Below are 144,179 nucleotides of genomic sequence, written 5' to 3' on the forward strand. Positions count from 1 at the left end.
AAAGATAAAACATTTTTCTACAACTTTGGTGCAAAACACTAAACCCGGTTATACCATATATACGTCTAAAATCATCAATTACAACAACATGTGGAATTTGTCCTGTTATTTTAGGTTTAGACATTTCTTTGGTTTTTATTCTATATCTGGAGTTTTATAACTTCAATTTACACAAGATTAATATTTTTTTGAAAATTTAACATCCTTAGCTATAACTGTTATAAATACATTAATTTCAAATTTCATCATTTCCATGCCTAATATGTCCTTAGAAATTAAGGGATAAAGTTGTCACGTGTTTCATCCATGAATCTTATAATAAACAAAACATCCTACACGCTTTTATCTTTAACGAAAAGCATTTTTTCCCTCATATATATAAATTGCAATATCATTAATTCCAATTCTCTAAAACCCTTCATGCTCATTTACATTTTATTGAAGCATCAAAAGTCAATATACGTAACAATCATGTTAACAAAATTTCCAATTGTGCTATAACATTTCAATAAAAATTCAAATTATAATTCAATTATTTTGAAAAGAATTTCTCCCATAAAATACATTAGTTCATAATAATCTCACTCAATTACATGCAATTATACATCATGAACGTAAATTAAGGTTCTCAAGGACCCTATGTTTTTCTTTATCAATTCCACTAAATTTAACACCTAACATAACCTAATCTAACCCTATTTGATCAATTCATAGTCAATTTGCATTTTTCCCAAAACATTTCTATAAACCCTAACCTAAAATTCATTATTTCTACCTCAAATGTTATTATTTGCATGAAGTTGCTAAAGTAAGTATTAAACCCTTTACCATATGTTATTCAAGTCTTCGAATCTTAATCAGTCAAAAATTTGTCAAATCTTCTTTTTTTTTCTCTTGTTGTCGTGACTAAACAACCACGTTCCTTTGATTATTTTGCTTCCTTTTCCTTCTTAATTAGGTGTTTAGAAGTGTGTGTGTGTGTTTCCCTTAATTCATCCTTAAATACATTGATTTTCTCTAGGTTTCTATAAGAATTTTGGTGAAAATTTAAATTTTTCCTCTCATTCCCTTTTGTTATGGTTGTCAGATGAAGAGAAGAAAATCCCTGCCTTTTGTACTCTTTTTAGGGTAATTTATCATTTTACCCCTTTTTAAGTATAATACGAATTGTTCTATTTTTTTGTCATGCCATTTTTATATCTTTTACAATTTTAGTTTTGACATAATAATTTAATTTTTTCTAAATCTTAATTTAACCCATTTTTATTTCCGGGTTAAATTTATTTATTGTTTTATTTTAACCGGGAGTTTACACTTTATACCTTGTAGACTTTGGTTCAACCTTTTAAAACTTGTTTACCCAAGCAATAATGAACCTTTTAAGACCAATAGGTTAGCCAACCTACCTTCATGTAATAACTAGAACCTTTATTTTAAGTTGGCTCATTATAATGTTAATAGGCAAGCCTTACAAGCATGAAATATCAGGAGATAGGTGACAAAACAGTTAAGATCATAAAACATACTTAAAATTGGTTCTAACAGGAATCTAGAAACTAATAAAAAATAAGAGGATTTTCTAAAAGAAGGATTTTAATGTAGATTACCAATATGAAGCATTTTTATCTTATTGATAAACTCTTACAAAATCAAAGAAAAATGACAAAGATGTCTTATTGAGACGATAACCTAGTATGACAAAGTCTTCAAGATATAGCTTGTGAATGAACTACTTTATATATTACCCTATTTTTTAATGAATAAAAAATAAAGTCTTTTTCCTCAAATTATATGGTTAAGACTTGGAATGCTTTCATATTTTGGATGAAGGAAAGTCTCATACTACATTCCTAAAATGTATGGATAATGTGTTGGGTTACTTCCCACATTTTTAATTAAATGAAATTTTCGCAAAATAGATGGATCAAGACATGTTAATGGTTTAATGTTATCTAAATCTATAAAGAAGTATTCCTATCATAATCTTAATTTCAGTGAAATCAAACAAAAACCCCCTCTATAAGAAAATTACAAATGTTTTAATATAAATGTTGTTATGGGACTCTTTATTGGCATCAAACATTTAACAATTCTTATCACTTCTCATGAAAACCTAATCCAAATCTAATCTAATTGAGTCACTCTCTTCTTTTATGTATATTTATATATATACATTCTTGTTTAGTCTTGCAGGCAACATAGCTCATCCTTGGAAAGCCAAATTTACCTCACAAACCTACAACACTATGCTAAAAAAGAAAATGAAGAACAAAGAAAGAGCTTTTTTTAAGCAAAACCACAAAAAAAGATGGAATTAATGAAAGTGAGATAGTTGAGTTCATCAGTTTGTTTAAATAAAATTTTTAGAACAAACTATCTAGTGAAAATCCCTCTAATAAAGAAAATACAGCATGGATGAACATCTTGTAACATATCCCATCTCTTATAAATATCTGAATGTACCTTGTAGTTTTCATACATATCCAATAAGAGTTGCTTAGAAAGAACTATAATTCATATTAGACAATTTAACCAAGGATCTTCACCTGATACTTAGTTCCGAAGAGCTTTTCATATCTTTTTAGTGAATCAACAAATAAGGTTTATCCTCACTCTAAGACTTACTATAAAAGAAGGCAATAATGAAAAGCCCAAAAAAAGTTAGAGGTTGAGAAATTCTTGGTGATTAAAAAACATATAAGATAAATTGAAAGCATGATAAATGTGTTTGGTACCAGATAGAGTCATCCCTTAAAAATTCAAAGATCTCAAATTTTCAAAGTATATAGGAGTGAAATGTATTAAGACTCATCTAAAGATTTATTGTAGAAAGATAAAAAATAAAAAAAGTAATAGAAGATAATAAGCTCCCTATCTATTCATTTTATGAAAGTCTTATGGTACTACTCTTTCTTAGTACTTGAACCTAGATGTAAGTAAGATTAAAAAAAAAAAAAAAACAGATGTAAGGCATTCGTACTCCAATACAAATTTAACTTAAAAGTAATTTATAATAGGTTAAACTTATAAATAATTGAGAAAAAAAATAAAGAATCAAAAAAAAAATATGCTCAACATTAGCGAGAAATAGTTGTCTATATCCAACCGCCTCTATTAAAAAAGAGTTAGAGTTTTTCATTATTAACACCTTTAAAAGCTCAATCTATGAATATCTATTGAAAAGTGGTTCTATTAGCATTGTTGAGATGATGTTTATGAATAAATGAGTTAAGCAAACCAATAAAGTTAATGAAATAGTTAAATCAAATTCAAAAAAGGGATGAAATTTTAATTAAAAAAAGCATTTGAGTCATATAGTTGATTATACTTATCATTAAAAGGATATATAAACAATTTTGGGAGACCTTCTCGCCCTTGCCTTTCTTGAAATAACATGATCACTCCTCCATCATATTTTTTATCTAGTCCTTCATCCTATCTATTACCATCTAATACCCTAACTACTACCATTCCTGGTATGTTTTCCCAAACACTATCTTAAAACAACTTAGTATAAAACACCAAACCATTTAACCACAACTATCAATATTATTTTCAAAACACCAGACCTTTTAACCCCAACCAGCATCCATATAACCATAATACTCAACCTTATCCTAAACATAAAAGCATCTAAAACATAAGTCAGTATCAAGAAAAACTACCTTTTTTAATACCTCTAGGAGATATATACCAATACTTGGTCAAGTTGCCCTCATCCCTTATAAACCCTTATAACTACCATAACTCTACTAGTATAAACATGAAGAGAAACATGACTACCATTCAAGTGAAATTAGGCAATAACATTGAGACATACAATACATTTAAAATGAATATCAATATGTTTTTCAGACATGGTTAGATATATTTTGAGGAATGCGAATACTCTTAATATAAAAGCCAACCCACTTTCAAACCATACCAGAAATGTTGGGAACATAAATTTGTTGACTTTTAAAGATGTGTTGTATGATAAGAAAAGGTCAGCTATAAAAGTACCAATAACTAGATTGTTTAACATGCTAAAATTTAGAGTATGTTAGCAACCTAAAAAAAACACAACTTATAGCATGCTCTGGGAATTTTTACGAGTTTCATCAAAATTAGAGGCATAATATTAATAAGTAAGATGAATTCTGATTAGTACTTAAAAGTGCATGTTTATCAAGGGTTTATATCATCATTTTGCACTTAAAGTATCAATAACTCCTTAACTAAAGCATGTTTTATAATAACAAGTCTAATATTATAAATTACCCTAATATATGGTAAATGTTCATCTTAAATGTAGGCATATCACATAAATCAAAGGATTGATTGATGAATTCAACTACTGAAATTTTGAAGATAAAGAAGGGTGAAGCTTAGAAAAGAGACGTTGGTGCAGTCCAAACTGGAACACTGTTTGGTAATTGGGTCATATCTCGAGTTCTAGATATCCAAATGATCTGAAATTTTTACAGAGATTTGATAAGACATAGGCCTACAACTTTCATTTGTACATCAAGATCTAAGAAGGCCGTTTTCAAGTCCAAATTATAGCAACAACGGAGAAGTCCGAATCTGTCCTGCAGCCCAACACTGTTCAGTGTTCAGCCCATATCTTGAGTTCTAGAAGTCCAAATGACCTCATCTTTTTTTTCCTGGAAAGATAAGAGAGTTTCCTAGAACTTTCATTTGGACATCTGGACCCAGTTCTGATGCTAGCATTTTCGTTTTATTTAGACAAGATGATAAGGATTTTCACTAAGTCAAAAGTTGGCCACCCACTCAACAATGAGTCATCAAAGCAATAATTCCGAATTTTGGCCCATAAAAGGAGGCATTTGCCATGTATTTAGGGGCTTGGTTGTTCAGATCAAGTTCATGCTCTTTATTTTCTCTCTTTATATTTTTGTAATTCTTAAGTTTTGCTTTCATTAATTTCTTGTTTATGCTTTTCATTTCCTTTCCTTTCCTTAGTTAACTTGTATTTTATTTATGTTCTTGTTTTGTTTATTTATGTTTCTCTTCTTCTTTATGTTTGGCTAAGTTTATTATGTCAAGGTGAAAAGGTTACACTAATGGTGTAAGAACAAGTATGGTATAAACTCAATATGACACCAAGTATGGTATAAACTCAATATGAACCTTAATGTTTAATATTAACATGTCTTATCTTTTTATCTTACTAATTCTTAATACCTTGCTTGTTAAATGGTTAATCTAAATTTGTGTTGTATAATACTTGGTACAACAATTGCCTTGGCACTCTCATAGCCCAACCGTATGGTATTATCTACACCTGGGCTATGAAAGGTACTTGATTAGTTGTTAACATCAATTAACATCATGAATTCCTGATAATATTTAAAAGTTTGGTGTTATGTAAATGAGATAATTAATATGATCATGTTAATAATTTATAATGAGTTATTAATGACAAATCATCCGAATGGAACCTCCTTCGTGTGTGGTTTCCAAATTGAGTAATAAGAGTTTATACTATACTTGTTTGAAATACCATTGGTGGATCCTCTAACCTTGACATTTATTTTTATCATTGTTTAATCCTTACATTAATCTTCCATCTCAAAGTTCTCATTAATTTCTTCCTCCTCTTCTTTTTATTGTTATTATTATTACACTACTAATATTATTATTATTATTATTATTATTATTATTATTATTATTATTATTATTTACATTCTTGTTATATTTTATGTATGTTATGTATGCTCTGTGTTTGATCAAGGATCCTGACATTGTTGGTCTTGCCTTGTTCATTCGCATCAGAAATCTGTTTATATTATATAATATATCTCTTTGATCTTTTCATAAACTCAGTATATAGGTTGGAAACCTGTGACCCGATCTTTTAGATCATTCTCAGGTATAACAACGCCACGTACTGAGTATTATTATTAGTATTATTATTATTATTATTATTATTAATATTATTATTACTATTAATATTATAATTATTATTACTGTTATTGTTATTATTATTATTATTGTTTAACATTGTTGCTATTATTGTTATTGTTGTGTTGTTATTTATAATTTATACAATTAACCTCTTTGTGGTTCGACCCCGGTCTTGCCGGGTTATTTATTACTTCGACACTCCTGCACTTGGGAGAAGACATCAATCTTTTGGTCGTGTCAAGTTTTTGGCGTCGTTGCCGGGGAGGTAAATTCTTGTACAAATTTTAGTATTTTTTTTTCTTCTTCTTTCTTTTCACTTTTCTTGTATCTAACTTTGTTTCTTTTATGGTGTTTCTTTTTCTTTTGTTTTCTTCTTCCTTTTATTTTCTTTCTACACGTGCATGAGTGTTTGGTCACGTACACTAAGTGGTAGACTTTCTAGGGTATCCTCATCATTTTTAGAAAATATGGCCGAAGAAGATAACCAGTCACTTCATAATGAGAATAATGAGAATAATGAGAATAACCGTGTTAGGACACTTAGAGACCACATGAATCCCACAAGAACAAGTGCACCCTCATACATAGTTTTCCCTCCTGATGCATCTCATTTTAATTTTAAGCCAGACATTATTCAACTTTTACCTTCTTTTCATGGCTTAGATCTAGAAAATCCATACTTGCATTTGAGAGAATTTGAAGAAGTTTGTAACACCTATAATGACTTAAATTATAGCATGAATACCATTAGATTAAAGCTTTTTCCTTTTTCATTAAAAGATAAAGCTAAAACATGGCTACAAAATCTTAGGTCAGGATCCATTCGTGCTTGGGATGAAATGCAACAACAGTTTTTAAAGAAGTTTTTTCCATCTCATAGAACCAACTCTTTCAAAAGACAAATCACCACTCTCACTCAAAAACCAGGAGAAACATTTTACCAATGTTGGGATAGGTATCGAGACTTGCTTAATACTTGCCCTCATCATGGTTTTGAAACATGGAGATTGGTTTCACAATTTTATGAAGGATTAACACCTAAAGATAGGCAAATGGTTGAATTGATGTGCAATGGAACTTTTGAAGATAAAGACCCTAATGAAGCAATGGAGTACCTAGACTTACTAGCTGAAAATGCGCAAAATTGGGACACTAAGGGCACTTATGAGGCACCAAGTAAAACCCAACCTCATACATCTAGTGGAGGTATGTATAACCTTAGGGAAGATTATGACCTCTAAGCCAAGTTTACATCTTTAGCTAGAAAAGTCGAGGCACTAGAATTGAAAAAGAGTGGTCAATTAAAATATGTTCAAGACATTGTGTGTCAAATCTGTGAAACAAATGAACATATAACCAATGACTGTCCAACTTTGCCTTCTTTCAAGGAATGCCTCCATGAACAAGCCCATGCTTTAAACAGTTTCCAAAGGCCCAATCATAACCCATACTCGCAAACATACAATCCTGGTTGGAGAAATCACCTAAATTTCAGTTGGAAGAGTGATAACAATAATGCACAAACTTCACAGCCACCGTTTCAAGCACACCATAATTTCCAAAATTCTCATGGATATGCACCTCCTTATGCTCCACCTCCTAGAAGAAATCTTGAGGAAACATTACATGCATTCATTGAAAAGCAAGAGACAATCAACACTCAACTTACTCAAAGCATGACAAATTTTAAAGATGCTCTTGCAAAATTCACATCTGCTCTCAGTTTTCAAGAGAAAGGTATGTTTCCATCTCAACCACAGCAAAATCCAAAGGGGCAATACAATGCAAATGCAAGTAGTTCCGAAAGCTAACACATGGATCAAGTCAAATCAGTCATCACTCTTCGCAGTGGTAAGGTTATTGAAAAACCCACTCTTGAACCTTGTGAGAAAGATGATGAGTCAATCTCTGAGGGTAAGGAAGGGGTTAAATTTGAACATTGTGAAGAAAAGACTGATTCTCCGCCAACACTTTCATTTCCTCATGCCATGACCAAACAAAGGAAAGTCAATCACAATTCTGAAATCCTTGAAATTTTCAAACAGGTAAGGATCAATATACCTTTGTTGGATGCTATTAAACAGGTACCTTCTTATGCTAAATTTTTGAAAGATCTATGCACTGTGAAGAGAAAACTGAATGTGAAAAAGAAAGCATTTTTAGCCGAACAAGTAAGTGCTATTCTTCAGAACAATAATGCTTTGAAATATAAAGACCCTGGTTGTCCTACAATTTCTTGCTTTATTGGAGAACATAAAATTAAAAGAGCTTTACTTGATCTTGGAGCTAGTGTGAATTTACTTCCATATTCGGTTTTTCAAAGTCTCAGTCTAGGTGAGTTAAAACCAACTTCTGTAACTCTTTTACTTGCTGATAGATCTGTAAAAGTGCCTAGAGGAATAGTTGAGGATGTGTTAGTACAAGTTGATAAATTCATTTACCCTGTAGATTTTATTGTCTTGGATACACAACCTATTGAAGCATGTAATTCAATTCCTGTTATTTTAGGACGTCCATTTCTTGCAACTTCTAATGCATTGATTAATTGTAGGAATGGACTGATGAAACTATTATTTGGAAACATGACATTGAAGATGAATATTTTCAACATTTGCAAGCAACCTGGAGATGATAATGATTTACAGGAAGTGGACTTTATTGAAAAATTAGTTCATGATCAATTTCAAACCACTTCTAGTGAAACTAAGATTGATGAACCTGACGAGTTGCAAATGGTTTATTTTCAGGAAGAAGCAAAGGCATGTAATTGGAGACCACAAATTGAAGAATTGCCATCACGATCAATTGAGTCTATACCTTCAAGTATTCAACCACCAAAACTTGATTTGAAGCCGTTACCAGTCAATCTCAAATACTCATTTTTGGAAGAAAATGAAACTTTTCCGGTAATAATCTCTTCCAAACTTAATGCACATCAAGAAGGTAAGTTACTACAGACTCTGAAAATGCACAAAAATGCATTAGGATGGACCATAGCTGACATAAAAGGAATTAGTCCTTTGATTTGCACACACAGGATTTATTTGGAGGAAAATGCTAAACCATCTAGAGAAATGCAACGAAGACTTAATCCTAATATGAAAGAAGTAGTGAAAAATAAAGTCATTAAACTTCTAGATAATTGAATCATTTATCCTATTTCTGACAGCAAATGGGTAAGTCCTACCCAAGTTGTACCCAAAAAGTCTGGAGTCACTGTGATAACAAATGAGAAAAATGAGTTAATTCCAACTCGGACTATTACTGGTTGGCGCATATGCATTGACTATAGGAAACTTAATTTAATGACTAGAAAATATCATTTTCCTTTACCTTTCATGGATCAAATCCTAGAAAGAGTTGCAGGTCATGAATTTTAGTGTTTCCTAGATGGCTATTCAGGTTACAATCAAATTGAAATTGCATTGGAAGACCAAGAGAAGACTACTTTCACTTGTCCATTTGGTACTTTTGCATATCGAAGAATGCCTTTTGGGTTATGTAATGCACCAGCTACGTTTCAAAGATGCATGCTTAGTATATTCAGTGATATGGTTGAACGTTTTCTTGAGATTTTTATGGATGATTTTTCTGTTTTTTGTGATTCATTTGATGATTGCTTAACTAACTTGGAAAAGGTTTTGAACAGGTGTGAAGAGAAGAATCTTGTGCTAAATTAGGAAAAATGTCACTTTATGGTAACAAACGGCATTGTACTTGGTCACATTGTTTCATCGACAGGAATTGAGGTTGACAAATCTAAAATCGAGTTAATTGCCAACTTACCAACACCAAAATCTGTTAAAGATGTTAGATCATTCTTAGGACATGCTGGTTTTTACAAAAGGTTCATCAAAGATTTTAGTGTAATATCTAAACCATTGTGTAACCTTCTATCAAAGGAAACTGTTTTTGAATGGACTGAACAATGTGAAAAAGCCTTTGTTAAACTTAAAAGCTTGCTTACTTCTGCTCCTGTCATTCAACCTCCTGATTGGTCATTACCTTTTGAAATAATGTGTGACGCTAGTGATTACGCCGTGGGTGCTGTCTTGGGACAAAGAAAAGATAAGAAACCATATGTGATTTACTATGCAAGTAAAACTTTAAATAGTGCTCAAATGAATTACACTACCACTGAAAAAGAATTACTTGCAGTAGTATTTGCATGTGACAAGTTCAGATCTTATCTTGTTGGCTCACCTGTTGTTGTTTTTAGTGATCATGCAGCATTGAAATATCTTCTCTCTAAGAAAGATTCTAAGGCTAGATTGGTGCGGTGGATTTTGTTACTTCAAGAATTTGATATCACAATCAAAGACAAGAAAGGCACCGAAAATGTTGTCGCGGATCATTTGTCAAGATTGACAACCGATTCGAGATCTGACATCACACCAATCGATGACTACTTTCCTGATGAATCTTTATTTTCTGTCTCTACGATGCCTTAGTTTGCTAATATTGTTAATTTTCTTGTTTCAGGACAATTGCCAGCTCATTGGAGTACCCAAGACAAAAGAAAGTTCTTGAACGAAGTGAAGAACTTTTATTGGGATGACCCTTATTTATTCAAATATTGTCCTGATCAAATATTTCGAAGATGCATTCCTGACAATGAGGTAAGTAGTGTCATTAAATTTTGTCATTCTGAGGCATGTGAGGGTCATTTCTCATCAAGAAAGACAAGTGCAAAAATCTTACAAAGTGGATTTTACTGGCCCACCATGTTCAAAGACTCACATGCATTCTGCAAGACTTGTGAAAATTGTCAAAAGTTGGGATCTATTTCAAAACGTCACATGATGCCTTTAAATCCTATTCTTGTCATTGAGATCTTTGATTGTTGGGGTATAGATTTTATGGGTCCATTTCCTCCATCATTTGGTTTCTTGTATATATTGGTCGCAGTAGATTATGTTTCAAAATGGATAAAGGCAATTCCAAGTAGAACCAATGATCACAAAACAGTGATAAAATTTTTGAAAGAAAACATTTTAAGTCGATTTGGAATCCCTCGAGCCATGATAAGTGATGGTGGAACACATTTCTGCAACAAGCCATTTGAATCTTTAATGAAGAAATATGGAATCACACACAAAGTTGCCACCCCTTATCACCCTCAGACGAGTGGACAGGTATAACTTGCTAATAGGGAGATCAAACAAATCTTGGAGAAAACGGTGAACCCTAATCGGAAAGACTGGTCTTTAAGACTTAATGATGCACTTTGGGCTTATCGAACTGCATATAAAACATCATTAGGTATGTCACCTTATAGACTAGTCTATGGAAAACCTTGTCACTTGCCTGTGGAAATTGAACATAAAGCTTATTGGGCTATTAAAGCTTTCAATTCAAACATTGATGATGCTAGTCAGCTGCGAAAATTGCAAATAAATGAGCTTGAGGAAATAAGAAATGATGCATATGACAATTCAAGAATTCATAAAGCAAGAATCAAAGAGTTTCATGACAAGAAAATACTGAGAAAAACATTCAATGTTGGTCAAAAAGTCTTGCTTTATAATTCTCGACTCCATTTATTTCCTGGAAAACTAAGATCAAGATGGAGTGGTCCTTTTATTGTGAAATATGTGTATCCATATGGGGCTTGTGATATCGAAAATCCAAATAATGGCAATGTTTTCAAGGTAAATGGGCATCGGTTGAAAGTTTATTTTGATAATTTTTCAGTTGAGAATGACTCTATTGAATTGAGTGATCCTGTATATAAAGATTGATTCTTTTTCTCATATTGTTTTGTGTTTGTTTTGGTATATCTTTTGTTTTGCTAGTTTCTCTCACCCCGGTCAAATGGCGAATAACGGTACTCCGTGACTTTTAAGTCGGTTCTTTCAATTTCCCATGATAACTGATATCTGTGTATATAATTGTGCAATTCTCTGCTCTTTCATCTTTCTTTGAATCTCTCCCCCAATTCTCAGTTGAAAATGGACACCACTCTTGAAAAATTGAAAAAGTATTTTCCCGCTCTGCCTCAGAATGCGATTACAAAAATTTACCGTGCTAGATGTGCAAGATTGAGGTTGTTAATGAACCATGGAATTCCTGAAGATATTCGCTGGCTGATTGAAGCAAAGGTCCGATTATCAGGTGAGTCCTCCAATTCTTTCATTTCATACATGTCTGGAACAGGTAAAAGCACTTTTGCGAAGAAACGTCGTGCAAAACGACTGAAAGTCTGTCACCGATGTGCCAGATGGACTTGTAATGCGACATGTCGTTCTTTAGGAATGGTATCTGTAAACCGTGAAGATAAAATACAATTCATTAAGGATGGCCTGAGTAAGGGGTCTTTAGATAATCTTCTATTGACTCTTGAGACGCACCCTAGTGGAGATGTGCATCGTGCAATTTATGATTTATGGCCCCAATTCCATAAAGAACATGCTTGACTTAGTCTTGGGAATCTGACTAAAAAAGACCCTGTTTGCCAGTTTTTAAAAAAACTGGATGGGAAGCCTATCCCCGACCCATAGAGGGTGTTTAAGCCGTTCTTGGACGTAAAACCAAGGGAAGATGTAAGCCATAATCACAACTACCTGTACATATATATGCTTTTTCAAAATAAATAATTAATAAAGAGAGAGAGAGAGAGAGTGTGTGTGTGTGTGAGACTACAGCTGGCCTATATATAGGTGGTATGATTGCATTTTCAATTTCTCATCTATAAATTCTTCTCTTCCTTCCTTTTATTTCTACTCAACCCATACATTCATCAAATACAGACGTGTGTAGAAATGGCAGGTTCCTCAAGTAATCACATAAACAAAATTTGTGTTTTTGGTGGATCCAGTTCCGGGAAAGAAAAAGAGTTTTTAGAATCAGCAAATCATCTTGGTCAGGTACCAGCTGAGCGAAAGATTCATTTAGTGTATGGAGGAGGTAGCCTTGGGTTAATGGGGGGAGTGTCAATAGCTGCATTTTTAGGAGGTAGTCAAGTTTTGGGGGTAGTCCCCAAAGCTTTAGCACAAGGGGACATCATTGGAAAAACAATTGGAGAGGAATTACAGGTCCCCACAATGTCTGATCGACTGAATGCAATGTTTAACCATGTTGATGCCTTCATTGCCTTACCAGGTGGTCTGGGCACATTGGAAGAGATCTTTCATATTTCCTCTTGGGCCCAACTGCACATTCACCATAAACCCATAGGTTTGTTAAATGTTAATGGTTTTTATGATAAGTTGTTGTTTTTTCTTGATCATGCTGTGGAACAGGAATTTCTAACATCTTCAGCACGACAAATCATAATCTCTGCTGGTACTGCTGAACAATTGATTGACCAACTACAATCTTTCATCCTTGTAATTAATCCCTCAATGAATCGCATAAATTGGTCAACTCAGGAAAGCCGTAAAAAGCTTAGATTGGATTTGAGCCTTCATTTGTAAAAACTTTGTGTCTTTTGGTTTTATTATTGTGTTTTGTTGTTTCTTCTATTTGTTTAAGTGTGTTTCAGGTTTTCAGTGTTCGTTATTTCAGGTGATGTCTTCTATACTCTATCTTTCTACCTTAAAACATTGAGGACAATGTCTCATTTTGGTTGGGGGGAAAGGGTAGTAGTAAGTAAAAAAAAAAAAAAAAAACTGTGTTTTCTATTTCATAAAACTATTTGCAAAACTGTTGTTGCTAGGATGGCAGAGTAAAAGGAGTTCTTTTGTTAAAGTGACTCTTGAGACGCATCTTAGTAAACATTCTTAACAAGGTCTATCAGAATACTTCTTGAAATATCTAAGTTTACAAACTCTCATATTGTTAACACTTGATTCTGCTCATATGCTCATTTAACAAGTATTCTTAAATCTTCATTTTCACACACACACGCTTTAACATATGATTGTGGGTTGCACATTCGATTATTACATTATTTATGTTCTTTTGTTATAGGTAACAACTAAGGGAAAGGGATAGTACATAATTTGCATAAAAAAAGAAAAAAAAATTGTGATAATAATGATGAATAAAAACGTAGATAAGTTTGGTTTCGTAGCCTCCCTAACCTAAGCAATTAAGCCCGAAGGGGTGTTTTAACACTTAATACCCTAAAGTCAACTGACTTGGGAGCTATTGGTCCAAAGCTTGTTACATGGATTAAGGAGAAAAGCTTAAGGGAATCAAACATTGCACTATCTACATATTAGTATATGCAACCCGAGTTGCTAAACTCGTAGAGGTGTCTCAACACCTAATGCCCTAAGACCAACTGGTCTGGGAGTCATTAGCCTAAAACTCGTTACATGGGTTAAAGATGCATTGTGTTTTAAGTTGTATGTGTAAATAGAAAAAAAAGAAAAAAAAGAAGAAAAATAATCCCAACCCAAGGAAGTTAACCTTAAACATTAGAACATCATATTGTTTTCTTCCAACAATAGCCCCATCATATATGTTTTCATACATTGAGCACATAAAAAGAAGATTTATTAATATCTTGTTTAAGAAATATGAAGCAGAAATGAGAGTTTGTTTATCTGGATAGATTAATGGAAGTTGAATGATGAATGCCTTGCTTTGTGGAACTTGCAAATTGTTTTTCTATTTTAACGCTTTGATTACTAGGGACTAGTAATAAGCTGGTTGGGGGGTGTGATTAGTACTTAAAAGTGCATGTTTATCAAGGGTTTATATCATCATTTTGCACTTAAAGTATCAATAACTCCTTAACTAAAGCATGTTTTATAATAACAAGTCTAATATTATAAATTACCCTAATATATGGTAAATGTTCATCTTAAATGCAGGCATATCACATAAATCAAAGGATTGATTGATGAATTCAACTACTGAAATTTTGAAAGAAGGGTGAAGCTTAGAAAAGAAACGTTGGTGCAGTCCAAACTGGAACACTGTTTGGTAATTGGGTCATATCTCGAGTTCTAGATATCCAAATGATCTGAAATTTTTACAGAGATTTGATAAGACATAGGCCTACAACTTTCATTTGTACATCAAGATCTAAGAAGGCCCTTTTCAAGTCCAAATTATAGCAACAACGGAGAAGTCCGAATCTGTCCTACAGCCCAACACTGTTCAGTGTTCAGCCCATATCTTGAGTTCTAGAAGTCCAAATGATCTCATCTTTTTTTTCCTGGAAATCTAAGAGAGTTTCCTAGAACTTTCATTTGGACATCTGGACCCAGTTCTGATGCTAGCATTTTCGTTTTATTTAGATAAGATAATAAGGATTTTCACTAAGTCAAAAGTTGGCCACCCACTCAACAATGAGTCATCAAAGCAATAATTCTGAATTTTGGCTCATAAAAGGAGGCATTTGCCATGTATTTAGGGGCTTGGTTGTTCAGATCAAGTTCATGCTCTTTATTTTCTCTCTTTATATTTTTGTAATTCTTAAGTTTTGCTTTCATTAATTTCTTGTTTATGCTTTTCATTTCCTTTCCTTTCCTTAGTTAACTTGTATTTTATTTATGTTCTTGTTTTGTTTATTTATGTTTCTCTTTTTATTTATGTTTGGCTAAGTTTATTATGTCAAGGTGAAAAGGTTACACTAATGGTGTAAGAACAAGTATGGTATAAACTCAATATGAACCTTAATGTTTAATATTAACATGTCTTATCTTTTTATCTTACTAATTCTTAATACCTTGCTTGTTAAATGGTTAATCTAAATTTGTGTTGTATAATACTTGGTACAACAAATGCCTTGGCACTCTCATAGCCCAACCGTATGGTATTACCTACACCTGGGCTATGAAAGGTACTTGATTTGTTATTAACATCAATTAACATCATGAATTCCTGATAATATTTAAAAGTTTTGTGTTATGTAAATGAGATAATTAATATGATCATGTTAATAATTTATAATGAGCTATTAATGACAAATCATCCGAATGGAACCTCCTTCGTGTGTGGTTTCCAAATTGAGTAATAAGAGTTTATACTATACTTGTTTGAAATACCATTAGTGGATCCTCTAACCTTGACATTTATTTTTATCATTGTTTAATCCTTACATTAATCTTTCATCTCAAAGTTCTCATTAATTTCTTCCTTCTCTTCTTTTTATTGTTATTATTATTACTACTACTACTACTACTATTATTATTATTTACATTCTTGTTATATTTTATGTATGTTAAGTATGCTCTGTGTTTGATCAAGGATCCTGACATTGTTGGTCTTGCCTTGTTCATTCGCATCAGAAATCTGTTTATATTATATAATATATCTCTTTGATCTTTCCATAAACTCAGTATATAGGCTGGAAACCTGTGACCCGATCTTTTAGATCATTCTCAGGTATAACAACGCCACGTACTGAGTATTATTATTAGTATTATTATTATTATTAATATTATTATTACTATTAATATTATTATTATTATTACTGTTATTGTTATTATTATTGTTTAACATTGTTGCTATTATTGTTATTGTTGTGTTGTTATTTATAATTTATACAATTAACCTCTCTGTGGTTCGACCCCGGTCTTGCCGGGTTATTTATTACTTCGACACTCCTGCACTTGGGAGAAGACATCAATCTTTTGGTCGTGTCAAATTCCACCATGAAGTTAAGACCTTATTAACCCTCAACACTCTAAAGATTGGAAAGGACGATGAATCAAAAGATATTGGCATGATGGCCTATGAACTCCTTGAATATCAAAATAGCTACGATTATAGAAAAGGCACATGATGAGTGTTACCAAGCCATAAATGCTTGGTAGAGAAATGTAACATAAAGATAGAATAAGTATAACATTGTTAACATGTTTTTGTTATTAAAATTTGTGACAAGGTCATTCAAACCCTTTTATTTATTTATTTATTAGGAGTATTGTGTTTTGGGATTATATTGCATCTTTCATAGTTATCAAACTCGGCTCAGGTGTTGATCCGGCCAAGGAGCCGGGTCACGGGTTTTATGGGTCAACCAAGGTCGACTCGGGTCAACCTGAAAAAATAAAAAAAAATATATTAAAATTTTTAATATTGCATATGAAAAAATTAAGAAAAAATTTATATGAATATAAGCTATGAATGTTGTAAATAAAAAACTTTTCTCATATTTATATAATAAACTTTAAAAAATAATAATAACTAAATAAAAATATATCACATTAAAAAAAAAAAAAAACAACCCTCAAAGCTACTCCCGCTTCATTAAAAAAACCATTATTTCCAAATCCCAACCCTAATCCCACCACCAGCACTCTGCATTAGCAATTGATCATCCTCATCCAAAGGCAGGCTCTCATCAGCAATTGGTTGTCCTCTTCCAAAGGCAGCTTGCTTTTTCGGATGCTTGCGCTACTGTCCTTCATGTTTATTTCTGATCCTATTATTCTTGATTTATTTTTCATCTTTATCCTCCATACTTCACTACTTATAACCGCTGCTTCATCTGTCAAGACTACTATTGTTGCTATCTTTCGAAGTTAGATCTCAAATCGCCTGGCCTTGTCCCCCGGCAAGGAAGATTGTGAGGCTCGTCGCGCTTAGAGGGGCTGGAAGCAGCAAGAAAGATCCAGACAAAGATAAGATCTCAAATCTGTCATGGAGAGTCACCCGGGTCTTGCCCGGGTAATGGGTCGATTCACCGGGTCGATCCGGGTTTAATAACTATGGCATCTTTTAATAAAGCATGCCTTTGTTTTCTTAGTTTAATTGATATTCTTAAATCAAGAATTGCTTCTGTAAAAGTAATGTTTGACATAAATATAATAGCAAATGCATTGGTCGAATTCTGAGACCTATTATGTAAATGTTACGGAGAGATCCTTCCTTATATGAATCTTAAAAATCTTGTTTTTCAATCCTGATAAACCTTAAAAGGTAGAGTCCATGTTACTCTTTTTGTTTTATTCCCAAAATGTCCTCCATCCCAATAAACCTTAAAATGGTAAAATTTTGATGAATAATATACATTCGAGTCATGATCTCACCCCTTCTTCTACTAGGTTAACCGTATGGTTTTCTTAGTTAATAATAGTTTTTAAATAAGGCTAGGATTTATCAACACAAACAAACTTGGATTTGAAATGAAGAAGATCATCTTTAATAAATCATTTATTGATAAAATATATCCCTTGTTGTCTCTTATGACATTTGTTATAACAAACAATGAAATTAGGTTTTATTTAAGCTTATAAATTGTGTTTTTCAAGTAAAGAGAGAAACCATATAAGAAGAAAGATAAATTTTTTAATTTGTCATTTATGAGTGTTTTAGATATAATATAGATGAGGGTAAACTGGTCATTTTGTCCAATTTAAAATTTGGGTTAGTCTAGGGTGTAAATTATAATTTCTAAAAGAATGGAAGTAAAAATAAAAAAAAAATAACTAAAATATAGGATGTAAAGTTTAATTTACCCAAAAATAATACAAAAAAACTAGTAAAAGATTATTGTTTTTTTAATTTATCCATAAGTTAGTGGTAATGAACCATTTAAACTCATAAGAGGTAATATATTTAAAATTTACTTCTAATTCTTTATTTATTATTTTAATATATCATTAACTATTTACCAAAGCTAAAACAAGACTAAAAAACATTGTAGCATGTGAGTGAAAACATTGTTTACTAGAATAGTATTTTCACCCTTTCACCTTTTCCCATTAAAAAATGTTTAACTTGCTAATGGGGTAAGATGGAGATGTGAACCCCATTGACATTGATCTCGTAACCCAAATTCAATATTGACATAATCCTGGAAAGCCAAATTCAAGTTTAATAAGTGTGACACAATGATTACCTAAAGCATACTAAGACTATTTGAATGAACCCTCACCCAACAATAACTAGCGAATCACGAATGAGAAATATAAAAAAGATATCACGAAATAATTGTTCTTTAATAAGTCAAATTCAATTTGTTAAAGAACCAAAGAATGTCAGTTTCCTTACACACACAAGCAATATTATTTTGAAATCAAAGTCTGTAAAAAAACAAAACCCTAAATACAAGCTAAATAACTATATTTATAATAGGTAAAAATTTCCTAAACAATTCTGAAAAATAGAAATAGTTCTAAATAAAATAGAAAAAAGAATCTTAAATTAATTAGTAAACTAATTAAAAATCATGTATAATAGCATTTGAATTTTATTGCAAGGCCTTCTCAATGTCTGATTAACCTAAAATATTATCAGCAAGACCTTTAAAAAATTATAGTAAAATTTCAACCCGATTTAATAGTCGGATTGAAAATTATGCTTGTTAGTGTAAAATTATGTATTAGAAAAAATCAACCCAAAATCGATTTTAATTGTTCTAAATAAGTATGGGAATCTTTGTAATAGCTCATGCCACTTAGTTTCTTTATATAATATGAAAAGTCTCAAAATATTCTCTTAAAATATCCTTGTAATGTTAGGATTGATTTGCCGCTACCTATATTTCATTGTAAGGGTGGAAAATTATTGCCCCTTTTATGTTGTAGTCTCCTCGAAATGAGCAGTGACCCAAATATGCTAAATAAGTCCATTCAGTGCCTTATTTAACTTCTTGACCTTTGATTTTATAATTGACACCTTTAATAAATCTTTTCTGCTGGTAAACTAGTCTATATTAGATGGTTTTTTTCACGGGGATCCATTACTCATTATTTATTTTTATGGAGGTAGATCAGTCTTCACAATTTTAAAGTGAACAATTAAATGATTGTATTACTCTTAAAGGCAAATAAAAAAATAACTTACATGGAAAGGTCTTGTTGTCATTTCTAATTTTCAAGTACAGTAAAATTACTCCACTATTTTTTTTTTGTTAAATAACCTATAATCTAAGGGTTTTTTGGATTCTTTTCCTCATCTGTTTTCATAATAATCAATATGAATGAGAGTGAGTTTTATCTTTTTAGTATATTAAAAATAATTAGAAACAAAAAATAGCAATTGAAATTCATGTGCCAAAATGCAAGGGAGGGTTAAATTTTAAAAATTAAAAAAATTATTTCATTGTTTAGGTTTTTTTATTTAACTTAAGGTATAAAATCTTCTTTTTGTTATCAAATTTAAAAAATAGTAAATCTTTTTTATTTATTCCAAGCTCACACACCATCCTTTTTTTTTTTTAAAGAAGCAAATAATGTGTCTAGATAAAAAAAAAATTGAAATCCAAAGGGGTCGAGGATCTAGATTATGGATTTAATAAGTTAACTCTGGTTTATTCATGTTTTTTTTCAATTGAATCGTTTTATTTTTAATTTTATCCATTAATTTTTTTATGTATTTATTGTAAAAAAATACATTGGATAAGTTGTCACAATCTTATGATATATTGTTTTCCCTTCTAAAAAAATATTTTTTTATTGGTGATATTTTTTTTTATTTTATGCACTCAGTATTATTATTTATTTTTTATTGTCTTTTTTAAAATAAAATCATTTTATTTGATCCATTCAGGTACATAACATAAATATTTTTTTTTAATATATTTGTAGTGCCTGAACATAATTAAAAAAAAAAAAAACTGTGGATGCATAACTAGCTAACTATCTAATTATGAATTAATAAGAATAAAATAGGACAAATTTGAAGCAAGCCCAAAGTACAAGGACATATTAAATATTAAATATTTCATTTTTGCTTTATTTTATTTTAAAATAAAATAAAATAAAATCTGTGGTATTCCTGTGGGAATGCTACGGATAGAAAATATAAATAAATAAATCTATCATCTTTCTTTTTATTTTTCTTACTCTCAATCTCATAAGAAACAAGTGTCGTATTTTAGGGTTTCGATTTTGGTACCTCTCTCTCTCTCATTGTTTTTTGGAGATTTATATATTGATAGATAGATAGGTAGATAGATAGATATTGACGGCTATCTGACTTTCTCTGACCTTGTTTGGTTCCTCAGGAAATTGAAAGAAAAAGAATTGGCGAGAGAGCTGATAATAATTTTGATTTTTCAGGTCGAATTTGTTGCTGTTGCTGTTGAAGCTTAAGTTTTTGTTAGCATAAAATGCCTAGGGATTTGTCGCGGTCGCCTTCATATAGGCGAAGGCGTTCGCCGTCGCCTGTGGCGAGTAGGTATAACAGGAAGAAGAGTCGAAGGGAGAGGAGCCGTTCTCCGTATTCGTATAGCAGGTGATCCCGTTTATGTTTTTACTCTCTTAACTTCCTTTCTTTTTATTTACTGTTCAACAAAGATTGAGGACTCCTTTCGTTACTGCAAATTGTTCGAGCTAGATATGTACGGTGATCTTATCCTTCTTTATTGATTTATTTTTGGGTACATATTTATCTATGCTTGCAAATGGGGTCTGATTTTACCGTGTCTTGTTCAATAGATAGTATTCAATAAGATCATGGGCTTCCGTGTCGTGTTCGGTGTGTCTTTCCTCGCGTTCTGCTGTTACTGTGTTTTAACATGTTGCCAATGTCTGACATTTGATAATCTGGTTTGGTTGAAATCTTCCGCGGGATAATAAATATGCGATGCCAGTGTTCTTTATAGCTTAGCTAGCCTATAGTTTGAAAGACAGAGTGCATATCACACTGTACCGAAAGCTTTTTGCAGAACATAGCTTTGAATTGGATTTTTACGTGGAAATTGCATGTTATCTGGCTTCCTCTTTTAATTGCTCCAGTGGATGGAGATTGATAGTTTGACTGTTCAAGTTGGTGTATTCTGGCAACATTTTGCCTTTCAAAATGATTTCTCTTTACACCGGTTTGTGCACGAGTCCTTTCTTGATTGACAGAGTCAATTGCTTTGTTGATTTTTCACAAAAATGTGAGGAATATTTTGATCTACTGGTATGGAATTGTAGTATTTCATTGGGAATCTGCTTTTGGGGAACTTAATATTGCATGTAAGGCGGAGAGATATCAAATATATATTTGGATAAAAGCATACAGGGCGCTGTAAGGGTGCCATAGGATTCACGTTCTTTATAATAAAGTTACAAAAACTCAGTGCCCTCCCAATGTATTGGGTGGGAAGTGAGCAGGTGATGAGTGCTGATGGGTGTCCTTTTTCATTGCTCGGTTGTGATATTAGCTTCTTCGTGTGATAAAAGATGGAGCACATGATGGTGTACGAGGTAACTGTATATGCTTCTATGTTTATTGTGCTAGATGGTGGGGGGATCCAAAACTGCTTTGCACATTGTTGATGTGCATACTAACATTTTTTTATGTCTAATCATGTTTCTGTATCATACAGAAGGAGAAGTCGCTCTATTTCTCCTCGCCGGCACAAAAGTCGTTCTCCAACCCCAAGACGCCGTAAAAGTCGTTCTCCAACCCCGAGACGTTATAAGAGGCAAAGAAGCAGTAGTTCCTCACCGTCTCCCACTCATAAATCTTCTAGTCCAAGTCTTGGGTCAGTGGAGCGCAAAATTGTTAGTGAAAAAATGAGAAAAGAAGAAGAAGAAGAGAAGAAGAGGTATATCAACTTTCAAGCATCTTAGTTCAGTCTAATATCATGTTTTTATTAGTGTTACTAGATTTCAGCTTTGTATTTTATTGTTTTTATCTTTCATTTGAACTTTTGGAATATTTATGCATTTTTTTGGGATTGCTGTATTGATCGCATATACATTGTTAGATTTGAGCTAGAGAGAAAATGGTTGTCAATTATTGTATCAGGCATATATGTGTTGCTCAGTGAATCACAAGAGATATAATGCTTTCTAATCGAGAGATTCTAGCTTCATGTAGTCTGGTCCAATTGCAGTCAAAGAAAGTGACTGGGAGATATGCTAACCCATGGTTTGCTTTGGAACATGAAATTCTACGTCACCAGTTCCATTAGTCTGGTTATCTGTGTGTTAGAGGAAAGAAAGGAAAACAAAATCTTGCTGGTTAATTGCTATTGCTAGTTGATTTTTATTTTTTATTTTTATTTTCTTATGTCCTTAAACACCCCTTGTTTGTTGTTTTAGCTATCATGCAAGTAAATACAACATGTGTTAACTGAGGGTGTTTTTTTTTGGCTCTAACTACAAGCTAATGTTACTTCTATTCTCTGTTTTACATGTCATGATTACAGATAGCTCAGGTGCTTGTTTAGGCACCAAATTATAGAGTTTGGTTCCTCTTTTGACCTAACTATCTACCAAGAATAGTGAGGACCTGAGAGCAACAAGTTCAGTAAGAAAGTCTTGAGGGTGGACCACTTTTTTCCCCATTTTTTGCTGTGCAGAATTTGACCTAAAGGCATAACCTTAATCCGCTGACCACTTCTAAGTTGAACTGAGGCCATGGAACATCATACACAATCCTTCCATTGGTGAAACTGGCACATGCTAATCGCCTTCTATAATTTTTACTGATTAAAAATTGCTCAAATCTTATGGACCAGATTTCTCATGTTTAATTTGGCTGAAAATCCTCTCGGTTGCATATTTAAATAATCTCTTGTGGAGTTTCTATCTATTCTTTCACATTTCAGTATGATGTAATATCAAATATCATGCAGCAAAGTAGTTGGTAGACCATTTGAATCCATATTCAATTACAAAAAGAGGGCTACTAAAGCGCATACATATATAGATCTAACATAAGTCCTATGTCGTTATTTGCAACTCACATTCTTTAACAAGTTATTCTGGAAAACCAGCCATAGGAAAGTTTGGGATCCATTGGGGTCCGGGACATTTCCAAACTATCTCCCACTGTTTGAAGCTCCCCAAACCTGGCGTGAAAACATAGCATGCATTGACTTTGTGGTGCAGTTCCCTTGATTAGACGACCCCAGGATAACGCAATCATTACGCACAAAGTTATGTGGGGGCTTAATCCTAGCAATCAGTAGACAAACATGATGAGGCAGGAACGTAACATATGAAACACACTTCAATTCCCTCTCCATGTCTCTTGCTTTGTGTGCATGCACATGTGTGTGCAAGTGCATGTGTATGTGTATGAATGTTTTTGTTTTGATAAAAGAAATTTGTTTCCAGCCTGTCCCTTTATGTATACTAATGCTATACAGCAGTCTCGATATGATTTAAGTTTAACTAGATTCTCAAGGATGCAGTATGGGATTCCTTCAAGAGCCACTAGTGACAATTCCTTAGAAGCTGTTTTCTAATTCATTATACGAGAGGACTTTGGTTTGAGTTTTGTGAAAAGGATAGGATGCTGGCAATGCTGCAGTTAATGGCATTATGGAAATGATATGGCCATGCCTTGTGTGATGCTCCAACAGTTTTCATTGGCACTTAGGCTCACATGGCTTGAACTTTTCCAACCTAAACAGCCAACAAAGTTTAGACTTGATTGCTTCAACACTTGTGTCACATTTCTAAGTAAGAAATAACACTGGGCAATAAAATAAATGAGCAAGGTAGGTGGTGCTTGGGGTGACAATTGCCTACTTGTGTTGACTGTAAGAATATTCACATGCTACAATGTGATAGGTGACTAAATAGCGAGCCAGTGTGTAGTTTCTATGGGTTAGGGTTAGGAGTTGGGATTTAATTTTTCTCTTACCTCCACTTAAGCATTTAGGGTTCACAAGAATGGTCAGAGAAGACATGACCTATTCTTGAGTTGCCACAATGCTATACTTGGTAGTCTCTTCGATAACTAGCCTACTTCCTATTTCTACACTATCAACAAGGCACATTGGCAGCAGACAAGTAGTCACGAGCAAGACAACTGTCCTTTTACCAACTTTCGCCCATTACACTTGGCTGTGCTAACTTGTCAAAGTGAATAAATTTATTCCATTTCAATTTCGTCTTTTAACATTGTACCTTGCTTCACTGCTAAATCTCATCTCCTGTTATGGCTTCAAGTTTCTTGTTTGTTGAGGTAGTCTGTTATGTGTTAACTTATCTCAAGTCCAAAACACTATTGAGATCTACTTGCTCATCCAATATCAGATTTTGTGTTTTGAGAATCTAGCAGTTTAGTTAGCTCTTCTCATTATCAGAGGCTCTTCAACCTACCATCAATTAAACTTAAAAAAAGAAGAAAGATCCAAGTCTCAGTTTAAACTTTGGTTGAGCTGCTTGCTTTGATCAGGCTGAATTTCCTTCAGTGTTTGGTTTCTTGGCTCTTGAATCTTGATTGGTCTGCTTATTTGCATCAATTAGTATTCTATTCATGCTGGGATTTTCAAGAATCACTGGCCTTTTGTCAATAACATGCACAAAAGAAGAAAAGTTCATATGTTTCTAAAACATAAAGATCTTGAAAATGTATGTTAGTTCCAGAATTGAGGATTTGAAGTAATTCGGTAATTAGTTTTAAAACTGCAGCAGGTTACTTGACATGCTTCTCCACAGGCTTTTCTGAAGGAAGATACTGCTATAGTTCAACTTGTTATATTTGATGATGAAATTGGGTGCCTCCTTTATCTACTGTTCACCAGTTTTGATACTCATTTGTTTGGATCAGGATTCGGTTAGAGGTATGCTATAGTTCATCATGATGCATCATTATATGTAGTACCTTTGCTGTCATGCAGGTTAGTTTTGCAATTTACTGTAGCTCAGAAAAAAAATAGAGAGAGAAGCAAAAAATTGGGCAGTTTGAATGCCAATTGCTGTTTTACATTTTGTGTGGATGCGGGGACACTTGGAACCATAAATGAGCAATTATATCTCAATGAGTGACCATTTTGTGGATTAACTTGTTTTATAATCTCAGGCGCCAGCAGGAAGCAGAACTAAAACTGATAGAAGAAGAGACAGCAAAGAGGGTGGAGGAAGCTATTCAGAGGAAAGTTGAAAAGAGCTTGAACTCCGAGGAGATCAAGTTGGAGATACAGAGGCGTTTAGAAGAGGGGAGGAAAAGACTTATTGATGAAGTTGCCGATCAACTTGAGAAAGAAAAAGAAGCTTCTCTAATAGAAGCTAGGCAAAAGGAGGTAGGTGTTTGCATTGCAATAAATTACAGCTAACATATTGTTCACTCCATTGCCATCATTGGTTCTCCCAGTGGCATATTTTCTTTCCATGATGCCCTGATTTCGTCCGGGGTATTTGTGGTGAACATCCATATCATTTATTTGTTATTTGATTTATTTTGTTGTTTGCAATCACTGTTCACCGATAACCCTACCAGTCATCCTCTAGATCTGCATAAAAATTGTTACGGTATCTTGGAGGAAACACCAATTAATTTATAGCTGTGGTGGCGTGGTTTCTAAGATGGATTTGGAAAGATTGCAAAAGGGAGCATAACTGCTGCCTAGGTCAAATGGTTAATGCCATCAAGGCCGGCAACCTTTTCCATGATAAGGGTGTGTTTGGCTGATGAATTTTTCTGTTTTCACTTGCACTCTTCCCATCATCATGGATTTTTTTTAGAAATCTTGCAAGCAATGTGCATTAATTTCTATTGATAACATGGCCAACAATCTTGGTGCCGTTGTGTTTCGTCTTTTAAATTAAAGGTAGCTATCCTTTCATTGCTTACTCACAACGTGTGCATGTGCGCTCATGGCTGCCATTAGCAGCTGGTTTATGAATGTAGTTTTTGTTATTCTCAGTGAGTTAAGCATCATTCTCAATTTTTCGTTCATGTACAGGAACAAGCTCGGAAAGAGAAAGAAGAGCTGGAGAGGATGCTTGAAGAGAATAGGAGAAGGATCGAAGAAAGTCAAAGAAAGGAGGCCTTGGAGCAGCAACGGAGAGAGGAGGAACGATACCGAGAACTAGAAGAGCTCCAAAGACAAAAGGAAGAAGCAATGAGGAGGAAGAAGCAACAAGAGGAGGAAGAACGTGTAAAGCAGATGAAATTGTTGGGTAAGAACAAGTCTAGGCCCAAGTTGTCATTTGCACTTGGCTCGAAGTGAAAACACTTGAAGAAGCTGATTTCAGTTTCTATAAATGTATGTGATAAAGGCTCTCTATTAATGTTAGCATTTGTGATTCGAGGGATGTTGCAATGTTTACTAGTTTTTGGTGTCGGCGCCTCATTCTGAGATTGCCATTAGCAAGTTTATTTTTCTTAGATCCATTTCATTGCGCCCTAGCCCGCCGGTAAGGACGGTCATCATCCGATTCGATAGCGGAGCAAGCCCGGAGCATGTTCTCGGATGGCTGTGAGAGACAAGCTCAGAGCTTCTTATTTAGTTTGTTTTTGGTAGCGAAAACAGTGTGAAGAGCTCGCTCAACTCTTTCTTGTCTGTATATCTCAACAGTGAGTTTTTTTTGTTTTATCTACGTTAAGAGAGATTGACGTGTGGGATGTGTTGCACACTCGTTTGTAGACTATTCTGGATGGACAAGGTCTAGTTTGGACGTGTCAAATGTTTAGCCTGTTCAAGTTTTGATGGATGATTTTACAGGGGAGCTGGCTCGTTTCTTCAAAAAAAAAAAAAAAAAAAAAAAAAAAAAAAAAAAAAAACTCAAAAGGGGCCAAGATGTTTTTGTTACTCCAGTTACTTTCCTTGTTAATACTAAGAATACTTAAGAGTTTTCCTAGGAGGTTGGTTTCTTGTGAATCATTAAAACTGGATATAAATTATTTGATTAATTTGTGAAGATTTAGCGGATGATAGTTTTAGGGATTGTTTGTTTTTTGTGATTAAAGTTGTTTTTTTTTTTTTAATTTTAAAAAAAAATGTTTTTTTTGGATTTTATTTTTTATATTTTTAAATCGTTTTAATATATTAATATAAAAAATAATTTTTAAAGATAAAAATATTGTATTTATACGTTTACATTTCTAATCTAGAAAAAGCTTTGAAAAATCAAGACAGCTGGCCGGACAAAGCGTGTGGAATGTTGTAAACGGTACATGCACGTTATATAGCCGATGTGGGACACGGGGTCTTCACAACCACACGCAAAACACACAAATAGGGAGTTGGCACCACGAAGGAATTGTTTTTGTTGCACATCCCACGACAAAACTATGGTGATTTTTTGTCAAGGATTTATTTTAGTTTTTGTAATTATGTATAAAATTCAATTATAAAAATTTTTATTTTTATTTTTATTTTTTATTTTTTTTAGTTGATTCAACATCTAAAACTCAATTTTTATCTCTAAAACAAAACACATGTAATCTTCAAGATGAGTTAATAACTCTATACTTTTCTAAGATGTTAAAAAAAAAAAATGAGTATAGGATAGAAAATGGCCCAACTAATTTTTGCAAGACCCTTGCTTATTTATTTTCAATGATAATTAACATAGCTGTTAAATTTACTAAAAAAACAACTTGGCCATTCAATGTTCATGTGTACAATGTTTTTTTTTTTTTTTTTTACCGGTTATCAAACTATTTTAATTGTAATTGTATCATTTCAAATTCAAATGATATTAACATGGTTTTATATGTTGCGATTTCTTTTTATTTATATTTTCTCACATGTACAAAGCGTTGAGAGGTATTCCAATGATGAATTAAATATCAATTTTGAGATATAAAACTTTATTTATAGTTAAAAATAGATATTAAAAGAAGAAGGAATATATTTAACAAACAAAAAAAAGGCAAAATTTGGATACTGGCATGGTAAAACTTAAATTTGTCCTTGTAGTTTTAGTTTATTTATTGTTTGGTCCCAATTACTTAAGAAATTCATATTTTTTTATCTTATACTTTATTTTATTTTTCTATGTTTCATTCCCTATATGTTAAGAAAGAATAGAAAAAATAATCAAAGAATAGAAAAGAGAGAGTGCTTTGATGACAACTTTTTGATCGCCAAAAAACTAAATCTTGTTAAAAACAGAGAAGACTACAATGAGAAACAGAGTATAAAAGAGTTTGGTTCACACTAGTTTTTGCAGTAGATGCTCTGATATTCAAAGAACACGATGACCTTTTTAAAGGCTTTACAAGATAACTGAAATGAAATAAATAACCACAATTTTACAGCACATGCAATCGCGGGAGTTAATTATTTTAAATGTGCAACGTTACTTCCTTCATAACAGGAACCGTTATGCAAGTGAAGCAATAAACAAGGAAAAAACTGAAATCAAAAGAAAATCCTAACAACTTAAAGAAAACGTCAACTTTAACATCCTCCCTTAGACTAAATACCATTATCATTTAGTCTACTACTGGATAAGAACAAACACCCAACATATCTCGCAGCTTTAAGAAAACGTCAAGTTTCAAAGGCTTTGTAAGAATGTCTACAATTTGCTCATAAGTTGAACACTGAACTAACTCCATAATTCCTTCCCTTGTAAGATCACGAAGAAAGTGAAAGCGAATATCAATGTGCTTGTTACGACCATGCAAAACTGGATTTTTTGAGAGCTTAATGGCTGATATGTTGTCACAATATACCATTGTAGATTTGCATTGATCATGACATAGTTCTTTTAGAATTCTCCTTAACCAGACAACTTGACAAGCATTATATGCTGTAGAAATAAACTCAGCCTCAGTGGTGGAAAGGGTAACCATTGGTTGTTTTTTGGAAGACCAGGACACAACACCAGAGCTCATCAGAAATACATACCTCGAAGTGCTCTTTTTGTCATTTTGATCCTCTGCGTAATCACTATCAGTGTATCCCAAGAGCTCCTGATTTCCTTCTTTCTTGTAAAACACCTTGAAGCTACTGGTTCCCTTTACATATCGCAAGACTCTCTTTGTTGCATGTAGATGCATTTCAGTGGGATGCTCCATGTATCTACTGATTAGATTCACAACAAATGTTATATCAGGACGTGTGGCTGTCAGATACATAAGACTGCCAACTATTTGTTTGTAGAGTGTGTTGTCAATCCTTACTCCATCTTCATCCTTGTTGAGTTTATGGCCAGGAACAACTGGATTTTTCACTGGATTGCATTGATCCATTTTGAACCTGTTAAGCACCTCAATGAAAACACCATCCGGTTGTTGCAACACCTCAATGCCAAGGAAATACTTCATCTTTTCAAGATCAGTCATCTTAAATTCATTCATCATGGACTGTTTGAAATCTTTGAACATAGCTGCATCATTTCCAATAAATATAAGGTCATCAACGTAAAGACAAACAAATAATGTTGCACCTTCATCCGTTGTTTTGATGAACAAAGTATGTTCATAGGGGCATTTTTTGAAACCTGCACTTAAGAAATAAGTCTCTATACGGTTGTACCAAGCTCTAGGAGCTTGTTTAAGACCATACAAGGCTTTTTTAAGTTTGCACACCTTGTATTCATGGCCTGTTTTCTCATAGCCAAGAGGTTGGGTGACAAACACTTCTTCATTCAATTATTTATTTAGAAAAGCGGACTTGACGTCTAGTTGATAGATCATCCAACCTTTCTAAGCAGCAAGCGAAATCACAACTCGAATGGTGTCTAGCCTAGCAACCGGTGCAAATACCTCAGCATAATCTACTCCATATTATTGGTTGTAACCTTTTACAACGAGTCTTGCCTTTTACTTATCTACTTCTCCGTTCTCATTGAGTTTTATCTTGTAAACCCACTTTACACCGATAACTCTGCTGCCAATTGGTAACTCTGTCAATTCTCAAGTATTATTTCTTTTTATGGCTTCAATTTTTGAGTTCATGGCCTACCTCCATTTCACATTCTTTACTGCATCTTCAAAAGAAATTGGATCACTGTCAACAAACAATGCCAAATAAGCAATGTTGGAGACTTCTTCCTCGGAGAGACCTTGTCCACTTTCATAGTCTTACATCCATGCTAGTGGTCTTCATGGTCTGAAAGCATGAGGTGAGTTCTCATTAGTTTCTTCATGAGATGAGTCATCCTAAGAAGCAGCAGCACCATGATCAACATGATCCATTTCTTCATTTTGAGCTACAATACCATGATCAATTTTTTCACTGCCCTCACTTTCTTCAGTGCTGTTAGCTTCAGATTCCTCTTCATTGGCACCAATAATTGTGCCCTCTCCTTCATTTTGTTCCCACACAAGATCAGATACAATTTCTTTGTTATAACAAACCTCCCAATCCCAACGTTGATCTTCTTCAAAAACAACATCTCTGCTTACAATTATTTTATGAGAAATAGGATCAAATAATCTATAAGCTTTTGACTCGTCACTTACCCCAAAGAATATACATTTTTGGCTCTTGTTGTCAAGTTTCACTCTTCTGTTATCAGGACATGAATGTGAGATATACATCCAAAGACTCTGAAATGACTTACTGATGGTTTGATGCTGCTCCAAGCCTCTTCTGGGGTCTTACTTCTCACAGCAAACGTGGGACTTCTATTGAGAATATGCACAGTCCAGTTAACTGCTTCAGGCCAAAATGTGTTTGGAACTTGCTTCCCAGAAAGCATGCAACGTACCATATTCATAATTGTCTGATTCTTCCTCTTGGCAACGCCGTTCTGCTGGGGTGTGTATGCAGATGTTAGCTGTCTTCGAATCCCATTCACACCACAAAAATTAGTGAAGTCTTGTGATGTAAATTCTCCTCCACGATCAGTACGTAGTGCTTTGATGCATGCTTCTGTTTCTTTTTCAACCTTAGCTTTATAGTGTTTAAAAACAACAAAGGCTTCACTCTTTTCAACCAAAAAATACACCCAAGTTTTTCGACTGAAATCATCTATGAAAGTGAGAAGATACCTCTTTTTGCTATTTGAAATTGGATTGATTGGCCTGCAGATATCAACATGTACTAGCTGAAGAATACCTGATGCCCTCCATGTGCTGACCTTTGGAAATGGATCTCTTCGTTGTTTGCCCACTAAACAATCTTCACAGACTTTAGAAGAGATGCTAAACTGTTGTGACATGCCCTCTACCATCTTTTTTTGTTGAAGAACCTGGAGACCAGTCCAGCCTAGGTGCCCATATCGACAATGCCAAAGATGAGATTGGTCTATGATAAGGGAGACAAAACACTTTTGTTCCTTGGACTCATATTTAGCAATGAGAATGAACATTCTGTTATGTGACATGGCAGTTTCGATGATTAAGCCCCTATTTGGATGAAAAATCTTACAAGTTCCATGTTGCATGAGAACTGCAAGACCTTTCTCTTGTAGCTGCCCAATGCTCAGTAGATTGTTCTTCAGGTCTGGCACATAAAACACCTTAGTAATCACGTGCATAATTCCATTAATCTCCATTTGAATACTGTTATTTCCTTGTACTTGTAAGCTTGCATCATTTCCTAGTTTAATTGAGTCTTTGAATTCTTCATTAAAAACATCAAACAGCTCTCTTTTTTCCACACATATGGTTGTTGCACCCTGAATCCAAAAACCATATGCATTCACTTCTGACTTGTTTATCATCCACGTACGCCATAAGTAACATTTCTTCACTGGTCTCAGCAAAATGTGTCTGCTTCTCCTTCTTAGTACATTCCCATTGAAAATGGCCAAGTCCATGACAATTGTAACACTCAATCATGGATTTGTCAAAAACAGACCGGCCTCGTCCTCTTCCTCTTCCTCTTCCACGACTCCAAATTTCTTCCTCCTGGTTGAACTGCATTTTAACTTGTAGTGCTTGTTCATCCAACGTATGCCTGCTCATCCATTGTTCATGAACGAGCAAACTGCTTTGAAGCTCGTCAATGGACAAAACATCAATATCATTTGATTCCTCAATTGAGCACACAACATAATCAAATTTTGGAGTCATGGATCTTAAGATCTTCTCAATAACTACCACATCATTCATTTGTTCTCCATGAATTCTCATCTTGTTAATAATGGTGAGAGTTCGTGCAAAATAATCATTCACTGATTCTCCCATTTTCATGTGAAGTACCTCAAACTCTTTGTGAAGAGCTTGCAGCTGGGCACGTTTGACTTTGGTTGTGCCTTGATACGTCTGTTTCAAGGAGTCCCAAATGTCTTTCGACGTGTCTTTCTTCAAAATTGTCTCCAATATCGATCGATCAATGGCTTGAAATAGGTAGTTCTTCACCTTCAGATCCTTTAGCCTATGATCTTCAATTGTCTTTCTTTGTTCTTCTGTAGGATCCATCCCTTCTGCTTGTGCAGGGATCCCAGTCGCTACCAAACTCCAATATTCCTTGGATCGCAGGAAGTTCTCCATGAGCATACTCCAATGATCATAATGCCCATCAAACTTAGGAATGGCTGGCTGCACAAAACTACTTTCACTCGCCATGAACTTCACTCACTGGACTTATGTTTCTTAAAAATTTTGATCAAAAAACCCCGTGTGGAGGCTCTGATACCAAATGTTAAAAACAGAAAAGACTACAATGAAAAACAGAGTATAAGAGAGTTTGGTTCACACTAGTTTTTACAGTAAATGCTCTGATATTGAAAGAACACGATGGTCTTTTTAAAGGCTTTATAAGATAAATGAAATGAAATAAATAACCACGATTTTACAGCACCTGCAATCGTGGGAGTCAATTATTTTGAACGTGCAATGTTACTTCCCTCATAACAGGAACCGTTATGCAAGTGAAGCAATAAACAAGAAAAAAATTGAAATCATAAGAAAATCCTAACAACTTAAAGAAAACATCAACTTTAACAAATCTTAGTGTCAATAAGTTTGTTTTTTCTATAAAATTTTGGTAAAGATGATATTTTCCTTCAATTATGTATATATCATAATCATTAAATATTTATTTAATTTTTATTTTTTAAAGAAATTAGAAGATATTTGGAGTTGAAAATGAATTTGTAAAAAACACTAAAGTGGACAATGCATCATCCGCTTTGTAAAAGAAAAAAATAATCCAGACATGTAGACATTATATTTTTTATTCATGGCCAGCACACGGACATGGGGCATTTTTTTATATATTTTCTATTTTAAAAAAAATAATTAATAACTTATCTCTCTTTTTCTTTACTTTGCATTGATTTTTTCATTTTAACTTTAATGAATAACCTCTCCCTTCTTTTTTAAATTGTTTGGTTATTAAAAAAAAAAATAAGATAGTAATTAAGCTTTTAATTGTTTTTTTTTTCTAATTTCATAATGCTTCAAAGAAATTATTATATTTTTTTTCATTTTTATGTTTTATATAAATAAATTTTATTTTCATGGTATATTTGTAAAACAAAAGAATGTCTTGTTCTTAGATACTAAAATTAACCTCTAAGATTAAAAAAATATACATAAAATAAAGAAGACAATCAAAGTTAAATATTAACATGTGCGTTTATCTTTTTGTTTTTACTAGAAAATTAGCTTTATAATTCAGCAACTCTTTTTTAATTTACCAGTTCATATATTTATTTTATTTTATTAAATATAATTATATTTTTATTTTTCAATTTAAAAAAAAATCATAAATTCGTAATACTCAAATATACATTCATAACACTAATTGTATTGGTGGTTGTCTCCCTCCTTATTTTTTAAAACTTAAATTTTAAATCTTTTTTATTTTTTTAAACTTAAGTTTTAAATTTTTTAAATTGAAGTCTTTAAATCTTTTTTATTTTTCATTTAAACTTTAAATAATTTTTATTTTTTAAACTTAAATTTTAAATCTTTTTTATTTTTTTAAACTTAAGTTTTAATTTTTTTTTTTAAATTGAAGTCTTTAAATCTTTTTTATTTTTCATTTAAAATTTAAATAATTTTTATTTTTTAAACTTAAATTTTAAATCCTTTTGATTTAAAAAAAAAAAAAAAACAACTCTCTAAATCTTTTTTATTTTTTGTAATTTTGAAAAGAGGTCAAAACTTTACTTCGGTCTATCTTTCCTCTTTTAGTTATCATTCCACTCCCCAATCTTTCTTCTCCTTCTTCTTTTTTAAGTTTTGCCTTTTTTCTTTTTGGATTTTTGAAAAAACATTTTAGAAATTAAAATAAAAAATCAGGTGACAACAAACTTTGAATCTTCAAACATTATCTATTATGTGAAAGCCAAGATCCAAGACAAGGAAGGCACCCCACCAGACCAACAATGTCGTCTCATTTTCACGGGAAAACAACTTGAAGATGTTCGTACACTTGCCGACCATAACACTACCAAGCCCATGAAAAGATTCTTTCTAAATGTCCCGTCTCTCTCTCTCTCTTGTGGCTAGTAGTGGAGGAATACGACAGAGGCAACAAGGAGGTGATGGCGATGCAGAGACAATGGCGATGAGGAAGGCGATGAGGGGTGATGTTGATGCCAGGACAAGGACGATGAGAAACAATTATCTGAATTTAAACAATGATGATGAGAAGATTTTCTTGACACACTAGTTGAGGCAGTGGTTAATCTGGGTTGATAATTATGATAATCATGTGAGAGATGGTTTGTGGGTTGTTTGAATTAGGTTTTAGTTGTTGAATCAACAAGAAATTCTAGCTTAATTTTATTTGATGGCTACATGACTTCACAAATAAAATTAATGATTGCACAGAAGAATTCTGTAATTAAGGAAGCAGCAAAATAAGTACATGAACATGAAAAGAACAGAAGAACAAGAAAGGGAAACCTTTGCCAAAGGATCTATGGTAGTTAATAAACAGGAGCAGCTCTTTAATTTCATGGCTGCTCTGGGAAAACTTTGTGCAAGAAATTGAGGAAACGTTTTGCATACAATTTGGGCTCAACTGCAGAAATCGACAGAGGGTCAAATTTTAAGGATTTGCAAGCATGCTCAACTTTCTTTTTCACATTGTATTCCTGTAATATATCTATAACGCCCATGTACAGAACAACATCGTAAACCTCGAAAAGTTCAATCTCTGCTGAATCAACCTCGTCCCTCGTCAGCTTGTGGCTAGCCTGAGCTGGCATGTTCACTCCTAGCTGCACCCGCAACCTAATCACACAGCAATCAATCAACAGTTTACCTATCTACTGCTTGATATATAAGTGAACCTATCGACTGACAACATCTCGAAATGTAGCACAGCTGAAATTATCGTGTTTAGATTGAAAGAATATAAAACGATGAGTTTAAATTCATCCATGAAAGTTTGCTTGGTGTCATTGCTAGCCGGTTAGGGACCATATCAAAGAAAGTTGAAACCAATGATTTAGAAGACGGCCAAAATGGTCACAGTTCAAATCAAAAATCAATCTTCAGAAGGAAGAATATGGTGAAATCAGATATCAGCAGACGAACATCATAGTAGTTCAAGAACTGTTTGGATGAGCTGATAGAATTAACAGGAAGGAATGCTCATAACTAGGTCCAACAAAAACTGTTTTGTGAGCTTAGATCAAAGAAACTGCCACGGCTTCAAATTTCAACTGAATTATTATATGGTGTGATAAAATCTAAAATTGAAATATCTCAGCTAAATATGTTTGGTAAATTATTAGCAGATTTGCTTATCATTTCCATAAATGTAAACGTTTTCACATGAAGGCATGGCAAAGACTAAAAAGATAGTCAAACATATACTGTTCATGGTAGTTGTATAAAATTCTATATGCATAATAACTTATGAGACCCAGGAGGGGCAGAGCAACATTTATACTGAGGGTGCTAAAGATAAACATAACTCTAAATGTTTAAATAGGTTAAAAGGCTAACTCAAATCCTTCATAATACCTGGTACGATTGGCCAGCTTAGCATCGGAAAATCTTATTCTATTGGCATTAAAAGGTTGTAACTAGAAAGGGTACCTTCCAGTGCCTGGCAGCAAGAGATCAACCTCCCTCTCACCAAGAGAGTATGCTTTCAATGTATTTCCTCTGATGTGAGGTCCTGGTGCAGTGCTCACAAAGCCGGGTTCATGGGTCACTAGGAGAAGGCCTTTTGGAGGAATCGAGAGATGCCCTTGCGAGTTTATACCTGGTGGATGCAAAAATGAGGTGCCATGTACTGAATAAACATGGCTACATACATAGACACTATAAGAAAGAAAGGTGATGTTCCTCCAAAGTCTGCATATTTTTTGTTGCCACGGCAATGATGATATGAAAAAAATGTTGTTAATGGATTCCAAATCTTGAAACTACCTGGTAAACTCCTAATCTAATTTAAAATGATGTAAGGAATACACACCAAAACCACGAGTTATTTAACTGCAAGTAACAAATAATCTAATATAGCATTTTTTAAAGGCATACCCAAATTCACCATCCACAAAGGCATCATAAATCTACACTTTCCACTCCACTTGCATAAGTCAGCTAGAGGATGGAGGTCAGGTTAGGAAGGGTACCCAAACCACAACATACTGTAGTCCACAGATGAAATTTCTCACTTACCTATTATCAGAGTCTGACCACTCTTGGTTTGCTTTTCCAAACTAGCTGCCACTAGGCTTGGTTTATTGGGAACCATTTTCACCACAAGTCAAAGCATCTTACCACCCATGTTAACCCTCAATGGCATAAACTTAATTTTAGTAAATATTTGCTCCTCTCTGAATAATTCATCAATCCAAGTTCCAGTGTAAGAGCCAAACCACAGACTTAAGAATTCACGTCAAGATAATGTTTCTCATCTTCACTTTGTAGACAATTCTGGAATTCTATACAGTCACATAAACATTTCCCAACTGGCTTAATGCAACAATGATTGCCCAGAAAACTATTTTCTGGTAGATTCAACTCTTATCTGTAACTTACCTTGAAGCAAAATCTCGATCATTTAGTCATCCTTCAACATTTCCTGCAGATGACTCCATTTTTTTACTTTATTATGGTGAAACTGTAGTGGTTAGAATTATCCTAAATTCATAAATACATATAACAAGAGAGATATGATACTCACTGCACAATTTAACACTTCAATGGACCATTAGAAACTACTGAAAAATCAAGAGGCAATTAGAACTTAAATTCAGTTAGGTATGTGATTTAAAAAAGGTGTTTGCATTGGAGGAACACCTACCATCTGCAGGCAAACCAGCATCATTCAGCATTGTAGCTGGAGGTTCTAAGATGGATCTCAACTGTTCAGGTGCTCTAAAATGTAATCCCAAGAGAAGGCTATAATCAATTATCTGTTGAGATTCTAAAAAACTGCAGTCCAAAGAGAGTTGCCTGCACAGGAGGAAAAATATTTATACTAACAATTAGAAGGTAGAAGGCTTGGTCAGAAAATCAATTGCTACTAAAGAATGATATTCTTATGGATTCATTTTGAATGATATTCAACCTGTAGTATGAACAACAATCATTGGAAGAGAACTAATGTTCACATGAAAATCACATAACTTCACAATGAGAATACCATATGAAGAAGCATACTTCTTCCATTTCTACATGTCTCGGGACTTCGCATAATAATTGTGAGTGGCATTAGATGCATTATCCTATCTACATGTTTTCTAATCTTATCTGAACACCTATGCATAGATGAAATGAATTGCAAAGTTTGAGGTTACTTCCCACTTGAGATCAACATGGCAAAAGTGATTTATACAGGGAAAGATTATGTTGGGGAATACCTAGGTTGCTGTATTGAACAATCACTGAGAAAAGGATGCAGATTTAACAACAAAGTTCAAATTATTGCAACATCATAATCCAAAGTTAGAGATAAGAAAACAAATGATGTCAACACATGGATGATAGAAAATCAAAAGAACTTACTTGAAAAGCGATTTTCGTAATAATTTGTCCATAAGAAACTCGTATTCTAGATCAAGATCTTTTAACGTGGTATTTTCTCCAACCTTATCTTCATCTGTGTATCTCCCTTGAGTTGACCCCTTCAGGTCAAAGCGACGATGAATTCTTAATTCTGTGCAAAACATATTTCCCATGACTACAAAACGTACCTATAAAGAATAAGAAACACAAAACCCTCACTAAACATAAGTGACAGGAATGGCAGAAAGTAATATAGAGGCATATGAAAGCTGCAGATACCTTTCTCCCACCTCTCAATGTAATTCTGTGAACCCCAAAAAATTTCGTGATGAGTGTATTTTCATACTTCCCTACATGAATGTAATAGTTTGGAAGCATCTGCAGAAGGGTCTGTATAGACAAAGAAGACCATACATGCATTTATAATACTATTTTGATTAAGAAAACAAAATTAAGTTAAAATTACAATTTTCCATTTCACAAAAACACCTAGAGAGTGCATTAGAATATTTTACAGTTTAGGGCTCAGAGATTCATTAGAATCAAACCTGAATATGTAAGCATAACTTTCAACATGATAAAATTACCTAGTGAAGTACTTTGGATCAAATGGTTAAAGTGCAATTCTACTATGTTGATTAAGCCCTTTTTTTCCTCGAGATTTTTACATTGCAACTTTTGGTTAGTGGACCTTTTTTTTTTTTTGAGAATAGAACCATACTCCTATGTGTGCCTTTATTTTTGTTGAGATACATCTGCTAAATGTATCCCATTTTTATATGCAATGTTTTCTCACTAATCAAGTTTTATTAACCAAGTCTTGATTTATACACAGATTAGTTTAAGAAATATACACAACTGACCTCTTCAAGCTTGATATTGAGGCAAATAAACAAGCCATTTATCAAGAAGATAAAAGTTTTGATTAACATTGTCCACCGTCAAGAAGTTCCTTATGGAACTAAAATAATACTTTAAGGTGCACACTAGATGGTTTTTGGAATAGAGGTCCTATGAAGGAGAAATTGTTAGGCAGTCTATGAACTCACCCATAAAGTAAGCCTATAGTGAAATGAACATGTATAAAAAGTGAATTGACCTTACATGATGATGTATGAATCCATCCATGTCTTGTGCATTTATTTTTCTGGTCTATAGGAGAGTTGGCAAGTCCTAGCAATTTTTTCAAAGATTTAAATATAGACAAAGATTAGTTTCCTCTTATTCGAGTTGGAGGAAATTCCCTCCTGCTCATAGTTGTAATGATTTTAGGATTTCATTTGTTGGCAACATTAATTGTTCTTTGAAAAGATTTTTTTATTATTTATCTTCTGTTATCAAATCTTAATTTCCTTTTCTGCAACTCTTTTTTAGAAGAACATGGATTTGCAAGAATTTTTCAGGGCAAAATCAATATTGCTAACACATCAAAACCTAGTATCATGACACCTATGGGCAACACCTGGATAGGAGGAAATCGGTGTCCAATAGAAACGTGCCTCGAGGCTTCTATTATCCGCAACTTTTTGCCAAAAATAAATATATTTGGAACTTGATAGAAACAAGTCACACTAACCCATAGCATATAAACCAATAAAATATCAAACAACACATAAATAGAACCCAATGATAGATGCATAATATGCATCTTTAGGTATAAAAAAAAAATGCAACACGAGCAATGATCAGCTTGACTAGACAACTCTCCATATTTACACCAATGTATTTATATGCTAGTGAAGTTTTTTTGAACTTGCTACTTATCCAGGGAAAAACTCCCAGCTTCATTGTTAACTGGACTCTAGTCTCCAATAGAATAAAGTAGATGCTGAAAAGCAGCACACACTAATGTTCACCTAATCATGGTATTTAAAAGCTTAACCATCTGAAAAACCTCACATCTACTTGGAAGCCATATGAATTATTCAGTCTCCACGCCTTGAAACTTTTTGATCAAAAAAGCCAATTAACTGGTAGCAAGAAAAGACAAGGTATTCCTAATATGTGCATCAAAATCATGAAACTATCTCTAGAGCCATCATTTATCTTCCTTTCTACTATTATTATGCTGTCATGAAGAGAAGATACACTCTTCAGGCTTGATAGCTTTGAGAAACTCCTTACTTCTCTTTGACAAACTTTAATTAGGATGGTGATCACATTCCCTTCATCATCCACCAAATATCTCTTATTAAGATTTAGTAAAACAATGAAGGGAAAGCCCTTAAGAACTAACCTCCCTTTAGAACTAAGGTTTATTAAACATTATGTATATACTCTTAGAGAATAATATAAATCATAGCTTGGAACCTCACCTAAAAGCTTAAGCTTTTGGGTTGAATTGGTTCTTTGACAAATACTAAATGAATATGTCGATAACCACCCCCCAGATTTCAATTTCTAACCCTGAGAAAGAGAGAAAAAAACTAAAGTTTACAGAATCATGCAGAAATGAGCGGCATCCTTCACAAGAATCTTTAAGCATGATTGTGAATAAAATCTCAACATGTAAATGCATTTTTCATGCTTTATTCTGTATTTTAAACCCTATTGAAAGCATGCTTATGATGTCTATCTAGCAGGAGGATTTACTTTAAAAGCAAGGCAAATATCAGTAACAATTGCTAGAAAGTCCGTGCAGAATCAAATAGGATTTGTTTGGCATCTCCATTTCCTAGGTGGGTTTTAATGTGAACAATCAATTCAAACCTCAACTATAAAGAATCTACAGATCCTTATATGGAAAATTATTTAAAGAAAACCAAAAAGAATATGGAAACAGAAGCATACAGATACTCAATCCTACTAAAATATTAGCAAATAAGGCACCCAAGGCCACATCATGAAATGACATATTTTCATGGATGTTAGACAACTGTAAACTTCATTCAAAAAGGCAAGTTGCCATAGAAACACAGGGAATTTGAGCAAAATAAGAGATCAGATTATATTCAGAATGAAAGTTTCTCTGAATTCAAACCTTTAGTTCAAACTTTTTTAATGTCTTAATCACAAATCTATCATCATGTGAAAGATAGAAGATACTGCCGCTTTTTCCAGGAGAAGAAAGCTCCCTTAGACCATCATCACCGCAAATGGACATCATATAATCAGCTGCATCTAGCTTGAACATCTCCCTTAAATTCCTGAAATGACAATTACACACAAATTGACAACGTCTCACGTGTAAAATTATTGAATATCAAGCTTTCTTCTTCACATTCACTTTCATAAATATCTTGGAGACTTGTGGTAAAAACTTTTATTTTTCTTTCCACAGTATAACCTAAAGGGAGGCATTAACATAACATGTCTACTTGAAAATGTAAATAGAAGACCAAAAGAAAAACAAAATCATGGCATCCACTTCTTTCTAATGATCAGAGGAACAACCTATTGGTGTACCCTGATATACCAGGTACTACATTCTGAACTTTAACATGAAGGTCATAGGAAACAGGAAACTCATATTCATAAATTGTGAGGGAAACTGTAATCATTTCTTTGTTCATTTTGAATTGAGCTTCAGCCATATCCTCTAAATCCTAATATGGTCAAGAGTGTTTTGTCACTGTAATCAAAGGTCCTGGTATAACTTGAACTCAGACATATTGGAAGCTATTCTTGTAGTTCACGACAGTTATATGATTCCTTTTCAGCTGGAAAAAAGAATACACAAGCTCACCAGTTTACAGCTAGAAGTCATTTGGGATAGATTAAAAACCTATGGCACAGTTCTCATGTAGCTGTTTTTTCATATATTTAAGATGGGTGCTGCTTTTATTTTAATGACTCTTTTTGTGAGTTATGCAAACATATGGTGACAAATACCTGAAGACCATAGGGCAGTAGTCTTTCCAATAGAAATCAATAGAATAGTGTGGAGGTGTAAACTGGGAGCCCTTTCTGGGAAAATACATCCTTATTCTAGCTCGATCTCCAAAATCAGAATCTCGAACTTCACGCATAGGCACTGGTGTAATCTTGCCAACAGTGTACCTGTGAACCAAAGATTAAATATTTTGCAAGAATGCTAATGTGCAAGAATATGTTCAAGAAAATTTAAAAGTAGAAAACTTTTATTTAAAAAGTAACATGAACATGCACATGCCTGAAAGAGCTATCAACCATGGCCAAAAACCAAACTATTAAAATACCAATTTAGTCCATTTAAACTAGGATGATCAACTTCCTACGAGTGAAAACTTATAGCATATGATGGAACAAAAAAAAAAAAGATGTCTGATTCCAGCCTGGATGTAATAGCATGCACGCACACACCAAGTAACTTAGATTTTAATAGTTGAAGTAGCTCTCAAAGAGATCATACCAAAAATCTTCACATATGGTCCATGTAAAAAAACAAAAGAAAGAAAATCCACCTGTAGTCAAATGTTTTAAGATATTGACTACTACATTAACACTTTTTACCAGCTAACAAGTATAACATTTTTTTATAAGTTACACGAATTTTATATACTAAAAACCCATAGGTTGTAACGTTGCTTGGATAGTGATATCACTATGGATCAAATGCTTAGATATTCCAATTCCCAATAGCCTGTCATATTTTGCTAGTTTCCAGTAGCACCTGTGAGACTAAAGAGAACGTGCAAATACAATAAGCATTGCCCATGCAGGCTGCAGCAGCACATTTCTGATGAAAATGATACAGTCAATTCTAGTCCAGTGTTACAAAAGGGCTTAAAGAATTGTGTCATAATCAAATAATGAACAGTTTGAAAGCAGAAAACAGATACCAGAAACAAACAAAAATAAGGGTAAAAAACAGATGAAGCAGTATAGAAGCAGGAAAGATGGACTTCAATGTCTATCCATTTACCTTATACCAAGTTGCAAATTAAGCATTAGATAATAGCTTCGTTGTCCTTCAGAAATATCCACACATGACTTCCTTTTTGCTTCTTTCACATGAAATTTTTTTCTCTGTTTAGTTTTTTGGGATAGCTCTGTACCTCTAACTTTCTCGTTTTTCAAAACTCCTTGCAAGTATTCCCTTTCATAAACTACAGTAGAGTTATTCTGCACCCCACTTTGACCTTCTTCAGAGGTTTGGGACAGCATACATGATGGTTCGCGATATATAAATTCTCCGGAAGGATTACAAAGACTCCACTTTTCATCTAGTAAGGCATTTCTTTGTGATAATCGGACAGGATCTTTAAAGATTTTACTGATTGACATTTTCCTAGATAGACTGCCCAAGACATTTGGTTTTGGAACCCTGACTTCCTCTGAATTTATAGAGGAACTATGAGATAACAAATTCCTTCCAATTCCATCACAGCCTATGGAGCTGCCCCACTTCCTTAGAGACGGATGTTTAGTTCCAGCTGGGTGGAATGTTCCTTTTCCATCCTTAAGGCCCATACTCCACATTCCAAAGTAGTATCCCCCATCAGAAAACCTATAAACTCCAGATCCATGTCTAAGACCATTTAGCCAAAAGCCATCAAAAACATCACCATTTTCCCATTTCATAACCCCTCTGCCACACATTTTTCCGCCTTTCCAATTCCCAATATACATATTTCCACTATTCCAAGAGTACCTGCCACAGCCTTCATTCATCCCCTCCTTCCAAGAACCTTCATAAACATCTAAATTAGAATATCGTTTCATTCCAAGCCCATGCTGTATATTCATTCTCCAGGCCCCTCTATATTCAGACCCATCAAGTCCTGTAAAGGTGCCAATTCCATGAAGGAAACCACCAGAGAAATCACCTTCATATGTTGCTCCTGATGACCAAAGTATCTGTCCTTTCCCAGTAATTTTACCTTCTTCCCAGTCACCCTCATACACTGTTCCATCGGACCATATATATTTACCCTTGCCATGGGGAAGTGATCCCTTAAAGCTACCAATATAGACATCCCCATTTGATAGGGGCTTCTCATCGATACTGGAATATGGAAAGTAACAAATCAGGAAATTTTCATTGTTATTGTTGTTATTATCAAGAGCGACAAAAGATGATTTTTTGCAAGTCCAAAAGCTTACCCTCACCTTACAAAAAAAGAAAAATAAGGAGACGGATCGACAGAAAGGAAGATTTGGTAACAAGATGAGTACCTTTCACTGTCTTCAGTGTCTAATAAGCGACGCAAGCGCACCATTTGCTATTTTGGTTCTGAAAATACGATACAGTTTATCATTCTTCAATGATAGATCCACAAGATTCCTCCACATGTAAGCATTTCATATATACCATATAAATGTTAAAAATTAAACATCATATTCTCAATTAATTCCATGATTGTGTCCCAAATGTTTAATGAGCATGCCAGCCATTGAATTAACAAGAATTAGAATCTTCTAACCAAGAAAACAGATTGTAAATATCAAAACTCCCGTATAGCTACAGCTCCCTGATTCCTCATTCTCCACTGGTTAAAAAAACAAAGACAATGGCCATGGGAAAATTCCCTCTTACGAAATCAATAAAACCACGAAACACAGTGGTATTTCTCTCATTTGCACCAAAAAAATCCATCCATTAAGTTTGCCACTGTGAATAGAAACTAAATATGAAATTAATACATAGAAATAAACATATTGTTTGGATCCCTCAAAAGAATAGTAACCCAATTAAACCCCAACATCACCATTAAGCTAAACGAACACAAAAGGACAGGAATAAAAAAAAAAAACCTAAAAGAAAAACCATGATCTTTCAAAACCATTAAGGGAAAAAAAAGAAATGAAAATGAAAATAACCAAACAACACAAACACACACACAGAGGAAACAAGCCCTGAAAGAAGTAATAAACTCACCTGAAACATACTAGAAAACAAATCCATGCATCCTCCAAGCAATTAAGCAGCAACAAGAAGATGAATCCCACGACTTTTTAGCTCAAAAGGAGCAAAACAACAAAATAGAAAAAAGTCTGTATCTTGTCCTGTTGCCCTCCAGATCCTCTCAAATTGACCCTTTACCTCTTTATCTCTCAAAAAACATTAAATTCTGCCTTTCTTTCCTTCCCTGTAAAGAAAAAAAATGTCTTTCGTTTCCTTTTCAAGTGTTGTGCCTTGTTGGGCTGCTGTCTGTTGTCAGTCAATTTGCCCAAACATCAAGTTCCCTTCCCTTCTGCCTACTTTCACTTCCTCTTTTCCTTTCCTAACATTCCGTTTCCTTCGTAAGTATTCTGACTTTCACGTTCACCTCTCCTATCCCCAATCTGAAGAGACAAGAGGAGGAGGAGCAGCATGACGTCAGCATCCCATCCACTCTAAGAATCTTGCCTCGTGTCCGACCATCACTAGTGGGACCTACGCCTGTTTTTTTGCTAGCATGGAATAGTTAGTGTCAGGGACGATGATAATGGTGATTCAGAAAATATTTTTTTATTTAAAAGTATATAAGAATAATTTAAAATTATTAAAAAACATTTTAAAAGACCAAAAAATTTCAAAAGCATAAAAACAAACACGTTACGTATATGTTTGTTTTTTTGAATTTTTTAAAGATTATTTTTTTATATTAATATTAAAAATAATATTTTTTTAAAAAAATAATTTTTCAGTAAAAAACATTTCGGCCATGTGACACCTACTTTCTGATTTGACCGCATTTTCATGGGGCCCAGATGAGATGTGCGTTTGGTGATTTTGACAATGGAGAGCAGAAAGCGGCCGACGTGGGGTAGCTAAGCTTTGGATTTTTTGAAAAAAATAATTTAGATATTTTTTAATAATTTTGATATAATAATATTAAAAATAAAAAAATATATAAGAAATCATTATTTTATGTATTTTTTATTAAAAAAATATTATACTTCACAATACAAAACGACGTGCATCTGAGTTGTACTTGGTTTTCCTTTTTTTTTAAATATTCATGTAATTTATTAATTTAATAATTAGGTGCATTTTATAATTAATATTGTTAAAAGAACTGTTGAAAATAAAAGGGATAAATTCCAAAGCTCAAATCTGCAGGTAAGATTAGATTCTTCTTCTGTCTTTTCTTTGTTTCTTTGCTCGTTAATAATTGCAAAGCATTCGAACTCAATGCTACATGTAATTTAAAATAAAATAATATATATATATATATATATGAAAAAAAGAAAAATTATTAGACTTTCATTTTTCCGGTCACCGCTTCTGGTTAAATCATCATCAAATCAAAGTGTTGTAGCTAAAATTTATCAATCAAAAATCACCGATTTAAATCCTGTGAATCTTAAAATCATTAAAAAAATTTATAATTATTTGTTAAGTTATCAATTATTTTCTAAGTTGTCAGTTATTTCTAATTAATATTTTTTATTAAATCCCTATTGATTAGGAAGTGTATGTTATGTTGATCTATTTATTAGCATGTAACTACATTCATAAAGTTTACTTTAATGTGAGTTGTTTTATTTCAGTTCTATGTTACTTGTAAGGCTATATATAGCCAACTCTTGGTTTTTGATTTAATAAAATTACTTCTCCTAAAATTTATTTACTCTTTATAAAGGTTACTTTGTTTTAATATCATTAACTTTAAAATATGTGAAATTAATTGAAATACTATAAGTTGATTCAGAAATTTATGTTAATAATAATAATAAAATAAACATACACTTAGCCACGAAAACTAAAAACATGGATGTGTGTGGTCATGTGTCAACTATTTATCATCACGTTCATCAAGGGTTTTCTCTTTTTTAATATAAGTTTGATGGTTGTTTTCACCTAAATGTGGGATTGATACCGATTCGTGATTTTGGATCTTTTTATTAGTGGGACCTAGTAGTTTGGCTCAATCTCTTGTTGATTTATGGTAACTCAAACTCATTTATGAATTTGAGATGAAATAAGCTTCTACTATATGTATATAGTAAAAAAATTGATAATTTTAAAAGGTTTTCTTTGTCATTCGAGTCATTAGTTGTTGCCTAAGTACCATCTGACATTGTTTGATGTCTTTCCCAATAAAAATTAATTTCTCTAGATGTGTGTGTGTAGTGATTTATTTGTATTTTGTTTGGTATTAATGAAATTGCTATTTCCTTTTCTTAATATTCAAGTAATTATTTAATTTAAAGGTGAGTATAAAAACTGAAAATCCTATTAAATTGAAAAAAAATTAAACAAAAAAAACAGACCATAAAAAAAAATTAAATCGATTAGAATTTTAAAAAAACCGACCAGTGCGGTTTAGTTTCACTTTTATAAACCTGAAACCGAAAAAAACCAAATGAACTGAAAAAATGAAAAAAAAAAACGAGCCAAACCAAAAAAATCAAACCAAACTAGAAAAAAACCGAGCCAAAACCAAAAACAAACAAGTCAAACCAATTTGAACAGGTTTTTGTTCTAAAAAACCAAATCGAAACCTGTCGATTCGAACCAATTTTGATTCAGTTTCAGTTTTTTTAAAATAAAAAAAATCAGTTTGGTTACTTTTTTATATGAAAACTGAACCGAACCGAATATAATCACCCCTAATCTAATTACTAGCATATTGGTTCACACTCCATGGTGAATTAATAATAAAAAAAAATCAAATATAAAAAAAATATTAAGAATATAAAGAATATTTTAAATATTTTGGGTCTGGTGGTCATGCCTTGACCAAACATGCACCAACTTTTGAAATAAAAAATAAAAAAAAATAATTTGCATGTTTATGAACTCTAAAAAATTATTTAAAGTATTAATATACCACCATTTCATTGTGAGAATTTCAAAGTTCCTTCATATTTTGTTAGAGAGATATTGTCACATTAATTAGCACTCTCACTAGCCCATTGGCCATCACTATGCCATGGGTTGTAATAAAAAATTAATTGTTTTTTTCAAAATAAAAATGTTTAGATATTGGTAACATATTTTCTAAAAAAATATATAGATTTTAACTATAAATTGAATGATATTTTAATCTAACATTGAGATAAAAAAAATTAATTTACTTGGATTAATTTGCAAAACTTGTGGGAATAATCTTGAAAAAAACAAATAGAAAAGCTAATTCTGAATTAACTTAATGTTAAGGACAAAATCAATAAAAAAAAATAGCATTTGATTAAAAAAAATAAAGTGAACTCGAGTTAATTAAGCAAACTCAAGATGAAATTATACACGTCATCGGATTCAATAATTTTTTTTATCATAAAGATTAATTTTCATTTAATTATACGACAATAAAACACATGTATTTTTTATATTGAAAAAAAAAATTTAAAAGTAAAAAAAACTGTGATAGGCATGTGAGGTCAATGTAGCAATGGTAAATAATTGACAATAAAGGTGAAATGATATTCTTTTAAGTTCGAGTTAAAAAAAAAGTGATTTAACCTAGGATCAAAAAAATCATTTAAACAAAAAAAAAAACAAATAATAGCCCAGATATTGTGAATTAATCCATTAAACCTGGTACTAGGATAATGGACTTAATTGGGTTCAAATGATTTGTTTTATCAAATATTTTTAAACCAAGTATAAAATAGCAAATAAAAAAAAAAAGAGTTCAACTGTGTGGGTCGGGTATTAAAAAAAAATCCCTAGATGTATAGGCCTTTCATCCCGTAGCCTAGATTTGTTTTTTTTTTTTAAAAGAACAAACAACTTGTTGTCCACTTCATTTTTTTTTATTTAAATAAATAGAAGATGATGTGTTGTTCACCTGAAATTTCTTTTTTCATATGAAATAACAAAAAGACATGAAATTGAAGGAAATTAAGTTTGGTACTAAAATTAAATTTTAAAAAACTAAAGGGATTACCTAATAGCTAAAAAAATAGAGGATTAAAATTAACCTTTTAAACGAAATTCTAAAGATATCATCTATTTTACTCACCATTTGCACTTTAATCCTATGTTTTTTTAGTTCAATCCTTCCTTCAATATATATATATATATATATATATATATATAATATATATATATATATATATATATAATTGAATGCTAATTTTAGCTCAAAATAATTTAATTATGTAAAAAATAAATTTGTGGATTAAATTTAAAATATTCGACTATTCCAATCCACATAAATCCTTGGGAGAGTGAATAGTAGAAAAGGCTACCATGAAATACCCATGCAGCTCAGTGTTTCGTATAATTAATTAACAAATAGCATTAAACGCTAAGCTTAATTGGATTAAATCTTAACCTCCCGTAAGTTTGTCCATTGTTTTACTTGTTGTTTCGGAATATTTTCATTGTCAAATCTTAAGAAAATGTTCAACACTTGCTTAAATATTTGTAACCTTATTATTTTTATTTTAAGATAAAATTTATTTTTAAAAAAATAGCATCCAATGATTTAATAATATTTCTATTATAAAAAAAAATCTAAAAAAAGCACTGGTATAAGCTTAATTGGCAGATTTTAGTCCTTTTAGATTGGGTAATCTAAAAAAGGCTAAATAACCCCATGCTCTTGTTAAAAAAAAAAAAAAATCAATCTTGGTTTATAACTTTTTCACAATTTATAAAGAGTTAAAATAATAGTTTTTTGTGGAGTTTTAACCAAGATAAAATTTCGAGTTCAATCAACTCCGCCTTGTGTCTATTAAAAAGTATAATTGTAATTATTTTTTAAAGTATTTTTAATATTGAAATACATTAAAATAATATTTTTTTTAAAATCAACGTATCAAAATAATTCAAATTATACAAAAACAATTAATTTTTTATTAAACGTAATTTACACCGTGTTTTTTTAAATGATGCCAAGTTGTAAGTTCTCGATAGCACAAAAACTAATAAGCATGGAGTTTAGTAAATTAATCAAAATATTATTATGCCTTTCTACTAATTCGTCTGATGAGAAGGAATATGAATCTACAACTTTATGATGGTATAGGATACCATGAAGTTGAATAAAATATTTAAAACCAATGGAACCATATTCCATATATTTACCAGATTGAACCATTCTTCTTTTTCTTCTTTTTATCAAATCTATGTGCAACTTTAAAAAAAAAAAATAGTTTTTTTTTTCAAAAACCCTCACTTTTATGCTTTATTATAAAAACTTTTGAATATGTAGAAAATTTACCAATGAAAGTAATAAAATAATGATCACCCTGAGTATTTAAAATATTTTTTTAAACTCACATATATCAATATATACTAGATACTTGACCCGCGCGCGATGCCGCGGGTTTTTTTTTTACATAAAAAATATTAAAACAAATAAAAATTTAAAAATCTAGGGTTTTTCTGCAAAGTTATATCCAAGAATCTTGAGTTTGGCTGTAACGTCTGACCTAAGAGTAATATTTATAATATTAATAATAAAATTAAACTTGCATAACCCAAGTTTAAGTGAGCCTGACTGCAACACCGGACCCAAGAATATTGGATGTGGGTCTAGCTATAAAGTCGTGTCATAAAAAGTGTGATAATTAAATAGATTAATTCAAAAAAAAACAAAGAAAAAAAATCAACATAAAGGAAAAAACTAATGAAGAAAAAGGAAAAAAAATTGAATTAATTGGGTTAACTCTTTAAACCAGGTTATCCCGTAAAACATGGGATTCACATCATGAAAGTTTGATAACTAAATAGAAAAAAAAATGACGGATTTACTCAGAATTAACTGGGTTAACCCATCAAACCAAGTTAACCTGTCAAGCCCAGGACACGTGTCATGAAAGTATGAAAGTCTGATAATTAAATAGAAAGAAAATTAACTTTAACAAACTAAACTAAATAAAAAAAAATAACTTGTCAAATCAGGTCATCCCATCAAACCCGAGATCCGTATCATGAAAATCTGATAACTAAATAAAAAAAAATTAACATTAACAAACTAAATCAAACAAAAAAAATTCATTAAAAAAAAATTAAAAAGAGAAAAAAAAGAAAAAAATAGTTATATAATACAATATAATATAACACAATATAATAATATTTATAATTATAATTATAATAATATAATATATTAATAAGTAAATATATTAGTAAAAGGCGCGACATGCTCGTGTAATGCCGCGGGCTTGTAGCATGCTTGTGCATTATTATGGATTTGTGAAAAAATCATATAAAAAAAAAAACTGTTACCATCCATAATATTTTAAAGGAAAAAAAACTATAAAGTTATATTCTCAACCAGCTCAATATTAAAAAAAAAAAATTGACAAAAAAAATTATGAAAAAAAAAAAAGAAAAAAAGAAGATGACAATTTTGGAAGAACAAAAAGCAAAAAGCAAATAATAAAAAAATAGAAAAAAAAACATGTGGAGAAAGTTAAAGCTAAATTTTCAACCAGCTAAATATTAAAATCATTTAAAAAACACTGTAGCAATCTGTAGTGTTTTGTGAGGAAATATACAACTATAATTCTCAACCAGCTCAATATTAAAAAAAAAATTCATAAAGATAATTTTGACAAATATAAAAAAAAAACAAAAGGAAAAAAAAACATTTAGGGAAACACTATAACAATCTATAGTGTTTCATGAGAAAATCTACAGTTGTAATTTTTAACCAGCTCAATATCAAAAACAATAAAAACGACAAAGACAATTTAAAAAAAAAAACATAAGAAAAAAAAGCATATGGAAAAACACTGTAGCAATCAACGATGTTTTAAGGAAAAAAAGCTAAATTGTTAACTGGTTCAGTATGAAAAAAATAAAATTGACAAAAAACATATTTGAAAAAAAAACATCAATAAAAAAAATATGCAGGGAAACACTGTAGCAAGGCAAAAATTATGTGGGAAAACACTGTAGCAATCTACAGTGTTTTAAATAACTACAAAGCTAAATTATCAATCAGCTTAATATGAAAAAAATAAAATCGACAAAGATAATTCTGAAAAAAAAATTATTTAATAAAAAACCATGTAGAGAAATACTGCAGCAATCTAGTGTTTTAAAGAAAAAAAATTAAAAAACTAAATTATAAATTAGCCCAATAGTAAAAAAAAAATCAACAAAAATAATTATGAAAAAAAAAAGAAAATATAAAGAAGAAAGACAATTTTGGGAAAAATTTAAAAAAAACAAAAAAAAAAACGTAGGGAAAGTTAAAGCTAAAGCTAAATTCTCAACCAATTCAATATTGAAGAAATAAATTTGACAAAGATAATTTTTTAAAAATACATGTGGGGGAAACACTGCAGCCAAACAAAAACCATGTAAGGGAAACACTATAGCAATCCATAGTGTTTTTTTTTTTTTTAAAAAAAAAGGCTAAAAAGCTAAGTTCTCAATCAGCTCAATATATAAAAAAACCTGACAAAGACTATTTTTTTTTTAAAAAAAAGGAGTCAATTTTGGGTAAAAGAAATGAAAAAAAAAACATGTAAAAAAAAGGAAACAAAAGCGAGAAAAAAAACACGCGGGGAAAGCTATAGTGTTTAAAAAAAAAAACCAAAAAAAATTAAAATTTCAACCAGCTAAATAGCAAAAAGTAAAATTAACAAAAAATAATTCTGAAAAAAAAAACAAAAAAAAAGAAAATATGTGAAAAATGACAATTGTGGAAAAAAAAGAAAAAGAAATAAAAAAATAAAAAAAAAAGTGGGGAAAGCTAAAGCTAGATTATCAGCTAGCTCAATATTGAAAAAATAAATTCGATATAGATAATTTTTTTAAAAAAATATATGGGGAACACTGCAACAAAACAAAAATTATGTAGGGAAATACTGTAGCAATCCATATTTTTAAAAAAAAAAAAAAACTACAAAGCTAAATTCTCAACCAACTCAATATAAAAAAAAATAAAATCTACAAAGACCATTTTAAAAAAATGAATAAAAAAATCACAAAAAAAAAAACAATGTATGAGTACATTATAGCAGTCCACAATGTTTTAAAGAAAAAAGATACATAGTTAAATTTTCAACCAACTCAATATTTAAAAAAAATTAGCAAAGATAATTTTGAAAAAAAATTAAAAAAAAAAGAAAAAAAGAAGAAGTCAATTTTGGGTAAAAAAAAAAAGAAAAAAAAAAACATGTAAAAAAAATGAAGAAGAAACAAAAGTAGGAAAAAAAAATGCTCCAGAAAAAAAAACAGAAAAATAAAAACAGAAAAAAAAAACTACTCCAAAGAAAAAAAAACCTGCTACAGTGAAAACACCACGCCTTTTAGAGTTCTTTAATAATATTATATCAATATACTTCGAACTAAAAGATCATTATTTATAAAACTCATGACAAGACAGACAAGACAGGACTAGGAAAAAGGTTGGATGCAGAATAATAAGTTTAGGTAAGGATATTGTTTCTTTTCTCTTTTTTTTTTTTTTTTTTTTTTTTTTATCTATATGTCTAGAGCACCTATGAGTTAGTTATCTTACCAGACCCAATTTTCTTAAGTTCGGCTACACGCTAGATCTAAATGCCTGTGAGTTTGATGTATTGCTAGATGACCTAGACCTAATCTCTTTGGACTCGGTTATATACCAAGACCAAGTTCCTGGGATGCTGGTGACCCAATTTTTTTGGGCTTGGCCATGCGCTATATCCAAGTATTTGCGGATTTGATACATTACTAAACCTAATTTTTTTAAGCTCGATTACACCCAAGTCCAAATATTTGTTAATGTGACACCTTGTGAAACCCAACCCTTTTTGAGATTTTTTTTAGGAATAAGTATTTAAAATGGGAATTTGAGGTCGTCATCTCCCTAGCATATCAAAAAAAAAAAAAAAAAATCTTCTAAGGTCCATTATTGTGTTAAATTAATATTAATGTTTATTATAAAGAATGATTTCATTAATATGAATATTGTGTATAAATTAACGCAGGATCATCTTCCATTAGAACATGATATTCTCATCATTAAATGTCGTGTAAGAATACACTAATTATCAATATTAATATTGACCGTAAAGATCTTCCTCTACTTGGAAAAAAAAAAAAGAAAAAAACTTATAATCCCTTGAAGAAAAAAGGAAAAAAGGTTATAATTGCATTCTAAACAATCCAAACCAAGAGATTCACATAATTCTCAGCATTTATCTTACAGAGAACAAATATTTTTGTTTTTAAAATCTCAAAAAAACTATTTTTGTAGGAAATTAAATATAAATAAAAAATTGATTAAACCAAGAAAATAATAAATAATAAACTGAAAAAAAAATAAACCTATTAAAAAACCTAAAAATTTACAATTTGGTTTTGATTTTAAATATCTAAAACCGATTAATCTAGACCAAACCGGTTCAACACCCAGCTCTTTATCTCAGCCTCTCATCTCTCTCGAGTCCCAACTCCAAATCAAACCCAAAAGTAACAGCCCCGAAGCTTTCTCTCTGCCTCTCATCTCCTCCATCACGCTCTGTTCTCTCTCTCGTCTCTCATCTGCAATAGATTGCACCGGCTATAATTGCTCGAGCAATCAGGACCTTCTCGGCTAGCGGCATAGACCCCCGAAGGTACTCACAGTTCATTTCCACTGAATAAGTCTATTCTTCCTGGCAATTGATTTTTCCAACTTTTTTCTGCAGAATGCACTTCCTGAGGATGAATGGTTTGTTGAAACTGCAAAGACAGCCATCGACAAACTTCTGTTAGGAACATCTAGGTCAGCCACATCTGAGATTAACGAGGACCATATTATCCTACATGACGAGATGGCCTCCGACTCCATTGACACTGTTTTTTCCCCTTTCACCAGTAGAATCATTTGAATCTTTTGCTTCTACAAGATGAGCAAGGCCCTCGTTGGTTACTTTTAGTGGTGCTTTTTAATTTGCTGGGTTTGCGTTGCTAGTTTCCAGGAGAAAAAAAGGTTGGATGAATACAGTGAGATATAGGATAACAATGGTTTTTTATTTTTTAGTTTTACTGTTAACCAGCCAGCTTTAACTAGTTTTGGTTTTGAATTTGATTTTAAAAAAAAATGAATTTTGATTATATTTTTAAGTGAAAACTTTTCAATTTATATATATAATTTTGGTTATTTTTTTTAAAGTAACCGAATCAAATAAAAAATATCACTTTTACATGAAAGAAAACCAGTTTTTATCACTGACCTCTTAAACCTCTAGAAAACCTTAATTATAAAGAATAGAAGATTGAAATGAAGCTGATGATCATTCATGATAAATAATAATTTCTTGGCATTTTAGATTTTGAAGAATCATTAATATAGAAGTTCTAGTAACTTGGAATTATGCCCAACACTTTTAAAAGATTTTTTTTTAAATTTTTAGCCAATTTACAAGATTCACATTCTTCAAAATTATTTTTAAGTTTAAGAATTGAATCTTGATTACACAAGTTTTTTCACATATTTGCGATGATAATCTCCCATGCCAAACATTACAAAGAAACAATATAACTAGATTTTTTATTTATTTCAATATTATCTCATCTTTTTTAAAAATTGCTACTGATTTACCTTGACAACTTTTTTAAAACTAACCTTACTAAAAAAATTTTTAAAAACCAAATTATCATAAATTAAAAAAAAAAAAAAACACAACATATCTTTAAAGAATCTCACCATAAGTGAATTTGATAAGAACATATTCACCCTGAACATCTTAATTGTGTGCAGATCACCAAGCATGATCTCTCTCTCTCTCTCATAAAAGATAATATAAGTGTTGGATGAGCTTTTAAGGACCCATGCTACACTGTAGGGTTACATATTTTTTTATGTAAAAAATAATGTTAATTATTGCAAACAGTTTTTAAAGAAGAAAAAAAATTAGCTACTTAAATCATAGATCTAACTAGGTTAAGTAAATTAATTTTAATTTTAATTACACAATAAAAAATAGAAAATTACATCAGAATGATCAAATAACAAAAAATAATCAACATAACTTAGAAATTTTTTTTTTAAAAAAGGGACAAACAATATAGTTCAATTCACAGCCTATTAAATACAGAAGGATGTGATTGGATAAAAAAAATTGTCTCAGGTCACCTCAAGTTATCCTTACAAACCTGTAACCTTGACAATTAGGGTTAAGCCAACCTAAGTTATACCATTAAACTTTAATTCAAGTCATGAAATTGAGATAACTTCATAAAAAAAATCAAGGAAAGTATAAAAGCTCATTTTAAAAAATCAATGTCAAATCATGAAAGCAAAAAAGTAAATAAGTAAAAAAAAAAAACAATATCAATCTGCGTTAACTTTTAAATTCGTGACTTGGATCATTAGATCGAAAACACCTTATTTGAAAACAAAACATGAAGTCTAATTTTCAATCAAAATGTTAAATGATGAATTTGAAAAAAAAACAATTTTAATTGTATAAACAGACTTAAAATAAAAAATAGCAATTAAGAAAACAAGAATCAAAATTGAAATACAAAATAAATCTTATTTTTAATTAAAAATTGAAAATGAAAAGAAAAATTAATTTAACAAAAAGATAAAACAAAATAAAAAAAAATCAAAATAAAAAGAAATTAAAATTGAAATAAAAAATAAAAAACAAAATTTAATTGAAGGTTTCAATTGAAAAGAAAAATCAATTCAGCAAAACAAACAAAAAAAAAACCAATCAAATGAACGAGAACCAATTTTTTTAAAATAACATATCCAAAATTAGGATCGAAGGATAAAATTAAAAAAAATACTTTTTTAATAAAATAACAAAAAAAAAAAAATGAATCTAAGTGGCACCATGAAAATTTACATGGCCAACTCAAATTTTAAGGGAAGGAGAAAGAAAAGAGAGGAAAAAAAGAAAGTGTCGTGGGTGATTAACCGCGCCACCACTGATCATACACATCACCCCAAAAGAAAAAAGAAAGGAAATTTTTGCCATTAAAATGCACCACCTAAAAGACACAAAAGTCTCCGACATGCATCACCCACAACCCCCCCTCCCCTCCCCTCCCCTAACAAAAAAATGCTAGTTTTAAATTTTTGCTTTTAATAGTTATTCTTCCTTGGGCAATATTATAATAACTAATAGGCATTGTGAAAAAACCTAAATACCCCTAATATCTAATTTAAAGTTTTTTGGTGGAAAAGATAAAATCATAAATTGACAGTCAACTTTCCCTTTCACGATCTAGTTTTTTCTAGTTATTCGACTTGTGCTATGCCACAGGTTAGATATTGTTTTCTCATAAAAAAAAATATATGTAGTCTTTTTCGACATATTTTTGTAGTTAAAAAATTATAAGTGTAAATAAAAAAGTTTACGCATATATGTAATAAAATAAATTGAGAACTATGTATGTTAGTAAATAAATAAAAAAAGTCATCAATGATAACTAAAAATAAATTTGAAAAAATTGAAAAACAAATATAAATCAAGATATTTAATCTTGCAAAATGAAACATTTATCCTATTGTGTTTGCTAAATTTTATTAATTCAAATATTTTTTTATTTAATTAAATTGTAATAGAAATAGACACATATATTAAATTAATTGAATAAAATAAAATAAAAACAAATTATACAAAGCTGTATATATCAGAAATATTATTTGAAAAAAAGATATCGTTATTTTAAATAGTAAGTTCATCTATACAAAATAGAAAAAAATAGATAAACAAAAAAAATCTCTTGAAAAATTAAATACACACAAAATACTTTTAAGAAAATCTCTATCCAAAAAAGGATAAATAAAGAAAAAAAAAAATCACAGATGAACAACATCAATTGAAACATAAATTTAAAAATTATTTTACAAAAAGACATCAAAAAAGGTATCAATGAAAAAAAGATAAATAAAAAAAGAAAAATAATTGCTTGAATGTTGTGGCTTATCTTATTAAACATGTGATTCAAGTCATGCGCTCAATTGAGTAAAATATTATTTTATCTTAAATTTATACCAAATATATATATATATATATATATATAAATAAAAAAAGGCAAAAAACCAGCCAAAGTGTGCTGGCCCATAGACCTAAACACCTGGGTGGGTTTTCAAGCCGAGACCCTGTGTATCTAGACTTGTTTTTATTTATTTTTTGATATTTTAAAGAGACATATGACTTATTTTTTAAAAACACCTGGGTGGGTTTTCAAGCCCAGACCCTGTGTATCTAGACTTGTTTTTATTTATTTTTTGATATTTTAAAGGGACATATGACTTATTCTTAAAAAAATACACAGGCAACACGTTACTTGCCAATAGAAATAACATGTTGTTTGTAAGTCTAGATTTCAGCTACTAATGTGGTGGCTAAAAAGCAGGGCAATAACTTTTTTCTCTCCCAAATGCCTAATTTCCAAGCCATTTGAATTAAAAAAACACATTATTAATATTATTGAAATACTTACAAACCAATTTGTCAACTCAAAATATCCAAAAAATAGTTCAAAAACTCGAAATCTAATCGAGTTAGACTTATCTTCCTTGGTTATAACCCGTGGACATCAAAAATATTTATTTTGATTGTCGGAAATGACTTGAACAACAATTTTCTCTCTTATTATTGAAATTCAACAACTTTTCTCTCTCTCTTTTCTAACAAAGAACTGAAAAATAATACAAATAAACTTGTACCAAAACTGACTTTGTTTAAATTTTAAGGGATTTAAATTATATAATTTGCATTGTTCTTAAAATATGAGAACTTAAGTATATTTTCATATGATCTCTAGCATGCTACCAATATTTGGAGTCTTTTTAATTTTGGTTTTTATTTTTTCAATCTTACTTTTGTTTGAGAAATCAATTAATGTTTAATTATGATTTAGTTACCCAACATAAAACTTTAAATACCAAAATAAATTATTAAAAAATAAACAGAATGATCCACAATGTTTTGTATAAATATCAACAATGGAGGCTGTACAACTCAACCCACACATTTTAGATTTTTTTACGTAATTAATGTAAAGTAGCTCATAAATCAATCCACCATATTTCCAAGCCCTCAGGAATATTAATCGTAAGTACTTGGTATCATTTTCAAAAGCAACAAGTTCCAGCGTCATGCCCATATTTGCCAAAAATAAAAACACTCAATGAACATGCGCAAATCGGATGAAATATTTATTTATCACTAATATTAGTTGGATTTATGAAACCATTATAAAAATAAATAAAACAGCTTATTTTTCCTGACCTGACGAACAAGTCTAATTTATATATTTTAAAACAATTTAAGCCATGATCCGAACAGAGAAATTAATGAAATTAATATTTAATATTCATTAAATTAATTAAAAAATATCATGTGATGGTAAAAAAAGAAAAAAAACAAGGAAAATAGACTTTTCTTTTTTAAATTTAACAAATAAAGTAATTTTATTATTAAAATATTATTTTGGAAGATAAATTTTCTCATGGAGCCTTAAATTCAAAGGTGAAAATTAAGTGAAACATTTTTAAATAGTAGTTGAAAATGTGATTGAAATTGTTTTTTTATTTTATTTAAATTTATTTATTTTTTATATTTTTAGATTATTTTGATGTGTTGATATAATTTTTTTAAATAAAAAATATTAATTTAATATATTTTTAATTAATACTTTAAACTGCAAAAATTACAACACTTATAAAGTAATTGAAAAGGTCAAAAGGTACGGATATTTTATAATTACATCGAGAAAAGAAAAATCAATAAATTAAAAATTCCTTTTTGCTGCCTCGGGCGAATTCAGAATGGAGTTATCAACTGTCACCACCTGCACAGGGTTTCACCATAACCTTACCCGCTCAAAAACCTTATCTTTTCCATCAATTCCCAGCGTATCCACCAGCAGCAGCTGCTGCCAACGCACTTCTGCTGCAGCAACAACATCACTTTTCAATGAACCTTGTAATGATGACTCACAACCGGCAACAACTACAAGAAGAAGACCGAAAGGTGGGGCAGTTGATGCTCCAAGGCGTCAGTCTAAGTCATACATGTCTAGAAAAGCTGCCATTCTTGAAGTTCAACAGTCCCCTCATTTGGATTCTGCTCTTCAAAGGTCCTTCCTTTCTCACTTCTCGTCTTCTTCAATGATACGTAGTGCATTCCTGGACTTGAATTTGGTTTATGAGTCTTTTCACTAGTGCCATGTCTTTACTTTCTTATGCTTTTGTTTGTGTTTCCCTATGAGTTATAGGGTAGTTGAGTGAAAATGTGACCTGGGTTTTAATTTTTCTTCTTTTTAATGTCTTTACAAAGATTGGGATCCCTGGTTGTGATCAATGCCTGACCTGTTTATTACCTCATAGCATTTTAGATAACTTTTTCTGCAATCAGGTACATTAGTCGTCACACTCAGATAGTAATCTTGCCCTTCTGTCATATACCATGGTTCACATAGGGGACACTAATCTCATTGTTATTGATAAAACGGTCTCTCTTATTTGTTGGAGGTATGGTGGGGTGTGGAAATGTAAAGGGCCTTACATTAGATTAATGGGAGATTTGGGCAGCCAAAACATCAAAATGATGACTCAAAGAAATCTGGTTGTGTTTGACTCGAATACCTTTCTGATTATTTTCTTAAAGTATTGTTTTTATTTCTTTGATTAGTTAATTAAGTTGTTTGATGTAAATGAAACAGTCTGTCTATTACTGATTATACAGATTAGGAGGGATGTTGAAGGTGCAAGACTTGAATATCATTTTGCGGAATTTTGGGGAGCAATGCAGATGGCAGGATCTTTCCCAGGTTCTGCTGCTTCTATTATTCTGATGCTCATGTTTTTTTAATGCATTTACATAACTAACTTCCTGATGCTTTCAGCACGTCATCTCTTTGTTTCTTGGTTTAGTATTTTTTGTGTGCTCATTATCATACAGTCTTTCACAGGTGCTGCTCCTCTCATGGTGAAATACATTTTATTTTTTCCTCTTTCATATTCTTAGATTTGATTCTTCCATGATGTGATTTTAATACCAAGTCAAGTCCCTGGAATACTGGTCCCAGATTAGAAGAAAATTGTCTTTTACTTTAACTGTAGATTTATTGTTCTATCATTGAGACTATTTTGGTACATTTATATTTTTTCCAGTGGTGTCAGCACCTATTTTAGACTTGTTGCTATATTTTAGAGACACAGAAAGATGATGAAATTGTGGTGTCCAATAACTAGAAACACAATTGACACTATGCATTATCTCTATCATCATGAATTCACATCCTATTGCAACTTTTTCCCTCCTAATAAATGGGTAATTTTTCATTCAACATGATATGTGAAGAGTTGCATGTATAGGGGCAGAGTTAAGGCTTACATGGAATCAGACTAATTGGGGCATAATAATCATCAACAATTCAATTTGCTCTAAATTTTTGATGCAGTTTCTCATTATTTTGACTCGTAGCCTGCATTCATGTATAGCATCAACCCTTTAAGCATCATCAGAAAAAGATATCCACTTCTATGTTTTTTTTATTTTGATCAATCATTTTTATCTTCACCACAAAAGGATTTTTTTCCTAGAATTATAGGTTGATTGTTTTTACAGCTCGTCTTCTCTAATTTCTACTCATTTTGTGCTGAGAACTTTCCATTCGGAATTCACTTCATCTGCCGAAAGGACTTTTGTGTTATTGTAACCCCCACTCTTCTCGGTGTGCATGCATGCCTGCCAAATTGAGGTTTTTTTTTTTTTGTCTCAACATGATCTGTAACTTCAGTTGTTTTTCTTTCCCTGTAGTTGAGATTATTCTTGTTTCATCTTTACTTTTGTGACTATTGCAGCTCTTTGATTGGATGCAACGGCACAACAAAATCAGTGCTTCATCTTATAGCAGTTATATAAAGTTCATGGGGACAAGTCTTAACCCGGCAAAGGCACTAGAAATATACAACAGCATTCCTGATGAATCAACAAAAACTAATGTCTTCATATGTAATTCACTTCTTAGATGCCTGGTCAGGAATACCAAGTTTGATAGCAGCATGAAATTCTTTCATAAGATGAAGAACAATGGTCTAACACCTGATGCTATTACATATAGCACGGTATGTAAAATTTGTAAGTGCCATTTAGTCATTTAAATTTGCAACTACAGCTAGAGAAATGAGGATAGAATTCAATCTTTGGTAGACATTATCACACTAGTCGTATTGACATTTGGTTTATTGTTGCTTCTTGTCTAACAAGTATCGTAAAAACATGCATCCATAATATGGGTCTTAGAATGGAAACAGTAGCTGATGGTGTCTGAATGCAGTGCCCTACATCATTATTGCGCATGGGTCTTTACATGGCTCCTATTTAATGTTTTAGATGTTAAGTTAGGAACATGCCTCTCCACGTCTTCAAGCTTTTATTTTTTATTCTCTGGTGCCATACAACAAACCCATGTATAGTAATGTCTTTATGTGTACATGGGAATGTGCTAAGCTATATACAACTTTATATATGTGTGTGTATGTATGATTTAGACCAAAACTGCATCTGTTAAGATTTCATACTGATTCCATTTTATTTTGTTTTAAGCTAGTTGACCTGGCACCCAAACCTGCTGCAGAAAGAGAGAATGTGTTCATTCATAATTGATATAGTCATATATTTACTCTATATAGAATCAGCTACATGCCTGCTTTTTAATCTACTGGGGAATAGAAGATTTTCTTGCATTCTAATTTTTCTGATTTCTTTCATTCACCATCATAACTAATAATTTTTTTGGTATTTAGCTGCTTGCTGGGTGCATGAAAATCAAAGATGGGTATTCTAAGGCATTGGATCTGGTTCAGGAACTGAATTATAATGGACTACAGATGGACAGCATAATGTATGGGACACTTTTGGCAGTTTGTGCTTCAAATAAACGGTGTGAAGAAGCACATAGCTACTTTAACCAGATGAAGGATGAGGGTCATTCGCCTAATATATTTCATTATAGCTCGTTACTCAATGCATACTCTTCTGATGGAAACTACAAGAAGGCTGAAGAGTTGGTGCAGGACATGAAATCTTCAGGGTTAGTACCAAATAAGGTTTGTTTCATGTTTTTCTTGCCATGGGTTTTTAGTGGTGTAACATCTTTGTTTCAATTGCAATACATATAATAGAATTCTGTATTCATTGTCCCTATTGCCAGTGTCTATTTCTATCCTCTCATTACCAAGCTCCAAACTGACTTGGTTTCAGTGGCTCTGAATTGTGGTTCAAATAATAACAATAATTGTGGGAAAAAAAAGTAAACTATAGCCCTTCCTAAATAGATCATAAAAAAAATAACCCATTTTTTAGATTTAATTCCACTGCTAGACTTCAATGGCTTATAGTTATGGAAATAGTTAAGGTCAAACACTTTGTTCCTTATGATGATGCCTTTTGTTGTAGTTATGAGGAAATTTGACCATAAAATATGTAATTGAGGTCAATGGTATTCTTGTTGCAGAACATTACTTTATAGCTTCTTTCATTTTCTTCTTGTTGCAGATTCAATTTTTTCTTGATCTCTATTAGGTATATTGTGCTGCTTAGACCTTTCGATTTGATATATTTTCGTTTATTTGTCAGATAATAGATGAACATCGAGACCTTTTCTTAGCCTTATTTGCTGTTTTTTGTCCCCTGGACTATTTTTCGTACACTGTTTTCTTTTATTTGTCAACAAATACATTAATCATTAAATCCTTGGCATTAGTGTTTTTTAATTTCATTCTAATGCTTGCAGGTAATATTGACAACTCTGTTAAAGGTATATGTAAGAGGAGGCTTGTTTGAAAAATCCAGAGACCTTCTGGTAGAACTGGATACCTTGGACTTTGCAAAAGATGAGGTAAATGAAGCTCAAACTGACATATTTATGTCTGATCAAAGCTGTATTTTCTATCTCTTATGTTTTTGGATGGAAATTGAGACTGAGGAAATTATGTCAACAAATTGGGTCCAGGTTCAATATTTTCTGGGATCTACAGCCATCCTTCTTTTTTTTTCTTTCCTTTTTCTATGCTCCTGTAGCTCATTACATGTAAATCAATTTGTAGATGCCCTATTGTTTATTGATGGATGGCCTTGCTAAGAATGGGCTCTTAGATGAAGCAAGATCAGTTTTCAATGAAATGAAGGAAAAACGTGTTAAATCTGGTATGTAATCTATTACATGTTGGCATTTTACAATTCACATCTGATACTTATCTAAAACATCTGTGACTATGGATTTGGTAACCTGCTTGTGTTAGTGTGAATAAGAAGCTTAAATGCCATTTAGTTACCCATAGAGTTAATCTCTAAGGGTTTGTCTTAAATTAAGTGGAAGCATATTTAACTTAATATAAATGATCTTCATCAAGTGTGCTATTTTCCTTGTTGATCCTCTGTAATCAATTTTGGGGATCGAAATTATTTGGCAATGGATTCAGGATAAGTTTTTCTTTTTGGTTTTGGATCTGATTTTATACTATCTGCCAGCTTCTAATGTTCTGCTTTGTTCGGAGATTGGAACCATTATTACTACAAACAGTTCACTACAATATGATGTTTGATGGATGGCTTATATGAACCCCGTATCACTGTTAATGTGTGAATATTGACTTTGTTTGACCATTTTGTTTGTTTTATAAGCTGTCTGAACTACATTTGTTCATGACTACATTTTGTCACATTCTCAGATTGCTAGAATATTTTGTGCATACTTCTACAATCTATACACTGTTGTTTTCTTTCAAGAGAAAACCTACATTTTGTGACATGAATCCTTTTTCCTGCCATCAGGCGGCTATTCGTACAGTATCATGATTTCATCATTTTGCCGAGGTGGCCTTTTTGAAGAGGCAAAGGAGTTGGCAGAGGAGTTTGAAGCCAAGTATGATAAATATGACGTAGTTATATTGAATACAATTCTTTGTGCCTACTGTAGAACAGGTGAAAAAGAGAGTGTGATGCGAACAATGAGGAAAATGGATGAATTGGCGATCAGTCCTGACTATAATACTTTCCATATTCTTATCAAGTATTTTTGTAAGGAGAAGTTATATATGCTTGCTTACCAGACCATGGAAGACATGCATAGGAAAGGCCATCAACCTATGGAGGTATGCTCGCTTTTTATTTATACCTAACTTCTTGCTAAGAGACTTCTGAGAATGCCCCTTTGATTTATTTATCCATTTGGTTTATTTCCAATACAGTTTGAAGTCTTTTAATCTTATTGGCTATAAATTCAGACATGATCATGCAAAAGCATGATAAAGACCCAGAAATTAAGAAACTGATCCAGTACTTTCTAGTAACCTTTGAAAATGGGCTGCAATCTGTAATTTAGAATAAATAAATTAACTGAAAGATTGTGACTGTGAAGCTTTTTACATCTATTCTTTTTTCCAGGAGCTTTGTTCCTCGTTGATTCTTCATCTTGGTAAAATTAAAGCCCATGCAGAAGCCTTTTCTGTTTACAGTATGTTGAAGTCTAGCAAAAGGACAATGTCTAAAGCCTTTCACGAGGATATTTTATACATTCTTATTGCTGGAAGGCTTCTCAAAGATGCTTATGTAGTAGTTAAGGTATGCTGTACTCTCTTGAAGATTATTGGATATATTATCTGTTCTTGCATTGATTGTTTTCTTTTAACATTTTTGTCAGGATAATGCAGAATTGATCTCTCCAGCTGCAATTAAGAAGTTTGCAAGCTCATTTGTGAAGCTTGGTGACATCAATTTGATAAATGATGTTATGAAGGTTATTCATGGTTCGGGATACAAGATTGATCAGGTAATGACAATGGACTTGTATGAAATTATATTTGGTGATATTTTGCTTGTTTTTGTTTGACGGAGAAACTTGCAGTTCAGTCGTTACTTCTAGTTCATATTACCGTGCCAAACTCATGATGCATGTTAGGTTGTGGGGACTCAATTATAAAGATGAATGCGTGCTGGGAATTGTAAACTAGTTCATATTACCATGCCAAACTCATGATACATGTTAGGTTGTGGGGACTCTATTATAAAGATGAATGCATGCTGGGAATTGTAAACGCTAGAGGCATCAGGATTTTGATGATTTCCTGTATCATATTGAAAAACGTTCTGCAGCATTTTTTCCCTGGTCTTAGATGGCATCAGAATACCAGATGGTCTCCAGTTGAGATAAGAAGAACTAAGGGTAAAATTCATTATTCCCCTAAAGTATATAGGTTCTATCAATTACCTCCTAACATCTTTCAATTTATCAATAAAGTCTTTTGTCTATCTATGTTAGCAAAACTAATGGAAATGCCCTTTTATTTTGTAAACTTCAATTTACTCTGAGAAGTATGGATAGTTTATCAATTAGCTACTTAAACAAATTTTAACATGATTCAGTTGAAGGATACAATTTGATTTTGAAAACAAAGCAAATTCACTTGAAAAAAAGGGCATGGAAAATATAACCTGTGCAATTCAATCAATAAAGGAAAGGTACAAAACAAAGTTCACTTAAAACTAGACCAATAAAAACATAAAATATAAAGCCACATTCACTTTAGATTCAATCGATACTTCAGAGTCCAATTTCCCTCCCTGACCCTAAAATCTAAGTAATTTTTCAGCATAATCAGCTGTCTTCTTTTTCACAGGAACTATTTCAGATGGCTGTGTCACGTTACATTGCTGAACCTGAAAAGAAGGACTTGCTTATACAATTGCTACAATGGATGCCAGGCCAAGGTTATGTTGTTGATTCCTCAACAAGAAACCTGATCCTTAAGAACTCACACTTATTTGGTCGCCAGCTCATTGCTGAGATCCTGTCCAAGCAGCACATGATGTCAAAAGCCTTGAAATCTCAGTAGACGAAGGAAAACTAGTCTAGAACGAAAGGAGGTTTAGGGTAACCCAACTTTTGGAGTTATGCTTTTCTAGCATTTTTAACCAAGTGGGTTACATTTTCCCTCTCCATGTTCTGTGTAGAACTGTTCTTGCTCCATGGATATCTTATAGATCTGACTATACATGCATGTGACCAGATTTTGAAATTTTCCTGTTTTAATGTAGCGAGTAATCATCACCATCAAAAGGAAAAAAAAAGGTAATTAGTGATCCTGATGCTATTTGACAACACTACTTGTTTTTTATTTTTTTTTTTTTTATGCTGCCTAACTTTGGGATACTTGTAAAAAAAAAAAAAACTTTTTAAATTGCGATTACCCATTATAGTTTATACATCCTATGTTAATAGAAGTTTTTAAATCTGATGAATCGAACTATAATATCCACACATATATTAGATACAAAAAATCAAACAAGAGCACAATTTCCCTCTCTTTTCAAAAAATTGGTAATTAATTATAGATCTCAAAGAAAACAGAAGGTTGTGATGAAGCTGGAATTACAAACTATGGTGGCAGAACTGCTTGATGATTTCACATATATATTAGATACAAAAAATCAAACAAAAGCACAATTTCCCTCTCTTTTGCTGCACTGTTCCTTTATAAAATCAAGAGTATTGTTAAATATATTTGTTTCCATTTGTTTTCAAGGACATGAAGTGCTATATTTCCCAGTTTACAGGAATTTGGGATGTGCCTGCTCTAGTCTTGGAATGCCAATGGGATGAACAAGTGAAATCAGGACATGTTCACGACAAAATGGCATGTTTTTCAGATCCAGGGCTCATGGAAAATGTATCTAGACTCGTACAAGAGAACATGTGTAGGAATACTTCGAAAGGTCATTGCAGCATCAACATGACAGTGAAGAGTCATGGCGCAATCGGTGTCTGTACAGGATACAAATGAATCCTATCTGACCAAGCATTTCTTTCCTCTGGATTGGGAACAGAAATGGATTTCCAAACTGCGCTGTTGCACTTAAAACCACTTCCGAAAGCAATTTGCCAAATCCTGTCTCCCTTCTTCACCGCTCCCTTGGCTTCCAGATAGCAGAGTTCATACCAGACCGAAGAAGATGACGTGTTACCAAATCTATAGAGCATCATCCTTGAAGCTTCTCCATCTTCCTTTTGCAGCTTCAGATTACTCTCCACAGCATCAATCACTGCCCTCCCCCCAGCATGTATGCAGAAATGCTCGAAAGCCTTCTTAAAATTTGGCACGTGTGTCTCTCTTTTCCCCGCTGCAACCCAAAGTTTCCGATGCACAACTCCCCACCCGTATCGAAGCTGTTCAAGATATGGAAGCACAAGGGGGCCAAGCTCTGATATATTGGTTCTTAACGCGTTGCCTGCGACATGTAGAAGTGACCTCGATAGTGACACTCCTACGAACCCATCTTCATCATCTTGTTGAATGACAGAAGTGTATGATCGGTCATCGGATCCCATGTGGGTACGGACAAGGTGCAGGAGCTTGTACTTTGCTCTTTGCTCATCGTGCTTCTTGTTTGACAGCAAAACAGCAGCTCCACCCATACGAAATAAGGTGTTGGTTACAAGCATCGACTTGGTTTTACCGAGATAACCATTCGAACTAATAGCTTCCATGCTCAGAACTAAAGCCAACGAATTCTTGTGAACTTTCAAAAGGTCTTTAGCCAAACTTATCGACAAGAGTCCGGCACTGCACCCCATCCCGCTTAGGCTGAAGCTCTTTATGTTGCTCCGGAATCCGAACTTGTTTGTGATCATTGCAGTAATGGAAGGAGCAGGACAGAAAAGGCTACAGTTGGATATTAAAATATCAATGCTCTTTGGACTGATGTTGTGCTTGGACAGAAGATCTTCAACGATCGGGAAGAGAACTTGTTCAACCTCTTCAAGAGATGCTTTAAATGAAGGGCCGGGAGGCAGCTCATGCAATGCAATAGGCATGCAAGCTTCATCTCCTATGCCCGATCTTTCCGCAACTCTTTCTTGGAACTCACTACAGTCTGTGTTGAAGTCACCACCGAGGTGCAAGTGTTCTATGAAATTGGAGATTGTGACTCGCAAGTTATCCGCCGGAAGATAGCAAGCGAAGTCAATGAGGTAGACATAATTGGATCTGAGAGCGAAGTAGAGAAAGCAGGTTATCAAAGTGGTTACAAGGAAGAAAGGAGCTTCAAGGAGATGTGTTAGTATTTCGGCTCCCATTGATGAAAACTCGAAATTGCTTTCTTTTCCTTGGTTTAATCACTCCTACTTGAAATGGTCCTTAGGATATGAACATGGAGCTCTTTTATGCTGTTGCCATTGAAAGAAGTTTTAAGAAGCAACTTGTTATAGATAACCACATGAAACGAATGGGGTGCACAATCGAAGCTACCGTTTCCTAAATGCAATGGTCCCGAATAAATTGTTCATGAAAAGTAGCTGAAAAGACTGCTTGACATACAAGCCAAGCAAAATCTCTACTTAGTGCAGCTCCTGTGCATTCAAACAGGGAAGACAACCTAGCTCCTTTCTATAGTCACTGCATATGCATGCGCAAATAAATTATTATTATTATTACCATCTTTTTGGACTGGTTGCATTTGTTGGTTTTGAACAACAACAAGCTTCACTTTACAATGACTAAATATGTGTTTAATAGAGAGATAATAGTTATAAAACCTGATATTGGATTCGAACGACTAACTTAATTTTTTCATAATTACAATAATATTTTTTAAGTTTTTTTAAATGATGTTAAAATAAATTAAAATGATATGTTTAGATTAAAAATAATTGATTTAGAATGAAATTAATCACGACTAGGGTTTGAGTCGACAAATTACTGAAGTGATGGATAATAACTTTAAGTGTATATATTTTGTTATGTTATGCATAATATTTTTATAAAAATATATTTTAATTGAAAATATATTAAAATAATTTTTTCATATAATATCAGCATATTAAAATAGTTAAAAAACATTTAATTAAAAAAAACTAATTTAAAAAATATTTTGAAAAGCAAGCTTCAACAAACAAAGCATAAATAAAGATAGAAAGTTCAACCAAAAAAAGAAAGATAAAAGAAAAAATTCATGGGCAAATCTTGATTTTTCTTCCTCGTCCTCGATTCCTTTCTCATAAATAGTGAGCAACAAGCTTCACTTCCAATGACTGAAATCGGGATTTAGCATGGATGCCGTAGTTATAATTCATGAACTTGGACTTGAGTTGCAGATTCATGGATGAAATCAATTTGTTTATATATATATATATATATAAAAAAACTAAAACAATATTATTTTGGAATTTTTTAATGTTTTAGTAAAAAAAAATTAAAATAAGAAAATTGATATTACTAGATTTCAAGTTTTTTTTTAAATTATAAAATTAACCTATCAAATTAAATTTTATATTATGAAGGATGTTTCATAAACAATAACTTCAAATAATAGTAGAAAGTTAGGGATGTTAGAATCATTTGATTTTTTTTTTGTTTAGATTACGGGCTGATGAATTGATTTAATTAAATTTTATATAACTAAAATGATATCTTTTTTACTTTTACTTTTGAACTACATATGTTGCTTGCGTGTTACTTTGAGCTGAATATTTTTTTTTTTTAATGTAAAAGAAATGATAGGTTAAAAACAATTTAATCCCCAAATCATTGGTTAAATTGATAATTTAAATATTTAAAAAAACTGACAACAGTAAATAAACCAAAAAAAAAAAAAACAATAGAAAAAAAGAATTATACCCGAGCTTATTTAGGTTATCAAATAACCCAATGCTAATCTAATTAGAGGAAAATTTGGGGAAAAAAAGAGTTAAACTTTAAAAAAATAAATAGAAAACACCAGCTTTACAAAAAGGGGAAAAAAATAAAAAAAAGTCTATGCAAACCTTCTAAACCTAGTTTAATCTAAAAAAATACAACCTGTTAAATCATAGACTCGAGTTTAATTAAAAAGGTTAAATGTCATTCAATTTAATTTTAAATGATAAAATAATTAAAAAAACAATTAATAAAAAAATTTGTAAAAGATAAAAAAACAAAAAAATAGGGTTAAAATCTGACAGGAAAAAACCCAATGATGATAAAATAAAAAAATATTGCAAACAAAAAATATTATAATTAAAAGAATTAGGACCAAACTTGAAAAAATTAAAACATCATAGGGGGTGATATTGAAAATCATTTGTAATATGATATATTATTTATAGATTAAAAAATAGTAAGGTGAAATAGAAAAAAAATAATGTTGAGAGCTAACCCAATAGAATCAAACCGAAAAACATAAGGCAATAAAAGTTAAAAAAGAGAATTATATTGAAAAAAAATAACAAAACAAAAGTTAAAAATAAAATAAAAAATAAGACAACATCAATTTAGAAAAAAAAAACAAAAAAGGACAAACCTCTTAAACCTAATTTAATCTCTAAAAGTCGCATCCCAAGAATTGTTTTTACCTATATTTAATCAAAAAGTATAATTCTCAACCAATTTAATTTTAAAAGATAAGATCGGTAAAAAAATATTAATAAAAAAACTTGCAAAAAAAAAATAAAGATAAATTTGATAGGAAAAACACTAGGAGCATGCAATTTAATGAAAAAAGTAAAAAATAATCATAAATAAAATAAATATTAATTAAAAGAATAAGAAACAAATTTTTAAAAACTAACAAAAATTATACAAGGTGAAATTAAAAATATCTGTAAAATCCAAGCAAACTCAGATAAACATCCCAAACATGGATAAATTTTAAAAAGCTCGCAATCTATGAAACCCTAGATCTAGGTCTTATATTTTTTTTTTTTATTACAAGCTAATTTAAAAATATAAATTAAAAAAAATATATCAAAAAAAAAAAAAAAGCTTCGAGCGAACTAGACAACCAACTTGGGTCAACAAATCAAACACATGACTTGCAACATGAAATTGGGATGACCCTGTAAATAGATAAGGAAAACGAACACTGACAAAAAAGTATTAGAAAAAATGTTTTAAAACATGATGGAAATTGATTTAGGCTAATCTTTCAAATCTATTACATACATCTTGATACTGGGTTGACCAAATTTTGTAAGAAAAAAAAGAAGAAGTAAGATTCTTAATTAAACAAACATTGAGGGATAAATTGAGAAAAAAGGATTAATAAAAAAAACAATGCAAAATAAAATATATCAATTAAAAGAATTAGGATTTAATTTGATATAAAAATTAAATGAAATTAAATGCTTAGGGGAAAATAAAATGAAATAAAATGTTTAGGGATGAAATTGCACAAAAAAATCCATTAAGAAAAATGATTAGAAAAATATCAATTAAAAGAATTAAGACTAAATTTGAAATAAAAATTAAATGAAAATAAATGCCTAGGAGTGAAGTTTTTTTAAAAATCAATCATGAAAATGATTCAAAACAAAATAAATAAAAATTAAAAGAATGAGGATTAAATTTGAAAACAAATTAAAAAACATCAAATGATTAGGGATGATATAAAAAATAAAATCTAATTAGAAATCATCAATGTAAATAAAACAATTGCAAATAAAAGAAGATGGACTGAATCAAAAGAAAAAATAAATTGAAAGGCTGGTATGAATTTTTGCATGGTCAGCACGCAATCCGAGAAAAAGAAAGAAGAAAAAGAAAGAAAGAAAAGAAAAGTAATTTCGGGTAAAACCATGTCGAACCACCATACATGCCACCCGTGGAGTAAGAGGACGTTAAGACGAATCAAATGATGTGATAGAATCACGGTTATAATTGTCAGAGCTAGTTGCACGCATCGCTAGAAGGTGGCGGAGTGATCAACGTGTGCAACTTTTTTTTGTTTTTTTGGTGTAGAAACCGAAAATGATCTTAGGACTAAATAATATTAACAAATAAATCATTGTAAAATTACAACCAAGCCCTTGTAGTTAAGGCTAAAAAAACTCGAATTGTAAAGGTAATGTAGTAATTCAACTCTTCTATAAATTTTAAAAATATGAAAATTCTCTTATGTAGAAATTTTTTATGTATTATTTTATTAAAGGGTTACATTAATAATTTTAATATATATTTAAAATTTATTATCAAAATAATCTCGTACAACCTTGAAAAAATATTTATTCGAACCCGGTCGTTCGTGATGGAGCTTTTATTCTTATTTAGGCCATGTTTGTTTTGCGTTTCAAAAATATTTTTGAAAAAAATTGAATTTTTTTATGTTTTTCTTTGCTTCAAATTAATATATTTTTAGATCATTTTGATGTACTAATATCAAAAATATATTTTTAAAAATAAAAAAATTATTTTAATATATTTTTAAATAAAAAATATTTTAAAAAATAACTATATAATAGTATTTCCAACTCACTTATTAACTCGATGATGACTTAAGAAATAGGCCTCACTCGATCATAACATAAGAAATAGGCCCCACATATTTTTGATGATATGCCACAGGAATCTCTCAAAATAATAGATAAGGCACAGGACCAATGGCACCAGCAGATCGCAAGACCTCGCTCCTTCATCATTGCATTTGGTCAGCCTAGCTGAAATGGGAAACAGTCGAACAAATTATCTTACCTGCAAGGATAAAAAATAAAATATCTAAGAGATAACTATTATAATAAACAGTATTTTATGTCAAGTAAAACCCCGGTAGAATTAGTGTTTTGTATAATAATTATAAAATTACATGTTTTAATAAAAAAAAAAATGATTTGAAATGAAAACAATTCATGGATAATGAGTTAGAAAGTTAGAAAGTCAAGTAATTGAACAGGAAAAAAGAACAAGTTAATTGGAAGATCTTGATTTTTCTTCCTCGTCCTCAATTCCTCTCTCATACATAAACATCTCCCAATCGCTAACGAGGTTTTGCTTGGCACAACAATGGAGACTCCATACCCAGAACCCATCTCTCCAGGCAAAACACGCATAGGCTGGATAGGAATAGGCGTGATGGGAGCTGCCATGGCTTCTCGCCTTCTCTCTGCTGGCTACTCTATCACCATCTATGCTCGCTCTCCATCTAAAGCCCTTCCCTTACAATCCAAAGGAGCCCAGCTCGTCGATTCTCCTTACGAGGTCGCCAAATGCAGCGACGTTGTTTTCACCATGGTGGGACACCCATCAGATGTTCGATCAGTTGTCCTTGACACTAATCATGGCATTCTTGCAGGCCTTAATCCCGGTGGCGTCATAGTGGATTCCACCACCAGTTCGCCTGCTCAAGCACGTGAAATCTTCCAAGCTGCCAAAGCCAAAGGTTGCCATTCTATTGATTCTCCGGTTTCCGGTGGTGATATTGGTGCTAGAGATGGTAAGTTGGCCATATTTGCTGGTGGTGATCAATCTGTTGTGAATTGGTTATCTCCTTTGTATGAGGTTTTGGGTAAAGTTACTTACATGGGTCAAGCAGGGTGTGGTCAAAGTTGCAAGATAGCAAACCAGATTGTAGTGGGTGCTAATTTGTTGGGTTTGAGTGAAGGGCTGGTTTTCGCAGATAAAGCTGGTTTGGATGCGAGGAAGTTGTTGGATGCAGTGAGGACTGGGGCCGCGGGGTCTATGGTGATGGAGTTGTTTGGGGGGAGAATGATTGATAGGGACTTTAAGGCTGGTGGTTTTGCTGAATATATGGTGAAAGATATGGGAATGGGCGTGGATGTTGTGGAGGAAAGCGAGGATGAGAGGGTGCCTGTCTTGCCTGGCGCTGCTTTGGGTAAGCAGTTGTTTGCTGGGATGGTAGCAAATGGAGATGGGAATCTTGGCACTCAAGCTCTTATAACTGTCATAGAGAGGCTCAATGGCAAGTAAGACTTTCTTATTTCTCATTCTGGTTCATGAGCTATCAACTATGTGCTTGAATTAACCCATTTAGCTTGAATACACCTATGAGCACCAAGATGTTCCATGAAAAAGATGTTGCACAATAACCTAAAATGCTTCCATGTGTGTTGAATATGGATTGTGTTTAGATGGAAAATAACGTTTGTTAGACCAGGGATTGGTTAAGGTATATGGTAAGTATCTTGATATCCCCTTTGTTTGGTTTTCACATGTAAACAGCAATGTGGTTATTGCATATTAGGATTGATGGTTGGCACTATTGCTGCCTTTTCTCATCTGTAACTATGCAACTTTCTGCATTTAGTTTTACAGAAACGTCAAAATGTATTGTGCTTAGATTAGCCAAGAATGGAAATCAATTTGTCCAGTTTATGTATGAAGACCAAATCAGCCATGTTGGGATCCAAATAATTAGATATGAACGAGAAAAATTGATGGTTTATGCTGTAGTTAGTTACTATCGAGGTTTCTTTTACACTGAAGAATTTCATGTTTTAAATAATAAAGTTTGAGAGATTATTTTAAAAGATTTTTATACCATGTTGGAAAGGTATTGTCTTCCCCTTTTGAGTTGAAGTATTTAAATAAAAAATATTTCTTATTCTACATTGGAAAAATACAAATGTCTCATTGTGATCTCTCTCTCTCTCTCACACACACACACTAATAGGTTTTTAATCTCACATTAGAAAAATGTCTTGCACATATAAGGTTAGGCCAAGAAAGAGAAAAACTTTGAAATAAAATGATAACCAACAAGGAAAGAGTTGTAGGCTTACATTTATAAGGTTGGGCCAAGAAAGAGGAAAATCTTTTATTGTCTTTTTTGTGCGCGAGTCAACGCCTATACTTTCTAAACCTTTTGTATCCAATAGTAATTTGTTTTTAGCCTTTAAATTGAAACCATAATTTTTCATTACCTATAATTAATTTTATATGGAGAAAACTTCAGAAGGTAGCAAGATAGGATCTAAGGTGTCCTTGACATGCATGAAGTTACATAGGTTCTCACTGATCCTAAGACCAGTGACAATTCAAAAGTTTGGATACATGAGAACATGGTTTGCAGGCACTTCATTTTAAGTATCATCTCCAATGAGTTATTTGATATATATTGTAGCTACAAGAAAGCGCATGGGATATGGAGCAATACAGTGACAAAGGATACCATCGAAGATGTGAGAAAACAAAAACTTGTCATTGGAAAATTTTATCAATGAGAAATGGTGGATGATAAAGACATCAAAACTCAAATTAATGAATACTATAGGTTGCTAGAAGATATAAAAGTTGAAAATATCAGCCTTCCTAAATGATTTGTTGCTAGAATATTAATAAAAAAAAACTTTTCAATTTATGGAGCAACTACAAGCAACAACTAAAACATAAATATAGACAATTATCTTTGATTGATCTCATAACCCACTTCATCATTAGAGACACAAATAGAAAGGAATTGCAAGTTACTAGAAAGAGGAAGATGACCACCAAATCAAACAAAAAAAAAAAGGTATGAAAATAAATTTAAAAATAATAATAATAAGTTCAATGGTAAAAATTTCAATATGTTCAAATCCAAACCTAATAATTGTAAGAAAAAGGGAAGCTGTTTTGTATATGGCAATCCTAGCCGCCATGTACCTCAATGTTGAAAGAGAGTGAGAAACAACAATCATTCTAAATCTAAGATTAACATGGTTAAGGGTGAAGATATCGTTGTCATAGTTGTTTTTTAAGTCAATATGGTGACCAATAAGAAAAATTAGGCAGTAAACTTTAGTGCTGCTAGGCATATATATCCAAATAAAGAATTCTTTTCTATTTATACTAGGGGTGATCATTTCCGGTTCGGTTCGGTTTTTCCCCAAAATAAGCAACCAAACCGAGAAAAAAAAAAAAAAAAAAAGACACCCGGAACCGAACCGGACCCGGCCCAAACCGGCCGGTTCCGGTTCGGTTTAGGTCCGGTTTTTTAGCCAAAAAACCGGACAAACCTATATGTATTATTTGGGCTTATTTTAGGCTTTTTAATGGGCTTTTTAATGGGCTTCTAATGGATTTCTAGTGGGCTTACAATTAAATTTGCTATTATCTCATTTTCTTTGAAGATTTCAAATATATTTAATTTTTTTACCCTTAAATATTCAATTGTATTAAATTATTATTATCAATCTTATGTTTATTAATTTTTTTGACCATTAAATATTCATTTATATGAAATTATTAGTGTCAACTGTCAATCTTGTGTTCAATATATTTTTAACTTACTAAAATTTTTCTACTTCCGAAAAGTTTAAATAAATAACACACTCACAATCACACACCAATAAGTTAAAATCCAAATTACAAAATACAAACCATTGCCTTCAAAGGGCTTAACAAAAAAACAACAAATAACATAATTATAAAACACTCCAAGCCACAAAAAATAAATCTTCATGTGCACATCATCTCAATAAAAAAGCACTTCCAAGAGCATTGCACTTTGATTCCTGAAATTCATAATCTAGAATTATAACGTAATAAATTAAATCAGAAGATATAAAAATTAAAAAAATATATATTTATACCATATGTTTTCAAGACATGCATCAAAAATTCACAATTTGTGAACTAATTATCATTCGTTGCTAAATGCAACTTTCCAGCAAATTCTACAAAATAAAATATTAAACATGTTAGAATAAAAATGTGTTAATTAATAAATAATCAAATAAAATGTGTAAGTTTTTAAGAAACGTTACCTGATTCAAGGTTTTCGTAGGTTTCCAAATCATTCATCAAGGTTGTATTATTAGTTGAAATTGGACCATGATGCAACCAATTTTGACAACAAATAAGTGCTTGAACTGTTGCTGGAGATAGAGAACTTCGAAATTGGTCGAGTATACGACCACCTGTGCTAAAGGCTGATTCGGAAGCCACTGTGGATATAGGAATAGCAAGAACATGTTGTGCAACTTTCGAAAGTATCTTATATTTTAAAGCATTAATTTTCCACCAACCCAAAATATCTAATTTATCATCATCAAGATCCTCACAACCATCACTCAAATACCTCTCAACCTCATTTCTATTTTCCACACTATCTTCCTCTTGTAAGTGCCTTTTGAACCGAGCTAAAGTGTTAACATCTACCTCCATGTCATCAATAGCATCATTATCATCTTGTTTATGCCTATTATCATCCATCACTTCATTGGCTATCAAATAAAACTCATACAAGCTCACCAAATTATCTTTCACCTTTTTTGTTAGCAATTGTGCTTTGTCACAAGTATACAACTCACCAAAACAAAATTTCACATATTTCAACTTAAGACGAGGATCCAAAACATTAGCCACATACAATAAAAAATTCTGATTTGCTCCACAACCCCAATACTTCTCAAACTTACTCATCATGTTAATCGTCATTCCATTCAAAAGATTATCTCTACTTTTACACAATTGCAACAAGTTTGTATGCATGTAAATCAATTCATTGAAGAAAGAATTTGATGTAACATGCAATGAGCCAGAAAATTTCAATGTAACCATGTAAAAGATCTTTAAAAACTTCAGCAAAGTTCTAGCATTTTCCCAATCCTCCAAACTAGGCGGCCCTATGTTTTTTTTATTTCCCTTTGAATCAACCTCCAAAAAGTAACTCATATACCTAGATTCACTTTGACTTAACCTCATAAAGACCTTTTCAAACTTTTCTGCAGCTTCTAACATAAGATAAGTTGAATTCCATCGAGTTGCAACATCCAAACACAATGATTTCTTACACTCTATATGCAACTTTTCTGCACACTTTTTAAATGCAAGTAGCCTAGAGGGTGAAGATCTCACAAACCTAATTGCATTTCGAATCTTAACAACCGAAACATTCATCTCTTTCAAACCATCACATACAATGAGGTTGACAATGTGTGGACAACATCTAACATGCAAATGTTCATTTGACAATATATTAGTTGGAATCTTTCATCACATTCTTCAAATATGAAATAGTAACACTATTAGAGCTTGCATTGTCTACTGTAACAGTTAAAAGTTTATCAATCCCCCAATCTAACAAACAATTCTCAATAACTTGACCAATTGTGTCACCCATATGATTGGAAACTTGACAAAAATTCAGAATTCTTTTATGCAAATTCCATTCATTATCAATCCAATGAGCCGTTAAGGACATATAGTTAATGTTTTGGATTGATGTCCATGTATCTGTTGTTAAGCATAATCGTTGACCCTTAAGAGCTCTCTTTAATCTTTCCTTCTCTTCAACATAAAGTTTCAAACAATCTCTCATAACAGTGAAACGAGAAGGAATGTCAAATCTAGGCTGCATGGTCCTAGAATATAATTTAAACCCCTTACCCTCCACAAAATTAAAAGGCAACTCATCAATTATAACCAATTTCACTAGTGCCTTTCTGCATTCATCATAATCATAACCTATTGCCTTAAGAGTTCCCACACTTCGATCTCCTAATTCACCCCCTACTTTATTAGGTTCTAATAGCAAAATTTTTTGCTTCTTATCAACCACAAAAGGAAACTTTTTGCATACTTTCAAATGACTCCACATATTACTTGTCCCATTAATAATAGTATGACATGCATAATCCTTTCCATAATAATTACATTCAGCTCTAGGGGTTTTAGGATCACCATCAAGTTTTGTAAAATGATCCTAAATTTGTGACTTTTTTTTATCATCAACATTTCTTTTCCTAGATGCAAGGACTTGAAGTTGTTTACCTTTAGTATCCATGGTGGATCCTACAGTAGTTGATGTTGGGTTAGTGTTTGAAGATGGGGAAGTGGATGATGTTGGGGTAGCGTCAGTGGATGAAACATTTTGATTTTGAAGGCTTTCCATCTGTAATTACCAAATGCAAACTACTTGGTTAGTTTACAGAATCAAATGCAAACAGAATAATGAATACTTCCATTCAAAGAGCAGTTTACCCAAATCAAATTCAAATCAACAAGATATTGTTTTATATTTTAATCAACAAGATATTTTAAATTCAGCTTTAAAAGTTTAAATTCTCATGGCATGGTCGGTACCTTCTTCTTTTGCCCTGTTTGCTTAGCTCAACTAACACTATAAGAAATTTATAGTTAAATAAGTCCAGAATTCCCCAAACCAGAAGGCAAAAGTCAATCAGAATTCAAATAGCAAACAACATTGAATAAGCTTAACACCCAACAATGAATAAACGCACAACATTGAATAGTCCAGAATTCGAGCAAATAGCAAACAACATTGAATAAATTACTCTAAATTCTAATTTAAACCTAAACCAGAATTCAAACTAACAATAAGCTTAACACCCAACAAAATTTATTAAAATTAACAATAAGCTTAGCTGTATGAATTAATTAGAAAGGAGAAAAAAAAGTAAAACTCACTGCTTTAATGGTTTTGAGAGGCTGATCAGGAAGAAACACCGAGTCACCGACTGAGTTGATCGTGATCCAGTGGAGAGTCTGGAGACTGAGGAAGAAACGTCAAAAAAATTAGCTTAACAGTTAACACTTAACAGTATTAAAATTAACAATAACCTTAACCGAATTAATTAATTAGAAAAGGGGAAAAAAAAAACTAAAACTCACTGGTTTTGACTTTTGAGAGGTTGAGCCGTTGAGGAAACGTCGGTCGCCGGTGGTACTGAGAGTGAGAGTCTGAGAGCTGAGACTGAGAGGAGAGAAAGAGAATCGAGAGAGACTCCGAGAGTGAGAGTCTGAGAGCTGAGACTGAGAGGAGAGAGAGAATCGAGAGAGACTCCGAGAGGCGAGAGATTGAAAGTTTACTGTTCGGCTTCGCAGTTTAGGGACTAGGGTTAGAAACTTTGAATTAGGCAATTAGCGGAGAGAAAGAGAAGAGAGCCAGAGAGGGGCGTGGCGTGCAACAAAAGTTTGTATTTATATCAGGGCGGAGTGGACTCCTTTTTTTAAAACCGGTCCGGTCCGGTCCGGTTACCCGGTTTTTTCACTGCAAAACCGAAAACCGAACCGAACCGAGGTTTTTTCTATATAATCTAATCGGTTTACTCGGTTTTATTATTCGGTTCGGTTTTTTCGGTTAATTTTTTGTCGGTTTTATCGGTTTACTCGGTTTTTCGGTTTTTTTGCACACCCCTAATTTATACACCTTTTAAGGATGAAGAAGAAGTAGTCTACACTGGAGACTCAAGAACTGCAAATGTTCTTGGTAAAGGCAACTGAAATTGACTTTGGGTAAGACAGTGGCTTTGAATGAGGTTTTGTATGCCCCTTATATAAGAGAAAATTTGGTCTTTGTGGCTTTGTTGGGGTCATTTGCGATGAAAGTGTCATTTGAATCTGACAAGATTGTAATGACCAAGAATAATGTATATGTTGGGAAATGATATTGTAAACATGAACTTTTTGTACTCAATGTTGCTAATGAAATGAATGAAAATGCATCCTTTTTTACTTGGATCTATGACATGCTAGATTATGACATGTTGGCTTATCTTAAAAAAATATCATAGTTTAATTTTTTGCTTAAATTCTTCATCTATGAATAAATGTGAAATATGTGTTGGAGCTAAAATTATTAAGAAAACATGTGCATCTGTTGAAAAAAAAAAAATTGAATTACTTAGGAGATTTAAAATAAACTATAACTAAAGGATATAAAAAATATTATGTGATTTTCATATATGATTTTTCAAGATATATAAAACTTTATCTGTTTAGAAGTAAAGATGTAGCTTATAATATGTTCTTATTATATAAAGCAGAAGTAGAAAATCAACTAAATAAAAAATAATTAAATGAGTTAAATTTGATAAAAGAGGTGAGTATGTTCTTATAATATGTTCTGGTGAATATGTGATAATTAATTTATATGTAGATGATATACTTGTTTTTAGTACTAGCAAGAATGTCGTGCATAGCACTAAATGTTTCTTAACCTTTAAATTTGATATGAAAGATATGAATGAAGTTAATATAATATTCGGTATTAAAATTATATGGAGAGACAATGGTATAATGTTAACACAAGAACAACTTGAAAAAAAAAAAATTATTATTTTCCAACTCATTTTTCATGATGTAGCCAAATACAGGAAAATATTTTTCAATTTATTTTTCATGATACTACTAAATATAAGAAGATAATTCACTTTCCAAAAGAAAACTATTTTCTAGCAAACAAACGTGTCCTAAAAAAGAAAATCAATTTCAAAAAGGGATCTAAACAACAACAACAACAACAATTGTCATAACCAAATTTTGAGCAAATAATAAAAATTAAATATAGTTGACAATTGGGTTAAGACAACAAATCTTGAAGTTTAGGGATAAAATTATCAGATTTGAGAATAAATTGGTCAAAAATTGAAGAATTAATAAGTTTGGAAATTTACTTAAAATTTGGATTATTTTAATTAATGAAATTATAAGAATTAATAAGTTTGTGGACTTAATTAAACTTTGATTTAATTAATTAAATAAATTCAGGGACTTAATTGAAATTTATCCAAAAGGGGCAAAATTAAAAGAATTAATTAAGGACCAAATTGAATAATCCAGGAATTAAGGACTGTATTGTAAACAGTATACCAATTTAGGGATTTAATTGAAATTAATCAAAAAAGGGGCAAAATTAAAAGAAATTTTTTATTTGCTTAGGGGTCCAATTGCGAAATTTCCAAAGTTCAAGGGGTCAAATTGAAAATGTCCATGGCTGCTTGAAAACGGCGCCGTTGCTGGGAACAACTGGGTTCGTCTTCTCCATCCCGGTTCAGTAGGCTGAAGATCTGCAACAAACTTGATCTGACCGTGGACCACGATCCCTCTCATGATTTGAATAAAAGTCCTGCAAAGATGGGATTGAATGCCTATAAAAGAGAGGCAGAAATCAACACAAAAAGGAGAAGGAAACCGAGAGAAAACCCAGAAAACAAAGTAATTTACCCAGAAAAACAGAGCCCGGATAAACAGAAAAAAAGCAAAAAAAAAAAAAGCATAGCATAAACCCAGAAAAATACACAGAGAGAAGGGAGTAAAAGCATAGGAGGCAGAAATCAACCCAAAAAAATACAGAGTCAAGAACAAAAAGAGAACCCAAAAAGAGAACCAGGAAACAGAGCAAATCATAGAGGAGGAACAGAGAAAAAACCCAGAAAAAAACAGAGGCAAAACCCATAGAAAAAAGACCAGAAAACAGGGGAACAACACAGCGGCATACGAGGGAACCGAAGCAGAGCTTTGGCCGGTTATCCATCACGCCTCCGTCTCCTAAATCAGAGAGCAAGCCAGGCAAACAAACAAAGGGGAACGGGCAAGACCAAGAGAAAAACAGGAACCAGCACATAAAAGCAGAGGAACAACCACTGTCTTCGTTCCTGCAGAAGAAGAACAGCCCACAAATCAATAAAAATAAATCCAGCAGACGGGGGGCACAAGAGCAAAAGGGAAAGCAGAAGGAGACGTATCCAGCAGACGAAAGTCACCACCAGCGTTCCAGCCAAAGCTTCGCTATAGTCTCCATCGCCTCAAACAGAGCAGGTATGCGGCTTCTTCTCCATTTTGTTGCAGTTAACTAACATTTACACTGTGCAAGTGAATTTTAATTCACTTGCACAGTGTAGCAACACGCGTGTTGCTGAGCCCAGCCCAACCCCTATGGGCTGCGCTGAGCCCAGCCATCAATATATATGCTGGGCTGGATTTAACCCAGCCCAGCCCAAAAAATAAATACAAAAAAATAAAAATAAAAAAACAGAAAAATAAAAAAGGGTAGAAAAAATAAAAATAAAAAATGTGTATGCATGAATAAAAATAATATAAATTTATTGGTTTATTCACTGACGCCAGAGTCAGGAATAAAAATACCGGTTTAAATTTATATTATTTTTATTCATTGTATTTTATTTTATTTAGCTAGAAAAATAAAAGATATGTGCATGCGTAAAAATAAATTTATTATTATTTATTTATTCACTGACGCCAGAGTCGGGAATAAAAAATATTGATCTAATTTTTTTTATAAGCTGCGTAATATTTACCAACGCCAGAGTTGGAAATATTCGTAGTTAAATATTCATTGCCGCCAGACTAAAGGCTGCCGCGATGTCGGGTGCGACAACAATAAAGATCAGATTTGACATGAGAATTAAATGAATTAAAATGATGTAAAAGCCTCAAGTTATTTTGAGTCAGTATGGTAAACCTGTGACAAGGGTTATGAGGCCGGACTATCTTTATAAAAAGCAAAACCAAAAATAAAAATAAAATTAAGAAGTTGAATATTTAATAAACTTAGTGTTTAAGGATAAAAAAAAGGTGTAAAAAGATTTAAAAAAGACCAATGACAATCCGGGTTAACATTTTATATCCGTAACTTGGATCATGAGATCATGATAATCACATCAAACAAAATTATTAGGCTCTACTTTCAAACAATTTAATGTTAAATGATGAAATTGAAAAAAAAATAATTTAAAAATGGATCTAAAGAAAAAAAAGAAGAGACAATTAAAAGAACTTGGACAAAATTTAGCAAAAAATAAAATGAAATATTATGATGTAAAAAGCTCGTTAATTCGAGTTACCATAACAAACTTGGGACTTGAGTCTTATGGCCGAGTCATCTTTAGAGAAAGCAAATCGAAAAAAAAATACAGTATTTCAATCTTGAATAAACTCAATATTAAAAGGTAAAATTAAAAAAGAAAAATCAGTGTAAAGAAGAAGAAGAAGAAGAAGAAGAAAAAGAAAAAGAAAAAAAAACCAATATCAATTCGGGTTAACACTTAGGTCATGAAACTGTGATCACTACACCGAAAAAAACTATGAAACCCAATTCTCAATCAATTTAATATTGAAAGATATAGTTTAAAAAATAAAATCAATTTTAAAAAAAGGATCCGAGACAAAAAAAATTAAAGAATAAGGATCAAATCTGATATAAAAATAAAATGAATTAAATTTACGAGGGATGAAATTGAAAACAAATTCAATTAAGAAAATGATATAAAAAAATATCAATCAAAAGAATGAGGATCATATTTTATATAAAAATAAAACCAATTTTAAAAAGGATCCAAAGAAAAATAAATAAATAAATAAATAAAAGAATAAGAAATAAATATGACATAAAATAAAATGAATTAAAATGATTAGGTATGAAATTGAAAAAATAAATTCATTTAAGAAAATGATATATGAATTAAATAAAACCAAACGATCAGGGATTAAATTGAAAAAAAAAAAAACAATCCCAAAGAGAATTCAAAATAAATAATAAGCAATTAAAAAAAAATAAAGACTACAGTTAAAATAAAAACAAATGGGAGGACAACTTTTAATTTTAGCTGGCCGACACAAATTTCTAGGTGTGGAGAGAAAAAAAACTTCATCATCATTGACAATGCCACATGCGCCATCCCATTGGATGTGCCACCACTTAATCCTTTAAATGACACAGTGGTTGGATGTCGTTGACTGCATGAGGAGGCTGCAAAGATGCAGGCGACCCCTACTCGCTGACTCATGTCTATCATGTACCAGCAAACAGGTGCCATCCATCTCTCTCTCTCTTTTTTTTTTTTTAAATAATAATATTTATATTTTTTAAAATACAAAATGATCATATAAGTCAACATGATTATAACAAAACAAAATAAAAAACTTTATTGAAAAGACTTAAAAGTCCCTTGATATTAGTGTAATAATTTTGTGATTCTAAAGGTAATTAAATAACTTTATTGTGGTTAAAATAGAAAAAGAATAAAAAGCTATTAAAGGACTATTTTATTTATTTTTGCATTTAAGGATAAATAAGTTATTTTCCTATGCAAAAATAATAATAATAATAAAAATGATTATGTTTTCAATCAATTTGATAATGACCAATGAACCATAAAAAAAGAATTGTATTGCCCTCAAAGCAAGTTAACAAATTTTATTTTAGAATGTTAAAATAATAATTTTATTATATAAATTCACAATAAATTATGAGCGTGTAAAATGAATTCTAGAGTTCTTTTAGCTTTTGTTTTAATATCTATAGTGATGCTAAATTTGTCATCCAAGATGAGTGGCCAAGAGCTTTTATCTTCAAGAGAAAATATATAGTTGTGGTTTTATTGCATGGTTTTCTCCAATATTTAGTTAAAGGATTTGTAGTTATTTGTTCCAATTGGATTGCCACCATAATAAAATACAGAAGCACGAAGTAAATCCCATGATTCTTTCTCTATTCTATATCGGAATAGAGTAAATTTAAACCATTGAAAGATGGATCAAAATGGTATAAATAATACTCGTAAAAACTACCTGTGAAGTAGCCATTTTGCCTAGGAAGAATTATGTCTTACTCATTGATTCCTTCAACCAAATATCCGATCATACAAAAAACATAAAAAAATAACAAATTGAACTCCTTACATCATAGAAAAACCAAGATTTAAAGAAATTGTACGTTTAATTATGATATATCATGGAGTTAATACAAAAAAATTCAAAAAATTAATCTTCTAAAAGTTTCAAGGAACCAAATATTGATTGGGAAAAAAAGAAGCTAAATAAATCTAAATTGTGCAAGAAATGAAAGTGAAAAGAGAAAAGAATACTCAATAATCCTCCCCTACTTGAAGATTCCTTTCCAAACTCCTCATATCTAAAAATAAAAATAACCAAGGTTTCACATTGATACAAGGAGGAGAGAAGAAATAAAAATTGTGTTCTCAATTGAAAAGCTCAATAAAAAATAAATGAAATTTTTTTTTATTATTGAAAAAATATAACCTTTGAAGAAGATAGAAAAAAACAATCTTAAATTTGAACAAGAAAACTCTGTTTTCTACTTTTCTTTTCTCATTTTTTAAAAAATTAGAGTACATCTTCATTACTGAACAATTCTTTGGTGTTTGGCATCTCAAGAAAAGAAGGTTTTAGAGTTGTTTTATATATAGTTATCAAACTTGATTCGGTTAATTGACCTAAGAGACCTAATGATTTATATCTTGAACTAGCTAAACCTAGTTGATTCATGATTTAATTGATTTGGTTAAACTTGATTTAAATCTAGTTGGTTTAACACAAATGATTTTTTTAAAAAAACATAACAACGTCATTTGAAAAAATAATAATTAATTCGAGTTGACTCAACAACTTAATAATTTGTGCTTTTTTCGAGCTCTTTTCGGGTCAAATTGTGGATAGAGTTTGAAAATTATGGTTTTACACTAATAGTTTTTGCTTATATTTGCTTGTTAGGCATGTGTTTGTAAATTAAACAGCCTACAAATGATTTATTAGATCACTCATGGAAGATCTATTATTTGGTTATTCAAGAGTTATATAATTACCAGGATGAAGTATGAAAATATAGGGGATTGTTTGGAGAATAGAAATTGTTAACCTAAAACCAACCTGAAAGGGAAAGGATGGCTAATGAGTTATGGTGACTTTGCCAACGTTGGTGGGAGGGAAGAGAAGGAGGACCTACATTTTTTAATTGGGAAAAAGGACATGGTCAAAGTGGTGTTTTTATTGCTGTAATTTTTTTGGAAGCAATAAAAAGAAAGAAAAGAAAATTATTCAAAGAAAAAAATTTTAAATCTCACCATTAGCTTGGATTGCGCGAGAAAAAATAAAAATAAAATGATAGGGAGTTAAATTATTAAAATATTTATTATATATTAAATCATTTTCATTCAATTTCATTTCATTTAATTTGGATTCTATTTAGAAGAAAACTTTCCATGAAATTGTTTAGAAACAAAAATATTACTTTCAATTTTTTTTAAAAATTAAAATACAAAAAAGAAAAACTTGAAATTTTTGTTCAAATGCAATTTTCTTCATTTAAAAAAAACTGGAAAAATAGTTTTTCAATTATTTAAATTTATACTGAATTTAAAAAACACAATTTAAAAGTTTTTCATAGGTTTTCATTTTAAAAATTTTCATTTTTTTCCAAATAAGTAAATATAATATAAATATTTTCTTTCTTTAGTTAAAAACTTAAGACAATTTTTAATTTGAATAAAACAAAATTAATATTCTTTAATTAAATTATAAAAAAAACAAAATATTAAAATAATAATCATAAATTATGGCTTTCATTTTTTTTAAAAAATAGTTATAAATCATAAATTATTTTTTTAAATTTATTTGGTGAAAAAATTTGTAATCGTTCTCAAAAAAAAAAAAAAAAAAGAAAAAAGAAACGAGCATGTTTTTCTAATTTTTTTATTGAAAAGGCAAAACCGAAGGAGTAGAGAGCGAAACTGGAAATAGTAAAGAAAAATAGTTTTATAGGTGAGCATCCCCCACCCCTCCATTTGCATTCCTTTACTTTCTGCTATGAAAAAAAAAAAAAAAAAAAAACAGAGAATTTTCATTATTTTTGCAATTTATTTCCCTTCCATTTTTCTCCTCTGCAAAACAAAAACGCTAGGTTAAGCTTTATCAACATATAATTGGTTTTTACTCGGGAGATTCCAAAGAAAATAAATATGACCATGACAATTAGATTAAACAAAGGCTATGACATTTCAGAGGGAACTTTTTGCTTTTGATCTGAATACAAATGTACATGTTTCTATCAAAAGTCATAAACGCAATTAAGGTGTTTCTACAACTGGAACACTCGTGTAAGTAGTAGAGTAGTTCTCTACCTCTGAATCATTCTTTCTGATCCTGGTCCAGGAAATCTTCCACGTCTGGAGCAGACTTATCCTACATGCAAATATTCATTTTAATAACAGTTAAGTGGCATTGAAATGCTGAAATAATCCAAAAATGGTCCTCTCTTGACATAACATGTTCTAGTATCATTTGAAAAATGGCATATTTATTCACCTGAAAAGTTTCCAAACTAGTATTACAGAAATTGCATTCTGCTTTCATATTTTCAAAAGTTTGATATGAAATCGGGTTTTTAGCAAATCCAGATCCATCCTAAAGATCGTTACAAAACTGCATTCACAGTCCCATTTGATCAGTATGAATGGAACGTGATGCCATTTGGTTTGAAAAATGCACCATCTGAGTTTCAAAGAATAATGAATGACATATTTAATGCATATGAAAACAAGTCGACAAGAAGAAAGACAGCAGGAAATTCACTCCCCAATAAAACAAAAACAATAATCCTGAAATAATCCAAAATGGTCCTCTCTTGACATAACATATTCTAGTATCATTTCAAAAATGGCATTTTTATTCATCTGAAAAGTTTCCAAACTAGTATATGAAAACAAGTCGACAAGAGGAAAGACAGCAGGAAATTCACTCCCCAATAAAACAAAAACAAAGGGGGTAGGTTGGGTAGTGCTACTGTGTGTTCCAAATTTTAGCATGTGCTTTACATGCTAGATGAGTTCCACACCATCCACAAACTGATATTTTAATTGTAGATAATGGGAATCTCTGGAAATTTATCAGCACTGTAACAGATGGTATGGACAATCAAGTCCAGCAACATATACTGGAATCATTATAACAGCATGCACAAATCAATTTCCAGGCAGTATGATCACAGGAATGGTTGGGAAAATGAGACACCAAGAGAAAAACCTCTACAGGGGGCAGCAGATACAAAGGTAAACATTGGTGGAGATTATGAATTCCCCAATAAAACAAAAATTAGTATTAAGTGAAAAGTCTCTTTGATTACCAATCTCATTGGCTTTTGAAGTTACTAACCAGAGGTTACTTGTGGTATGCAACAAGGAAAAAGACAGTAGATGGAAGAATGTGAAATGGAGCACTTGACAACCTCAGACAAACTCATTCATACATCTAAGAGAAATAACTGCATAAAGGGAAAAGAAGTGAGAAGAAAACCTTTCTGTTTCAATACTTCTCTTTGCCAGCATAAGTGTCAAGAAAACAGGAACCATTGCAGCACATAAATGCTTCAGAGTGTGTCCACTAACTATATGGTGAGTCCACTTGTATATGGGTTTATCTGCAGCTTCTTCCACCTTAGCTAAAAGATAAAACCCTGAAGGCACGGGCATAGATCAACATCAGCAAGCAAATACCACAGAAGAAGTTTCATTTTGGGAATATAACTGGAAAGTAGCAATGGAAAAGGAAACACAAACCTGCTGCCCAAAGCCAATACAAGGAATGAGTGTACATTGGAGGCAACAAAATAGCCATTATCGGAATGGCAATACAAGGAACAAACTGAACTACAGCATACGGACGGAGGTCATCAAAAAATCTGCATTGCAAATCAACAATCCCACAGAGATCATATCAAAATTAAAAAAAGAAAAGAAAAGAAAAGAAGCAATACACTTTACCGTGCGTGGGCTCTTACCTCCAATAAGCAATGCTAATAACACCAGCCAAAAGCAGAGGGATAATGGAAACAGTTCCCTTTCGCTCGTCAATCCTTTCAAGGATAAAAATGGCAACAATTGAAGTGAAAGCAATAGTCATCTGCAGAAAACATTACATACCATAGCATAGCATAAATGAACAGCAATTATCACAAGTAAAACATTCAAAAAGAAGGGGGTAAAGTGACTAACAGGCAAGCGATCCCAGACAAGACGATCATCATCAGGCTTAAGATGGTAATAGCCAGAGCCAAAAGCAACAGCAGCCACACCTACGAAAAAACATGTCCAACCCCATACCTCACCTGGCAACCTTTTCATTTTCATTTTAAAAATAATTATCATAAAAAAACGCAAAATAATAAATTAGAAAAGAAAAGGGCAGGAAACCCTAACCTGAGTTGAAAATAATTGCGATAATGACAGAGAACAAGGCCAATCACACCAATTACAAGGAATGGGAAATTCGAAACTACATTCAGTGTATTCGGTATCCCTGAATTCAATTTTAATCACAAGATCATAAACTTTTATTATTAATAATAAATAATAATAATAATTAAAATTAAAATTATTAGAATTACCGAAGAACAAATCACGCTGATCAGCAAAGTTGTGGTATTCTTGAGATTGAGGAATGGCTGGAGTCACCACCATGAGTATTATGAAGCACAAAATCGCTACTACCCATCCGTAAACGCTGCGTTTATTCATTTCTTCTTCTTCAATCTCTCTCTCTCTCTCTCTCTGTACTCAGAGTCAGAGCCGGGCTTTACAGAGGATTTGATATTACTACATTTTATTAATGTGTTCAACGACGACTCTTTTTTATTTTAACCCAACGACTAGTCGTCTGTCTCTTCAATATGTTTGCCACTCGCATCAACACACAACAATCAGATACGTGTAACTTACTTTGAAAAACCAGGACTGACTCGATGGGTGAATCACGACGTGATCGATCTAGAACATAGATCAGTTCAAAGAAATAAATAAAAAAATATATGAGTAATTCAGTCAAAAATTAGAATTAATCCAATAAAATTTGGTTAATCAATTTGTTGATTAAAAAAAATGATATTGCTTTGATTTTTTTTTTTTTTTAAAATTTAAAATTCACATGTGTAGACATCCCTACTGAATTAGATTTTATAGCTTAATGCATTAAATTAGAATATATTTCAGAGTGTAGTAGAGATTGTTTTTTAAAATAATTTTTATTTTAAAAATATATGAAAATAATATATTTTTTTTTATTTTTTAAAAATTATTTGACTGAAAATATCAAAAATATATTAATTTAGAGCAATAATAAAAATTTAAATTTTTTTCAAAAGCGCTTTCGAAACGCAATGCCAAACATACCTTAATTTATTTTCTACAATGTTGGTTTTGTAATTAAATATCTTTAAAATTCATGTATTTGTACAATATCAAAATTAAATATATGATTCTAAAATTTACTATATTTTTGGCATTGTTTTGATGATTTTGAATTTTAATCTAAAATTGAAAGTTATTTATCATAAATACTTTAAGGTAAAAATAAGTTATATAACTTATTTGAAGTAATTCAAACCGAACATATGTAGTTAATGATATGAAAAATTAAGAAAAAAAAATATTTGAAACAAAGAAATACAGTTATAATGACCTAAAACAATTATATTCATTGATATGTTGGGAATTTAATGTAAAAGAAAAATAGTCTAGGGACTAGGGACTTGAACAAGAATGACATTTCAGGTTGAAGACTTTTATAAGATATGTCCCCTTTTTTGTTTTTTTGTTTTTCTTTTTCTTTAACTATGATTGAATTATTAACTATTATACTTGTATATATAACCATTTCCACATGTAATAATACTTACTTGTTAACATTTTTTTTTTCTAGGAGATAGAAAATATTAAACTATGAATTCAAAATCTAATGTGAAAGTTTAACACAGAAATTAAGGATTATAAACACAAAAAATGCTGAAAAGAGATTACACTTCAAGTCAAATACTAAGAGTCTGTTTATTTTTGTGTTTTAAAAGTATTTTTTTTTAAAAAAATGAATTTTTTCCCTTGCTTTAGATTAATTTTTTTGTGTCTATAAATTGTTTTAATGTCAACATTGATTTAAAAAAAATATATTATTTTGATATAATTCCAAGTAAAAAACACTTTAAAAAATAATTGGTACTACACTCCTAAACACCTTCTAAGTACTGAAATTGAGAAACATGCATGGATAATGATATCTAGAGATGGGTTGGATGACTGGTTAAAACTCGGCTTGACTTATTTTATTAATATTGAGACGATGAAATCTCGAAGCTACATGGGTCAACGTAGACTAATTTGTCAAACTTGTTACCTGGTTTATAGATCTAATTGGATTTAATAATTTTTTTTAATTGGATTTAATAAATTTTTTAAGAGTATTTTTTTGTTTAATCATTATGATAGCAAAAATTAAAGCTCAGAGAAAAGAAATTAAAAAAAAAAAGATGACAATAGGTTGTACAAAAAGAATGGTTTCAATTTTTTTTTAAAAAGATTTATATGATTTTTATTTGAAAACATAGTAAAAATCAAACAATATCAAATGAAACAATATTAAATATATTTCTAATTAGTTTAAGAATTTAATAAAATAAATTACAAAAAATATTTTTAATTAATTTAAAAATGACATGTGAATTTTTTAGCAAAAAGAGAAAAATTAGTTAAGATGCATTGGTAGAGTGACCTAATGCTTCAACCTTTAAAAATAAGCCTAGAAGTGCAAGCTTAGCAGCTCAGGACCGCACATATAAACCTTTTTTATATCTAGAATGGATGGACGATGCATCGTTCATCGTATTTTTTTTAACAAAAAGAGTATGATGATGCATTGTGTCCTACGGTAAATGACTCATTCTCTAGTTCTTCAGGCTTTTGATGTTTTAGACCAAAACAAATCACTGTTAACCATCTTTTACCTAAAAGTACTTATTAAACACTATAAAGGTTTTTTTAAAAAAATCAGTTTATGGTCTAAAACATGGAAAAAAATAGATCCTAAAATGCAAAATCTACCTGATTTAAAAAATTTGCTCGAAGCCTGAGGCCAAAGAACACCTCAATGAACTCCTCACATTGAAATGAATGCATTGACATAAATAACAACTTTTTTGTAGCTAGAAAGGGTTCAATCGATAACTTTGTCTCTCTTTCATCATTTTTCGACAACTCTGTCTCTTGTCTTTCAAATTAATAACCAATATATGAACAAAATAATGTTTTACACTAAAATGTTTGGTCCCAAAACTAAAAGGACCACAAAGAGATTTTGACAAAACCATAAAGAAAATTTTAGCGAAAAAACATACAAGGCAATTTATTTGATAATGGTGTTACCTTTTTTCTTCTTTTTCAATCATGGTCCCCAAACATTCAATCATGTGCAAATAATAAAATCAAATAGATTTTTGCAAAATTGATATTATGATAGTCCATAAAAAGCTTGAAGAAACAAATTACAAAGACTAATTCTTAATAAATGCGATATTTAAAGACTAAATTGAAAAAAAGAAAAACAAAATAAATGAAGGAAAAAAAAGAAGAAGACAAAGCCTTGTTTTAGTGCCATGGTAAAAAATGGTGGGACATTTTGCATATTTGTTATGTAGATTGCTTATATGATATGATTCATTCATGCAAGGGTCAAATAATCAAATTTAAATTTTAGTGTAATGCTACTTACTGTCCAATTTTATGCTATTGAACATAAATCTCAATTTGAGTGTTAGATAAAGCTAAAAGTTTACCAATAGTTTCCAAACTTATAATTTTATATTGGGTTAAAATTTCAATTCAATCTGATTTCAAGAAGGTCTTATGATACAAGTCAAAAGATACAATACACTTTTTTTTTCTATTTGTTGTCTTTTAACTTGTGGATTTTCTATTTAGAGAGAATTATTTTCCTTATAATATAAGGATATTCAACATCTTATTTTTAGGAGTTTCGTAGTTCTGCAATGAACTTTAATGGACAACAACATAGTTTCTAAGTGTGAAAAGGATTCTTTAATGTCTCAAATTTTTTTTCTTACAAGGATTCTTTATTTATCCTAACTTCATATGAAAAAATAAAGATGAAGTATTTAATGATAAATTACTTTTGTGTTGAATTATTTCTTTGTATTAATCTAGATTATTTTTAAGGTTTTATTTGTTGTTTTGATATTTACATTCAGTTTAGGGCTTGAGTTTTAATTTGAGGTTTGTTTTGGTCTAAAATAAATGTTTTAGGATTGTCTTAGACATTAGACTTATGTTGGCTAATAAGCTTTGGCCCATTGGTTTTCAACCTAATAAGGGCTTATCAAAGTTATTTAGGAAGAATACATATTGTTTTATTCGCTACAAAATTCAGCAGTTATGATGCTTTGAATAAACTTAAATTTTGCTTGATGCAATACTTTTCTCTTGGGTGGGACAAATAATAAATTTGCCTTATCAAATAACAACTGTCTTTGTGGCATATTTTTTGTACTTTTGTTCATGAATTGGAATTTTTTGGGTGGTGGTTCATTCTGATAAAGTTGATGTTTTGGCTCAGTCAATCACCATGTCACAATCCTATCAAACTTGATTTTTTTTAGCTTTTCGAGACCTGTCTTTTTTTTTTTTTTTTGGGTTACTTGATCACATAATGATAGAGTTCATATCAGTTTGTATCTTCTTGGCTAAATTTATCAGGTTATATCCTTATGTAATTTTTGTTTTCTTGTTCTGTGTTGAAACTCATTATTTTCAATCTTTATCTATTCCTCTTGAATTGCAGCAATACCTACTCTTATAAAATTTTTTTTATTTTGTTTCATTATTGTAACTATATATATAAATAACATGAAAAGTAAACATAAAAAATAAATTTGTCCAAACAAAGACGTTATAAATTCTACCACATAAACTAAAACAAGGTGAAATTAGGTCAAACCACATAGGAATTACTTCAAAATCAATATTCTAGTTATTTAGGGTCTAATCACACTATGTATAAAACTTGAGGTCATTTGGACATCATTTGGTTTAGGTTCCAGATTCGAGTTTAATTTGCATAAAATAGGTCTGATTTGCGTCAACTATTGAAACTTGCTTTGATACTATTGAAGTTGATTTGGGAAGTATACTAAAGTGTTTTTTTTTTGGGTTATTTGAGTGTCAATCAAGTTATTTTGATAATATTTTCTTCTGATTTTTTTTCTTATCTTAAAAAACATTTGTATCTCGTGCGAATTTGCTTATTACCCGTGAAATTATATTTTGTATATTTCTTGCTTCTTGAGTTAAACTTATTTGGATTGTGCTAATAATATGTTTTATTTGGTTGTGTTGATTTCAATTCCGCAAGAGCTAAAAAGAAGGTGAGATAAGAGGTAAAAAGTGTATAGAGCATATTAGAGTGAAAAACTTACTATTTGTGCAAAAAATGAGAGGCGTAAGGATATTTTTGCTATTAACAATATTTTTGCATATTCAAAATGTCTGAAGAAAAGGGAGATACACCACCTCCTAGGAAGACTAACAACTTAAAATTTCAGATTCAAGGTCTAGCACATGTGTTGAAGAGGTTTAACTTGGTGGTTGGTAATGTGAAAGAGAGGTTAGATAGGGTAGAGAGGTGAGATAACAATAATGATGGATGGAAGAAATAGAGCTAATTGGAGTGGTAACCATGACAGGAGACCCGAACAACATGTAAACTATAACTTGGATGATTTTGATGATGAGAAAGATGTTATAGGAGATGATGATTTTAAGCATGAGATTATAGGTATCGAGGATGGTTTTTGGCAACATAAAGGCCGAAGGGATTATAGTTTTATCAATAGGGGCTAATTCATCCATAAAAGGGATTTCCAAAACTGTGGAAATCATTACCATATGGATGATGATTTAGACTTTATTAAACTAAAAATTCCTAGTTTTCAAGTTAAAAATGATCTTGAGGCTTGTTTAGCGTGGGAAAAGAAGGTGGATTGAAATTTTTATTGCCATAGCTATTTTGAGCAGAAAAGGATGAAACTTGATGTGATTAAACTTATTGATTGTACAATTATTTAATGAGAACATATTGTGACTTCTAGGAGGAGGAATAAGGAGAGATATAGATACATGAGATGATATGAAAACTTTGATTTCATAATAATATTGCTTATATATGTGAGGTATTCTCACATTCTTTAATTCTCTGAAAAACCAAATTCGACAATTATCTTCATGGTGTCTTCCTTGTATTTCTCATTTGCAATTTACTAATCGTTAAGTGGAGGTTTCTTTCAATAGTATTGGTGTTTTGGTTTAAATAATCTTTATATCAAATTGATTGTTTGACTTTTTGGGATTTGTCTTTCTTATATGTAGGTTATATGACCATGAGGTTCGCATCACTATAGGTGTTGAAGAGAATCTCAAATGCTTGAATCATGACTTCATTGATTTAGCTGTAGAACCATGGTAAAGAACATGATTAAAATTGATGTTTTTTTGATAATTTATAAAGAAATAGAAAATGGAAACTCAAAATCAGTTTAACGATCTATTCACTTCCTCTGCTTAGGGGTGTTTTTAAAAAATAACCAACCTATAAACCAAAAAACAATTAATTGAAAAAACTGAACTGAGAGAAAAAAAAACCAGTATAAAAATCAAGAAAAAAAATTAGTCAAGTTTGGTTTTAGTTTTAGAAAGTTGAAACCGATTGAACTGGATCAGATTGGTTCAACCTCATTTTAATGCTAACCCTAAACTTTTTTTTTTCCTTTAACTGCCCCTTCTTTTTACCCTTTCTCTCTTTCTTGTTCTCCATATCCTGGCCTTGTTCTCCCCTTTCTTTTCACTTGATATGAATTCAATTAATCAAAGTTTGGATTTTCACTTGGTGATATAGTGTAATGAAAGGATCAGATTTATGATTAAAACTACCAAAACTTCAAAGGTAATTTTTGTTTCTATATTTTTTCACTTTATTTTTAAAATTTTTTTTTCATTAATACTTAGTTTGATTTTTAGATCTAGGCTTAAGACTTCCTCCCTTTAAAGGTACTTTTCAAATTTGATACTTTTCAAAATCTAATTCAAGTTAGCAACATATGAAACATCAATTTTTCTCTTCATTTTCCCTTTCTTCTTCTCAAGTTATGATTGTAGTACAAATAAAATTGATTGCTTGGTTGATAAGGGACAATAGGAAATTAACTTTCTAGAACTTGAGAAAAAAAAAACAAAAACATATAGGATTTGCTGCTTAACATTATACGGGTCACAAATGGTTTTATACTTCTGATTCTATGTACATCATCATTAATTCTATTACTTCATGTGAAACTTATTTAAATGCATTTCAACCTTTATATTAATTGCAATCCCTTTAGTTGAGCTACAAATCACAACAAAGATAGTCAAATGAAAATTAGAACATTTGATCCCTGGAATCAACAACATAAAGTCTTAGTAGTAGCTTTTAATCATTCATTTAAAATTCATGTTTTCAAGAAAGAGATAAAGTCAATGAGCAACATGATTTTCATCTATATCTCAATCTCATGGTGATCATTTGTTTGCAGGTTTTTCCGTTGTTGTTGAAGCTGATTGCTTGAAGAGAAGAAAAGTAAGTTTGTTCACCAACTTTACTAGTAATAAATTATTAGTGAAAAAAGTACTAGTATAAAGGTTATTATTGTGAATTATGGATATTTTTGGAGGTCTTAATTGTAAATATTTTATACAATATTTACTTGTATTTCAACATCCAAGGAAAGTACTAGAAAGGAGTTTCTTTTAATATGTCAACTAGATGTAACTAAGAAAGCCGATTGATTGTTATTATCTGTTTGTCCTACGTATTAGAAATTTTTTGGATTTTTTGCATTTTGATATTGTTGGATTTTGCACATCTATATAATATGGATTTTTTTTGTTAAATTTATGATAATCTAGATTTTCCTTATTAGATTGTTTATTTGTTGAAATATGTAATTTATTATTTATAGTGTGAGCATCTCTGCACTAAAGAGTTTAAACAAACATTTAATATGACCATGCACTAAATATGTTGAATAGATTTGCATCAAGTCATCAACCTGTTAAGCAAACAGTATAAAAGATAATTGGTTTCTTGTTGATTTGAAATTCCAATTTAGAAATGGATTTGGGTTGGTTTTGTTAAAAAGCCTAATAAAAAATATTCTTGCTTAAAAAGCCTATAAAAAAACTAAACTTAACAAGAAATTGTTAAAGCCAAATTAAAACAAAGCCCATTTTTTTAAAAAAGCCCATTAAATAAGGATTAGGTTTTCTCAGTTTTAATCCAAAAAAACCGTTCTTAATTGAATTGGTTTTTGGTTCAGTCTGGGTCATTTTCTTAAGAACAAACATCTTTTAGTTTGATTGGAATTTTTAGCCCGAACTAAACTGAACCAAATTGGATCATGAACACTCTTATCTCTACTAGACTTCAAGTAATTCTTCTCTCATGTTGCTTTCAAGTTGATTGTGTTGTGATGAATGGGCAGGACATATCAAATTTCCTCATGTTTGATAGGCTTGTCAAAAATCTCTTTAGTGCCTTTACACATTACTTTATTTATAATAGAAAATTCAAAGACTCATAAGTGATAGCGCTACTCGTAATAGAGAAGCTTAACAAAACCAAAATCTTTTAGCTACGCTTTATACCTTTTAGATCATCTGTGAAACCATGCAACCTCATGATCTCTAATATGTTTGAAGACAAATATGATGAAATCCTTACAGGCTAAGCTTTTTAGCATTAAACTTTTGATCCTACAGGATTTATCAACAACACTACATTCTCACCATCTCTTACACCCCTGTCAGCGAGCCCTCCTACTTCTATAAACTTTATAAATTATACAGAACGACTCCTAAATCTTTAATCATAAAAACATATGTAACTTCAACTAGAAAGTTGACATGCCTCGAAACTCAGACATGATAAAGAATTACTTTCATAGATACACTAGTTCAGGACAAGTTCAAATAATTTCCTCTCTTATAGCATTTTTTGTCAATTTCAGGTTTGTTAAGAAAACCGAAAACGTTTTCGAATCTAAATGAAAGAATATTAAGCTTCTAAGAAAAAAAAAGAGTAAGTCACATTTATTATGTTTCACTAACATTTACTCAAAATGTTTCAGCATAACCCATTTATTTTTTTCCTTATTAAGCTTCCAAGAAAAAAAAGAGTAAAACACATTGATTACATTTCACTGACATTTGATATTTTTAAACCTGGTGAATTTTAAACCGACTAAATGCATATTAATCATATATTACATGCAATGTGAAGTGTATGGACTTATTTTAATTTATGTTATCAAGTAATATATAAAAATTTATATAATTAGCACTAAAATGAATCATTAAGAACTAAGTCTTCACTTGTTTTGTATCTTGAACTTGTTGATTTATTTTTTTCATTTAATTATTCATGCTTATTGAATGATCACTATATAAACCTTTTTAAACTTAATATCTACTAAGCATATCATTAGTTTATTTTCATTTAATTTATTGTCATCAAAAATATATAAATATTAATATTAATATGTGACTCAAAGATCAACAATTTTCCTCCTTTTTTATAATGACAATTAATGTATACATATAGATATAAAAAGATGAATCTCCCCCTATATTTTGTAATATGATTATCATGAACCATAAGCAATAGAAAAATAAAATATAAAAACATGTCCTAATGATCAAAATGTAATATCCATTACAATAAGGGAAAGAAATGCAAAATCATAAAAAAGATAAAATCATGAAAATGTGAAAGATAAAAGCACTCAAATATTGTAGTTAGTTCTCTTCTACTATCCAAAGCAAAGAAGTGCTGGCAACTAATTTAGTGAAGACTAATATTGAGTGTTTTTCTTTTTCTTTTTTGGATTGTAAAGCTTTTATTTTTGGATAGAACAGTGCACCTTTAATTTGTTGAATAAGTTATTATTTGACCCCAATATTTTTAGAGAAATAATTAGTTAGTCAGTTTAGTTTTAAGAACATAATATTGAGTCTATATATTTTCATATTCATTTGCTACTTAAATTATAAGTGGTTCTTTGAAACTTTCAGTTAATTTTGGTCAAAGTAGTAAATTATAATTTTCAAAACCAAAAGGACTAACAAAATCATCAAAATTATAATTTGTTAAATATTTGATTTCTTCTGTGCAAACACCACTATATATTTTTCAAAGTAATATACAGAAGGATCTATTGGCTACAAGACTACATATTTCCAATCTCCTTCGCAGGCCATGCTCGCTATTGCTGGGCATCTTGAGTTTCCCGGTTTTCAGGTCTGGGAGATTCAGCATAAACTTGTCCTTGATCTCTCACATCTCTAAAAATGGAAAGAAACGAGTTGAAACCTTCAGAGGAAGCCCCTCCTAGGATCCACAGCAACAGTGAGCTAAACGAATTCATGGACCCGGAGTTGGGATTGGTTTCTGATTGCTGAAGATCCGCTTGACCTGGATTCTGCATCGGATTATCTACTCTCTCTCGGATGTCATTTTCCAAGGGTTGTTCAAGCCCAGGAGCTCCTATTCCATTGGCAGGTATTGCTTGGTCAGGTCCAGGTCTTAATGCAGGCCCAGAAGCCATGTCTGCATTAACTGAACCTGGGTTCCTGGTGTTCAATCTAGTGATGTGTACAGTCGAAGCAAGGATGGTAGAAGAGGTGATATGGAAGTCTGGGTGTTGCTGAAGCTGTGAACGCCGGTTTTGCATGAACCTTTGTAGAGTTGGTACCTGATAAGAGCTCTTCCATATTAGAGAACTTGCAACAGCAAAATAAAGAAGAAACATAGACTTGCATCCCAAAGTAATTGCAAGCTTATGGTGAAAACACTACCTATAGAAACAGAAAAGAATCGACATGATAATGCCAAAATACACAAGAAGATTCAGGTTGATACCTCAAAACGGTTCCAGAAGTATAGGATGAGGTGTTGCATAAATGCTGCAGTTGTGGAGAGAGCCAAATATGAAAAGCCTGGAAAAACATTGAAGTGATATTCTCAGACAGAATTGATACTAAGAAGCTAAGAAGATAAGACCAAGAAAAATCACTGGGTCCATACCATATGCATAGGAGAAGAAGTAGATGTGGAAAACCAGAAAATATAGCAAAAAGAAACGAGGAAAGAACTTCATTGATATTGGCGTGCGGACACTGCAAAATATGGCAGATGGAATCTCAATATAGTCAACAGGAAAAAAAAACACTGATATGGGCAAGTGCGCGCGCACACATCTATGCATTCACAAATGTTTTTACTCAGAAGACACTTATAAAAATATGGAAGACAAAAAAAAGAAGCAGTTATTACCCTAGGAAAAGAGATTTCTCACATCACAGAAAAAACCACAAAAACCAATAAAAATATAAAAGAAAAGGGACAAATTGCAACAAAAATAGTCCTCAAGTTAAAACAATAAAAAGGAGCCCAGGAGCCCAGCCATCACTTCAAAGCCAGAGCGAATGCAAGAAGTATGACACTTGTTCTCTACGAACTAGGAAGCTACTGATTGTGATTGTCCACAACCAGACCATTTCAGCACCAAAACATGCTGGATCACCAAGGCCAGCTTTACTTTCAGTAGCATCTACTGTGTGCTCACAGATCATGGATCACAAACAATCAAGTAATCATAGTCATTGGGATTAAGCACATCCAACATGGGTCAGCTATAGCCAGCTTGTGGCCAACATGGTCCATTGCAACTCAAACTACCATTGGTAAGAGCAAAGCTGAATTGAATATTAAAATAAAATAAAATAAAATACAGGCGCAAACAGCAGTCTTGATTAGAGTGAAATGTTTGTTAGCATGTGATCAACAGCAATTAGATGGAATAACAACCAGATGATGAATATACATCACATCAACCAAGGGCAGCATGCATAAAAGATGCAACACATACCTGATCAATGTGAACAGTTCACACAACCAAACAAGGATTAAGACCATGAAAGCCAATAGCTGATCATCGTAAAATTCAAACAGAAAAAATAAGATACCAATCATTATCTGCAAAGCCCAGCATACAACTCTCATCAGTCATTAGGTCATAGAGATAGCTACTAGCAGAAAAAATTATTAGAAAAGAAAATATAAACTATAAGCAACTGAACATGAAGTGCTCTTACAGGTACAAATACGAGTGACTCAATCACATGGACAAAGATCAGCTGAAAGGTTGGTAGCCGATGTCGAGCATGGTGCTGAAGCTGCACTGCAAAAATTCAGAAAGAGAAACAGCCAATCATATTTAAAGGAAAAACAGACAGAAATACAAAGCCTCATGTCAACCATTTGCAGTCTCACTCAACTACTAATGATAGATTCAAAGTTCATTTTTTCAATGTAACATGTCAACCAATCCTTTTCAGATAAATCATTAGACGCTGGCTGAACTTCCTGGAAAACTAAACCACCAAGAGTGCAAGGTTTGAAGGAGACAAATTAGTTACTATTAACTCAAGTAGTTTTAACCACAAACAAAACTTCAAGGATGAATACACAGTATAGTGGTAGCACCATTCTAATCATCAAAATACCAACTGCATCTGAAAATACACATACCTGTAAATTTCAGCATACGTGTTTGTGTCTCTCTCAATGTAAATGATACTGACATTGTTGTGGTAAAGAAAACAAACAGTGACATCATAAGCACGCCGCACTTGGTCACAAGATAGTCTTCAGGGAAAGAAGAGAAAACCATAATCATCAGAGAACTGTCTATATCAATTAGTCCACATCAAGGAAAGAAATTCTTCTGGGATACAATTAGAAAGCACTAATCTAAGTGATAGTTTTATCCATGCCAAATGCACATGGACAACTTTTCCAAAAAAATACTGCAGTTTTTGTTCTAATTACAGCTCCAACAGACTATAAAATGCCAAATGCTAAAGATATCAGTCTCTTCATGCTTGTTTTTTGGGAAAATATTCATTTCAGCTACAAACAAGTCAAATAATAGTGGAACCACTAGACCGTATAGGATGGTTTCTATTCGCAGAAAGAGTTGCACTAGCAGTAGGCACCTTTGGTTTTGGCATAGCTCTCTTCTTCAGAAGGTGAGGGGAGGGCATTTAGATAGAGAAAGAGAATGGAAAGTCTGCAGCAATCTCTTGTGTTTAAAGAAAATCAAGGACCCCCTGCAAATTAAAGGACACTCTGTACCAAAGTCAAAACAAAGCCAAGATTCTACAACCACCTCCTTGTCTTTTCCATCAAAACATGCCTCCTACTCCCTCACCAAAATAGTGTCATAGCAGCCATTGTTACTTGTTGATGCAGGATTGAGAAAAAATTGCTTAACTTGCAAATTCTCCACTCAGTCATGCCCAATATGAAGTCCTTTCTCACACTCATTTATTCAGAGGCCTTTTCAGTTAGTAAGAGCAGAAACCTAGCAAAATCCTGGCAATCTAACATATTAGCCTATCTCTTTTTCCCATTTTTCTCTTTCCATTTGTTTAATTTTTATTTTCAATATTCTTTATGAGAGTTTGCATCCAAACTTCTTTACCATGCTGGAAAACAAGACAGTGATAAGATGGAGAGTTTTAGGATTAATGGATCCTACGGAAAGGTTTGGTGACTCAAGAGAACTCTATATCAGTCAAGACACTGCAGGAAAAGCCCCTAGCTTCCCCAATCAAAGAAAGTACTGAATTACATCATCAGGGCTTTAAAAATGAATAAGCTTTTACTTCTACAGCTATCCATTTGCCACAAGGATTTGGTGGTATTGATACATAGAAAATTCTAATTACTGTTCCTTGAGGTTCTGCACAAACATTCAACCTGCATTCCCACTAGGAACATGCACCATGTATACAAAAAATTTAAATGCATAATTCATAACAGCAGCCTTAGATATTGCAACCTCATTGTATGAAGAGCACTGAACAACTAGATAGATGGAATGATAAGTCAACAAACCTCCAAATTTTGCAGGGCCTTCCTGCGGTTCTTGCGCATAACTAAGATTATAAAACTCTTTTGTTTGGAAATTATAAAGGTAACCTGAAATTAAGTACCATAACATAATTAGACACAATGATAAAAAAAAAAAAAAATCATATCAGGACACCATATATCATTTCAAACTCAATGCGAATATCACAGAACATAGAGTTGAGATCCATTTGGCAAAAGCATTTGCATATTTTTGTGGTCCTGGTTGTTACCATAAAGAAACATTTCATAATATGATCAGTTAAAAGAGCCTTTGATGTCCAGTTCACAAAAACAGAGCTTTAATTTATCAATTGCAAAATAAATATAACTTAGAAAAACTCAAAGGTGACACAACAATATCCCATACTACCAAATTCTCTGAAGCTTCTTGGAAAATGAGCCTTCATCCAGTCTTGTCTGGCTTGAAAAGGTGACTGCTTGGGTAGAGGGAAAATTCAAGGATTGTACAAGTGAACTTGGAGTGTTTTTGAGTGATAACTACAAGCATCTTCAAAAAGCCTTGAATTGAGGCTTTTTGCTGGGTGAGCTATTTTTGTGTTGATAACTTACAAAATGGTGGAGCTGTGGAAGGAAAACACATCCTTGATCACCCCCAAACACCAACATAGCATTTAATGATGTGTGTGCCTGCACATGTGTGCATGGTTTCTATTATACTTCTCTCTTCTCCCTCAACCATCCCTTGATCACATGACCTTGAAGGTCAGGCAAGCTCCCAATCACAAGCTATGGTCAGGGAGAAGCATTTGTCACCATAACTAGCTATGCTACAAACAAAATGGCAAGTAAACGAAAATTTATAAATGGAAGGAAAGCAGCAAGTTGGAGCATGACAACATAAATCACTATCACCGAAAACCAAGTCCTACTGGAACCCATACAAAGTGAAATGGTAGAGAGAATTCAACTGTTCCTTGATGATACAGCTTGAGATCAACTAAAGGAGCATAGATTAGGTCAATATTTGTTACAAGGTGGTGGCACATCTGACAATCATTGACTATGGTTTAAGTGATTGATATTACTGATACATGACGTATAAAAAAGTCCTGACTGGAGAAAATGTATTCATGAAATCAAATTCCAATCATTTGATAACTGTTGCATTTAACAATTCATGCACTAACTAGTATAATCAATCCAAGCAACTGAGTTTCTACCTTGACCAGGAGAACTCAATAAACTATTCATCAGTATGGTGTCATATCCAACAAGTCTGTTTATGAGAAGTTGCTGCCACCTGGAATAAGAAAATATGCATTAAGTGGTGACAGCTACATGCACAAGCATTCTAGTCAAGATTATATATTGCATGCATAATAAAAAACAATAGAGAATTATTCTCAAATATTCACAAAAAGATCTACGTACATTTTCCAAAAAGACTATTTGAAGGTTCACTAAGATTTTGGACTTTCACACTTAGACCAAAGGAATTGAAAGTAAAAACTTCGTATAACTTGGAAGGCCTCAGAAATTAGCTTAGTTTTTTCTATTTTTGCTGAAGGGATAATCGCTTCATCAACAGGCACAATGGTATACTATATTTGGCTAACTTAGATTTAAACTAAGGCCCAGTAGAGTTAACATTAGAGTTGATGCAATGAGAAAAATCAATTTAATCTTACATGACTCTTGGTGTTCTCTTTAAATGCCTGCAATTTATCTCTTATATGAAGTTAATTTTGTGTCACCAAAGTCCAGAATTATCTAAACCATACTCAATCTCTTAACTCCAAACGTTTCAGAAGAATCTGACTACAAAATTTTTCAAAACCTGAATGGAAGGCAAATTAGCAAAACCATCCAGCATGAACGTCTAAGGGTTACAATTTAAAGCTTATGCCAACATTAATATTGTCCAGCGAAGAATTTTGTTGATTTCATAGAACACCAGGCATGCTGTGCATGGTGTGTATTTAATAAGAAATATAACCTGTTTCCAAAGCAGGGATGCCGGGCTGATATACTAAGGTTAACAGTACGTATATTATGCCGAGACTTGGCTTCTTCAGGTAGCAAGAAGAAACCCTGCAAACCAAAATTTTTTATAATGTTAGAGGAAACCAAATACAAAGCTTCCTGACTACAGAAGAACTTTTTATTCAAAATCTGAAAACATTTCTACCATGGCATCAACAAAAGCAACAAAACTATACACAGTGGAAAGACAAGTTAATGAAGAATGAAAGTGGAATTGCACCTTTTCCATGGTGTATAAAAAAGTTGGTTCAAATGCTTTATTCTTCTTCTCAAGCCATTGCACTGAAATAGATAGCACAATTATTAAACATGTTCCACAACTACAATGGACAAAGAAAGTCATAAGCTTACAAACTTCGCAAAACTTTATAACATGTGCAACATAACCAGTAAATTTAACACCACAAAATGATACCAGTAGGCTACATTGGCCACTGCAATCAAAATAGATTTAATACACAAGAAATTGACACTATTAAACTAGCACCAATTATCCTCTATGCATATATGACAGAGACAAAACCTCTCAAAAAACTGTATTATAATCACTAGTTCAGGTTTAACAAAGAGAAAATACTTTAGTTCGGTAGCTTTCTGAAGCCACCGAAAACAAGACATATTCAGTTCCACAGCTAAATCTTTAGGTCACACTCTGAAATGAAATGGTCATTCAACCAGGCTATGACATTCTAAAGGGATGGATGTTAAGTTCTATATGAACGTTTATGTCAACAAATATGAGGTCATAGAAACATCCAAAACACTCAACAAGTAATCAAGGGGCCATTTATTACCAGCGAAAGAGTTAAGCCTGTCCAGGTAAAGTATCCTCAGCCACTTAGGAACATCAAGGTTTACATGTATGCCTGTAATATCCTGCACTTGAAAATTCAAATTCATAAATGGAACATTTATTCCATAATGCATCTAATCAAGTTAGGATCAAGTAAGAGCCACATTAAGCATGCCCTTATGATCTATCAGACCTTTTGAAACTTTTCAAAGTGCAGAACTAGAAAAATGCACGAGGGCAGATACAAGGAGAATGAGAGAGAAATGGAAGTTGAGAAATATTCACAAGTTATGCCTGGTTAAAAGTACAAGTAAAATTAAGCCAAAATATATTGAGAATTAGACAATTCTGGAAAGTCATATGCATTATCAAAAGAGACTGAAGAATAAATGAAATTGGCATGAATAAGCACTGAATGACTAGGACAATAGTTAACAGAGAGATTGAAAGGGGAAAAGGGTATTCTTGTAGCATAAAGAATAAAGCCCTGGACAAGGTTAGGAAAATGCAACTATAAAATCTTGCATTCCCTGGCTTTCACTTGAGTAGGTCCATAGAGGCAAAAACACACCCCTAAGAAAAAGGAAAGAGGAGTATTGCTTAGAGTGAACTAAACATTTAGATAATTCATGTTGAAATAAGTTTGGCGAGTGTCAGCCCTAATTTCCAAGTTCATATGTTCTACTAGGACAAAACCCAAAATTGAGGCTTAAGACTTCATTAAATAGCAGAAACAAATGAAAAACAACTCACCCACAACTTCTGGAAACCTCGTAAGATTTGCTTAGCAAGTCTCCAAATGAAAGATAAACGCCGGTGCCACTTTTTGCCAAAATGGTTGATGGCTGCTTTAACAGTTTCCTTGGCTGATATAGGAAAGCTACTGCGTGTGTCTAGTTTATCCGTTTTAGCAGCAGAGCTTTCAGTATTATCTTGTTGATGATGTTCAACATCAGTAGTTTTCCAGAACTCGAAATCCAGTTTGCCCTTACGAGCACCAGAACCAATCCAATTAAACCACATCTTTGCAGCCAAAAAGGGGCCCCCTCCATCTCCTTCATCGGCAATCGGCAATTCAGCTTGGTGATCGGTTACAGCATTGACCACGTGATCATCATCAGGAACATCATCATGATCACCATCATGATCAATAAACACATTAGATTCAGACTCATTCTGTGACCACAAACCTGCACTAGTTATCTGATCAAGAAACAACAGACAATTACCATTTATTGCTATAACCTTAAACAAACAAACAAAAGATCAAAAAGTAAAAAAAGAAAATCAGTAGCAGGGTTTTCTTCTCTGTTTTTTTTTTTTTTTTTTTTTTCATATTTACCTTGATTTGAATAAGCTGGGCTTCCCGTGTTTCAACCCCAGATAGCTGTCTTGAACATCCAGGCTACATATAAACAAAGAAAACAAGAAGATTTACATGGAATCTTGAAAACCCTAAAAAGAAAAGATAAAAGAACGTACCTGTTGGACATAGTTGGCGTGCATAACAACAAGGATGCAAAAAAGAGTGATGGCAATAAACAGATACATATACTCAAAAGCAGCCCTGACTTTTGGGGTTAGCATCTGAGAGAACCTTTCTTGAACCCTTATGAATGTCTGCTCTGTATCCATCCCTTCTCCTTACAGTACAATACAAGATGATGATAAAGATTATTATTTTGCTGTTTTTCTCATCTCATTTCGTTTCTTCAACAAGATGAAGATAAGATCAACCTTTCTTCTCGCTCTTTTTTTTTTATTCTTCTTCTTCAAATTTGGGGTCAATGCCCTTCAATTTATATAAACTAGCTGCTGCTTTTTTTAAAGCAAAATGGTATGACTACTGCTAATATATATAAACTAGTTGTTGGCCCGATCTTGAAATATATATATATTTTTAAATGGTTGTTTTTCTCTATGCTTTAATAATGACAGTTTTATTTTAAAAAATTATTATTTAAAGAGATAATTATTTTTTTCTTAAACTGATTCTAATTTAATCATTGAGAGTAACGTCGATAATCTACATTTCTTCTCGCTCTTCTGTTTTTTCTTCGTCTTCTTCTAACTTTTAATATATATAATCTAGTCCATTTGCACGTGCTTGGAATAATTTAAAAAAACATAAAAAAAAACCCATTAAAAACTTGTTGGGTATTATAATAATAATTATTTATATTTATATTTATATTAAAATAATATTTTTTAATTAAAATTTATTTTGAATATCAACACCAAAAAAATCTAAAAATACAAAAAAATTAATTTGAAGCAAAAATTAAAAATTAAAAAATATTTTTTAAAAAAACGCTTTTGAATCTAAAAAGATAAACAGACTCTAAGAGTGTAAAAGTTTTTTGGCAATGCTATTAAACTGTGGTAAGTAGATAAATCTTGAAATTCCTTGACCTGGCTCTTTACATGGCGTGAGTTTTCAACCAAATCATATAAGAGTTAACTTGATGTGAATTGGTAGATGTAATGGGTTTAAAGGAAATATGGATAACCAGTAAAAGCATAGATCAACTTATAAAAAAAAAAACCAAGAAGAATTTTTTTAAAAAAAGTACTGTGATGATGATACATTGAATGAATTTGGTCACACGCAACTCGATTCATGAATTTAATTAGGTTTAATAATTTCTTAAAATAATTTTTACTTAATTATATGATAGAAATTAGATTCTCGCAAAATCAAACATTAAACGTAAAATAAATGATTATTTGAGATCGTGATAACCTTAAACAAAGCAAGAAAAAAAACCATTCATTAAGTCCATTTCCCAACCAATTAAACATAGATGAAAGAAATTGAGAAAAAAAATTAATTATTATTGACAATAAGTAAAAGACCAAACTGCCTCTAAGATGACGATTAAGCACTTGAAATTAAGCTTTAAAAGTGATTCTTAGAAAAAAAAAAAAACAAAAAAAAACCGAGACTTAAGCCCATTGTTGTTTTGCATTTATAAACATTATAGCAATTTAACTCTACAAATTAGATATAAAAGAAGACAATAGCAACTTCGATCAATAAAACAATGGTAAATCCACAATAATTAAAGGAGGGCGAGTATGAAAGCTATTGTTGGGTGTTTATTGTTTAAACCCATACCAATTGATTTGGGTGAATCATTTAAATCTAAGTTAATATTCTGAATTTGCAATCTATGAAATTCAAAACCTAGGTTCAATTAAAAATCTTATTTCTGAACAACTTAATGCTAAATGATAAAATTGAACAAAAAATCCCAAATAAAAAACTAACCAAAGAAAAAGAAAACAAAAAGATAAAAAACAAAAAAAAGAAGAAGAATGAACATCAAATATGTAAAAGGTGAAAAAAAAATGAAGGGGTGAAATTGAAAAAAAGAAAAAGAAAAACTATCTTAGATAAAAAAAAAAAATCAAAAGAATGAGAGCCAAATATGATAGACAACAAAATTAAAAGAGGTTGAAATTGAAAACAATTTTTTTTTAAAAGAAATTAATTAAAACAAAAAAAATTGATATAAAAAAAATCAGGGACAAAATCAAAAGAAAAGAAACTTGAAGGGTTGAAATGAAAATATAAAGGGGGCACAAATTCCTATTAAAAAATAAAATAAGGCCAAGCCATGCGCTTGACCCATCGAGAAAGGGCCTGCCCAGGGGCCTTAATTTTTTGTCGCTCGCTCCCAATGACCTAAACAAATAAAGGTGATGCATCGTTTATCAGTTACCAAATTCTAGCCACTAGTCTGGTTGGAAAAATAGGTTTCGTTTGTTTTATTCATAAACCTATTTTCATTTATTTTTGACCCAAAACATCTAGGAAACACCCCAAAAACCTTGTTAAATCAATTTATAGCCTCCAAAAATGCAAAAAAATGACCCGAAACTAAAAATCTTCTAATGTTTAGATATGTTTTTTTAGGTGTTTTCAAGGTAAAAGAACACCTATTCTTAACTCTTTTCATCATATGGAAATATTTGACATAAAAATCGACTGTTTTGGTGACCGAAATCTTCACCAACAACAACTTTTCTCTCTAAGTCGGAATCTGATAACCCTATATCTTCTCCACAAAAAAAAAAAAAAACTAAAAAAAAGAGAAAAATAAAGTTTGGTACTAGAATGTATATTTTAAAAAATTAGAGGAATCGGTTACCTAATATTTTAAAAAGATGGGGACTAAAATCAACTTTCAAACAAATTATAGAGACTAAATTAAAATTTTTAATCCATAATGATTTGTGAAAGAGTGTATAATGAAGATGAGAATAGTGAAAACACCACAATTTAGCTTTGTACTTAATAGGGACTTTGTTTTCATATTTTCTATTTGTCAAGAATTATTTTCTTGTTATCACATGGTGTTTTAGGATGGTATTTTAGGATTAAATTATATACAGACTAATTGGCCACCGCTCCATCATCGCCGAATAAAAAAAAGCTTATATATATATATATATATATAATGACATTGTCGTGTCATGCACGACATCAGATGACGGATATACCTCCTGGATCGAGGAGGTTTCTGATATATTTGAAAAATCATAAAAATATGATTTAAAAACTTTAGGAGTCGCCACCTAATATCATGATTACTAAAAAAATCTAATGGTTTGTGAGAGTTTAAGTAGAGGGAGTAGTTGTGTAATGAGAAGACTCGTCATCCACAATGCACTCTGCTTATGGTTAGCTAAATTATTTATTTATCTGATATAAACTAAAAATTGATATATTTTCTAATCGTTGATCTGTCTATTGTTTACGAAAAGTTCTTCTCAATAATGAAATGCATATTTTATCATGTTAAAATCCTAGCCGTTCTAGAATTAAAATATAAAAAGAGAAAAATAATGCCTTTTTTTATATATAAAATATCAGAAATACATCTTACATATAAGTTTATAATCTCATATATTAAAAGAAACAAAGTAATTTCTTGGTGTTTTTAAAATATAGACCACGCTCTCATGACTTTAATAAACTAGTTATTAAATCCAACATGCATGCAAAATAAAAAAGACTATTTTTTATAATTTTTAGTATGCTAAATGATGCATATACTATTTATTTTTTTAGAAACGTGGCCATATATACACAAATAAAATTTTATTTTTTGTATTTATTCAAAATAAGGACTTTTTTATTTTTGTATTTTTTTTCTAAAATTTTAAAGAAAAGCATGTTTATTTAATATCGGGTCAGTATTTTATAATATAAATTAACAACTCAAATATTAAATAAAATGGTTGGAAAACACACAAGGGATCCACAACTAATTTTGAAATGGTTCATGAATTTTTTTCATAGTTTTTGAGAAACGTGGCCATATATACACAAATAAAATTTTATTTTTTGTATTTATTCAAAATAAGAAAATTTTTTATTTTTTGTATTTTCTTTTCTAAAATTTTGAAGAAAAGCATAGGTATTTAATATCGGGTCAATATTTTATAGTATAAATCTACAACCTAAATATTAAATAAAATGGTTGGAAAACACACAAGGGATCCAAAAATAATTTTAAAATGGTTCATGAATTTTTTCATAATTTTTGGAAATTATTTGAGGTTTATTTGGAAAATAGCATAAAATGAGAAAAGAAACACCACTGGAAAATCAATAAGGTGTGTTTGTCAAACATGCCTTTAGCAAAAAATCATAAGCTTAAAAATTGTCTTAAGGCCTTGTTTGGCAAACATGCCTTAAGGACAAAATTTAATATTTTTTCTTTTAAGAATTTCATGTCAACCAATTGTTTTCTTAGCATAATTATACTTAATCCAACCATATGGGCTGAACTTCAGGATTCAAAGGTCCAAACCCACAAACATGACACAAAACTAGGAAAGAAATAATAAAGATAAAAGATGATAAAAAGTTCAAATTTACTAAAAAACATGAAGAACACTCAGATGAAACCTAGAAACTAAGATTCAATATCAGACTATATTATGTCAAATTGAAGACACATAAACATGTAAAATCAAAAGTAAAGCAAGATTATAGAGCTGAACTATCACGACAAACAACTTAAAGTCACAAGTATTTAATTTTATACAAAATATAAAATGAAGAAATTGAAGATCAAATGACATGATTTAAGTGTTTTTAAGCCCTTAAGATCCTAAATTAATTATCAATAAGCTAAAACGCATGTGTAAAAGCCAACAATTGATCAAAAAAACATACAAAACATGACCTAATATAATCTTCAACGAACGAATGTGGGACCCATAAAGCATAAAAACCTAGAAATGCCTAGGAGGGACTTTATACCCAAATAATACCCAAAACCCAAAAACAACAACCAAAACTTATACACACTCTAAAACCAGAAAATGCCTAAAACAAAAAAAACAACAACTAAAGCTTAAACACACACAACACCATTCGCTTGAACTATTAAAACAACAATAAACAACAAATCAAGAGCAAAACAACAAGCAAAATCCATAATGACAGTAAGCAAAAATACCATTTTCTATGCATAAACATTGTTATATTGATTAAACTTGTTGTCTTGAAGCTTAAACAACTTGCATACAACTTTAACAAACTAGCAAGCTATCCTAAAAAAACCTAATCCACAACAATATCAAAACTTAACATAACTTGAACAAGGCAATCCAACAAAACTTGAACAATACAAGCTATTTTCATAGCATGTTTAAACATCTCAAAACAAATATTCAATGGATTTTAAAACAAACAAATAACTTCAAATGATGCTTAACAATCATTTTGAGCAGTAAATTAAAAGAAAAAAAATAGAAAGGAGAGGAGGGGTGTGCTAATTGAGCTTCATCTCCTCATCAAAGTTTGAAAGTTTACCTTGTAAAAAGAACATGGTTTTTTCCTTTAGATTCTTTAATTCTTTCTTCTTGAATTTCAGTTTCTTTTCGATATAGATTCCACCTTTTCTTTCTCAACAAATCAATCTTTATAATTTTCCCTTCAATTATATTTTAGGTGTCCTCTGCATTTCTTTTTTTTTTCCTCTATGATTTTCTCTTGGATTTCTCCCCTCTGTATGTGATTTCTTCTCGTTTTACAGCCCCAAAATGGCAGGTGGTTGTGAAATCACTTGTGGGTTTGAAAGTGGCTTTTCAAAACTAAATCATAGGGGATTCCTTCCTCTGATGTGTTAGGAGAACATTCTTTTCTCTTCTTCTATTTTCCCTCCCTTAGATGTCTAACAAACTCTTAGAACTTTTAGAATAGGTTAAGAACTTCATAGTTGAAACATTGTAAAAAAAAATAAGTGATTGGGGGTGCACTTTCCATAAATTTATCGTGGCAAATAGGAGATTATAGAAGCCAAATAAACCATATACCTCATAAAAGGGATGCATATCTAGCATGGGGATCAAATCTCATTTGATTTAGAGCTTTAGAACTTTACATTCATTGATTGGAAGGTGAGCCATCAATCAATTTGAAATTGTCAAATGCAAGGGAGGCTGATTAGGAACAAGATATTGTTAAGTTCAATGAGCCAACGTGTGATGAGGATAGCTGATCCTTGTAGAGGAGATGTTTCCCAACTGAGTGATGGTGGTTGAAGCTTTTGAGGTGGTCGGACATGCCAAGTTTATTCGCTTGAATGTGGCAACTCGATTCGCCTTCTCGGTTGAAAAGACAATAAAACAAGAACAAATGATGTGTCACTCGATTTCTTCATAAAAAACAAGTGACAGGTTGCCTACTTAAACCCTAAAAATTAGGGTTTTCTAATTTAGAATTTGATAAATTTCAACTTGGTCCATGTTATTCTAATTTAAGCTCAAACATCCTTAATTGGGATAAAACCACTTAATTTTATGCAATTAAGACCTGCGAAAAATCAATTGAAACCTCTCAAGTTTGGCATCTTTTTCAAAGTAGTCCTTGTTTTTTAATTCGTTCTATTTACTCTTCAATTAAGCCTTGAACTTTGATTTTCTTCAAATTAGTCCCTGGAAAAGTTTGGTATAGTCCTCAATGTAAACGCCTTTTACAGACAAGTCTTTGGTCTTGAATTTCTTCATTTTAACCCTTAATTAACCTCTAAACTTTGATTTTCTTGTAATTTCACCTCTAATTTCATTCAATTAAGCTTGTAAAAATTAAGTCTGGTTTTTCAAAATTGCAATCTTCTCAATTAAGCTTCCAAACTTATTTTTTCACCAATTAAATTCTTAATAAAATTAATTTGACCCATTAAAATTCTAATTAAGTCTTTGCACTTAATTAAGTCTTTGCACTTAATTAAGTCTTTTAATTTTGACCTAAATTAATTTATAAACTTAATTAGTTCTCGTGATTAAATCAAATTAGTCTACTAAAAATTTAATTAAGTCCTTGAACTTAGTTTTTATGAAAATTCATCCAATATTCATCTTGAACTTGCATTGTCTTTCACATTTAGATATTTCAAAGATTCATTTGAATTTCTAAATTTACCATAGATTCAATTTGGTCACTCCATCTCTCATTTACGCATGGATCTTTCTTCAGCTTGCTCTTGCCAACAAAGTGGCTTGTATTTTTATTTTCTTAGCCTTTTCTCTCTCTTTGTTTTTTTTTTTTTTTGTTTTCGTTTTTGTATAAAAGAAAAGGAAAATTTTAAGAAACCTAAAATTAAGTTATGAAAAATATAATACACTTATATATGTATAATATTTATCATTTAATACACACACACACACACACACATTAACAAATACTCTAAAACGCATAGGTTTCACTGTAGTAGTTTTTTTTTTTTAAACCCAAAATTGACTTCTTCTTCTTCTTTTTTTTTTAATTTTCTTTTCAAAATTATCTTTGCTAATTTTTTTAAATATTGAGCTGGTTGAAAATTTAACTATGTAGTTTTTTTTTTCTTTAAAACATTGTGGATTGCTATAATATTCTCATACATTGTTTTTTTTTTTTCTTTTTATGATTTATTTATTTATTTTTAAAATGGTATTTGTAGATTTTTTTTTATATTAAGTTGGTTGAGAATTTAGCTTTGTAGTTTTTTTTTTTAACTATGTAGTTTTTTTCTTTAAAACATTGTGAATTACTATAATATTCTCATACATTATTTTTTTTTTCTTTTTATGATTTATTTATTCTTTTTTTTTTAAAATGGTCTTTGTAGATTTTATTTTTGTAATATTAAGTTGGTTGAGAATTTAGCTTTGTAGTTTTTTTGTTTAAAAAAAAACAATATGGATTGTTACAGTGTTTCCCTTACATAGTTTTTTGTTTTGATGCAGTGTTTCCCCACATATTTTTTTTTTAAATTATCTTTATCGAATTTATTTTTTCAATATTGAGGTGACTGATAATCTAGCTTTATTTTTCCCCACATGTTTTTTTTTTGTTTTTCTTTTTTTCCAAAAGTGTCATTTTTTACATATTTTCTTTTTTTTTTGTTTTATTTTTTTTTAGAATTTTTTTTTGTTGATTTTATTTTTTTTACTATTGAGCTGGTTGAAAATTTAGTTTTTAAGTTTTTTTTCTTAAAAACACTGTAGCTTTCCCCATGTGTTTTTTTTTTTCCGCTTTTGTTTCCTTTTTATTACATTTTTTTTTCTCAAAATTGATTCTTTTTTTTGAAAATAGTCTTTGTCAGTTTTTTTTTTTTATATATATATATATATATATATATATATATATATATATTAAGCCAGTTGAGAACTTAGCTTTGTAACTTTTTTTTTTAAAAAATAAAAAATAAAACGCTATGGATTACTTCAGTGTTTCCCTTACATGGTTTTTGTTTACCTGCAGTGTTTCCCCCTCATGTTTTTTTTTTTTAAAAATTTTCTTTGTTGAATTTATTTTTTGAATATTGAGTTGGTTAAGAATTTAGCTTTAGCTTTCCCCATGGTTTTTTTTTCATTTTTTTTAAATATTTTTCAAAATTGTCTTTCTTCTGTACATTTTTTTTTCATAATTATTTTTGTTGATTTTTTTTTACTATTGAGCTTATTGAGAATTTAGTTTTTTTAATTTTTTTTTTAGAACACTAGATTGCTACAATGTTTCTCTACATGGGTTTTTATTAAATATTTTTTTTTCAGAATTATATTTGTCAATTTTATTTTTTTCATATTAAGCTGATTAATAATTTATCTTTGTAGTTATTTAAAATACTGTAGATTGCTACAGTGTTTCCCCACATGATTTTTGCTTTGCTACAGTGTTTCCCTATATTTTTTTTTATCGATGTTTTTTTTTCCAAATATGTTTTTGTCAAATTTATTTTTTTCATACTGAGCCAGTTGACAATTTAGCTTTTTTACCTTAAAACATTGTTGATTGCTACAATGTTTTCCCATATGATTTTTTTTGTTATGTTTTTTTTTTAATTGTCTTTGTCGTTTTTATTGTTTTTAATATTGAGCTAGTTAAAAATTATAACTGTAGATTTTCTCATAGAACACTATAGATTGTTATAGTGTTTCCCTGCATGTTTTTTTCCTTTCATTTTTTTTATATTTGTCAAAATTATCTTTGTTGATTTTTTTTAATATTGAGCTAGTTGAGAATTATAATTGTATATTTCCTCATAAAACACTATAGATTTCTACAATGTTTTCTTAAATTATTTTAATATTGAGCTGGTTGAAAATTTAGCTTTAACTTTCCCCACATGTTTTTTTTTCAATTTTTTATTATTTTTTTTTTGCTTCTTTTTTTTCTTTCAAAATTGCCATCTTCTTTTTTTCATTTTTTTGTGTTTTTTTTCATAATTGTTTTTGTCAATTTTGTTTTTTTTTTGTTTTTTTTTTAATATTGAGCTGGTTGAGAATATAACTTTGTAGTTTTTTCTTTTAAAATATTGTGGATGGTAATATTTTTTTTTATATGATTTTTTTCACAAATCTATGATAATGCACAAGCATGCCACAAGTTTGCGGCATCGTGCGAGCATGTGACCTAGTACATACTTCAAGTGTGTGCGCGTTTATATTTCCATTTTAATAATAATAATTAATTAATAGATATCCGAAACTCAATAACTAGGATATAAACTTCTAGATTTTTTAATCAATAAATAATAAGGTTTGAATATAAAAAACCTAACCAACAAATGCCCATTAGCATCCTTATGTAAATATAAATAATAATGCATGTTTGGGAGTGTGGTTGCGGTTGTTTTTTAAAATGTTTTTTCTTGCTGAAATGCATCAAAATAATTTTTTTTTTAAAATTATTTTTGAAATCAGCGAATCAAAACGATCCAAAACATATAAAAAAATTAATTTTTAACAAAAAAAAAAAATATAATAAATTTTGGTGTAACGCCAAACACCCTTTAATAACTTCTGTCATATGTCCAAAATTTTGCGTCCCACTTGCAAATTAATACATTTTGCAAACCATAAAACTTAAAAGTAAAAATCATGCATTTAATTTTAGTCACACCTTATATGAACCGAGATGCTCTTCTTGTCAACCATTGCTGCCAAGTTTTGTCTTCATCTTTGACAAACTTGACGAGAAAAATTGATTAAACTTTTTTCCTGAGAAATGAGTCACAAAGTATGAAGATTATCATTGTTCTAGAAACTAGTTACAAAGCAAGATTCATCTTTTCAAACGAAGGATAATAGCAAAGTAAATATCTTTTTTTCGGCTAGCACAATTATCAACATAAAAACTCAACTGTATTCAAACTTTTTGTTAATCTTTATAATTTCGTGATACCTCCTTATAATTTATTCTTGTAAAAAAAAAAACCTCCTCGTTAATTAATTGTTTTGTGGTTAAGAAAATCATAATTTTATTGTTGGATTCATATTTTAGTCTAATTTGGCTCAAGGAATGATATAAAATTTTGCCCAAACACACACAAATAATCTAACTTTTATTAAAATATTACTTCTTATAAGGCAAGAAACACCTTAAAGATATTCATGATTTAGTGAGTATTTGTTTTTTTTTTTGCATTACAACATAATTTTTAAATTGTTTCTTACCTGAAAAACTATCAAAATTGATATATTTTTAGATTTGTTTGAATGATTTTGATATAACTGATATTAAAAATAAAAATAAAAATATGATTTTATAACTTTTTAATTTAAAAACACTTTTAAAAGTCACTTTATACTACAATATCAAATACACACAATTTACTCATTGTCAGCAACATTTCCCAACATACTTAATTTATTCTCAATCAAGAAAAGAAGAAGAAAATAAAGCATGTATGCACATCTCTAAACGATCAAATAACTACTCACATAATTGATAGAGAAAACCACACAATTTTCATTGTAATGTTGAGTGAAATATATGCAAGAAAAGAGTTTTTTTTTGATAATTGATACATATGGACATTTGCTATAATTCTAGTAGAATATTTTGTGCGGTAAATGAAAAGATTTATAACAGTTGGAATGCTAAACTTTGGTAGGAATATGTTGCTTGATTTTGGAAGAGTTTATGCAAATTTCCTTAATATGCCCCCGCAAGATAGGACTCCCATCAGTGAGGCTAATCTTAGATCTGAGAAATGCAGTACGTTGCTGAGATAACGGTTTTGTCAGCAGATCTACGAGTTGATCTTGGGTGTGAACATGCTTGACACGAAGAGTGCCTTTTTGAACTAAGTCACGCACAAAATGCAGATCGATCTGAATATGCTTCATTCTAGAGTGATGAATTAGATTAAGACTGAGATGCCATTTGCTTTTCGTTTAACATGAAACACCCACTTACAATTGACAGGTCTGCAACTAGTTGGGGGTGGAACTAAGTCCCAAACGCCATGTCTCATAAATGCAGTAAGCTCATCAGACATGGCTTCATGCTAATTTGGCATGGACAAAGCCTGGGTCACACATGTTGGTTTTAGACTTTGAGGAAAAGGGTGTTTTGTGACAAAATTGATTTGTTTGGGTTTGAAGATGTTATTCATGGATCTAGTAGTCATGGAGAGTGTCCGATTAGATGGTGGTGGTATTATGGTTGTGGGATCTAGGGGAGACACATGATGGGATGAAGGAGACACTTGTGTAGAGAGGTGATTTGATGGTGAAACAAGGGAGGGTGAATGGGCAGTCTCACAATTTTGCCTAATTACACACGGGGTCAATAATGATGAAGCAGGGAAATTATTTGAAGAGTTTAAATGAACCAAAGAATTAGAGGAAGAGGGGTTACCTGGAGGAGATGATTCAACGGGGATAGCAGATTCTGAAAACACTAGCGAAGCAGAGGATGAAGTCATGAAAATGGATGCGGGTGGGGGCAACACTCAAATTAGATGACACATATGAAGAGGAAGAAGAGCCAAAGGAGGCTAAGTTTTGTTGCTCATCAAAGAGTACATGCCTAGAGAGATAGATTTTATTTGTTTGGGTTCTAGACAACGGTAGGCATTTTGAATTAAAGAATACCCAATGAAAACACATGGAATGGACTTGGGCTAAATTTTATGTGTGTTATAAGGTCTGGTTAGTGGATAACAAATACACCCAAAAGATTTTAATTTAAGATAGTTGGGCTTTTGGCCAAAAATACTTTTAAATGGTGATTTGTTTTGTAGTAAAGGAGTAGGTTAACGATTAATAAGATGCATGGTAGTATGAAAAGCATGTGGCCAATATGAGAGAGGATGATTGACCTCGTGTAGTAGAGTGAGATTTGTTTCAACTAGATGGCGATGCTGATGTTCAGAGACACCATTTTATTGAGGTGTGTAAGGGGTAGTGGTATAGTGACTAATCCCATGAAGAGAGAGAAATGGTTTTAGACTTGTGTACTCACAACCATTGTTAGAGTAAAGGCTTTTTATTTGTGATTGAAACCATTTCTCAACAAGTTTGAATTGAGAAAAAATGCTCTTAACATCAGATTTTCCATTAATGGGATAGAATCACATATATTTTATGTAATGGTCATTGAAAATTAAATAATAGCGAGAACCATTTAGACCAACACCATGAGCAGGTCCCCACACATCAGTATAAAAGGAAGTTGATGGATTTTATTGATAGAACAAGATGAACATAGAGAGTTCATTTTATTGTGCGCAATAGGAAGAGAAAAATGATTGACAAGATTTTTGACAATTTTGAAGTACGAATGATCGAGATGTTTGTGCCACTCATCAAACAAGGTTAGTTCATGCAAATTTGCAACAAATTTAGAGGCAGAGCCCACCAATGAGTTCGGAAAATGAGAAAAGCTGCTTTCACAAAGAAAATAAAAAGGGTGAAACTTAAGAAAAACATTATTTTGAGAGGTGAAGTGGTGAACAAAAATTAAATTTTTGTAAATATTGGAAACATAAAGAGTGTCACGAAGAATAAATGTTCGTGTTGGTGATGTTAAAGTCAAGGAACCAATATGGGAGACTGCCAAACATGACCCATCATCGATACCAGTGCCATCATACTCATAATGAATAGATAAATTCTTCAAGTCACTAGTAATGTTATGGGAAGCGATACAATCAAGAAGCCATTTTTGATCTGCTGGTTGAGATGTAGATGTGCAATTGGTTGTGACCTTTGATCGATGAAGTTGCAGGCAAGACTTAGCTGTATGGCCCATTTGGTCACAAAATTGGCATTTTTGTTGATAACGCCTTTGAGTGTAGCGAGTTGTGGAAGGCTTCTGTTTGTCTTTGAATGGGCTTTGAGAAATTTTACTGTGACTTTGAGAATGAGTATGCCCATTTGTTTTATAAGATCCCTTTGAATAAGACCTACCATAGGAACCACTGTGCTGTTGGTGATGGTGAGAATAAATTGCAAAGGCAACAAGCTACTGGGTTAAAGATTTCAAGCGCTGCAAGTAGCTGTCATGCCCCACAAGAATGTCATAAAGCTTTTCGAAAGTCAAAGATGTTTCCCGTGCTCGAATCGGGGTAGCAATTTCTCTGAAATCAAAACCCAATCCGTTAAGAATATAAAGGGTAATATCATCATCAGATATTGAATGATTGATGAGTGCGATCTCATCGGCAAGAGCTTTCACCGCATGCAGATAAGCATGGATGTAGCGATTTCCTCGCTGAATCAAGGTAAGTTCTTCCTTGAGTTGCATGTCATGGGTTCTTGATTTATTAACATACATGTGATGGAGTTTTTTCCAAGCCTCATGGGAGGTTTTGGAACTGGCTATGAGAGGGGTAATGGTGGGTGAGGTAGAAGCTAGAATAGTGCTTAGGATTAATTTATCCTGACGAACCCAATGAGTTTTATTCAACTCAATGGAAGAGGTGCTAGCTGGGGAGGGACACTGGGAAACTCCATGAACGTAGTCAAAAAGGTTGTATCAAGAAGGTTGTATCTGATGAGGAGGGCATCAAATTGTGCTCTCCATTGAGGAAAGGTGGAAGGCATCCGTTTCTCATTGATTTGCGTTGTGATGGTGAGAGCAATGAGCGCATTTTTGGTGGAAGAGATGGGGTGAGTGTTTAGGTGGGTTTTTGAGGTTTGATCTGCAGAAGCCAACATTTTAGAGAAAAGATCTGTTTGCTCGTGAGAGAATTGGCTCTAATACCATAAACGATCAAACAACTACTCATAGAATTGATAGAGAAAACCACACAATTTTCATCGTAATGTTAAGTGAAATATATAGAGGAGTCTGTTTTTGGTAATTAATATATATGGACATTTGCTATAATTCTAGCAGAATATTTTCTGCTGTAAATGAAAAGATTTGTAACAGTTGGAATACTAAACTTTGGTAAGAATGTGTTGCTTGATTTTGGCAGAGTTTATGCATATTTCCTTAATAATCTCTATCTATACTAATATTAAAATATAAACTATAAAAAAAATATTATTTTAATAACTTTTCATTCTAAAAATATTTTTAAAAATCACTTTATACCACAATATCAAACACATAAAGATCATTCCAATATCAACAACATTTCCCAGCACACTTAATTTATTCTCAATCAAGAAAATAAAGCATGTATGCACATCTCTATTTATAATATTAATTCAAATATTAAAGAAAATCATGATAAGAGCAATCTTTTAGAATACTCGAAGCATCAAATCGTTGTTCAGGACTCAGGCGGTATATCGAAATCATGCATTTAATTTTAGTCACACCTTATATGAGCCGAGATGCTCTTCTTGTCAACCATTGCTGACAAGTTTTGTCTTCATCCTTGACAAACTAGTCAAGAAAAATTGATCTACTTTTTCCCCAAGAAATGAGCCACGAAGTATGAAGATTATCATCTTTTCAAACAAATGGATAATAGCAAAGTAAATATCTTCTTTTCGGCTACCACAATTATCAACATAAAAACTCAAGTGTTTTGGGATTATAGGGTTAACAGCCAATCCTTTTTAGTAGTAATTAAAGGTATTTTGGGTATGAAATGGAGTTTGTACAATATTTTCTTCAAAATGAAGAAAATAATATCATATGTTCAAACTTTTTTGACAATCTTTATAATTTCGTGATACCTCCTTATAATTTATTATTGAAAAAAAAAAAAACCTCCCCGTTACTTAGTTGCTTTATAATTCAAAAAATCATAATTTTATTAGTGAATTGATATTAAATAATATTCTAAAAGGTGTAGGGAAACTACCGTAGCTTCCTCACGCCGTTTACTTATTCTATTATTAATATATTATATTATTATAATTATTATAATTATATTATATTATAACATATATTAATTTTTTTTTGTTTTTAATTTTTTTGTTTTTTTTTTTTCATTTAATAAATTTTTTTTGTTTGATTTAGTTTGTTAATGTTAATTTTTTTTATTTAGATATTAGACTTTTATGATACAGATCCCGGGTTTGATGAGTTTGATAGCTTAACCTGATTTGACTGGTTAACCCGAAATTGTTTTTCTTTTTAATTAATTTTTTTTCACTTAGTTTAGTTTGTTAATGTTAAATTTCTTTCTATTTAATTATGACTTTCATGACACGTATCCCGGGCTTGACGGGTTAACTTGGTTTGACGGGGTAACCAAGTTAATTCTGGGTAAACCCATCAATTTTTTTTTTCTATTTAGTTATCAAACTTCTATGACGCGGATCCCGGGTTTGATGGCTTAACCTGGTTTGACGGGTTAACCCGAATTTTTTTTCTTTTTAATTAATTTTTTTTGTTTAGTTTAGTTTGTTAATATTAAATTTCTTTCTATTTAATTATTAGACTTTCATGACATGTATCCCGGGCTTGACAGGTTAACTTGGTTTGACGGGTTAACCCTGTTAATTCTTGGTAACCCCGTCAATTCTTTTTTCTATTTGGTTATTAAACTTTCATGACGCAGATCTCACGATTGACGAGTTAACTTGGTTTGAAGGGTTAACCGAGTTAATTTAAAAAAACATTTTCTTCATTTTTTTTTTCTTCCTATTGGTTTTTTTTCTTTGTTTTTTTTTTAATTAATCTATTTAATTATCATGCTTTTATGATACGATCTTATAGCTAGACCCACATCCAATGCTCTTGGATCCGGTGTTGCAACTAGACTCATTTAAACTTAAGTAATGTAAGTTTAATATTATTATTAATATTATAAATATTACTCTAGGGTCAAGCGCTGCAGCCAAATCCAAGACTCTTGGGTATAACTTTGCAGAAAGATCTAATACTTTTAAATCTTAATTTTTTTTTAATATTTTTATGTTAAAAAAAAATTAACCAGCGGCATTGCGTGGATCATGTAACTAGTTATAGTCTAATTTGGCTCGCGAAATAGATAGAATATTTTGCACAAAGACACACAAATAATCTAACTTTTATTAAATTATTACTTTTTATAAGGAAAGAATCACCAAAAAGATATTTTTAATTTATACATTATTCAAATATTGAAATTCATTCATGATTTAGTGAGTATTTGTTTAATAGTTTTTAAAATTGTTTATTATGTGAAAAAAATATCAAATTAATATATTTTTAGATTTTTTGGATGATTTTAATATATTGATATTAAAATATAAAATATAAAAAAATATCATTTTTAATAACTTTTTATTCTAAAAACACTTTATAAAACAAAATCAAACACATAATCTACTCATTATCAACGACATTTCCCAACACACTTAATTTATTCTCAATATCAAGAAAAGAAGAAGAAAATCAAGCATGTATGCACATCTCTATCTATAATATTAATTCAAATGTTAAAGAAAATCATTATATGAGCAATCTTTTAGAATACTCGAAGAATCAAATCGTTGTTCAGGACTCAAGGACATCGGGAAATTAATCAAAAACTTGATTCTTAGGTCACCTCTCTTTCCTATTTCGTTTGCAGTCGGCATGCCTTGGCCCTTGATGATCTTTACATATCCTGGATATAATACGACGTCGAACGATAAGCTCATTCTCTCACCTTCCAGCAATGGAACTGAAATGGCACAGCCTACAAGAGCCTGTGCCAATGGGATCGCAGCTTTATAGACCAAGTCATCATCTTCTCTTTCAAATAACAAGTGTGGTTTTTCATCTATCAAGAAAATCAAGTCAGCTGGCTGATAGCCTGGTCTCTCGTCACCTTTTCCTTCGAATGCAATTCTTGTTCCTTTCTTCCATCCTGGCTTCACCGTTATGTTCACCATCTCTCCTTGCTGTTCAATTATCCTGCCATGATATATATAGACACATATCATCATCATTTTCTTATTATTTTTAGGTATTGATCAGGTGGCTTCCGCTTCTTTATCCAAAAAAAAAAAACTGTTTTATTATTAGATAACTACTGATTTCTGTATTGAACCTCACATCTCATTTCGTTTTGAGTCTTGGTTTTGTAGAATTTAGAATAACATGTTTTTTTTTTTAATTTATTTTAATGTGTATTTGTTCCTTTTAAAAGTACTTTTGAATTAAAAATATATTAAAATAATATATTTTTATTTTTAAAAAAACTCTTAAAACGTCAATTTAATACCTTTTCAAACACGGTTTTTTTTCTTAAATCTATTTTTTTTTAAAAAAATCACAACTAAGCACACACCAAAAAACTACAACAATCAAACACCAAGTGTCTATATCTTTATTTTGTTATTACCCGGTGAGAAAATACATAATAGTAGTAAGACATATCGAACTTTTATTATCTAAGGCATAACATCTTCTTCTCTCGCATTCATACAAGTTTTTCAACAGTGTCAAGCTATGCTCATATAATCATAGAGTGTTTGATTAAACATATATAGTCAGTAATGAAATAATAGCTTACCCATTTATTATAACGTCTCTACTGGTCATAATTTGCTTGACACATCCATAGCACAACTCCTCTAGGGTGCACTCAAGCTTCTTTTCAGTTGGTGGAGGTTTTCTCAAAAGAGTAGATTGAGAGAAGATAATGGGGGATCTAGGGCTTAATCGACTCATACTTCTCTGCAAAAAGGGATTTTCTATGTCTAAACAACCTCGATGACTCTCATTCCTTGGAGAGTTGTCTCTTGAACTTGCACCTTTTGGTAAAAAGGAAGGACTTGTGCTAAGCGTAGAACTCTTTCTACTAAGACTTCTCAGAAGGATTGAAGGTCGATAAAAGAAACTCTCTTCTATGATTTTACAAGGGCTTGAGCCTCCCGGCGATATTGATACTATAGGCTCGTTGCAACTTTTCAGTTTTTCTTTCACTCTGTTCTCATTAATAGCCTACATCAAGAAAGCAAGAAAAATAAAAGAAATTACATCATTCTTTTTTGCTTGAATTTATACACTGAATTTTAAATCTTTTTTTATTTAAATATATGCAGTTGTGCACATACATACAATATTCAAATATATATATGAGATACCTTGAATGGTTCACTAATTTCTTGAAATTTGGCTTCGGCCTCGGCTTCAACTTTATTTGATGGGTTCCTATTAGGATTCCATTTCGTAACAAGCGACTTGTATACCCTATACATCTCTTTAGTGATTGCTCCCGAAGAATTCTGAGAATGAATCGTCGTTCTATGATTTTATTAAAAAAAAAAATATATATCTTCTATACATTTGATAAGGAAATCATGCAGTGCCAACACGCATAGATTGGTAACTAGACAAGGTTGCAAGAGTCCCTGAGAGAGAATGTCTTAGAAGAAGAAGAAGAAGAAGAAGATGATGAAGAAGATGATGATGATGATGATGAAGAAGAAGAAGATGATGATGAATAAGAAGAAAGATTTGAGGAAAAATGAAATTAAGGAATTTTAATAGGCAAAGAGAAATCCGTGGTGGGTGTAACAAACAAAAAAACTCGTGTAATATGCTTTAATTAGGCAAAATTTGTTTTCCTTTTCATGATGGTAATTGGTTGGTTTTTTTTTTCCTGGTAAATGATAAACAGGTTTCTTATTTTTTATCTTTTTGGTTACAAAGAAGTAAGAGATCATGGATTCACTATACAGCAAGATACAGTTTATTACGAATTGGAACAATAAGATATCCATTTTTTTCTTTCTCAAACAAAATCATCTAGCTAGCTATTTGGAGAAAAATAGTATTTTTCATATGGTTTATTTGTCACTATCATATTGATAAGGGACAAATAAGTCTTTTGACATTTTAGATGTATAATAAAATGTTTTAAATACCCTTCAAAGCAAAAAAAAAATAAAATCATAATTATGGTCTTGTGGCTTTCCGGTCTTTTGACACTTTGATTGCATAGTGAAATGACTTCATTGCCCTTAAAAGAAAAAAAAATTGATATCAAGAGACTTTTTTTTTGTATTTTCATCATGGTTTTTTTTTATTTATAATCAATTTCAATAATGAGAATTTGGTCTTTTCATAATATAATATAATTAAAAAATAAAAGCTAATGGGAGGTCGCGACGACCTTTAAAAATTAAATTGTGAAAATAACAGATTTCTAACATCTTGTTTTTAGATGAAAAATGTCTTATTTAAAGAGTCGTCACTTAGTATTATGATCACTAAGAATCCTAACTAGTCAACATAGATTCTATGGTATGGGACTGGTTACGCGAAAGGAAAAAAAATACTATCACCCTTTAAGCGTCATACCTGAGGTAAGCTACATTGCTGGTTTTGTCTTAAATTGCTAAAAGTTTGTTTTTGTTTCATTTTTGTGGTCTTTCTATAATATTCCTAACTCTAATGTCAATGAATAAATCCATAAAATTTAGATTAAAAGAAAAGGAAACTATTTTTTTTTAGAGAAAAGAAAACATGCATTGCATATCAAATTCACATTCCACAGTGAAGGTCCACAAATCAAATACATTGCAAAATCTAACAAAACAACACAAAAATAAAAATAAAAATACAAGAGACCCATAAATAAATCAACGAAGATCCCCAAATGTCTGTCTTCTTCTTTGTCTGTTTTTCCCTTTTGTATTTTTCTTTGTTCATTTTTGTGTTGTTTTGTGGTTTTCTCTATTTGTCTCCCTGTTCGTTCTGTTCCCCTATGTTATGTCCTCTCTGCGTTTGCTCGTTTCCCTCGTGGTTTTCTTTGTTTGTTTTTTTTCACTGCCCTAGTTTTTCCCCTCTATGTTTGTTCTTTCTTTTCCTTTTTTTTTTTTTTTTTTTTTAATTTATCACGGCCTTTCTCTAGCTTTTATTAAGCCAGAGAATGGCATGCGATCACCTCCAAATAATGAGGCGACCGACAATTGTTATTGCAGGAGTAATGATAACTATCGGCGATGGCAGGGGCGTGCCTTTTTATCTTCCTGGTCTGATAAGATGAAGAGATGAATAGTTTTCTTTGAAATCAACTGAAATGACTATTTTCAATTTGCCCCTCTAAGTTCTGACATTTAGCAATTGGGCTCTTATTCTTGGAAAATCTCTATTTTTTTTTTGCCCCTAATGAATTGTAATGGAACCCCTGGATTTTAGCACCATTTACAAAACAATCATTGATTTTCAATTTAATCAATTCATTTCTTAATTGGCTCTTCAACTTTTAATTCTTTCAAAATTGCCCCTGGAAAAATCAATTAACCCCTTATGGTATCACCTTCTATTCACTTTGGTCCTGGAACTTTAATTTCTTCAAATTTTTACCCAAATCAGCCCCAAATTTTGGTATTTCTTCAGTTAAGCCCTTGGTTGCATTATTTAAATAAATCAAAGTTTAACTAATTTCATAAACTTATCAATTCTTCAATTTTTTGACCAAATTGACTCCCAAATTTATAATTTCATCCTTATTAGTTCCTAAACTTTCAATTTATGTTGTCTTTACCCAATTCTCAAAATTTTTTTCATTCATTCATTTTTTTTATTTTTTGAAAATTCAAAAATTGGGTTATGAGAATTGCCTCATCTTTATAATATTTACGATTCAAAGACATTGGAAAATTTTGTTTTCTTTTGGCTTTGCATAGTAATTTATAAATAAGTAGAAATGGAAAATAACTTTTATTTCCTTCAAGAGTGTTGAAAACTTCAAAAACAGTAGATTGATAGATGACCTTCGCTAGGAGATGTTGAAATCGAGAAATTAATCATTTGAAAGGTAACCTACCTTATCAATGAAAAATAAAATATGAGGATTTTTCGGAAGTGGTCTAACTGTTCTAGGTGACCTGCCTGTTGGAGAAAAAATACGAGGCTTTTTTGTAAGTGGTCTAATTGTTCCAGGTGACTACCCACCGATAAAAAATACAAAGATTTTTTTAAAGTGGTCTAATTATTCCAGGCGACGTGCCCACTGGTGAAAAATACAAAGATTTTTTGAAAGTGGTCTAATTATTCCAGAAGATCTGCCCGCTGGTAAAAATATGAAGATTTTTTGAAAGTGGTCTAATTGTTCCAGGCAACCTTTAATTGAAATCAATCCCTGATCTTTCGATTTCAAATTTTATCCTCTTAAAATTAAATTAAAAGCAAATGGATCAAAATTGGGGTATAACAAAATAAATTAAAAAAAAGACAAAAAATGAGTCGAGTCAAATCAAGTTAACCCACCAAACCCATGATCCTAGTAATGAGATCGCACTAACCTCACCGAAAGCCAATAAAAAAAAAAATATGAAGCGTAATTTCAAATAAACCAAATGTCGAAGGATAAAATTTAGAAAAAATTCAACAAAAAAAAAGATAAAAAAAAAACCTGAGTTAATCCGCTAAACCCATAATCCAAGTAATGAGACCATATTAAGCAAAGCCAATGTTGAGGTATGAAATTAAAAAGACAAAAAAAGAGACTCAAAATAATCGGGACTAATCCGTCAAACCCGTGACCCAGGTAATGAGACCAGGATCATATCATAAAAAGCAAACAAATAAAAACTATGAAGCCTAATTCTAAATCAACCTGATATTGAAGGATGAAATTTCAACTAAAAGGGACATAAAAAAAGACTGGTGTCAACTTGAGCTTAAATCTCATACTTGTGACCTGAATCATGAGATGAGGATGACCACATCGAGAAAAATAACGAAGCTTAATCCTCAACAATCCAATGCTGAAGGATAAAAAAAAATCAATTTAAAATAATGATAAAAAAAAGCAATTAAAAAAATAAAAAAACAAAATTGACATAAAAAATTAATAAAATGATGTAATTTGACATATCCGGGCCGCGAGGCCAATATATCATTATAAAAAGAAAAAACAAATAAAATAAATATGCTTGATCTTTAATAAACCCAGTGTTGAACAATGAAATGAAAAAAAAATAAAATTAGTGTAAAAAAAACATGAAAAAAAAATCTATTTAAATTTAAGTTAAAATTTCATACTCATGACTTATGTTATGAGACCAGTATCACTTTCAAAAATTAAAAATAAACTATCCCAATTCTAAATAAATAAAATATTGAAATATGAAGTTGAAAAAAAGGAGTCAATTTGAAGAAAGGAACCCAGGAAAAAAAAACAATTAAAAGAATAAGGGTAAAATATTACATAAAAAATAAATTAAATCAAATAATAAGGGATAAAATTAAGAACAATTGTTTTTTTTTTTTTTAAATAAGGATCATATTTGATATAAATATCAAATATCATAAAATTCTATGAGATGAAATTGAAAAGAAAAATTAATAGAAAAAAAGATGCAAAATAAATAAAGAGAAATAAAAAAAATAAAATAAGGAAATTGTTTCATAAATGAAAGATTCACCATATTAGGTGTACAACTCATTATTCTTACAACTGAACATGCACACTACCATCTGTAGATGTTACTATAATCTGAGTACAAAAGAGGAGTAAGTTTTTTTCTTTAGGCTTAGGACATTTTGACGTGGGCATTAATTAAATTGTTTCATGGCTAATTAATAAGATACAAAATCTTTTGGTGTTGTACTATATCCGATGGCAGAAAGAACTGGATTTTCTTCTCCATGAATTATATTGGCCTAGAATTAGCATCACTTTGGTATTTCAGTTTGTAGTCAAACTGCAACTCAATTTCAGTTCTATCCTGGAAAAAATTACTTTTAGTCTTGGGGATGAAGACCATACTCGATAGAGATATCATAGAAAAGAATTATCCTTTTCAAGCTATAGATCAAAATATTATGAAGACCATACTCAATAGAAATACATCAATGAGCATTTGGGATTCCATGAAACAGAAATACCAAGGTTTTCCTGATTAGTACTTAAAAGTGTATTTTTATCAAGGTTTTATATCATCATTTTGCACTTGAAGTATCAATAACTCCTTAACAAAAACATGTTTTATAATAACAAGTCTGATACTATAAGATACTTTTAATTTATGGTAAATGTTCATCTTAAATGCAGGCCTATCACATAAATCAAATGATTGATTGATAAGTTTAACTACTGAAATTTAAAAGATAAAGAGAGGGCCAAATTTAGAAAAGAGATGCTGGTTCAGTCCAAACTGGAACACTGTTCGGTCACTGGGTCATATCTGGAGCTGTAGATTTTGGATTTAGGTCTACTTTATATGGATGGAAAGGGAAGACATAGGCCTAAAACTTTCATGAGGAGTCCAAGATTTAAAAAGGTCGTTGGATTGTTATCTCTTAATTCTGCTCATATACTCATTTAATAAGTATTCTTAAACTTTTATTTTCACACACACACACTTTAACATATGATTGTGGGTTGCATATTGGATTATTACATTATTTATATTCTTTTGTTAAAGGTAACAACTAAGGAAAAAGGATAATATATAATTTGCAAAAAAAATAAAAAAAATGATGATGATAAAAACATAAATAAGTTTGGTTTCGTAGCCTCCCTAACCTAAGCAATTAAGCCCGAATGAGTGTTTTAACACCTAATACCCTAAAGTCAACTAACGTGGGAGCTATTGGCTTAACGCTTGTTACATGGGTTGAGGAGAAAAGCTTAAGGGAATCAAACATTGCATTATCTACGTATTAATATTTGTAACCCTAGTTACTCAACCCCAGTTACTAAGTTCGTAGGGGTGTCTCATCACCTAATGCCTAAGACTAACTGGTCTAGGAGTCATTAGTTGAAAGCTCGTTACATGGGTTAAAGATGTATTGTGTTTTAAGTTATATGTATATATTAAAAAAAAAAGATAATAATCTCAACCCAAGGAAGTTAACCTTAAACCTTAGAACAAAAATTTTATTTTCTTCCAAGTAAAAGCCCATAACTATATGTTGATATTTTGAGCACAAAAGAAAGGTTTATTAATATCTTGTTGAAGAGGTATTGAGCAAATATATGAATTTAATGATTATCTAGATACATTAATGGAAGTTCAATGATGAATGCCTTGCTTTGTGGAATTTACAAATTGTTTTTCTATTTTAATGCTTTGATTACTAGGGACTAGTAATAAGCTGGTTGGGAGGTGTGATTAATACTTAAAAGTGCATTTTTATCAAGATTTTATATTATCATTTTGCACTTAAAGTAGTAATAACTCCTTAACTAAAGCATGTTTTATAATAACATATCTAATAATATAAGATACCTTTAATTTATCGTAAATGTTCATCTTAAATGCAGGCCTATCACATAAATGAAAGGATTGATTGATGAGTTTAAGTACTGAAATTGAAAGGACAAAGAGAGGACCAAACTTAGAAAAGAGATGGTTTAGTCCAAACTGGAACACTATTTGGTAATTGGGTCATATCTGGAGCTATAGATCTCGGATTTAGGTTTGCTTCATATGGATGGAAAGATAAGACATAGACATAAAACTTTCATGTGGAGTCCAATATTTAAAAAGGCCGTTTTCAAGTCCAAACTATAGCAACAATAGAGAAGTCCGAATCTGTCTTGCAGCCTTGTTCATTGTTCAGTGTTCAGTCCATATCTCGAGTTCTAGAAGTCCAAATGACCTCAATTATTTTTTCCTGGAAAGATGATACAATTTCCTAGAACTTTCATGAGTACAGATGGTTGAAATTCGGACGTTATTAATGATGTTTTATTCAGACAAGAAGATAAGGATTGTCATCAAGTCAAGATGTGACGACCCACTCAACAATTAGTCATCAAATCAATAGTTCTAAATTTTGGCCTATAAAAGGAGGCATTTGACAAGCATTTAGGCATCTTGGTTGTTCATATCAAGATTATACTCTTTATTTCTTTCTTTATATTTTTGTAATGTTTAAGTTTTATTTCATGTTATATTTTCCTGAATCTTTTGTTTATGCTTTTCATCTCCTTTACTATACTTATGTTCTCCTCTTGTTTATTTATATTTATCTTCTTCATTATATGTAAATAAGTTTATTATGTCAAGGTGAAAATGTTTCATTAATGGTGTTAGAATATGTATAATATAAACTCAACTTGGACTTCAATATTTATATCCAAGAAAGTTTGTTATTAACATGTCTTATCTTTTTATCTTACTAATTCTTAATACCTTGCTTGTTAAATGGTTAATGTAGATTTGTGTTGTATAACACTTGGTACAACAAATGCTTAGCACTTTCATAGCCCAACCGTATGGTATAACCTACACTTGTGCTATGAAAGAAACTTGATTTGTTATTAACATAAGTTCGCATCATGAATTCCTAACAATATTTAAAAGTTTGGTGTTACTTAAATAAGATAATTAATATGATCATGTTAACAATTTATAATGAGCTATTAATGACAAATCATTCGATTGGAACCTCCTTTGTGTGTGGTTTCCAGTTGAGTAATAAAAAAAGTTTATACTATACTTGTTTGAAACACTATTTATGGATCTTCTAACCTTGAAATTTATTTTTATCATTGTTTAATCCTCACATTAATCAAACATCTCAAAGTCCTCTTTAACTTCTTCTTCTTCTTCTTCTTATTATTATTATAGATAATTTCCTTGTAGTTCAACCCCGGTCTTGCTGGGTTATTTATTACTTCGACACTCCTGCATTTGAGAGAAGACATCAATTTTTTGATTGTGTCATCTACCAAGGTGAAAAGGGCACAATTACATGCATTTCGGAGGGACTTTGAGACTTTTAACATGAAGAAGGGTAGAATTATTGATATACTCTCACTATAGCCAATAAAATAAAGACTCATAGTGAGACAATGAGCCAAACCATCATTAATGAAAATGTTTTGAGGTCCATGACTTCAAAATTTAATTATGTGGTTTGCTTTATTGAAGAATCCAATAATTTAAACACACTGACCATTGACGAGTTGTAGAGCAGTTTGCTAGTCCATGAAAAAAGAATGAATGACCATCGAGAATAAGAGCTCTCAAGATCACTTATGAAGATAACACTAGTAGAGGAAGAGGTTGAGGGGTGTTCAAAGGAAGAGGAAGAGGTCATGACAGATAACCTTTCAACAAGGCTATTAGTTAATGTTTTAAGCGTCATAAATTAGGACACTTTCAATATAAATGTCCTAATTAGGAAAAGGGAGCCAACTACACAGAACTAGATGAAGGAGAAAAGTTGCTATTAATGTCCTATGAAGAGCTTATCCATGGCAAGAGGAAAGAGGTATGGTTCCTTGATTCAGGATGTAGTAATCATATGAGTGGGAATGAAGAATGGTTCTCTAATTTGGATGATCAATTCAGGCAAACTATGAAACTAGGCAACAACTCAAATATAATAGTTATAGGGAAGGGAAATGTTCGAATGCAAGTGAATGATATTACTTCAGTAATTTCTGAGGTCTATTACATTCCTGAGTTGAAAAATAACCTATTAAGTATGAGGCGACTTTAAGATAAAGGTGTGGTGATTCTGATTCAACATGGAGAGTGTAAAGTATTCCATCCGACTAAGGGCTTGATTAATCAGTCTGAGATGAGTGCAAATATAATGCTTGTTGTGCTCGCAATAATGATGCCTAACACTATTGTTTGTTTTCAAGCTGTGACAGAGGATGTGAGTTATTTGTGGCACTGCAAATTTGGACATTTGAGCTTTAACGGGTTGAGAACTATTTAATACAAAAAGATGGTTAGTGGGTTGCTTTCTGGTCTGCCTTCACTTACAACTTTTGCAAAGTTATGCACAACATGTTTGGTTAGAAAGTAGCATAGGGAATCCATTCGAAAAAGAGGGTCTATGGAGGGCATCACAGAAACTGGAGTTGGTGCATGCCGGTATATGTGGCCCTATAAAGTCGGCATTAAGCAACAACAAGAGGTATTTCTTGAGTTTTATTGATGATTTTAGTCGTAAGACTTGGATTTACTTCTTGCATGAAAGATCCAAGGCTTTTACCATGTTTAGAAGATATAAGGCTTACATGGAAAAGGAAACAAGTGCTTCCCTTAAATGTTTGAGGAGTTTTATAAGGAAAATGGCATAACCAGGCAACTAACCACAACCTATACTCCTAAGCAAAATGGAGTTGTTGAGAGGAAGAACAGGACTATGATGAATTTAGTGCGTTGTATGCTCACAGATAAACATGTTCCAAAGGCTTTCTGACCAGAAGCTGTGAGATGGTGTGTGCATGTACTCAACAGGAGCCCTACTTTAGTTGTCCAAAATAGAACTTCATAAGAAACATGGAGTGGTATGAAGCCTACAATAGAGTAGTTCAAAGTTTTTGGATACTTGACTCATGTACATGTACCAGACCAGAGAAGAATCAAATTGGATGATAAAAGCATATAGTGTGTTTTATTGGGAGTGAGTGATGAGTCGAAAGCTTATAGGCTATTTGATCCGGTCTCTAGAAAGATAATTGTTAGTATGAATGTTATATTTTGGGAGAATGAAGGCTAGAATTAGGACATGAGTAGAGAAGCAATAATTTCAGATGTGTTAGAATGGGATGATACTGAAGAATAAAATGATAAAGCTAAGAATAAAGGAAAACTTGGAGCAGAAGCTAATGCACTTGGAACAAAAGTTAATGAGAATGAAGAAGCTGACTTAAATGGCACAAAAGGAGCTAGTTCAAATAGTACTTGCTCACATTCCAGTGTGTCATATGATGAGAATTCCTCGAGTCCAAGGAGGGCAACACGAGTTCCACTTTGGATGCAAGATTATGAGACATGGGGTAAGCTATTAATTATCAGTCTTTATATTGATGATTTAATTTTTACTAGGAATGATAATAACATATGTGAAGAGTTTAAGAAGTTAATGATGTTGGAATTTGACATGTTTGACTTGGAAAAAATGAGATAGTTTTGGGGGATTCAAGTGCTACAAAATTCAGAGGGCATTTATATGTGTCAAAGAAAGTATGTTCATGAAGTCTTAGAAAGATTTGGCATGGACAAAAGGTACTTGGTGAAGAACCCTATAGTTTCAAGTTGCAAATTGTCAAAGGACAAGAAGGGAGCCAAGGTTAATACAAGTATGTTTAAGTAGGTGGTTGGTAGTCTCATGTATATGACTGTAACCAGACTTGATTTAATGTATGGTGTGAGTCTTATGAGTAGGTTCATGTCATGTCTTACAAAGCAACACTAGTTAGCAGCGAAAAGATTACTTAGATATCTACAGGGAATGAGTGAATTTTCTACAAGAAAGGAGGCTGTAAGCAACTCATAGCCTATTCAGATATTGATTTTGCTGGAGATGTTGATGATTGCAAGAGTACTACGGGGTGTGTATTCATGCTTAGTTCTGGAGTAGTATCACGGTCTTCCAAAAAGCAACATGTGGTTAGCTTATTCACCACCGAAGCCGAGTACATCGTTGCCACCTCATGTGCTTGTCAGTATCTTTGGTTAAGAAGAGTTTAGAAAAGCTTGGCCGTGTGTAAGAGAAATGCACTATAATTCAATGTGATAACAGTTCAAGCATAAAACTCTCTAAGAATTCTATTCTTCACGACAAAAATAAACACATTGATATCAAGTTTCATTTTCTTCGTGAATTGATAGTGGATAGTATGGTTAATTTGAGTAACTGTAATACATAAGATCAGGTAGCCAACATCATGACAAAGTCGTTGCGGTTAGAAGTATTTTTAAAGCTTCGTAGTTTGTTGGGTGTATGTGAAGTTCCTAATATAAACTGAATGCATTCTGCATATAGTTTAAAGGAGGGAATAATAAACTATTAAAGGTTAATAGTTTATTGTTGCAATTCATTTAGCAATTTCTATTTCTTCGAGATGAGCTATTTTCTTTTCTATCATTCTATTAATAAGTTCTATTATTATGGACTGGTTATTTTCTATTCCTCTTATTTGTTACCATGTTTAAAGTATATATAGCGTGTGTTGTTATTGTTGTTAGCTGCATCTCTTTGTAAAGGCTATATAAGCCTATTGTTGTTGATGATGAATAATATGAGAGACTTCTCATTCAAGAGTGTGTGCTATAGTTTCTTTTGAGTGTTCTTCAACAAGTTTAGGACAAATTATGGTATGTTAATTAAACAAACATAAAAGTAAAAAAACCTAATCCCATTAATCTTTACTCCCCACCAAGGTTATCAAAAAGCTTTTATGACACGACACGAAACGAAATATACAATATAAACTCGGATCATAAACTCAAATCATAAAATTATAAAATCGTAAGTAAAATATTTTAACTAATTATAAATTAACAATTCCAATCAAGTAGTAAATAATAATATAACACAATTAAAATAAAAGTGAAATAAACAATATATATGTCTAAACACCTTAAAATACATAGTTCAAATAAAACTTTATACATAGTTTAAATAACTTTAAAAATACAATACAATACAATTATATCCATAGAATTTCATTAACTAAAAATTAACAAACCTAAAACAAATAATATATTGGTATGTCATGTAGACTAAAACCAACCTCATTGCCTTTATCTTACTCATTAATATAATCAATTACTCAATCTTTTGTAAAGATATTTATTAAACCAATTTTGTCATTTATAGGATATGCGAAACTTATGGAAAGAATTCACAACAATTATTTTCAAGTGAAGCTATTGAAAGATAATTATGGATTCAATATATGCACCAACAAGGATATATAGTGCAAAGAGTTAGACAAAATACAAAAAAAAGAAAAAAAAAGCAGCATACATGTCCACGGTTAAATTCTACAAAATCTTTGCATTATTATTAAATCAACAATGAAACATACATCTAACAACTAGAGTAAAAAAATATGAAAGCAAAACCTAAAACATGTTAGCTTTCAGAATTTTCTATCAAATTGACCATCTATAGTATGGCTAAGACTTTCAGAGCTTAGTTGATTATGCAAGAATTATGTTGTTCATGAGGCCTTTTTACTGGCTGTTTATGGGCATTGATGGGTGCCACTAATTTGAATGGATAGACCTCAAAGCTCCCTTTCTGTACTGATATATCTTAATCAGTATTCAATTTAATTTTTTTTCAAAAATGCATTCAAATCTTGCAAAATCTCATTTTTCTCTCCAATTCTCTCATTTTTCTATATATAATAAAATAAAATAATGTAAACTTTAAGAAAGCATCATAAAATTAACTTTCATGGAAAATTCAAAAGGTGGAAAGTTTATCTAGCATATTCCAGTTTTACTTGCATTGACACAAGGTACATTCTGATGTTGCAGAAAGTTATTTTCTTGGAGGAAAGATAATCTTTAACTCTCAAATAACATATAACATTTTTCTCAAGATTCATGTCATGAAACACTTCAATAAATACTTTTTTTTTTCGGTGTATAGAGAAAGAAAACAAAATGATGAGATATACATTAAATAAGTAAACAATAAGTACAATTAATTCCAACACTCGACAAAGTTAACAAATGAAAACAAGAAAATAATATGTTTACCAGATTTTCAGCACCAAGAAGATTTCTTCTTTTCACAAGATTAATAGCAAGTTCAAGATTATTTAACTACCAAACCATCAAAAAATGATATAAGATTGATGGCCCTCTTCCGTGTAATAAAACATGACAGAAAAGGAGAAAATCTAGCAAGCAAACCTAGCCACTAATGAAAGGCATAATTGTTGTTTCATTTATAGTGGCAAGCAATACACGTACTCTCATATTGACTGCATAGAAGCCACCTACTAAAGAAGAATCCGACGTAAAAAATATAGGGTTTAGAATGATTTAGTTTCTATAAACAACCAGGTCAGAAGATGGAGATTGGAGAGTGGACAGTGGAGGTAATCAGAGACAAACTGAACAAAAAAACGGGTGTTTTTGAGAGAGAGAGAGAGAGAGTGTTGAAGTTATGGAACTAGCTGCTAGTGTTAGCCAGCTAGGGTTGAGAATTTGAGATTTGAGAAAGGGCAAATGAAAAAGGGGAGAATGGAGAGTGATGGGACTCAAGAAGTCAATTAATTTTTTTTACTTATGTAAAACTTGTAAAATCAATCCAATTTTAACGATATAACTTAGTTTGACTGAGTTTATTGATTTTCAAGTTTTTAATCTAATTTTACATGTTATATATATGTTGACTTGTAAAATTATATGATTTTATAAGTTAACTCATGATTTTATCAATAATGCTCCCCACAATAAATCATAATCGCAGTTGCCGACTGAAGAATGTCCTTTCTCTCTAGCAAGAAGTCTCCATTAAAAATAACATATGAATTCTTGTTTCTCTGTTTTAATTCTTGACATGAAAGGCATGGCAATTGTGAATGTGAATCTGATCATTATAGTCTGTATGCATTTTTGGGTTGTTTCTGCGTTAAAGTAGTGATTATCAAAGCAAAAGTAAATAATAATGATTGTGAAGGCGAGCAGAAATGCATTAAAGTATTAATTATCAAACAAAATATAAATAATGTTAAATCTTATCTTCGTAATCGCTATTTATCTCTTCTTGATTCCTGAAATAAGAATGCAAATGAGAAAGAAGGAAAACGGTGGGACTTGGACATTGACCCCACCATAGGCAACAGGGCTGGCTTGTTCTTCCCCTAACCAGGCAAAAAAAAAAAAAAACCCGTTTCAAAGAATTTGCAGACAGCAGCTAGCCTGAATTTGAACTGGACTGGAGAGATCAAGTGTCAACCACAAAGTCATTATCTTCCAAGGAATAACCAGTGCTATGGCCCATTTGTTTTTCCCCACCTCAGGGAAATAAAACAAATGCCATCAATGCCTACTCCGTGGAAGACAATAGCTTGTAATTAGCATGTTCATCATAAACCTACACCTCAACTTGTTCGCCATGCATGAGTCCAATTCTCAGCAAGTCATTTGCCTTATTTATGGAAGGAAATGCAAGCTATATATCAACAGATCATAGAATATAAAGTTAGTGTCTTTGGAATAACTTTGGCTTCAAGTTTAGTGATGGAATCATATTTTTGGCTACGAAAATCAAACAAGATGTACTAATTATATGAAAGTATCCATGACAAGAGGAGAATGTCGGTGGGTGCTTTTTATTTGAAGGAAAGGGCAAAGGGAAAACCACAACCACATTAGTTTCATAGAAAAATTAAGAAAACTCACCCAAATTATCCCAACTAAACCTCTATATCTGCTTATTGATTAGAGTCATGAACTCAAGCTAAGTCTACGAATTTTGAGTTATTTTCTTAAAATACCCTATATTTATGTAACTATATATATGTGTGTGTGTGTGTGTGTGTGTGTGTTCATTTCTAGGAAGCTCTCTCAAGAAAGTGGAGAGTATAGCCTTTCGAATATTTAACGTATATAAGATAAGTGTAGATAAAAAAATAATAATCTGATGTGATATGCATTTAGCATCTTCATTTAATTATCCGTCAATATTCTTTTTGTAAACTAAAACTAAAAATTAAATTGAAACAAGATAACTTGCTAGCATAGTTCCTCTTTTTTTTTTTTTTTTTTTAATTATCTAGAGTTTCAAATCCAATTGGGTTGTTGAATCATATTGGAGTTGGAGTTGGCTAGCACATGCGCACGCGCTAGCATGTGAGAAAGGTCATAGCATTTAGGTGGCACTTGTAATTTTCTCCAAGCTTCGATGACGACCTTTCTTGGTGTCGATAGAATTGGCTTGGTTCTCTCCCATGTCGTTAACGCGTGTCGGCAACATAACCACGACCTGGATCCAACTACCCTTTTTCTTTTTACCTTTTTTTTTCTCTCACTCTAGATTCTTGTGCTTATCTTGAAAGAAATAAAAATTATTATTCTTTTTACCTTTTTTTTCTCTCACTCTAGATTCTCATGCTTATCTTGAAAGAAAGAAAAATTATTATTCCATCCATAGTAGTTTGTTAGAGGAGCCACAATGTTTTTTGTATAAGAATTAGTTTTTTTTTTTAATTTTAATTTAATGTTACATGGGTTTGATCATGGGTTTAGCAACATAAAAGTTCTCTTTTAGCTTATTTCTTTTAGGTAAAATGATTCTCGCTTATTCGACAATTCTATCATAACTGACCTCACTCTTTTAGCCCATGTTCTGACTTGACGGTGAATACTTGTGCAGCAACCGATAATTTACTGTGATTTATGCATGCATCCCATAATGGTTTGTCGAAGTCTTTTAAAAGATCAAAAAACCAGGTTATGTCTGCATTTGGATGCTGCTATGATTTATAGAGAAAAATAAAGGAAGAAGAAGAAATAAGGGAGGGGGGAGAAGAGGGTTGCTTAAGTCATAACTTAAATATTACCGACGACTATACCTACAAATATTAGTGACGAGTTTTATACATTGGCAGAGATTAAACTTGATATCTCTAGTGTGATTGCACAATTCACCAATAATGGGATTGATTCAGTCTCCCTAATGCGATTGCATTATTTTACCATGAAAGGGATCAATTTTGTCTTTCTATTGCAATTGCACAATTTACCTTGAAAGAAATTGACATGGCTCCCTTGTGCGATTGCACACTCTCAAAAGATAGGATTGACAAGACCTCAACAACGAGAATTAATGTGATCTCCATAAGACAATAGTCCCTCAACTCTCTAAAGGATTTGACTTCATCTCCACAGTGCAATAACACCAATCTCCACATGATCCTTGGGGCATCTTAATGATCTGTTAGGAATATAAATATATACTTACAACCCATATTTATTCTTGGTTCTATGCATGAGACATATCTTACTAAGGTTAGGTGAAATTCAAAGTTCGATTCATGCTAAAATTTGATAAGTATTTTTTTAAGTATAGGTGTTGGACCCATACAAATTTTCAACAATTTTCTAAGGGCTTTAGACCCTACATGGAATTTTTACTATGAGGGTTTGACCCATATAGATTGTCTAGAGAATTCCCTCCTAAATAATTTTCTGAGTGGCCCTACACAAATTTCAAAAGAATTTCCTAAAGGCTTTGGACCTTGAAATGTTTTACTACATGCTTTAAATTCATACAGATTACACAAGTTAATACATAAATGAAAAATAAAAATCAAATTTATAAAATGAAAAGCATTACATGGATAAAACCTACAGGGCCAAAGTTGTTTACATAACTAAGGGGGGATGGGTAGCAGAGGCTTAGATATTTAGCTCTAACTCCTCTACAAAATATCCTCTATGTTGGGCAACTGCAACCCTAATAGGGAACACATCTGTAAATCAGGCACTAGGATTGGATGAAAGGTAGCATTGAAGTCCACCTGCATTCTCTTTGATTAATTGAAGAAGTACAAGTTGGACATGGCAAGAAAGATCTTGTCCCCAACTGTCTCAAAAAAAGTTATAGACTCCCCAAAAAATTCTTGGAACTTCCCAGGAGAATTCCTCAAAACCTTTAGCCACACCCTAAAACTCTAGGCTTCTTCACTAGCAATGAGAAGCTCAGCCCTTAGACTGTCTTGGGTGGCCTTCACCTCGAAGATATCCTATTTCACAATATCCACTTGGTTATAAACTAAAGCTATTTTTTAGTGTAGCCTAATTGAAGAACAACACCTTGTATTTATTCCTTTAGTGTTGTATAGGCCACCTTGAGGCTCCTCAGTTCTGCCTCAATAATTTTCTCATTCTTTAGCTGTTAAAGAGCAAACTAGTCTGCCCTATGTTTGACAATGACCTCCCTTACTTGGTTCCTATCGGTCATCCAACATTTCTTGAAACAAGCACACATCATGAAAGTTTGCCAAAAACAAGATTGTTAGAAACAATGAGTCTAAAACCAAACTAAAAGGTTAAACATGAAAGTTTCTTACACTAAAGGTTAGTTGTCTAGTTATGACTAAATGGCGGTTATAGCTCTCATAGACAACATTAAGATGTTTGAAGGAATGGTGAGAATTCATTTTTATTGTCTCACCACCTGAAGGCTAGTCTCCCTAAGGCTAGACCTTCTACCAACAACAACCTCCATAAGTTGCCTTTCCTTTTCAGTCATGATAGATAAACTAGATAATTTCCAACTTGCCCCCATTATAATATGAGATTCTAGTTGGGATTATTATTCAAGAAAGATATTTACAGTTCAAATGGGGAATGCAAATGATATATTTTATTTATGAATGATATTCCAAAGATGTCTTTTCTTCATCTCAAACTTAAATATGCTCATGACGATAAGCCTTAGCCTTATTCAAATGATCATTAATCAGGAAAACTGTGAGGTTAACATTAGAGAAGATATGGTGGGATCATAACCTGAATACACATTATTTAGGTCATCAAATCATTCAATTCTATTTTATGTAATATTTTTTATTTTTGAGGTGTGTTGGGAGTAAAAGGGTAATTTTATTGTTCAAAAATAGGGGTTATTAAGACTTTACCTTTTTGTGAAAAAATGATTTTGGATTAATAAAAAAGGATTACTCTTTAATATTTGAATGACATGTTTTGGAATATGATAAAATTTTCTATTATATTTATGTTAAATGGTACTTTTACATAGAAAAATCTTAATTTCATAACAATAATTGGAACAAAAAAAAGACTTCATAAAATATTGCAAAGTAGTTTTAGGGCACATGAAAAACAAATCCTAGAAAAATAAAGTTTTAATAACCTTATTCATAAGTTCAAGAACAACAATAGTTTGACAATGTTATAATCATTAGCTTTCC

At 31.5% G+C, this 144,179-nt stretch overlaps 8 protein-coding genes and 2 long non-coding RNA genes across 19 annotated transcripts; 4 read left to right on the plus strand and 6 right to left on the minus strand.

The window, feature by feature from the left end:
• Positions 1 to 20,523: 20,523 nt before the first annotated feature.
• On the plus strand, positions 20,524 to 26,744 carry LOC118040219 (uncharacterized). 3 transcript variants are annotated; one of them, XM_035047102.2, is made up of 5 exons: positions 20,524 to 20,648; positions 20,817 to 20,991; positions 22,073 to 22,294; positions 25,510 to 25,729; positions 26,393 to 26,744. In XM_035047102.2, the coding sequence occupies exons 2-5, from the start codon at positions 20,867 to 20,869 to the stop codon at positions 26,657 to 26,659; spliced, it is 834 nt and encodes a 277-aa protein (XP_034902993.1). In that variant the 5' UTR covers positions 20,524 to 20,648; positions 20,817 to 20,866; the 3' UTR covers positions 26,660 to 26,744. The 3 variants fall into 3 exon arrangements, with proteins under 3 accessions (XP_034902993.1, XP_034902995.1, XP_034902997.1); XM_035047104.2 differs by having other exon boundaries at positions 20,539 to 20,648; positions 20,762 to 20,991; XM_035047106.2 differs by lacking the exon at positions 20,524 to 20,648 and having other exon boundaries at positions 20,841 to 20,991; positions 21,908 to 22,294.
• Positions 26,745 to 35,164: 8,420 nt separating this feature from the next.
• LOC118040218 (phosphatidylinositol 4-phosphate 5-kinase 8) lies at positions 35,165 to 45,591 on the minus strand. 6 transcript variants are annotated; one of them, XR_012169630.1, is made up of 12 exons: positions 45,056 to 45,591; positions 44,353 to 44,410; positions 43,100 to 44,182; positions 42,088 to 42,255; positions 41,237 to 41,402; positions 38,536 to 38,646; positions 38,257 to 38,444; positions 38,112 to 38,135; positions 37,553 to 37,704; positions 37,433 to 37,466; positions 37,288 to 37,330; positions 36,408 to 36,505 (listed from the first exon to the last, which is right to left on the minus strand). XR_012169630.1 is itself a non-coding variant. In XM_073408526.1 (11 exons), the coding sequence occupies exons 2-11, from the start codon at positions 44,394 to 44,396 to the stop codon at positions 35,244 to 35,246; spliced, it is 2,385 nt and encodes a 794-aa protein (XP_073264627.1). In that variant the 5' UTR covers positions 44,397 to 44,410; positions 45,056 to 45,587; the 3' UTR covers positions 35,165 to 35,243. The 6 variants fall into 6 exon arrangements, 4 of the variants coding, with proteins under 4 accessions (XP_073264627.1, XP_034902992.1, XP_073264662.1 ...); XR_012169619.1 differs by having other exon boundaries at positions 37,433 to 37,469; XM_073408526.1 differs by lacking the exons at positions 37,288 to 37,330; positions 37,433 to 37,466 and adding an exon at positions 35,165 to 35,523 and having other exon boundaries at positions 36,337 to 36,505; positions 45,056 to 45,587.
• An 8,701-nt stretch (positions 45,592 to 54,292) lies between these two features.
• LOC140955371 (uncharacterized) lies at positions 54,293 to 55,018 on the plus strand. Its single transcript, XR_012169380.1, has 2 exons — positions 54,293 to 54,612; positions 54,685 to 55,018. It is a non-coding gene; the product is annotated as an uncharacterized lncRNA (long non-coding RNA).
• A 4,701-nt stretch (positions 55,019 to 59,719) lies between these two features.
• On the plus strand, positions 59,720 to 67,028 carry LOC118040216 (pentatricopeptide repeat-containing protein At1g10910, chloroplastic). Of its 3 annotated transcripts, XM_035047097.2 has the most exons (11): positions 59,720 to 60,082; positions 60,691 to 60,775; positions 61,812 to 62,075; positions 62,757 to 63,059; positions 63,746 to 63,850; positions 64,059 to 64,158; positions 64,786 to 65,105; positions 65,398 to 65,574; positions 65,654 to 65,782; positions 66,106 to 66,175; positions 66,630 to 66,812. In XM_035047097.2, the coding sequence occupies exons 1-11, from the start codon at positions 59,772 to 59,774 to the stop codon at positions 66,665 to 66,667; spliced, it is 1,902 nt and encodes a 633-aa protein (XP_034902988.1). In that variant the 5' UTR covers positions 59,720 to 59,771; the 3' UTR covers positions 66,668 to 66,812. The 3 variants fall into 3 exon arrangements, with proteins under 3 accessions (XP_034902988.1, XP_034902987.1, XP_034902990.1); XM_035047096.2 differs by lacking the exon at positions 66,106 to 66,175 and having other exon boundaries at positions 59,722 to 60,082; positions 66,630 to 67,028; XM_035047099.2 differs by lacking the exons at positions 59,720 to 60,082; positions 60,691 to 60,775; positions 66,106 to 66,175 and adding an exon at positions 60,790 to 61,708 and having other exon boundaries at positions 66,630 to 67,028.
• A 438-nt stretch (positions 67,029 to 67,466) lies between these two features.
• On the minus strand, positions 67,467 to 69,219 carry LOC118040217 (3-ketoacyl-CoA synthase 7). The gene has a single exon (XM_035047100.2). It carries the CDS (start codon positions 69,083 to 69,085, stop codon positions 67,757 to 67,759), a length of 1,329 nt encoding a protein of 442 aa, XP_034902991.1. The 5' UTR covers positions 69,086 to 69,219; the 3' UTR covers positions 67,467 to 67,756.
• Positions 69,220 to 73,586: 4,367 nt separating this feature from the next.
• On the plus strand, positions 73,587 to 75,093 carry LOC118040215 (probable 3-hydroxyisobutyrate dehydrogenase-like 3, mitochondrial). The gene has a single exon (XM_035047095.2). It carries the CDS (start codon positions 73,761 to 73,763, stop codon positions 74,682 to 74,684), a length of 924 nt encoding a protein of 307 aa, XP_034902986.1. The 5' UTR covers positions 73,587 to 73,760; the 3' UTR covers positions 74,685 to 75,093.
• A 7,256-nt stretch (positions 75,094 to 82,349) lies between these two features.
• Positions 82,350 to 83,076, minus strand: LOC140954926 (uncharacterized). The gene is made up of 2 exons (XR_012168580.1): positions 82,939 to 83,076; positions 82,350 to 82,566 (listed from the first exon to the last, which is right to left on the minus strand). It is a non-coding gene; the product is annotated as an uncharacterized lncRNA (long non-coding RNA).
• Positions 83,077 to 88,199: 5,123 nt separating this feature from the next.
• LOC118040214 (uncharacterized) lies at positions 88,200 to 90,775 on the minus strand. The gene is made up of 7 exons (XM_035047094.2): positions 90,640 to 90,775; positions 90,452 to 90,551; positions 90,248 to 90,368; positions 90,034 to 90,155; positions 89,813 to 89,934; positions 89,550 to 89,709; positions 88,200 to 88,439 (listed from the first exon to the last, which is right to left on the minus strand). Exons 1-7 carry the CDS (start codon positions 90,767 to 90,769, stop codon positions 88,325 to 88,327), a joined length of 870 nt encoding a protein of 289 aa, XP_034902985.1. The 5' UTR covers positions 90,770 to 90,775; the 3' UTR covers positions 88,200 to 88,324.
• A 9,464-nt stretch (positions 90,776 to 100,239) lies between these two features.
• On the minus strand, positions 100,240 to 108,742 carry LOC118040213 (membralin-like protein At1g60995). Its single transcript, XM_035047092.1, has 14 exons — positions 108,382 to 108,742; positions 108,242 to 108,304; positions 107,653 to 108,102; positions 106,901 to 106,982; positions 106,327 to 106,388; positions 106,060 to 106,154; positions 105,284 to 105,363; positions 104,085 to 104,168; positions 102,714 to 102,830; positions 102,278 to 102,363; positions 102,052 to 102,158; positions 101,208 to 101,299; positions 101,043 to 101,119; positions 100,240 to 100,875 (listed from the first exon to the last, which is right to left on the minus strand). Exons 1-14 carry the CDS (start codon positions 108,532 to 108,534, stop codon positions 100,387 to 100,389), a joined length of 2,037 nt encoding a protein of 678 aa, XP_034902983.1. The 5' UTR covers positions 108,535 to 108,742; the 3' UTR covers positions 100,240 to 100,386.
• A 16,274-nt stretch (positions 108,743 to 125,016) lies between these two features.
• On the minus strand, positions 125,017 to 126,278 carry LOC118040241 (uncharacterized). Its single transcript, XM_035047136.1, has 2 exons — positions 126,078 to 126,278; positions 125,017 to 125,476 (listed from the first exon to the last, which is right to left on the minus strand). The coding sequence occupies exons 1-2, from the start codon at positions 126,233 to 126,235 to the stop codon at positions 125,017 to 125,019; spliced, it is 618 nt and encodes a 205-aa protein (XP_034903027.1). The 5' UTR covers positions 126,236 to 126,278.
• Between the last annotated feature and the right edge of the window lie 17,901 nt (positions 126,279 to 144,179).

Source organism: Populus alba, chromosome 1 (assembly GCF_005239225.2).
Source record: "Populus alba chromosome 1, ASM523922v2, whole genome shotgun sequence".
Classification (NCBI taxonomy): Eukaryota; Viridiplantae; Streptophyta; class Magnoliopsida; order Malpighiales; family Salicaceae; genus Populus; species Populus alba.

Excerpts from the sequence above, each read along its gene's own strand:
- LOC118040219 (XM_035047102.2), top strand. The coding sequence starts at position 20,867 with ATGCCTAGGGATTTGTCGCGGTCGCCTTCATATAGGCGAAGGCGTTCG. Across the intron at positions 22,295-25,509 it reads GAAGAAGAAGAGAAGAAGAG|GCGCCAGCAGGAAGCAGAAC; the intron begins GTATATCAACTT and ends TTATAATCTCAG. Across the intron at positions 25,730-26,392 it reads TAGAAGCTAGGCAAAAGGAG|GAACAAGCTCGGAAAGAGAA; the intron begins GTAGGTGTTTGC and ends GTTCATGTACAG.
- LOC118040218 (XM_073408526.1), bottom strand. The coding sequence starts at position 44,396 with ATGGTGCGCTTGCGTCGCTTATTAGACACTGAAGACAGTGAAAG. Across the intron at positions 44,183-44,352 it reads GACACTGAAGACAGTGAAAG|TATCGATGAGAAGCCCCTAT; the intron begins GTACTCATCTTG and ends TCCATATTCCAG. Across the intron at positions 38,647-41,236 it reads TAAAAAAGTTTGAACTAAAG|ACCCTTCTGCAGATGCTTCC; the intron begins GTTTGAATTCAG and ends TTGTCTATACAG.
- LOC118040216 (XM_035047096.2), top strand. The coding sequence starts at position 59,772 with ATGGAGTTATCAACTGTCACCACCTGCACAGGGTTTCACCATAACCTT. Across the intron at positions 60,776-61,811 it reads GATGGCAGGATCTTTCCCAG|CTCTTTGATTGGATGCAACG; the intron begins GTTCTGCTGCTT and ends TGACTATTGCAG. Across the intron at positions 63,851-64,058 it reads TGGACTTTGCAAAAGATGAG|ATGCCCTATTGTTTATTGAT; the intron begins GTAAATGAAGCT and ends ATCAATTTGTAG.
- LOC118040217 (XM_035047100.2), bottom strand. The coding sequence starts at position 69,085 with ATGGGAGCCGAAATACTAACACATCTCCTTGAAGCTCCTTTCTTCCTT.
- LOC118040215 (XM_035047095.2), top strand. The coding sequence starts at position 73,761 with ATGGAGACTCCATACCCAGAACCCATCTCTCCAGGCAAAACACGCATA.
- LOC118040214 (XM_035047094.2), bottom strand. The coding sequence starts at position 90,769 with ATGAATAAACGCAGCGTTTACGGATGGGTAGTAGCGATTTTGTGCTTC. Across the intron at positions 90,552-90,639 it reads TCAGCGTGATTTGTTCTTCG|GGATACCGAATACACTGAAT; the intron begins GTAATTCTAATA and ends AATTGAATTCAG. Across the intron at positions 88,440-89,549 it reads AGAAGTATTGAAACAGAAAG|GATAAGTCTGCTCCAGACGT; the intron begins GTTTTCTTCTCA and ends ATTTGCATGTAG.
- LOC118040213 (XM_035047092.1), bottom strand. The coding sequence starts at position 108,534 with ATGGATACAGAGCAGACATTCATAAGGGTTCAAGAAAGGTTCTCTCAG. Across the intron at positions 108,103-108,241 it reads CCCAGCTTATTCAAATCAAG|ATAACTAGTGCAGGTTTGTG; the intron begins GTAAATATGAAA and ends TTTCTTGATCAG. Across the intron at positions 102,364-102,713 it reads ACGTATGCTGAAATTTACAG|TGCAGCTTCAGCACCATGCT; the intron begins GTATGTGTATTT and ends GAATTTTTGCAG.
- LOC118040241 (XM_035047136.1), bottom strand. The coding sequence starts at position 126,235 with ATGAGTCGATTAAGCCCTAGATCCCCCATTATCTTCTCTCAATCTACT. Across the intron at positions 125,477-126,077 it reads AGAGACGTTATAATAAATGG|GATAATTGAACAGCAAGGAG; the intron begins GTAAGCTATTAT and ends ATATCATGGCAG.